General features: G+C 39.9%; 3 protein-coding genes across 7 annotated transcripts; 1 reads left to right on the top strand and 2 right to left on the bottom strand.

The window, feature by feature from the left end:
* Positions 1 to 21,049: 21,049 nt before the first annotated feature.
* tbx20 (T-box transcription factor 20) lies at positions 21,050 to 32,749 on the top strand. Its single transcript, XM_066691025.1, has 8 exons — positions 21,050 to 21,448; positions 22,908 to 23,142; positions 24,547 to 24,711; positions 25,453 to 25,561; positions 27,258 to 27,416; positions 27,696 to 27,772; positions 29,256 to 29,368; positions 29,796 to 32,749. The coding sequence occupies exons 1-8, from the start codon at positions 21,322 to 21,324 to the stop codon at positions 30,134 to 30,136; spliced, it is 1,326 nt and encodes a 441-aa protein (XP_066547122.1). The 5' UTR covers positions 21,050 to 21,321; the 3' UTR covers positions 30,137 to 32,749.
* Positions 32,750 to 39,993: 7,244 nt separating this feature from the next.
* On the bottom strand, positions 39,994 to 48,453 carry herpud2 (HERPUD family member 2). Of its 3 annotated transcripts, none has more exons than XM_066690859.1 (9): positions 48,304 to 48,452; positions 46,866 to 47,294; positions 45,336 to 45,413; positions 44,570 to 44,677; positions 44,129 to 44,289; positions 42,755 to 42,880; positions 42,095 to 42,415; positions 41,676 to 41,781; positions 39,994 to 41,432 (listed from the first exon to the last, which is right to left on the bottom strand). In XM_066690859.1, exons 2-9 carry the CDS (start codon positions 47,010 to 47,012, stop codon positions 41,262 to 41,264), a joined length of 1,218 nt encoding a protein of 405 aa, XP_066546956.1. In that variant the 5' UTR covers positions 47,013 to 47,294; positions 48,304 to 48,452; the 3' UTR covers positions 39,994 to 41,261. The 3 variants fall into 3 exon arrangements, with proteins under 3 accessions (XP_066546956.1, XP_066546957.1, XP_066546958.1); XM_066690860.1 differs by having other exon boundaries at positions 46,866 to 47,076; XM_066690861.1 differs by lacking the exon at positions 46,866 to 47,294 and having other exon boundaries at positions 48,304 to 48,453.
* A 1,191-nt stretch (positions 48,454 to 49,644) lies between these two features.
* On the bottom strand, positions 49,645 to 113,676 carry slc4a7 (solute carrier family 4 member 7). 3 transcript variants are annotated; one of them, XM_066691074.1, is made up of 25 exons: positions 113,514 to 113,676; positions 83,484 to 83,565; positions 77,158 to 77,301; positions 75,478 to 75,616; positions 73,636 to 73,796; positions 73,316 to 73,504; positions 68,574 to 68,692; positions 64,448 to 64,605; positions 63,995 to 64,082; positions 63,452 to 63,598; positions 63,151 to 63,254; positions 61,861 to 62,035; positions 61,242 to 61,375; positions 60,385 to 60,630; positions 59,997 to 60,102; positions 59,265 to 59,426; positions 58,905 to 59,018; positions 58,429 to 58,590; positions 58,044 to 58,295; positions 57,702 to 57,770; positions 57,337 to 57,510; positions 56,964 to 57,095; positions 56,475 to 56,575; positions 54,616 to 54,723; positions 49,645 to 53,507 (listed from the first exon to the last, which is right to left on the bottom strand). In XM_066691074.1, exons 1-25 carry the CDS (start codon positions 113,556 to 113,558, stop codon positions 53,426 to 53,428), a joined length of 3,393 nt encoding a protein of 1,130 aa, XP_066547171.1. In that variant the 5' UTR covers positions 113,559 to 113,676; the 3' UTR covers positions 49,645 to 53,425. The 3 variants fall into 3 exon arrangements, with proteins under 3 accessions (XP_066547171.1, XP_066547172.1, XP_066547173.1); XM_066691075.1 differs by lacking the exon at positions 113,514 to 113,676 and adding an exon at positions 98,385 to 98,643; XM_066691076.1 differs by lacking the exon at positions 113,514 to 113,676 and adding an exon at positions 90,577 to 90,696.
* Positions 113,677 to 119,368: the final 5,692 nt, after the last annotated feature.

Genomic DNA, 119,368 nt, shown 5'->3' with positions numbered 1-119,368 from the left:
AAGTCGTGAAAACACAAAGCCATCCGTTTTCAATAAAGCAATAACTGCAATTCAATAATTGCTTTATACTTTAAATAACTAAGGGCTATCAATCACTCAGGATGAATCATAGTTGTAACAGTTTCAGAGCCCCGAAACAAAACTGTGTAAGGCAACAATGCATGGAAGTCAGACCAATAGACCAAACGAGGCTGTCCTGCTCATTGCTGGTGTAAGATCGTCTTTTACCAGTGTGTTAAAACACACAATGTCATCAGGAAAATGTTTGCATTAACATAAAAGATAAATACAGGACACAAATAAAACTACAGTTTCTGAATGACTGTTTTTGCCAGACCCTTTTAATAGCGGTACCACTTTCATATGGTCTGCACTGCATCTTTTCCACTGTTTTATCCAAAATCAATACTGTGGGTCACATTTCACAATGTCACAGACATGATGTGAAGAATGGATTTTAATCTACCTGCATATTAAATTAACCTTTGATCCCTGAAAAATGCAACTGAAGAGAATTCTGGGATGACAGAAATTTGTCATTCAATCTGATCTACAAGGGATAATCCAGACCTGGGTATTGGTCCAGTTAGTCCCTTAATTCTATATTTAAAACTATAAATGAAATGAGTGAGTAAACTCAGCTGATCTAGAAATCTCTGTACAAGGCATTTGATTTGAGCCATCCTAAATTAAAAAGTACTGTAGTTGGATACAAGGCTACAATATGTGAAGTAGCAGACTTTAATAAGACAACTCAAAGAATTCCTTTATAATTTAGAATAATCTAGACTAGGTTTGGCTAGATACAAGTTGGATGACGTTGCTATCCAAACACATATATATTAGTGGGAGAGATCAAAAGGGGGGGACGTTGCCCTGGTAACAAAAACACCAGAAGGCTGATTTTAAAACCTGCCATGAATGTAAATCACAACTCTGTATAATAACATGAGTTTCTAATAACAAGTAAGCACAACAGCAATAATCATCCTGTATGGGTCAGATATCCCTCAAAGAAAAAAAAAAAATTATATATATATATATATATATATATATATATATATATATATATATATATATATATATATATACACACAATTAGAATACATTTATTATTTAATTAATTCAAACACAAATGGTCTGGTGTTTGCATGGCTAGGTGACATCATAGTGTGAGAATTCTCTCTCGCGGCTTTCGCAGCGTCTCTCGGGACCTCTGGAGCTACAGACGCTTTGTAGGTGATCCCTACCAGTTATCAGGAGCAAAGTTTGTGGCCTCTTCCTGGCTAGCAGTCACTCACAATCAGCCAGAGATAGCGGACCGTAGACTCCAGTTCCCCTGTCTCTCTCTCATCGCTTTCATACTCATCCTGTCTGTCTGCGGTCTGCGGAGGCATGGCTTCCCATTCCAACAACCGCTGGCACAACCCTGACTGTGCAGATCTTTGCCAGGGAAAGTTATTGCTCCATTATCCCATAACATTCAAAACTATTTTCATAGGAGCCTTTTTCAGGAAGTGGAAATGGAGAAGATCAGGAGGCGATTGAAATAAGTGTTAAATTGACCACTGAGCACTGTGAGTACAAAGAGGGAGGAAAAAGGAGAATGTGAAATGATGCTGGATGTCAGTCATTTTATACAACAGCTGCAGAAGACTTCTAATGGACCCGAGTCTCACAGGTTTGTATCTGATTGTATTCTTTCAGCAAACCTATTTGGACACCTGCTTAATGAGAATCCATTTGATTAAACTGATAAATACCCCTACTCCCCTTTAGTGTAATTAAGGCCATCACATTTGATAATGAATTTGTCTTATCACTGCTTGCCTACCAAACACACCCTTCACTTTGTGTGATTCCACAATCTCTTGATGATTCCTGTCTCTGAGAACCTGGTTGAAGGCTTGGCTTGAAGGCCACTGTCTGGGCTGGTTCGCAGGCTGACAGAGTCTTGTGTCTGAAGACCACCCAACACAGACACTGTGAGGGGCTGTCTTGACAGATTTGGTCACCTCATCCTCAGAGTGATCTTGCATACTGTGCTTCAGTACTGTATCCCTCAGTGAAGGCAAATATTCTCCAGATCTTGTTCCTTTTAACACACTGTTGGTCTACATGTTAAGGACTGCAATCATAAACCCACATTTTTTTTGTTGCTTATTCATGTGCAGCTTATTTGCCTTCATAAAAGCTACTGAATACTTCAGCTGGTTATAATAACAGCTTACCTATTCACGCTTGCTAGCCCAACTGTTTTCTTTTTTAAGATTAAAATTAAGGAGCGTGTTTCGTGAATCCTGCCCATGGGGCAGATTTACAAACAATCTGCATCAAAGAGACGGAATAAAGTGCATTCACACAACAATACTTTTATGTTAGAGACCTTTCAGAGTTATATTCATACTTTTGTATATATTAATAGATATTTCACTTTGATGGAACATGCACCACTTTTCAGAACGCATCACCTGGGGTAACAGTGATAAAATCCTCAATTTCCTATTACAGCCCTTGGCGATGTTTAATAGTGCACAGCCAATTCAATTCCTTTGCGCAACAATTGAAATTCTTATTGGAAGCTGTGAAAATTGACATAAGAGCAGCTGTCCTTCATGCAGAGAGGTGAAGTGCGAGACAAAAATCAACGGTGTGCTTGGCAAGTTAATATGTACTACTCGTCAGATATTATCTCTCTAAGACTTTACATCTGCTTCTTCCGCAGTCTCCAAGCAAGAGCAGCTGCAAGGTCTTAAACTCTTTGGCAGAAAGCGATAATTGCTAAAAGGTTACCATCCTATTAAAGCAGCTGGTGCTGAAATCTATCTTGGAATTAAATTCACTCACCAGATACTGTTACTTCTACTTCAGTTTAAAGGGATGAATAAAGTAGGAATTGAGGTTAAAGGGGTTTTACAAAGGTCAATTCAGCAGACCCAAGGACATTATGGACTGCAATAAAAGTGTAACAGTGGAAATCCCAAATTCCATGGGACTTTTTTTTAATAAGCTGTTAAGAATCCTGCCAAGGGATTTGGAAAATAGTGCCATGACTTATATATGAGATATGGGTTCATATCATGTACTTCAATTCATTACACTACCTACCCAACGGAATGCAGTTTCAGAGATTACACTGCCAACCCGAACTATTGAGCTGTCCTGCTCTGTGGAGATATAAGCTAAATGTGCCTGCAGGGACCATATTGTGAGGGGTAGAGTTTGATATAAAAGGATGAGGATGAACCTGTTGAAGATTTATATTGATGGAGCCTTGAAAATACAGTTAGCAGCCTTAAAATTAGAGCTATATTATAACAAATACCTACAATACACTTTTCATAATACCACATTAACAATACAACTACCACAACACATGACAAGGCCTGACAAGATCAACATCTGCAAAGGAGTACGTCAAGGAGACACGATCTCACAGCAACACTTGAAGAAGTGATCGAGACTTTGGACTGGGAAGAAAAAGGAATCAAGATGAACAGAGCTTACTTGAGCAAACTACGTTTTGCCGATGGCATAATTATCACTATCATAATTATCCTGAAGATCTGCAGCCTCAAATTCCAAAACCTCTTGGATGCAATTATGAAAACTGGCCTAGAATGAGAGTAAGACCAAATTCATGTTCAACAGCTTTGGTAAAACTACAAAAAGTGAAATCAAAAGTTACATCTATCTTGGACAACAAATCAATGCAGATTTGCCTGATGAGAAAAGTTTTTGATCAACATATACTACCAGTCTCGGGCTCTAAAACCTGGTCACTAAATGCAGAAACTGGAAATAACACAAAGAAGCATGTAAAGATGTATGCTTGGAATAACAAATAAATCAGAAAACAAACAAATGTCATTGATAGAGTCAAAATATAAAAATGGCAATGGCCAGACGCATTGCAAGAAGAACAGGCCAAATATGGACAAAAAGCTATAGAATGTATCCAAAGAAATTAAAATAAACCATAATAGACCACATACAAATATTAATTAAGAAGCTTTGCTGGCATAACCTGAAAAGGAGATGCTGTAAATTGAAACAAGTGGAAACATCTTGTATTCTCTACCCATCTAAATTCCTTTTTTCTTTTTTTAATCACAACCCCCCCCCCCCCCACCCCAATTGATTCAATACAACACTGTATCTGTCAGCCAAGTCTTGTCACATCTGTAATGGGTCTTCCCCAGAGGCTCCAAAAATAAAGCCACCATTAGCCCTGGTTATTTCCCAGTACTCTTTTGCTTATCCTCAGGCCTGCACCCTGGCTATCTGGAGCGGGTCACAGTGGAAAATGTCCCAGAGCCACTCAGGGTATCTGATAGGCCGGGCTCCTAGAAAGTCTTGGGCGCTGCTTATCACCCCCAGCCTGGCTCCAGGGCCGCCCAGCCCCCCCCTCAGGAGGAAGCCTCTCGTCTCCAGGCCAGGACAGGCCCTCGTCAACAGCTGATAAGCTGTGCCTGTGTGTGAACAGGCTGCCCACTGAGGACTTTGTTTGTGGTCTTCATATTGGTAGCCTTTACAGCATTTCATGTTATGCAGTCTTTTCAGCAATGTAGTGGATGGACTGAACAGTCAAGTGGTTATAGCATCTAATTACAAAAAAAATATTTTCCTATCACTATTAGTAATAGTAGTACATAGTAGTCCCCCAATCTTGTTACCTTGGCAAACACAAAACAAAGTAGAAACTATTACACCAAAATGCTTTTGGGGAAGACTGCAAATGCAAATGCATGTAACAGTGATTGCAAAGCAAATTAGGTTATCAATCCATTTATTGCTTTATCAGCAGATAAATTAAAACTGTGGTGACAATAAGGCAGTAAATTACAACTTCATGGTTACAAAGTTATAAAGTAACTGTTGAGAAGGCCTGCAGTGAAGCCTGTGGGAATTGCAGGCCCTGCAAAACTGATATTGGGTCATTTTCTTTACATTCAATGACTCAGCTAATCTTTAACCCTTTCTGACCAAAATTAATTTCCAATCATGAGAAAAATATTTGAAATCTTTTTTCCTAGTCTTATTGCACATAACATTATTGATTTTAGCCCAAATCTTTTATTGTTTTTTTTGTTGTCCACTTCAATGGACGTTGAGACTAAACTGCAGGAAAATCTGAAAAAAGTCAATATCAGGGATATGTGTGGTTTTGTTATTCATATATTGAAGAATTTTTATGTGGAATATTTACTAACAAGCAGAAACAACTACTAATCTAAGTCCTTCATATGCAATACGAATAAGGCATCATTCAGAACTTGGTGTGTGACAATTTCCTACTGTAATCTGCCTGTCAACATAATGGCCTCTTGATTATGGGATTCGGAGCTGGGAATCTGGTTCAGATCTTATTCCTTTATTAGAGGACAAAGGACAGAATTTCTCTTGCTCATCCCACCCAAACAGACTCATTATCTCATTCCAGTGGTATCTTCTTAAGACAGTAACCGTCTACAAACAGCGTTGCACACACATTGTCAGCACTGCTCATTTGACTGATATCAGCAGTAATGGGAACAAGGGTTGACTTGACCCACAAATCCTTTAACCATTTGGGGGGGGAATTGAACTCATGTCAAATGGTGTATTTAAAGTTGTCAATATTTTTCATGAGGCAGAACTTGCATCATCAACAAAAGCAAGGAAATGGAAGAGGAAAGTAAGAAGAAAGACACTAAAGATGAGGGGTGCTTAATATAATCTAAACAAGCTGTAGTGCATCCTAGAGCAAGGCTTCATCTGGCAGCCCGACATGGCCCACTCAGACAAGTTTGAATTCAACGAGGAGATTAAATAGGTTTGTAAATCTGTCCCTTTTGTCTCCAGGTCCTCGACACAATGGGCTCTCCTGACAGCGCCGGACTGCCCTGGCTGTGGGTGCTCTATAGTGGACTAATCCCTCACTGCAGCACTCACAGATCATTTGTGTAAAGGAGGAGACCTGGGAGTGCTGAGGTGAACAGCCAGGATTACTTTCCAGACAGCAAGGGCCTCCAGACTGACTCCTGCACCTCCAGCCATATTCCCCCGCCCTGGGCTGATCCCCTGTAAGGCAGCAGTTCTGCACTTCAGCAAAACAACAAAAAAGCTTCAACCATAGGAGCTTCTGAAAAACTGCGACTCACCACCAGACAGAAAGGTCAGCCAGCACAGACTACTTTGGTGTGTTGGGAAAAAATAAGATGGTGTTCACAGGGTTTCGAGAACTCTATTCCAAACCTGTTTATACTGGGATAACCAATCAGACATAGTGGGAAATAATCTCAACAGAAACCCAAAATAAAATATATACACACATACATACACACATAAAATCAAACAGGACACACATACAGGACAAAATATGTACCTAAAGCACTCCTTTAGGAGACAGCATCTAGTGCAGTCCGGTGCAACTAACTTTAAGACTAAGTAAGCTCTCAGGTTAGGTTTAATTCAGCTTAATGGAGACGCCTGGTCTCTTCTGATAGGTAGTTTTTTTTTTTTTTCTTTGATGCTTATCTTGACTGTTTTGAAAGTCAGCATTAGCCAGCCAGCCAGCCTGCTGCAGTTCAGCTGCCTGTGCCCCAGTCTGAGTTCTCTATTAGATCTTACGGCTGACTGAATGTTGCCCTTTCACCTTCACTTCCTCACAAGAGCATTGATTTTTAATTGACTTTTTTGTAAATTGTCCCATTACAGCTAATTAGCAATTGTTGTGCTAATGAGAACATAGGGTATTGTTCCCTATTGTACCCCTTGATATGTATATACATGTGTATGTATTTTTCCTCACAGTAATAAACCATGAATCTCATGGATAGTCACTCGATTAACCTGCCATATATCAACATTATTATTATTATTATTATTATTATTATTATTATTATTATTAATAATAATAATAATAATAATAATAATAATAATAATAATAATTTTGATATTTAAAAAGGTCAAAAAGTTAAAATTGTACAAGTGTTTATGACAAGGGATTCATTGATAATTCAGTAACACTAATTAGTATTATGTATTTGTATTTATTTATGTACAGTACATTAGAAGACTGAGAAGAAAATATAGTTCTGGCGATTCCACAGACAAATAATGACAATATACTGCAGAGCAGCTGTGAAAGATGTGAAACAAAAGTGATCTGTCTTCATAGCTTGTGATACCTTTTAAATTCAAAAAGAGCCGTAATGATTGTGTAGTTACAATCTTAAGTATGATGTCATTAAAAATAGCAGGAAACAATGTGATCTGTAACAACACCAAAAATATCTCATAAATCATTGGCCTTATCAAGACAACAGTCTAGTAAGGAACTAAGGAAGGAAATGTGAAACCTAGCATTAAAATACTGCCACATTATTCTGACTGCTGTACATAATACATTGCACATTTTTCTACATAAAATAAAATGTAATGTATTGAGGGTCATGAAATATAAAGACTAAGCTCAAAATACAGTCTCAAAATAAATACACAAATAAATACAATTGATTGGACCACATACACTGTAATCATTCCACATTATTTGATATTGAAGAGTACAAATCAAAAGCTTCCTTACAGAAAAGTATTGCAACGGTGAGGGTCCCAACAGAGACAGGGTGGCTTCCCCTCTGTCACAGCTTAGAGCAAGGCTGGGAAGGGGGGAGAAAAGGAAAATCTCCACTTAGGTATTTAGACCGGTGTTCGTTGGGCTATGTTTTCTTCACGCCTACAATGAAGTGATAATGCACCAAAACTGTTTAACAGTTAAATCACCAGACCGGACCAGACCGTGTGGAATAGACTTGGGATTGCTGACAAGTGCAGCGTTACCTGCCAAATTGCCTAAATAATAAATGAGAGCAGGAGATCTGTGCAGCCCCCCTGTGGCACTGGATGAAAGCTCCTGATGGCTGTCATTATGGTAACTAATTTCACAGAGCTTTTCTGCTCAGCTGGAGGCACGAGGAAGCCCTCTTGTGTTGCTGGCTTGCTTTCCCTCTTTCTAATCAGATTCGCCTTCGTTTTTGCGGCTCAGCTCCCATCAGCCTTAATCTTCCTGAGTGATCGTTCTTTTACACTTCATCAAGGAAATTCGACAAGTGAGACTGCTGAAAATAAGGCCAAGGTTCCCTCCCTCTGCCAGCCCCCCAACCCCGGTCTCACTCTTTACTCAGGCAGGACAGTGCTTCAATTTATCTTCAAAACAGGGCCCACAGAAGTGCGTCTTGCTTTATAAGGTGTCACCGGCCACACTCAGAGTGAAACAAAGCGTCAATGCTGCAGTACTGCTGTCTTACATTAAGCTCTCCACAGGCTACAGGTTCACATAAAGGAAAGTATTCATCACAGCATTATTACATGTTATTACAAGTTATTGTAATAATTACTGCTGTTGTAAGTATTATAATCCTAACCATGATCTTAACTCTCAAATCAATTCCAGTTCAATATTTGTTACTAGTCAAATTATTAGTCTGAAACTATCTTAAAGTAAATGTATCACTATACCTTTATTCCCAACTTAATCTATTTACCAAAACCCATCCTTCACCCTAATCCAAACTTCACCCTAACCCAAGGCCAGTCCTGCTGCTGCATTAAGGCTGAGTTCTGACAAGGTTAGTATACTTGTCATAAATTACTATAATGTTCATGTATGACAGCTGTGAAAAGGCAAAATCTTAGTGTGGAGTAGACCTTGCGTTATATCCCATTTCCTATTTTCAGCTACTTTGTTCAGGGTAAAATGTTTTCTGAAATATTAGGAATCAGGATTTTACACTGGGATGACAATTGATTCATTTCTTCAGCCAATTACATGATGAAGCCTCATTCTGAACTGCAGTACCACACAGAGAGACCCGACACTGAACACCATGACCTTACACCAATAAGATACCTATCCCATCATTCCCATCATTATCCCTAACAAAAAGCAGAACCCCAACCCTGGCCAACAAACAAACTGGAAGTCAGGCCTAATCTGCAACCACTTGTGTCTGAGTTAACCAAGTAGAAATATGACCCTAACCTTAATAGAAACTTCCAATGCTGCCACTGACACTAACCCCGCCTAAACCCAAACCCTAAATATAGTCTACAGTTCAGCTCATTTAATTAAAATATTGCTCAGAAGCAACAGCTGCAATGGTGAGGGATTTCCTAATGTTACCTAAATTCCTGACTGACATTACATGTGTAAGTAAAATAAAAAATGGTCAACAGCAGATCCTGACTCTGCCAACTGTGAAAACACCCCATACAAATTGCTTTCCACCGCAGTGGAAAATCAAAGTTATAATATTCACACATTTAATGCTGCCCCAGCAGAACTAGACTCTTCAAAGATAAACAAACCTAATTCTATTGATTTCTGGAACTTCTCCCACTGCTTAATTGTTGTTTTAGTATTAGTATTAATCCACATTTATTTATCCTTCAGGGGCCTCACCGGTAGTAAATTCTACTAAATCTCGCCACTGAGTGGAATTAATCCCATTGGCTTTAAAGGCACAATGAAACAAAACCATAAATGAGTAATCTAGAGGACAGGATACTGAAATTCAGCTCATCCACTTCCAGCAGGCTGCAGATCGACGGTATCTTCAACTGCATTCGGCGGCCTTTTGTCGACTTCACCAAAGAACAGTGAAAGAAGGAACCCCACTGGAACGTCCTCAAACAAACGTCAAAGGCAAAGATGATCCCGATTAAGACGACAGAGCAAATCTGGCCTAGATCCCACTTGAGCAGGTCTCTTCTCTAATATGCCTTTTACACTTAGGCGCTTCACTTTAAGAAGTTTGGGCTTTGGAGCGTTGTGATGTTATCAATAATTGTGTCAGTTAATACCAGCACTCTTCACAGCTTAAGTGGATGTAATGCTTTTCTCCATAGACACACACAGACACTGCCCTCTGCCAAAAGCTTAAGAAACAATACTCTTTCTTACATAGCTGGTCAAGACACAGTCATTCTGTAATTCTGGGGGGTGGGAGGTAAAGAGATACAACAGGAGCCCGCAATTGGAAGTGGGCTACAACTAAACTGAGCATTAAAAGTGTCATTTTTCTATTATGATGCAAACAAATCTAATCCATTACAATAGGCTGCAGAGTAATATTAGGCCTTCATATTTAAAATTGAATTATCAATTCAGAAGACAATCAGCTTTGGCAACATAGTATAAAATGTATTAATAATACACACTTGAAAATACACAAGTTTAAAAGTAATTTGTTGAAGTGACGGCTTTATAGCACCTTGATGGACAAGAATACTCTCCAGATGAAGTTTTGGTTTTGTTTATTTTAACACCTGTGACTGGTAGAGAGGTAAACATGGTCGAAGCCATCTTGGGAAAAAAAATCCCCAAAACAATTTATATTTACCGATCATGTTGTACTTCAAAACCAATTAAAAAAACTAAAATAAATAAATAAATAAACAAACAGCAGACCTCTAGGGGGTTGAACGAATGAAGGTTCAGGTCAGCAGGACTAATAGAGCTCTTTGCACATAAGACAGTTTGGCCTATACTTGCTAGGCTGCTGTTAGCACCCACACTCCCTGCTCAACACTGCTTCCACACGTCCTTCACTCTCTCCCATCCGAGCGCACAGAGCTGCAGCGACAGCCCTGCACAGCTGCGGCCAGTCGAGTGCAAGTGTGAAAAGCGTAGGATATTGCCTGATGGGGGGTGGGGGGGGCTATTACCACACCAAACTTTTTAACTTCCAACTCTCAAACAGGTTTTAAAATGCATCATCCGAGCAGCATTGTTTGGAAAATTGGACAGCAGAGATTCTTTATTCAGACAAAACATTTTAATACCATTTCTACACAGGTTGTCACAGAGAAGCTCCTGCCCATCCTGCATTCCCAAGTTCTTTAAAAAGGCCAACACTGAACCCTGCTTTCTCTTGAAACCATCCAGCCGCAGTGCCCATCAACAACAATATCATATATCTTCCCCCACTTCCTTATCCGGACACCATGGCTTAACCATGTTGGCGCCGGATGGAGTTTATGTGGACACTGAACAGATGATATTAAAGTCAAAATGTCAAAAATACATTTGGCAGCACTTAATCTTTTAATGGAAGGTTTTGTAAATCTCAAAATGCAAGAGTATGGGCAAATGTATGCGTGTTTGTGCAAATTTGTGTATGCTTGTTTCATTTGGCACAGTTGAGTTGAAAAAGACTTACAGTGAGTAAAACTGGAAAGGCAGATGTGTTCAACAGCTTTTGGTCAATGTTCACTACTTAATTGGAAGGACATTCTACATTTTGCAGAATTTAAAACTATCATATTGGGCATATTACCACCTACTTTGTTGAATTGAGGAGCATCTGAGATTTGAAATAGGGGGGAGGTCACTTGAAAATATGTTTATCAATGGTGAATCCAACAGAGACACAGTAATTTGTTTCAGAGCTCGCTTCTGACACACACTGTGGCTTTTATCACTGCAAAATATGTTAAAACCCGAGACAAAGCTGTGTGATATTGCAAAAAGGATTTGTACACTTGTGGATGTCTTTCCTGCTATCCCGCCATTCCTCCCACGGCAGGTCTCTCACACATGTGTCGAGAGTTGTCTCCTGGGGACTCTGTGCTCGTATCCCTGAATGCTGTTAAACTACATTAATCCACTTTTTAACCACCGAACTCCTCAATAATTCATAAACAGTGTCAAACATTCCCTTTTAAAGATTTACACTTGTTAAACCAAAAGAATGTCCGATATTCATGTAAAGACAGGGCTAAAGGATAGGAAGGATGTTTTGTCCTCTGCTGGAATATTGAGTTACAGTTAAGGCCATGTGTCTGACATTTATTCAACAGAAAATAGGATTATTCATAGCATTACCAACTGTAAAATAAATGTATGCCATGTGAAACAAAATAAGATTTACCCTAGTTAGCCCCCAAATAAAAAATACATACATTATAAAGTATATAAAATGTCTTCACTAACTGAGGTAATTTTAACCATATATTAAATATTTTTCAATATCCCTTGAATTGTTTTACACTGGTTTTTTAATTAAGTATATTTATTGATCACATTTTATGTAGAGGGACTTGATTTATTATTCGGAGAGTGCCTGGTGATCTAATGTATGCTAGCTTATATAATCTATATATTTATTTAATTTAAATCAAACCTGATTTGACTAAATTCAAATTGACTAAAATATGAAGCACAGAACAAATTAACTCACTAAGCACTAGAGAGATCTTTGTGGAGGTTTAAATTTGCAAACCAATCAGTTGTTTAGAGGCAAACACTATGCATTTACATTACAGTATATGTGTGCTGCTGATTGGAAGATGTACTAGTACAATGTATACTTTTATATTATATATATATATATAAAAAGTAACAAAGCCAGCAGTAAGAGGCAAGTCACTGGGTTTGGGAGTCTGGAACAAGCTAGCTAGCCAGAGTGTAGAGGCCAATCAATCCCCAGAGATACTTTAAGAAATGGCTTGCACTTCTCAAATCAATAAGATACTATCAAACAAAATAACAAAACAGATTGAATAATCTCCTCTCATTTGTAACCTGTCATATGTTCTTGATTATATATGCTCTCCTATTCATATCGGAGGTGACTAGTTACTACGTTAGAATATTTAAAGCATATTGACTGCCTCTGACAAGAAGCTACAGGTACTTCAATATTCAAAACGCTTTGTGACTGTCAGTTGTATCGATTAGTAAGCAAGAAAGAACATAGTTTTTGGAATTCAGACAAGACAAAGGACAGAATTATTGACGCCCCACCCAACTTGATTGGAGAACATTTTTGAAAAACTTCTAAACACACATCATTCATAAAATCTTAAATGTACAAATGCAGAACAGCAGCAATCAGTCATTTCTGGCTGACAGAAGGCCCAAATGTAAGTGTTAAATGTGCTGAGCAATATGTAATCCCAAATTCAACTGGAGGCAGTGCTAGTGGCTGGGGCTCTGGACTCCTGAATGGAGAGTTGTGGGTTCAGTCACAGGTGGGGGACACTGCTGTTGTACCCCTGAGCAAGGTACAGTGCCTAGATTGCTCCAGTAAATGCCCAGTTGTATAAATGGGTAAATGTTAAAGTGATATATTGTATGAACTTTATGATGCCCTGGATAAGGGCAATATAATTCCTAGTAAGTGCCACGTTTCAGCGTGGTATACATTTGCATTCTCTTAATTTGTATGCATAGTGTAATTTTACAGAAAATCAACAAGACCCAAAAATTAAGCAAAATAAGTTGTCACAGAAACCCTGTACATTTTGCATACAAGCCTGATTGGACTTCTGTTTTGGCAATTTGCTTATCAATAATACAAAAATAATAAATGGAAACTACTGCTTCTTGTTCTTACACTTGGGTCGTTTCTGTTTCAGTATGGGCTCATCAATTCCATCATTTGTATACTATACAGACTAACACCGAAAACTACTGGCACAATTCTAGCCATTTCTATGCAAATGTAAGTATTCTGTGAACACTAACCATAAAAATAGACCTAACCGAAAACTAAGTAATGTGGTTATTTTATATAAAACAATCAGAAGTGCCTCCACACCCAACAGGAAATCTTGAGAACAGCCAAGCATGCAGTGACATCAGAAATAAGGAATGGCCCACCTGTCCACTTCAGAAACGGGTTAAAAAACACATCCCTGAAACGTGATCTAGAATGAGGCGGCTGCTGTCCTGTTTGTGGTGGTTGTTTACTTTTTATAAGTGTCCAATCAGCATCAATTATTCAGAGCTGGAAACCAACAAGGTCGTTTTTTGGCAGAGACTTTGTCAGTCCACCTCACTTATGATTTTCTTTTTTTTGGTCCTTTTTTTTTTAATGAGCCTGATCTGAGGAAATTGTGACTTTCTTCTTTTCTTATGAATGGCTTGACCTGCTGAATGTTAATACCTCAATCAGTAGAATAAGTGCCTCCCAATCTGTTCACTGTCAGCTCCCATCAACTGCAGGGTCAGAAAAGCTAAAGAGGAACAAGGCTGTGGTACATTTGAACTTAACCTTGCTCTCCTGAGGAAGGACATGGCAATTAGCACAGGGATCAGCATCAAAAAGAACAACTCAGCATGAAGCTCGTCTAATTAGTCATATGAACTGAGGGCTTCCTTCACTGCCTCCTCAACGGCCCATGCTTGTCAACTCTACACTGGCTGCGATGATTCTTGTTGGGTTTGTGATCCTGGGGTAGTGAAGGATATATAAAATCAGTAGTATTATTATAAATAATTATTAATAATATGATTATGCTTATTTTGTTGTTGTTGTGTTCCTGCATTGAACGGGTTAGGTGTCAGAGTGGCTGAAATAAAGTTGGTTGCAAAATGTATGGTGTGTTGTTTTGTTAGTTCATGTTGGTCATCTTTAATAATAAGTTTAAACAAATCATGATTATTTCAGAGATGAATATGTGTTTGCAGGACACATGGTGTGGACTGACAGTGTCCCACCTGATATTCTTCAGTTGCCTTTTATGAGTGATGGGGTTATTACAGATAAGACCTTTGGTTCTCAGTTTGAGTTTTAACTTTTGGTGTTTGAATAATCGTCAATGTTCCTTTTCCACTCTGTAGATCCTATTTACGTTAAATATCAGATCAAAGTATTTACTGGTTAATTATACCTTTGTAATTATACTAGAGTATGTAGGCATGCACTTAAAATTCCTGTGATCTACTAAAGAAAGTATATCTAGCATTTAAGGCTTTATGGGCACTATAAAAAAACAAACATACCCCCAAACACACACACACACACTTTCTTAGTTTGTTTTCATATATAATTTGCAATGTTTCGCTTTCTGGAGATCAGTTTTGAATCATTTTTGAATATGCAAATTCTTCTGTCTCAAGAGGTAAGGCTGAGAGACATCCCTTGCACCCTGGTATGAACAGCAGACAGTGAAACACTGATCCACAACATCAGACAATACAGACAGCTGAAATTAGATATGAAAAACAAATTAGCAAACTGGGACACACACACACACACAGATTTATTTTTAGGAGGATGCAGGTCCAGTTAAATGGTCCATGACCACACTAATTATCATACTTCTCATGGTATGTTTTTGCAAACAGTGTTTGAATTAGAGAAATGTCACTTTAAGGTGAACTATGGAAACAAGGCACATTTAAACTGAAATGTTAAAATGGCAAGAGCATAGCATTTTTATAACTGACATCAACAAATATAAATACAAATAAAATATCAAATAAATAATTATGTTGGTATCACAATGAAAACAAATCTAAAGAATCAAAAATCAAAAGTGAATTTTGTACATAATTTGTACATAAATACATTTTTTTTTGCAGATCCCCTTAATTAAGTACACAAGCAACATTTTAAAGCATTACAAAAGTGCAGTAATATAATGAACACAAAATACATTTTAAAGCATTACATAATTGCCATAGGACAATCTAATAAAAACATTTAATCCTACAGTAAAACTAATACACCAGGTTTGCAAGAACTGTGCCCACCTCACAGACACGACTCATGTCTTAAGCCATCAACTGTAATAAACAAACAAAATCTGCTATTGGAAAAACACTAATATTTCATTGTCAACAGATGTAAATCAGTAGGATATTCTGGTGCCTTTAATGAATGCCCTGTATTTGAATAATGCCGCACCATGATCGGGCACCACAATATAGAGATGCAAAACTGGGAAAAGTGAGAAGGTGGTGGAAGTCCACCCCCCCACCTATATCTTTGATACCTACCAGCTGTCAGACAACAGAGGAATTGGCACGGAGAAGACCTATCGCTGATTAATTGATTATTTCTCCATGTGTGAAGATGAATAATTGATTATTACTTCATGTGTGAAGATGAATAAACTTTCTTTTAGCTTTGGAAGTGAATAACTGTACTTTTACAGATCTCAGTGTCCTGTCACTTGACTTCCTCAACCTTCGGGCACAGTAAATGCATAGTTCTACGCATTCTTTTCCTTGACAATACATATAAATGAAACTCATGAAAATGTACATACACACATTCCTATGAAACACTACCCTTATAATGTAAAGCTTAATAAAGCGCACACTCTCTGCAGTTTGTAATACGTGATTCGTGGAATTAATTACATGCATTACATATCACAGTATTTCCCAAACAGTCTGCTATCACATTGGTGTGCCATGGAATTTGTTAAGCCAAAAAAAAAAAAAAAAAAAAACCCTAGCCAACACCAAAATGGTGTAAGCCCATAAAACTGTACATGGAATTAAGCTAACTGTAACTCTACAATTAACCCTAACTTAACAGAAGCCTAAGCTTAGTGATGACTCCAACCATAACCCTAGCTCAGACCAAATCTTAAAACTAATTTGATATGTCAGCATTGTTGTACTTAACCTATAAATTGCTACAAACTAAATTAACCAATTCATTTTCTATATTTAATCTGTCTACCACTAACAAAATCTACCATTGTCATTTATTGTGCTGTGAGTTTGAAGTTAACCAGGAAAATCTTAATTTATAATGGTGAGTAAGTGTTTGAGAAATTGGAAAACAAACTACACATATTACGTTATATATAATGATGTGCGTGTGTGTCATTCATTTCAATGCAGTTTCACTTTCGGACTCTAGGAAAGTTTAACAAGGAGACCAAAGATTAATTCAAACATGCACAATTAGTTTTTTTCAGTAAGATAGCACACCTCTTCAAATGTCAATGATGCATCTTACATGAATATTCATTATTTTTATATATATATTTAACTGCAATTTATTTTATTTTCAAACAGAGTAGCCTACTTTGAATTGTCAGTCAAGTAAACAGAACATGTCTTGCAATTTTATAACATTTTGTTGTTTAACCAGAAATCCATGTTTATCAACTGAATTAACAACAAGTGCAAATAATTTTGATATTCTTACCTTGTTCATGTTTTCATTTAATTTTGTCAGGCATCCCTAGAAAACCTGCCAGTCCTTTTCTTCTTTCTCACTAGAAACACAAACGTATGCATCTGTCAGAAGAATGCAAGAGTGGACGGTTTCCATTTTCTTGTTTTTGTGAAATAAATTTTAGGCATGTTGGAATAGTAGATCATTTCATCACTTTTGGATGATTGGACAAATATGTTTTGCCTGCTTTACAATGACTACTGCCTAACTTTTAAAACATATGAACGTTGCCTAAGGAAATAAACACCTGAGCCTGTGAGGACATGTAATTTAACGGATTATAAACTAAAGAAAGAGAACGTGTAGAACGTGTATATTATCTGTGTAAGTTTGCATGTGCATATGTGGGGTTTACATGTTTTTATAAGTGTACAGAAATGAGTTCACAGGGTACCTGAAATAAATCCTGTGCTAATGGTGTCAGCCCCTGGGATTGCCTTGGTTGGTCATAATTTGATTATAGTGGAGATCAGGCGAGAGGCACAATACAACAGCCATTTCATTACCCCGGAATTATTCAATTCGATCAGCTGTCATGTTGTTGGCGTTTTTCTTTCTTCTTTGCTTTTATCTCTATTTTTTTCCACTCACTCATTTATAGACGGCCGTATCACATTATAGCTGCTTTCAGTACACAACATTTATTATTTAGAAAATAATTAATCAATCAATTCATTCATATTTTTTAAATACTCACCTAAATATCGACATTATTGGACTATTGCTTTTCTGTTTTGATAAACGAAAAGGAAAATTATATTAAACCAAATATCTAATTTTAAAAATAATGAAAGGTCTACCATTGTTGAAATCGTCTTAAACCCAATGCCATAGGAGGGTTTGTCGCATACCTCAATTCAAAACCAGAGAGCCTACCTTTTGTATTTGGAAGATTTAAAACAAACCTAAAAAATAAAGGAAACCCGATCAAATGGCAAATGTCAGTGTATACAATGCTGGTCTTGACAGAAGCGATAATAATATAAATACATTGCACCCTCGCCGTGGAGAGACCTGATTTAAATCAACAACAACGAAAGTTACATTTTAAAGTAGATCTATTTTTTCCAAATATTTTGTAGATAATGACGCAGTTATTAGTAGTAGTACATTATCAACATCATTAGAATAATAAATTATAACAAAATAAATAATGTCTGCCGACATGTATTCTAAAATATGGACGTTTCACGGGTATACATGTTTACGAAAATGCAGCCAAGGTGGTTAGACAAAGAAATACATTAATCCAACCAAATCGCATTCTCTATTTATTATTATTATTATTATTATTATTATTATTATTATTATTATTATTATTAACAATCATATTTTAGATGTAAACTTCCTATTCAGGCTTTCATATGATGCACCCATTTCTCATTTACATATATGCATATCTTGTAATTAGAATTGGATGCAAGTAAACCCAAACCTCCTTTTGGAGCTAAATGGATTTTATATTTAAAACCGGCTTACAGGGGCACCTGCAGTTTGCCCTAATCTTGTTTTAGAATTTAACACTCCACTCCGCCTACATAAGCAAGCAGGTTTCTATTCATGTATAGCAGAAAGTGAAATGATGTTTCCTATAAATCTACAATATGAGTAAATACTGTTTGTACAAACGAATTAGTATTTCTACTCACACGTACATAACGTATATAAGAACATTTTGACTAAAAAGGTGAAACAACGCACATTACAGTGACCCCCGTGTAGTGATTTATTTTCGGGTCCCCTGTATCTTTAAGAGGCGCCAGGACAGTGGCCCCCAATGTGTGAATAATTTGCAGGCAGGAGTTACACTAAGTGGGGAAGCTTTTAGCACATTATCCGCTGGCAATTGGGAGGTAATCTGATTTGTCCACCCAGGTCCCTTATTATAACTGCGCCATTGGATTTGCATTTCAGAGTCACCTAATGGGTTTAAAATGCTGTAGATCTGTAGCTCTTGTTTATTGAAGCGGCCACCTTTCGGAGGGGGTGACATTGAGAATGGGATGCGATTGTTCATCCACGAAAAACCCAAGTCAGCAATTTTATAAGAGGCATAAGATCTTCTGCAGTAAGTGAAATAGAAAGTGCCCTGTAAAAGATCAGAAATTACATTTTCAACTGCAGGCAAGAAAGGGATGCCAAGAGAGAGGTTTGGTGTATTTTGGAAGTGGTATTCCTGAACGATTTAATAACATTCAGACAATTAAGTAGAATTTGGTATTATTACTAACAATAATAACCAATTTCTTCTGTGTATCAGATAAAGATACTTTTAATTAAATTAACTATGTCACTTGATCTCACTATGGCACATTTTAGTCTATTTTGAATTATCCTACCTATGCATATGTACAATGCGTTATAAATCTTTCAATATGAAGATAGTAAAATGTAAGTTCCAGCAACACAAAAATATCTCAAATACTGTGTCACCAGATGTGGAAAAACTCCCAGGTCTTTTCTGTCGTTTCCTCCGACCTGGTTCACTGGTATCTCACCCAACTTCTCCCCCATTCGGTCAAGTAAGAGTGAGCGCTGTCTGTGGCGCAAAATGGGAGACATGGGACGTCAGAGTCGGGGTCATTTATTACCCAAACAGAAAGGGCCAGCAGAGCCTTGTGAGGATGTCTAGACAGGACTCACTTCCTTATCTGAGCCCGAGAGAGAGAGGAAAAGGGTAAAATACAGATTCTGCTCGAATAAAATAGCCCCCACATTTACAGGAACAATAACACCGCCACCTGCCTGGAAAAATAGTTTCAGCGCCAGTCTTTTCGGTATGATCCTTCCCTCGACTTGGGTCATGAAGATAATTTATAATCAATTGCACCTCTTCACCTGATTATTAACTGTATTCCTTTAATGTCTCCTTTTTCTTATATATATAAACAATGTGGGTGTTACCGTGTAGTATCCCAGGTGCTAATAATTTAAAATGAACGAGAACAAACTTGTTATATAACAAACGAATTAATCTACGAACAAAGTAATATTATATAACAATATTATTTAAAGAAAAATTAAACCACCAAATAATTTAGGTTTTGACAGTTCTAGTATCATGCAGTTTGATTCTTCAAAAGATTACCAATACACTATTTATTGATTTAATATTAATTTGTATTGGCTGCCTAGGTTCGACGTTAGTTTTTGATAAATGTATTGCTGTATTTATTATTAACTACTTTATCCCTTTATATCTGTAAAATAGATGTCTGATATTTCAGCGCTATATCGAGAAACAGTGATGTCTATTTTATTATTGGTTTGAAACGTATAAGCTACTTGTCTTTAAGGCAGATGTTTTTAGCTGTTTTTTTCTAAAGGATTGTGTGGTACCTAAACACCCTGAAAGTGGATCACACAGTACTGGCTCACAAACCCAATTAGTTGTTGATTTTTATCTGCCAATAAATACATACATACATACATACATACATTAAATAATACCAGAAAGGAAATAGAAAAATGTAATCGTGTCATAATTTCGGGTTATTGTTAAAATCGTATAGAAGTGGAAGCTTTAAACATATTCACGGATTATTGAAACACTATGTAGCTATCACCGTTATAGAAGCTAAAGCTACACAACCCCTTAATTTTGCCCTATTTTTCTGTGACTTCTATGCCACAAAAAATATACAAAATGTTTAAGTATAATATGCCTACATGGCAAATATAGATTTATAATTACAATGTTATGAAAAATGCTTTTGTTTTTATTTATATTTTAAAATTATAAAATGTCTAAATTAGTAAACTTGCATTCATTGTGCAGTTATTATTATTAATAATAATAATACAATGACAATGCAGTTGCGCGTATATTATCTTGTGTGACATGAGGTGTCAGATCAGGGTTACACGATCTGAAATTGGGAAGAAAGTCTAACAGGCGGCTCTTTGGTGTGTTGGAGAGGGTAACTGGGAGAAAAGGCTTTCTTTAATGGGCTGGTCTTTACAGCTGTCTGGCTGCTCTCGGTGTGTTGGGTGGTGTAACACAGTGACGTTGAGATGACAGCGCCGATTGGCTGCTGCCGATTGGGAACCTGGAGGGACTCAAATTAATGGGAGTGCAAAGTGTGCGGGCTGTGCAAAGCAAACCTTGCGTTTTAGGGGAAGGATCAGAGACAAGGACACATGCAACTATGCTACTGCAGATTCGGCAACCACACAGCGTGCTGTAAACTTCATTTATAGTTTCATCATTGGCTCAAAGTAGATATATTCCTTTACATCGGTTTTTCCTCCTTGTAAGAAGACGCTGTGCGCGGCTTGGAGAGCGCTTTTACACACACCGCAGATACAGAGGCTTGTATATTTACTCCAGAAGTTGACTTCTCTCCACACCATGGAGTTCACGTCCTCTCCCAAACCGCAGCTGTCCTCCAGGGCCAACGCCTTCTCCATTGCTGCTCTCATGTCCAGTGGCAAAACCAAGGACAGGGAAACTGGAGAAAACACCATCAAACCTCTGGGTATGTACATTTAAACACACCCCGGTGCGATCCGGAATGATCTCGGGCATTCACATTGTATCAAGTAGAAACTGAATGGCAAACTATTTTGTATGTACTGTATATACAGAAGTATATACTGATTAAGTTGTATAAATGTAAATGTTATAACTTTTAATCAGCGAATTAAATTAGTGTATTATCAGTAAATGTATTAATATACGGTTTGGCGAATTTTCTTTTATAGAAAGCAGGTATATTTCATTCAAAATGTCTCATTTAACTCCTTGTCTATTATCCAAATAAAAAGTTTTTAAATACGAATCCGAGTTCTTAAATGCTGCTTTTACATAAAATACAACGGACTAATGATCATTGACATACTAAATACAGCACAGTAAGGCCAACAACCTTACAAGTACAAATTGTTACTTGAAAAAATACATTTTCTGGCAATGCAATTAGGCCTGCATTAAAATCACTTTCATATATATATATATATATATATATATATATATATATATTAGTTCTTAAATAGACTTAGGCCTATACAAAATAAAATATTAAAACTTAATTTTAAGTGGATGTTATTTTAGTTTTCTAAGGATTCTCTATTATAATTGTGTATAATTGTAATATGTAAATGTGCGTGTTTTGGTGTTATAATTGAGTTTGTATTTATGCATTTTATTCCTCGCAGCTCCCTGTAAATATAATAATAAAATAAAATAAAAAATCACAATGCTGCTCTTATGATTTCAGATATAAATGGAGAAAATTATTGTAAAATGTAACCTTAGAGAATTTAAGGCTAAAATTAAATAGGTATGGCTACTATAATAACAGTTCAAGTGAATGAAAAAACGTGTGAGACAACATTAAACACTTTTGGACCTTACTCATCTGCTCCAGGATACAAACAGTTTATACAATGTTTATAAAACGGGTAATCTTCATCGTGTTTTAGATAGCGTTTAATGGGATGTGGTGCCGTTTGGGGAAATATATAATCATTTAGATGTCTTATTAAGTTTCGGTGTAGTTACGTTGTCATGTCAAATAACCATAAATGTATGCCTCAAGCCTAATTTCTGATTCCTCGAAATGGTTTGCTTAACATTTAAACCGCAAAAGGTTATTTAGTTATAGGGGCACTATATTTAATTTAAATTAAATTGAATGTACACAGATAGAGTCAGGGAAATTATACAGGCTTCTGCCTTGCCAGACCAAACAGAATGAGAAATACCTGTTCCTGGAAGAAGTTTGTTTTGCAAATTGTGTTATGCTAGATTAAAAGTTATAGATGAGGCCCCTGCACAAACACAATTAAGCGTTTGTTTTCAGTACTTTAGTTAAAATAATAATGCAAAAAAACTGCAGGAAACTATAGAATAGTCATGTGCAATAACAAGTTGCCTGAGCCACTCATTGTGACAATTTAGATCGGGGTTTTAATACATTGCCTGTCTTTTCCCAGAACAATTCGTGGAGAAGTCGTCCTGCAGCCAGACGCTGGGCGAGCTGTCGAGCCTGGACCCGCACGGAGAACTCAGCGGCAACCCGCCGGCCGGCTGCACAGAGCCGCTCATCCCCACCACCCCGGGGGCGCCCAGCGAGGAGATGGCCAAGGTCTCCTGCAGCCTGGAGACCAAAGAGCTCTGGGACAAATTTCATGAGCTGGGCACCGAGATGATCATCACAAAGTCGGGGAGGTAAGTAGGGGGAAATGGGGGGAAAAGGACAAGTACAATATGCCCTCAAGGACAGGTGTTATGCTTCCATAGTTAATGATTTACAGCATACATTGTATACATAAATTGCAAATAATATTTCTGGTAGCACCGTGGTAATGGTAGAATAATTATGCTTTTGTTTGTATCGCACTATACTGATTGTCCAAAATAGAGGCAAAAAAACCCCAAAGACTCTCTCATAAATGGTGTCTTCACAATTATGACTAGTAGGCCTATTCTCATTTCTATACTTGCGCATTGACCTGACTATGAAGTTGTTGTGACTAAATAAATATATCTCTCACAAATTAAAAAGTAACTAAAACGAACACGATGATGTTCAGACAAGAATAACACCACAAATGTGTTTTATTAAAGTCTGTTGAGAAAATATTTTAGCAAAGCCCGCTTTGTATTTTATGTTCATTTTAACAATTAAATACATGAAAATGCCCCTTCCTAACAAACACCTGGTTTTGTTTCAGGACATTTTTTGAGTGTGATTCTATGAACTTAATTTTCTCTTAAATTACGAGGACAGTGATCAGTATTTTTCCAAACTGCGGACATATGTTCTTATATTCTAACCATTACATCTCTGAAAATAGTAGCATTTTAAAAGGTAAAATTAATAGCATAAATTGTAATGTGAATATATATATTCATTTACACTTATTATTTAAGACCGGTCATAATTTTAGAATTTGTAACGAATATGAATTACAAGTATTTATTGGACGCTCTTATCCTTATAACTAAAGATTGTATATTGTTTAATCTAAGCAATAATACAAATATTTTCATTCAATTTAAGTATATACAAATTAAATATTTTAATAAGTTAAACGAATAGTATGCTCTTGAAATTATCAGACATTTACTGCTTCGTGGACATAATACGTAAAGGTTAAATCTATTACCATTTAAGCTATCTGGATACATGTGTATATGGATTAGCCTGCAAGTTGAATAAAACTTATCATATTGAATAAACACGTTGTAAAAATGCGACATAACATTTAAACTATGAGAATATACATGCATAGAAATATAAACTAATATGGTTATGATGATTACTTATTCAGTTTAGCGTTTGCTTAAAAAATGGTTTGTTAGCTTATATTGTATTGTAGGTTAAAAGTACTAAATGTACAATTAAAACTGTAAACCTGCTGGTTTTAACTGTGGGCACATCATTATATAAATCAACATGCATAATATTCGTTACATATAACCACTATCCTGAATGTAAATACTTGTCTCTATAAACAATCGTTGTTGTGGATCAGATCTCCATTATTATGAGTGCACAGGGCTGTTGCTGGTTGGTGTTGTGTCCCGTTGTGGCCGGCCTCTGATCTCGCCCCTGTGCGCTTTTTGCAGGAGGATGTTCCCCACCATCCGCGTCTCCTTCTCGGGCGCCGACCCGGACGCCAAGTACCTGGTGCTGATGGACATCGTGCCCGTGGACAACAAGCGCTACCGCTACGCCTACCACCGCTCCTCCTGGCTGGTGGCCGGCAAGGCGGACCCTCCGCTGCCTGCACGGTGGGTGGCTGCTCCTCAGCACCACAATCCAACACTATCGGCACTATACAGGCTATATTGCGCACAAATATTTTATGTCAGGCAAAGAAAACGATTTTAAGTAGCCGACTGAAGAGACTGTGCTGTGCTGTTAGGGTCAGTCTTTAGATACCCCCACCCCCCTTTGCTTTATACATTATAAAAGTGCACAAGTCTCCATGTGGAGGGACACGGAAAGGAAGTGGTCCAGGAACTGCACAGAGACGCAAGAAAGGCACTGTGCGTAAAATACAACATTATGAGAACTAAATTCGTAAACGTGCCTTCATTGTGCAGTTATTAATCATAATAATAATAATACAATGACAATGCAGTTGCGCGTATATTATCTTGTGTGACATGGGGTGTCAGATCAGGGTTACACGATCTGAAATTGGGAAGAAGGTCTAACAGGCGGCTCTTTGGTGTGTTGGAGAGGGTAACTGGGAGAAAAGGCTTTCTTTAAAGCATGCGTCCCCCCCACCCCTCCTCTTCCTCAATGCTTTCCACAGTGTTGCACTTTGCTGTCTTTGTAAATACTGGTAGATCACACGGGTTGAGCTCTCTCCTCGATGTTGGTATTGATATTTGATCTGGAAGTGTCTGTGCTGGTTTCCGGCGCATTTAAAGCCCCAGATCGGGGCCTGAGTGAGCGCCGTGACACTGACAGCTGTGTGTTTGTGTTGTATGTTGTGTTGTATGTTTGTATGTTGTATTGTGCAGGCTGTACGTGCACCCGGACTCGCCCTTCACCGGAGAGCAGCTACTGAAGCAAATGGTGTCCTTTGAGAAGGTCAAGCTCACCAACAACGAGCTGGACCAGCACGGCCACGTACGTTATATTCACCTGTTTCTCTCTTCATAATTGCGTTCATTTCTGCAGGTGAAACATCGTTACACAGAATACAAAAGTCGGAGTCTCACAGGCGTACTGACACTGTTTGTATATTGTTCTGCATGGTTATTTTACGTTGCTTAATGCACCACATTTTGTGCAATTCATTTCCCTTAAATCAGTGTGTGCACTGGGCTTTAATCGCAGTGTATCAGTGTGTGTATTAATTATGTCATTTTGTAGCAAACGACGACAGCTTCCTCTCTCAGTGTAGTCTATAGTATTACAACTAACTAACGTGAGTAAGTAACAACGACTTACTAATTATTTATGTGTATAAATAATATTATACACATCGTGATTAAGTTGTAATATGGCCTAAATTGAGACGGGAAGCTGTCGTTTGTTTGTGTAGGAAACTCGGCCTTACCTGATAAAACCCTGGGATTTGTTTTTAAGATGTTCGCGTTTCCCTAAACAATACAATGAATAGCCACATATAGGCCTATATTTTATCTTTATATTTAACTGTGTATATACAGAGGTTGTAATTAAATTCTATGCCAAAGCAAGATCTCCGTCCGCCTTTTTCCGCGCCGATCCTCCTGTGATCTTTGCATCCGGGTCCGAGCCATATCCCGGCCCGCACCTGGTCGGTGTCGCTCATGCATATTCATTAATGTAATTAATTAATGTGCGACTGGGTTCGTTTACTATACTTCTAAAAAACTAAATCATTTTTTTATAAAATAGACTGAACTTTCGCAGTTTGTGTTCTGTCAAATCTTGGCTACACAAAATGTATACACAATGTGAATAAAAATAACAAAAACATAAATGATCATGATAATAATAACTTTATTCTGCCAAGGATATTATGGTCTTTCATTGCCAACTTTGAGAAATAAAACTGGCGCAGTCTCTTGTGTATTATTTTTAATGTCCAGTCAGCCAAGTAATCAAAGTGATAATAATCTGTACAGTCAGTATATTATTAATGTCTGACTGTAGAGCTGCACTCAAATAAGCCATGCAGTTTATAGCCATTCATAAAATAATGTTTTAAGAATTGAAAAATGACACATTTTAAGGCAAAGACTCTGTTAAGGTAAATAAAGTATTATATCTTCCCTCCAAATTACTATTAAAAAAATATATATATATCTTGAATATAAAATGATGCTGATGTTATACTTTAAGCTTTCTGAAGAGCGGTAACTGTTTTAAGAGCATAAAAATGAACAGCTCATGTACATCTTAAATGATAAGACAGTATGATCCTTAAGCTCAGTATATTCAAAGGCGGAAAAAACATTACAATATTCTTTGCACAGGGAGACCATGAATATTATATGAATACAAATTTCCGAGACTTCAACAGCTCACACGTTTTAAAGCTGTTCTGTGAGCCAAATCACTCTTGAGGTTTGTGGTGTGAACCCAGGGTACCAAACCACAGTCAGCCTCATCGCTACCGAGAGCTGCAGGAATAAGGACCATGACGCCTGGTGCACATAAGGGTTGCAGGGAATTACGTTAGAATTAAGGTAAAGGTCTGGCATTTTAACCAAGGTTTGATGGAAAATGAGCATGTTGTATCTACAGTTAGATTTCTGCATCTTGCTGTATGGTCTTTGAGATAATTGCAAGAATACAAATGATTTACTTTTGTATTATCATTATTGTGCTGCAGATCATTTTAAACTCCATGCACAAGTACCAGCCCAGGGTTCACATCATTAAGAAGAAGGATCACACAGCCTCTCTGCTGAACCTGAAGTCCGAGGAGTTTCGCACCTTCATCTTCACCGAGACCGTGTTCACCGCCGTCACAGCATACCAAAACCAGCTGGTGAGTCGAGCCGTCTCTTTCTAATGGTTATTGATGACTCCGGGAGATTCATGAGGCTGGAATTGTTCTTGTTAAGTAACCAAATCATTTTTCTGTTGCTGCAATTGACAGTAACAAAAAAAAAAAAAAAAGCCTGTCACTAAGTGCCAGAAGCTGCAGTGTGTTCCTGGGGTTAAACCAGAGGGCATCTCTATTTTTTCCACTGAATGTTTAGTCTCCATAAGTGTTTGAAAATAACTATAAAGACCTTAATCCTGATGTTTTTGTGTTGCGCCGCAGATAACCAAGCTGAAAATCGACAGCAACCCCTTCGCCAAAGGATTCAGGGACTCCTCCAGGCTGACAGATATCGAGAGGTACTGGGAATTTCATGTTTTCACCCTTTCAGATAAGATAAAACAAATGGGGGATGGAGAGAGAGAGAGAAAGTGAGAGAGGGGTCTGTCGAAGTTGCTCTCATTAGTGCAGGGACTTTGTGGGGTTTGTTTGGAACAGAACTTTGTTGATCATTAGCAGTTCTCTCGACAACTCGGAGAGGCTTCTGTCCAGACAGCTGATTTCAACATCTGTATGGTTTTACACCAAAAGAAAACCAGATCCATACCAAGGCTCCTGACCTTGTTTATAAAGCCTGATACGACTGCGGTGGAGCAGGGTCAACACATGTAACATCTGGTGCAACAACCCAATGAATTTAAATTGTTATGGAAAAAAAGAAATGGATGTTTTAAGCTGCATATGTGGTCCAAAATGTTTCCAATATTGTAAGTAAATTGAAAAGACTTGATTTAATGGCATTTTAAGATTTCAGTAGAAGGATTGTGGGAATCAATGATTAGATCCCCAACTAACCCCTTACCAGCACTGAGATAAATACATAAAACTATCTTTAGGGTTAGGATTTAAATCTGATCAATTGATCTTTAGAGACCCTAAGAAATTGTATTAGTCTGGAGTCAGTTACTGCACTAAAACATGAAGTAATTCAATTGGTTCCAGTAACTGATTGAAAACAGCTCGTATCTGTTGTCCAGAGAGGCTGTTTTTGAACAGATCTGAAATAAAAACACACATATTTATATTACATGCTGACAGAAATTGCACTTTCCTAACCTAATGGAGAAGCTAATATGAATGTATGGCTTTAATAATGTAAAACATTCTTGTCCAGGATTTACAAGTCTGCTGTCTCAAAGACTAATCCAGGGGTAATGCACTCAGAGGACAGAGGCAGACTCTGTGCAGTTTTTGCTGTATACGTGTTTGCTGTATACGAGGGACTGCCTTTCTGCATGTTTTTCATATACTAGGTATACCATCATATATACCACAGAAAGTAAACTAAATTAAAAGAGCAGTAGGCTATGTAATATATTTTCCATTTAAAGGACTGGTATGGTTATTTTTATTTTATTATTTATTTCTTTGCTATCAAACCTATTATCTCATTTACTTATTTTGCAACTGTCCTCAAACAGTCCACAATGAAGTGTTTGGAGATAACTGGAGTTAGTGTATTCACTGTGTGATGTCCATAATACCTCCTTTCAGTAAATATGCAACCACTTCAATATTATTTTGGGGGGGATCAGGAAAACAAAATTGTAGATATTGTTGGGCCGTTGGCAACCAGTCTGCTAATGAGAAATGCAAAGCTGTGTGTCACTGTGCCTGCTGAAAGATGTAGCTTTAGGCTGTCAGGTTGTTAGCATAGGTTTAAGCCCATACGTAAGAGGGGATCAGACAACAAACGGTTTTAAAGTCATACCTTTTGAGTCCCATGCTCCTGTGATTAGTCCGAGGAGATATATTTTGGTTTGGTTTTTATTTCTGCTGTAGGGAAAGTGTTGAGAGTTTGATCCACAAGCACTCCTACGCACGGTCGCCCATCCGGACGTATGCCGGTGAAGAGGATGGCTTGGGAGACGAAGGACACACACCACACAGCAGAGGTATGTACGGACACACCCCTGCAGAGGGCTGGGAGAGGGGCACAGTACACTTGGAGCCCAGAGCTCTGAAATCACCTCTGCAATAGCACAGGGTTATTTGTCTTTACTTTGTTTGCATTTGGCGGTTTAAAAAGGTGAAAGAAAATGCACCTAGTTGCCACAATAGTTAACTAAAGAGAACAAACGGGGAAAAATAATGGAAATATTTTAATAAATGTACCCTAATGTATTTAATGAGGTACTTGTAGAAGAGCATGAATTAGTGTAAAGCCTTGGTTTCAATTAGCGTGGTCTTCAATAAATATAAACTAATTAAACCCATTTTTTAATTAATACAGCTTTTGAAAATCGTGGCACAAATTCCCTAAAAGAAAAGCATCCACGTACAACTGCTCAACTCCCATGGTTCCCTCTTCTTCCCTCACAGGCTCGGCCTTCACTGCCTCGGAGAACCTGTCGTTGAGCTCCTGGGTGACCTCTTCCTCTGGCTTCTCTGGGTTTCAGCACCCCCAGTCCCTGTCGGCCATCGGAGGCAGCACGGCCTCCATCACCAGCCCCCTGCCTCACCCCATCCAGGGCTCCCTGCCCCCCTACAGCCGCCTGGGCATGCCGCTCACCCCCTCCGCCTTGGCCAGCTCCATGCAGGGCAGCGGGCCCACTTTCCCCTCTTTCCACATGCCCCGGTACCACCACTACTTCCAGCAGGGGCCCTACGCCGCCATCCAGGGACTGCGCCACTCCTCCACAGTGATGACGCCCTTCGTATGACTCTTACCCCCAGCATCGGCAGCCCCCTCCCCCCTGCTGTGAATACCACCATCTGAAGACAAACTGGAACTCTGAGAAACTGGGGGAGGGGAATTTACCCACGAAGGAGAAATAAAAAGCTATGAATCGGTATAAACGATTTTAAACTTCATGTTGCCTGCCTCACCCGCCCCCCACCAAAGATTTGACCTGCCTAACCCAGTAGATGGAGACTGAGAAACCCTGCTGTCAACCATCTCTGTGAAACCCACACTGTGACACACCAGGAAAGTCAGGTGATTTGAAACCTGAGGGGGTGAGGAGGACATTAGTGATACTGTGGACTTTTTGTTCTGATGGGACTTGTTTACCATGTGTACATACAAACAAAACTGAGTTCTCCAAGGTGCGTCTCAGCTGCCATGTACTGTCTATACTATTCAGAGACATGAGGACAAGGCAGTCATGAACCCGGATTAACAAGACCTGATTTGAACGCTGTCGTCACACACAATGGATAAAGTGCCACCAGGAGCTACTCCGCTGTCGGGCGCACCTGTCCATTCACGAAGGAATTCCAGCCATTTTCTTTTTCCATGTGAAACGGTGCACCAAAGTCTGTCCCCGAGAGGCTGCAAAAATGGACAATTGATCCGTTCTCATTTTTATTTAAAGTAGGGCATTTGTATAGTAAAAAAAAAAAAAATTATATATACGTAAATGATATTAAAAAAAGCACTATAGAGCACAGATTATCTTAGTGCGGTGTGATAGGAAGCATGCTCAAGTCTGTGTCTAAGGTCTGCTGCAGAAATGTCCCTTCAGTTTTAAAACTTCAACCAGAATACATTTTTATTAATTTAAAACTCCCAAAATAATATGTGTTTGCTTCAATATTTTGTGTCTTCTAGACCACATAAGCTTGTTGTGGTAGTGCCAGTCTTTGGTGCCAGATCCCCATATTCCTTTGACATTCCTTCCTAGGTCTCGTCATGTTCGGGCCGCACTGACAGTTAGCATTTTCCCGGAGCTGACACACACACGCACACCTTACTAAGTTTAGCTGGTGTAAATGTCAGCTCCTCTTCTGGCTACTGTTCCCAGGTGAAACAGCTTCTAGGCTCCAATACTTCTGCTAATCCTCTCGCAGATACGTTTGAACAAGCTTGAAAATTGCCTAAAATATCCATCCTGCCCCGGTGATGAACTTGAGCATGACACAGACATTAAACAGTTCCTTTATTTTTTATTTTTTATAAGAGCTCTTTATTTTCAGGATTCAGTTCAAGGGCATGCTTTAATCACTGAAAACATACTACTAAGGACATATTAAGATGGAACTACTATGATCAATTGTAATCACCCATTATACCCTGAGGTAATGGAGATATATTTATATCTAGTAAATGCATCTTTGAGATCTGATGAGCAAATTATTACTTAAAAAAGTAATGCTTTCCATCATTTAAAGATTAATTAATAGAAACGGGTTAGTCCTGCATTTTCAAGCCAATGGCAGCCATCTTGGTATGTCACAAAGTATCATCTTTGGATAACATAGCTATAGGCGTAGGTTTATGTTGAGAGAACGTTAAATTGTCCCCCCAGTAACGTATGTCTGGCTCCATTGGTGTAGGGGATTCATCCCCCCCCCCCAATTCTGAAATTAAATCTACACCCCTGTACATGGCTATAGGGGGTCCAGGACTCTTACAATCTCTTAGCAGTCAAACCCATCCACAGATATTCATAGATGTAATTCACATTAAAAACCGTGCCAGTGCAGTGATTAATATGGGATCCAAAAAATCTGTTGCACTTAATGTTTTCCTATTATACCAAAGGTTATGTATAATTGTCCTTTGCGAAATACATGGAGTAAAAAACTAAAAAAATCCCAAGAGACGCAATCAATAAAATAAGTAAATGACTGAACTGGCAAGTGGTTTTCAGATCACCCTATTAGAGTTTTTGTTTGTTTGTTTCTTGTATATGCATTGCTCAGATACTTAACTGTGATATGTGAAACAATATAACAGAAGAAAAGACGCAATCTGAAAAGTTCACTTTCAGACGTTGTCAAATACATATTAGTTCTGATGGAACGTGACCACATTACACGCACAAGTACTTCACTCAGTCACACAACTTGTAATAATGTAATGACAGAAAATTGAAAAGTACAGAACGTTTCAACTTCTTTACTGAAAAGCAGAAGCATCAATATGGGGAGGGTAACTGTCCCTAGATATTTTTGGGTCCTTCTGAAGCATAAAGATTAAGATGTTCAAATGTAATCTATTTTTATAAAGGCTGGTGCTTTTAATGTATAGAATATCCATACTTCAGTATACCACAGATGTTCTGCAAATTCCTGTTTCTTGTTCTTTGTTGATAAAGCATTGTGTGAGCACACTTGCTGCATTGAAAATAGATGTACAAAGAGTTTTATGATTTTTTTTTCTGTACTATATATTCCAAATATTGAGCAACCTCTATTAAGATTTTGTTTTTTAAAAGTGCAATATATTTATTTCTGCTCTCAAAATGATAATGCATTGTTATGTAATATTTGAAGCATTAAATATAAATGTTATTTGTAAGGGATAAAAAATATAACACAAGAAAGATAAATGTCTCTGTGTTGTGCTGATTGTGTGTATGTGTGTGTGTGTGTGTGTGGACTGTGTTCATATAATACTCTTGTGGGGAAGTCAAAATTCAAAGATCCAGATTCATACTTAAGTGATTTATTTTAGTGAACACCAATATTTCAATATAATCCAATTCAGTTAAGTTAGTAGATAAGCAACCCTACCCTTAATGAAAGCCTATGTTTAATCCCATCCCATACCAAAATGTAACACTAATTTGATTGCTAAAGTACATCATATATTTAAATTACTATATATATACACTCACCTAAAGGATTATTAGGAACACCATACTAATACTGTGTTTGACCCCCTTTTGCCTTCAGAACTGCCTTAATTCTACGTGGCATTGATTCAACAAGGTGCTGAAAGCATTCTTTAGAAATGTTGGCCCATATTGATAGGATAGCATCTTGCAGTTGATGGAGATTTGTGGGATGCACATCCAGGGCACGAAGCTCCCGTTCCACCACATCCCAAAGATGCTCTATTGGGTTGAGATCTGGTGAATGTGGGGGCCAGTTTAGTACAGTGAACTCATTGTCATGTTCAAGAAACCAATTTGAAATGATTCGACCTTTGTGACATGGTGCATTATCCTGCTGGAAGTAGCCATCAGAGGATGGGTACATGGTGGTCATAAAGGGATGGACATGGTCAGAAACAATGCTCAGGTAGGCAGTGGCATTTAAACGATGCCCAATTGGCACTAAGGGGCCTAAAGTGTGCCAAGAAAACATCCCCCACACAATTACACCACCACCACCAGCCTGCACAGTGGTAACAAGGCATGATGGATCCATGTTCTCATTCTGTTTACGCCAAATTCTGACTCTACCATCTGAATGTCTCAACAGAAATCGAGACTCATCAGACCAGGCAACATTTTTCCAGTCTTCAACCGTCCAATTTTGGTGAGCTTGTGCAAATTGTAGCCTCTTTTTCCTATTTGTAGTGGAGATGGGTGGTACCCGGTGGGGTCTTCTGCTGTTGTAGCCCATCCGCCTCAAGGTTGTACGTGTTGTGGCTTCACAAATGCTTTGCTGCATACCTCGGTTGTAACGAGTGGTTATTTCAGTCAAAGTTGCTCTTCTATCAGCTTGAATCAGTCGGCCCATTCTCCTCTGACCTCTAGCATCAACAAGGCATTTTCGCCCACAGGACTGCCGCATACTGGATGTTTTTTCCTTTTCACACCATTCTTTGTAAACCCTAGAAATGGTTGTGCGTGAAAATCCCAGTAACTGAGCAGATTGTGAAATACTCAGACCGGCCCGTCTGGCACCAACAACCATGCCACGCTCAAAATTGCTTAAATCACCTTTCTTTCCCTTCAGACAATCAGTTTGGAGTTCAGGAGATTGTCTTGACCAGGACCACACCCCTAAATGCATTGAAGCAACTGCCATGTGATTGGTTGGTTAGATAATTGCATTAATGAGAAATTGAACAGGTGTTCCTAATAATCCTTTAGGTGAGTGTATATATATATAACTGTGCAAGTGTGACATGGAAAATGAAAACATGTAGATCCAAGCAAGTGAAAACATCTTGGGGAGGCATTCATGCAGCAGTGGATCAAAATAGACTGGTGATGATATATATAATTGATTTTGGAGATATGGCAAGTAATTATTAAACACCTACATAATCTTTAGCGTCTGTATGTTGGACTGTGAGCTTTGCAGAGTCCAAAGGTGAGACCTTACACCACACACCACTATATTACATCAATAGGTCACCTGCCCCTAATTTGAATGCATCAGTCACATTTTATAATTACAGGTGTGCCACAGAAAAGCGGATGAGAAAAATCATCTGTATGAATAACTAATTCCTACCACAATTAAACAAGGTTATAAGGAGTTTGGCAAGCTGGAGGGGTTGGATTACCACACAAAAGCTTATGTTAAGAAGGTGTGTCTCAGCCTTGAAAAGCTCTGGGAATCGCTTTCTTACTGAACTCACATTTGGGAAAAACACTAATCAGGCCTAGCTTTGCATGATGTCTGTCAAAATCAGGCTTTAAAGCGGTACAGCTATTGCCACCACCTCAACATCTTCAAGGAATATTTGGTCACTTATCTCCCTCTCACATTCCCCAGGTGTGAAATGATTGTTTGTTTGCTTCCCATAGTTGTTTATCTTTTCTATGCCAGTGTTTCTATTAGTGGACATCTGGTACCTTTCACATATTTATTTATGTTACAGTTGAGCACAGGAAAATATTTACATAATTGCATTACACTAACGTTTTCAAAACCGTTTTATTGTCACACTCAAAGCTCACGATGTAATATCTCCCTCAGGTTTGTGGAAATCAGAAGAGCTGTTATCACAGTGCTATAAATAAGCTTCCATATACAAGCAAAAATTATATACAGTAAAACCACGATAAAGAAAAAAATGTTCTGCCGTACAGTAAAGCCAAGATGTCTTTCTAAAGAATATATTAAAAAAATGTTTTAAACATAGGAACAACCCAGTCTGACAAAGATATAAATGGAGGGGGAATCATTATACACTTTATCCCCTGTGCAGTTAAACTGGATACAGAAATGATTTCACAAACAGGGCTCTGATCATATGGAGTGGTAGCAAGTGTGGTAGATAATGCATTCAGAGAGGCTAGTTATTTAATATATATATATAAATCTGAAAATATATTATAGCATAAAGTGACTGTCGTTGAGATGCTGTAGCACTATGATATGCAATTTTAATGTGTCCTGGATCTGCCAATGGATTTGCATTAATCTTGAACTGCCTTCCAAACCCATGCCATTAAACACTGTCCCCCAAGTGTGCAAGCACAAGAGCGATGGCCTGACGATAATGCATTCCAATAGGACTCGAATTAGGTTCTCATTCCTCCTGGGATTTCACCAAATACAATATTTAGTTATCAAAAGTGTATGCATGTCATAAAGTACTCAGAACTCTGTCCTAAGTAAGTGGTTCTCAAACTTTTTTTGAAGACCACCTAAATCTAATCTCATAATACAGACAGTACTATTCAGAGCTGACCGTAAGCCTGTGCTTCCTTTTCCGCATTCAAAAGTGACGGGTGAGTTTTAGAGGAATGATTCTATATTGTATTTCCTGAACTTGACCATAACTCCAGTCATGTTTGAAACTGTATCATTTTCTGAACTTCAGCCCTGACCAATTCATAATTGATACTCAGTCAGAACCTGTAGGGGTCTATATTAAATGAGAAGAAGAGCAACCTGTACTCCAACAGAAGTTTAAATCTACTTCTTACCTTGTCCCAACCAAAATGTAACCCTAGGTTGACCCCTAAACTTTAAACGAATGTAAAATGTAGGTACATTAAACAAAATTACATTTAATGTAACCTCGAGACCAACTACACCAGTGATCCGCAAATCAGAATCTGCAACTTAATTAACATCCTGAAGGATTCACAATAAAATAAATATTTTCTAAAACCAACATTTCTTTAATGTCAGCCACAGCTTTATTTTTTCCAGTTTTCTTCGTTAATAAACAATAATATAGATTTACTGTAAGTGCTTTAATTATACATAGTACTGCTTTACAGAGAAAGCTAATCATGACATCACTGAAAAAGGGTACTCGGATTTAATCGGATAGATTGTAGCAAATATAAACCAACAAACAAACATGTAAATTAATGCTGTCTCTTGCAATTATCATTTGATAAAGAGAGAGCACTTATGTATTAGGATGAGCCCTTATAAAACTGAGCAGGCATCCCAGATAGGCAATTTCTGAAAAGCACTAGTTAATTCACACAGCAGGTTTGAAATACTGGCTGAATTTTAATGTAATTTCTATCCATTTTACATTTTTCTTCAGTTTCTTGAAACGTCAGCTAGAACTCTTGCCTGCAATGTATTGTCAGATGCAATGGTTACTGTATTGGTAAATCAATCCACCAAACTGGGATTTCCTTTCATTCTCTCTTTGTTTCATGGCTGTGTCTTTGCAATTCTAGAGTATTATTTCTGTTCTATTTCTATATTAACTGTCAAGATTAAGACTTCCTGCCTCATTCTTCTTGTTTAATGTATTGATTTGGTAGATATTCACATTCTAAACACAGCTGCAGTTTGGTTGGACTAATCCCATCGAAATGCCTTCTTTTTATGTCAATAAGACTGAATAAACAGGTAATTATAACATTACACCTGGAGAGTGATCCATAAATCCTGTAGTTTAATGGGAACTACAGAATCTTTCTAGGATAAATGCCTGGGAGAGGAAATGTCCTTAAATATCTCATGTAATTAGATAGAAAAACTGGGATTCAAATCGTAACTCTAAAGCAAATCACAATTACCTTTTTCATGTAATAAAGACTTGTATTGTTAGTCATTGGTTCTTTAACATATTTACTGAACCAGATAATTTCCTTGGCCAGTATGCACTTTCTGTTTTATGTTTTTGACCTGACATGATCGCGGATGTCTGAAGGAAGTCTGACAAATTAAGATATTTCATTTCCAGACTCTATCCGCAGAGGATTCTTCAAGAAATCCTTGCATTAGAGAAGGCAAGGCAACTGACGGGAGAAAATGGTCTTCTGAAGTTTATTATGACTCCAAAATCTTGTATAAACTGAAATGTCAATATAAATCTGACTTCTGATAAGGTCCTCCAACCTTGACCACTATTGTAACCTAATTTCCCCAGTTACTTACAGGCCCTTTAACGAAATGAAAACCTAATAATGTTCCTGCCATGAATAATTAATTGTACTTGTACAATGTACTAAACAAAATCTATCTTCATTTGATTAGAGGTTTTCTCGGGACTCTGAAGTGCATTGCGTCTCCTCCATTTCCGACTTCTTCCTTATCTTTTCCTCTGCTGGGGGGGTCTGGGTGGTGGAGAGGGTGGAGGGAGCACTCCTACAGATATTCCTGGAGATATAACCTTCCCGGCAAAACAATAAAGATGGCCGCTGTAGTGACATCTGACATCTTTGTCAGCTGTGACAGGCTGGGGACTTTGAGTGTGATTTCTCAGCACATGAAAGGGCGCAATGCGGTGGAAAGCTCTGGCGACTCGACAAAGCAGCGACCGAAAGGGCCGGCAAAGGACAAGATGACCCTCTGCCACCAGGGACCAGCAGGATGTACTGTTCTGAAGAGGAGAGGGCGTACATTGCCTGAGTCAGCGTGGCATTGAACACACTGAACACCTCCACAGACTGAGCAAGGTCACGCGGCCACGCTCGGTGGGAAGGAAGCAGCAGTGTGTTAATCGCTCGGTTAGGGGAAACAGAAGACACCACATCGCTTTACTTAATAGGTGGCATTCCTGCAAAGCTGAAGTACAACCCGGCCGGGGTTCTGAGAGACTTTAGATTCACCTCCAGTGAGGCCACTCTCTCATCAATACACTAGTGCACTCCCTGGCTCATGTCTTTACGTGAGTAACCCATCTCTCCACCCACCTCTGCACTGTTGTACCTGTGGAAAGACCTGTAAACCTCCAGCCCTCCTGAGATCGTCCAGGCACAATCTTGCAAAGCCAGCATCCCAACACAGAATCCGTTATAACCCTGAAAAGACAATCAAGAAGTGATTCAATGCAATAAACCTTAAAACACATTTGTCTCTGTGTTTCTTTCAATCTCTTTGAATTTCAGATATAACAATAATAAATATTAATGATTACACCCAGGTAACAGAGTAAGTCAAGGAAAAAAGTTTCACCCACCTGGAAAATGTAACACTCCGCTCCCCTTCAGATTCAACACCGATTCAAGAGGTGGTCCTTTAGCTGGCATTCACTTATTCCCCATTCATTCTTTTAGGAAGTTAAGGAAAAATGGAGTGATCAATTCAGACCAACAGAAGAAAACAGCATTGCATCAGTTCTTCCACTCATCCCCCCTCTCCAGACCCTTTGTTCACTTTTGCAGGTTTATAAGGCAAGATCAGATGGAACTTCAGAACATGTTGGATCAAAATCTCTGGATAATTTTTTTTAAAATGTAATTGCAAAATGAACAAATTCAAAGAAACTGATTGAGCTGTATATGTTCTGGGAGAGAATCATACATTTGAGGAAAAATGCTAACAAAAAAAAAAGATCAGATACCTTGCTTTCGTATGATGGCTGCCATGACTTAACAAAATGAGTTCCACCTTAATCCCTCCAGCCCTTAGTGTTCCCACAACTCGAGCCCAAGGTTGCACTGGTGTGCATCTTTCAAGGGATCAGACACTAGATCTCCAGCTATCCTTCTGTAGGGACACACTACACTGCAATGGCAGAATAATATTTAGGAAAGATTATCCTAAAACTGAGAGATAAAATCTAGGCTGTGCTGAGCAGCTTCAACGTTGAAGGGCATCTCATGGAGACCATTTGTGCAGCCACTGGAATTATACTAGCAAATAATTTCAAATATTCATAATTTGAAATAAGAAAATACATGTAAAAGAAAAACAAGTCATACTAGAAGATAATACAGTATATCAGAACAGATACTGATCACCACCGGAACACAGTCTGTCAACCTAAGCCGCTCTTCCACAGCCCGGCCTTGTCTGGGGGCCTGGGAGCCTGCAGCAGCACCTGCTCCGTCCGCTTGCCTTTCATTTTCACGGCCAAGTGTTTTCCTGTGCCAGCTCCAACGGGCAGCACCACACACTCCAGCAGACAAGGCCACGGGCCAAAACACTCTGATAAACAGAAGCACATTGTCACTGCAGGAGCCGCCTGGCCGAGCTGCTAATGTGTGACCATCCTGATCTCGATCAATCGCTCTGTAATTCATCCTCGAGAAAGGGAATTTGCAGGAGACGCACGTGGCGGGCTACAGTCCTGCTACGTTCATCATGGGGTATTTTTCACCGCTCGGCTTGCCTATTAGTGCTGCTGCGGCTTTCCCACACTGAAGCAGCAATCCACTTGAGTCCTCTGTGACGGACGAGGACGATACTGTAGGTGTGCACAGCTCAGAAGGGCTTCTCAGAAAGCTCAGAAGGTGGCAGTAGAAGGCTGTTCTCTCTCATACGGCCGGGATAAACAAACATGTCACATCACATGTAGAATGACAGATGGACACTACAAGTTCTCTAACATTGAACTTGACCTAAAGGAGTTCCCACAGCGGCTTTCTTTTCACAAGACTAAGTTAACCAATTAGACACAAAACAAGAGAAAAGAAACAGCACATCTGGCTTTTAAAAACACCCGCCATTATAAAAAGATCTTAGAAAATTAGGTAATTCCTTTATTTATAATACATTTGTTCAAAAGGTAGTACTTGTTTTGACAGATTACATTTTTACACTGAAACTTGTACGACCGATAATACCTACTTCAGGCATTTTAAACCAGTCTTCCTAGAAATGGCACACACTCTCATACAGCTGCCCGGACATGATATTTAATTGAAGGGTCTAAAAACACATTTTTATTGAGCAGGTCTGTTAGTTCACTGAAAAAATTATGCAGTGTAAGAGCCCATGATAACAGCTCACAGACCTGCCTGAGAGAACGAGCGCTGTGGTGATAAATGGACCTCCGTCGCCCTCTACTGGATACATACAGTTGCAGTTCACTTTAACAAGGAAGAGGTGTTCAAAAATGCATGTTTGACTAGCATATAAAAATGAACAAATAACATGGTGGCTGATCCCTTGAGAGAAAATCTTTTACCAGGAACAAAATCAATGTGTACATATTTTCACTCCTGCGCACCATGCAAACATTAACGAGAAAGCTTGGAGAAATAATTAAAAAAAAAAAAAAAAAACACTTAAAAAGAAACCACTGACTGCCAATAGCTCCAATCAATTCAATTGCACGTATGAAGATTAAAAAAGATAAAGGCTATTTAAATGTGGCTCTGTAGGCATGATCCAGTTTTATATAGGCAATGTTATCTCCCCAGGTGGCATGGAAGTCTGGCGTTGCAACGCTTGCCCAGTACCCGGCAGGACCTGGCTCTCTCTTCATGAACCATGTGTATTTACAAATGTGCTCACTGTAGCTTACAAAACATGTGATCAAGGCCCGCCACAGACATCAACGTCCACTGCAGCACTCGAAGATGATGAACTGAGAAGACTTCTTCATCTCTGTTAATAAACTGCTCACACCTTGTATAAAAAGGGAATCTCAAATTTATTCAAAGTGCTTCTCTCCTCCAAGAGAAAATCTATCAGTATACATATATATTGGAATGGGCAGGGGTTTTATTTTGTTAACCGCACATGATTCCCCGCCACCCCCACCCTCGGCCTTCCCTCTAGAAGAAAAATGGATGACTGCCTTTTTACATTTCCAAATGGAAGACAAGTTACAAGGATTTCTCAGTTGCTGGGACGCCCCCCTCATATTTAAAAAAAAAAAAAAAGTCCTTCACAGATAGGAGTAGCGGCCCTGTTTGTGTTGACAATCCACACGACCACGCCTCAGTTTCATCAGTCTGGGTTTTAATGAAGCGTTATGTACAGTGGCGGAGCGGCGCGGTGGTACGGAGTCTAGTTGGCGGCATGGGGGGGACCCTCGGGGATGAGCGAGGTGAAGAAGGTGGTGATGAAGGACCGGGCGGAGGACAGGAAGCTGGGGTGGGGGGCCGTGCCATGGTCCTCGGGTGCGTCGTCGCCGCTGTCTCCCGCGTCCTCGTCCAGCCCCTCGTCCATGATGCGCTCCTGAGCACCAAAACACACACACAGCACAGAGCACCCGTCAGAACACGTCAGAGAGCCGGCCATCTGGGCCAGAGCTCCACCCAGGAAACCTAGAGCAGACGTACTAAACAGGGTAGCTGGTTGAGCGGAGATTGAGACCCGTCCCAGGATGCCTTTCATGCGTTTTTTCTTTTTCATGCAAGCCTTCAGCAAAGGTCAATAAAGATCGATACTGTACAAAATCAAAAAAGGGGAAAAACGCACCATTTCCTGAATGTCTGGGTTGTGTTCCGCCTCCTGTTCCTGTGGGTTGCCTTCTTCTCCCGGGTTCTGGAGGTCCGCGCGGAAAGGAAACCAGCCAGCTTGATGTCTAGGGGAACCAAACACAGGCAACATGTCAAATCACCACATTAGACAATACAGACAACCCTCACTCTCGGAGTCAAATAATACATTAATGAATTGAGCATTAGTCAGGATCACGTTCTGCACTGTTCTTGAGGACTACATCTATGCAAGGTGTACAAAAACCAACAGATACTGCAAAACGATATAATTATATATTCAGCACTCCAGAACAGTATGACTTTCACACCAAATAAACCCTTAGAAGAAATTAAAGTTACAGGAGCCTTTAAAGCCCCGTGGCCCAGCTCACTGAGGTGCTGCTCTCTGGTACTCACAGGTAGACTAGCAGCATGGCGCCCATGACCATGACGAAGCGGCTGAAGGAGGAGTAGAAGTACACGATGCTGAGCAGGATGGCGGCGCGTGAGAAGGTGTAGATCCAGTCCAGCCAGTCGCGGTTCAGGTCGTCCTCGTTGATGACGGCCCCACCCTGGGCATTCATCTGGATGTTCTGGTTGGCAGGCCGGTCCTCGGGCACAGCGGGGTTGGGAACCACAGGTGGCTCGTTCTGCGGGGGCGCCTCGGCCGACTGGGAGACGCTAGGTACTGCTGGCAGCACGGGACTGGGTCCCTGAGAGGAGGCTGCGGCCGCGCGACTGGAAGAGGGACAGAAACACGGACACACTCCTTAGAAGACAGAAGTTGCTCTGGTCCGAGTTTGGCTGTTTAGACTTAAACACTCTGCACTGTATTTCTAGTCCTATACATCTGCTTGAGTTTCAATAGCTGTGGGATTAATGTTAGAAACGTACACATGAATCAGTGACTTTTGACTTCTATTTTTAGAACGATTTCCACTACAGCTCCGTACATTACAAGCACTTTCACAATGGTTATACGCACCCGTCTGCCCTCATTTAGCCACAGAATCAAAATGCTCCCCACAGACACAACATGCAAGGCTTAATCCTCAATCATTGCTTGAAAGCACTTACTACTGCATGTAGTAATGCCGGGCATACATCTGCTGCCACCACAGGACCTGCACGGGGTTGTACATGGGATACATGGGGAAACCTGCAGGTAGGCCGTGCTGAACAGGGAGCTGGTTTCCCAGGGGTCTGAAAACAGAACAAAAGCACATCAGGACTCGGACGATCACCTTCTCACTGGAGCCATGTGCTCTCATGCTCAGCCTGACCTTGCTTTTCAAATACACAGAGCAGCAGAAATACCACAAGATATTCTATTCTGGCGATTTGTATTTTGCAGAGTAAACAATGTACAACATAAGTCCGGATAGACGGCCTCGAATTTAATACAACCTTCTTTAACAATGAAGAGAATTTAAAAACAATTACTAAAATGTACCCTATCATACCAAACAGATAAGACGACTTCAGCAATTACTGGGGAGAAATTTAAGTTTCCTTACTGTCCATTAGGGGGTGTCAGTGATACTGTTTTTTAACCCAGTTAAGCTCTGATAGTTCTTTTCAATCCAAAAATTCCAATATGGCAAGATCACCAGAAATTACCACTGTTAGGTCCATGAAAAGATTTTCTCCCCAATGCTGCTTTTGGTGACACCAACATTTTTAGCAGCACAATAATTTGGTGCTTCAGGTTCTCTGATAACCATGATCTAAAGATTGGCATCATAACTTTGTCTTAATCCCTTAGATATATGACCCTCTTTTGATATACTCTTTTCCACATAATCACTGCAGATGGGCTGATCAACTTTTAGCCACTGAAAACTCAATTTTGTCATTTAGCAACAGGCTTACTAGAGAATAGTGTGTAAAGAAAAAAACTAAATGTTATTTTCTAAAAAAAAACTAATATATATAGACATGCATACATACACACACAATATCAGGGCCGATACACTACAAGCCTTTTAACTGGACTATGCATTTTAAAAACTGTATGGTGATAATTTTAATATTAAGCTTTAAACTAACAATTGCAAATTATGTGTATTTTTCAGATCTCTTTCCATCACCTTTTTATATGATTTTAGAAAAATAACCATATATAAGTTTTTCTGAAATCATACTCATGCTAAATATGGAGCACACTCAGACAGTACTCAGAGGGCTGTACACCTCAACTTGCAAAGCCTCGGGTGATGTTTACAAAGCAAATGCTCCTGTACGGGAGCTTCTCATAATGCTGAACTCTAATGGGACAGGAAACTCATGATAACCGGCACAGTGTTGACTGAACACGGAACTACAGACAGAAAACAGACAAGGGTCTGAGCTTGTGGTTTCCTGCCAGATCTGAACCCCTAAACCATCTTCAAAAACAAAACAAACAACCTTGGCATGTGCAATACATGGTACCCAAAACACAGGACCCACCCTTGCATAAAATTGGGAGCTGCATGGCTTTGGTCGGGGCTGGGGGGCTGCAGGGCACTGCCACGATGCCGCAGCCCCTCAGAGCTCGCACTTGTGGAGGCTGCCAGGGACTCTGGGCTGGGGGCGGTAGCTGGGGAAGAGGCTCCTGAGCTGGCTGAACGCTGGATGAAGAAAACAATTTCAAATATAGACGTTTGTTTCCAACTGGGATCCCTAAAAGGTAGTAATTCACAAGGGCACCTCGTGCAAGGCGTTATCAGCTCAGATTTATTAAAAAAAAGTGACAAAAGCAGGGTCTTTATAAAATTTTACTGTTAAAAGAAGAAAGGCTTTATATATTACCTACATTTGCATTTCATGTTAATGTGAATTTAGCAGACTCAAAGGTGCTGCTACGCATTTTGTGTGAAGATGGTGGTCAGTGACGTGGTGATCACTTACTGAAGAGTTGGGAGAGGCTGGCGTGTCTAGGCTGCTGTTACTGGGTTGTGGAGATCCAGGGGGGCTCCGGGAGGCACACACCAAGTGAACCATGTGATACTCGTCTTGCTACATTCATAGAAAAAAATGAAAATGCATCGATAGCTTTAGCATCATTATTCCAATGCACCATCAATCCACCTCTGGATAAAGGCCCCCTATCACGGTGTCCAAGAGTGAATAGGAGTTGAAGCCTGGACTCTGCTGTTACTCGGACTATGATCTGCCACCCATCAGGGAAATGCATATTTTGGCGATAATATATCATAAAAATATGCATTGAAAAGTTGTGGGCACATTAATAATGATTTTAATAGCAAAAATATCCACAGAGGATCTGAGATTCCCCTGGTAATAACGACCTAGAAATGGCCATGTTACAGATATGACCTCAGCATGACGAGAAGTGCTTTGTAATTCAAAAGAGGCCACTGCATTCCTGCAACAATGCACACTGCTTTAATGCTTACTCCACTAGAAGACCTATTGTGCTGGCATTGTGTCAAAGCCTGTGTCAAAAAACAAAACCAACATTCACAGCATGGAAATGCACCCATCTACCTTTTCAGGGCATTCATAATAATTTTAATATATCATGTTGTATTCTGAGATGACCAATCATGACCCAGGATCACATAAACAACTTGATAAAGAAGGCTGCATTCCTATATCATTAAGATTAGAGACCAGCCTCTATTAATTGCAATTAAACAATAAAGGAGCATACCTTTCTGAGGACATCCCTCAACTGCAGGTGGTCTGGCAGCAGCCTTCCAGAATACACTAGCCTTTGATCCTTTGAAGACTAAAATTAAAACATAAAGCAAGTCTATAACAGGAGTTTCCACAAATGCTGTACAATTGTAAGTGGTTGAAAAAGTTTCACTATTTCGTTTCCTGTGAGGGTTACAGAAGGATACTTACTGAGTTATCTCACACTTTAAATGGAAAATGTGCTGCAAAAGTTTGTATTGATTACTCAAGCAATGTGGGAATAAAATTGAAAAAAGGGATTCGCTTGGCCTCACGCTCTCTCTCCCGAAGTACATTACTCTTTTGGTTAGATTGCAAAGAAACTTTGAAAAATTAACAATGTACAGACAAGAAATTTGATTTAAGAACTCCCATAAAACAACAATAACGGCAACAAAAAGCTTTGGTTTCAGCATAGGCCTGAGGGACAAAATAAGTGGTGTTCAGTGTAAGATGCTGCCAGATTTTGTTTAAACATAAATGGTGTTGTAAAGTATTAAGAGGATTAAAATAGAACCAAATTATAACTCACATGATGACAGCTTAATTGTTCAAACTAACTCTGCAGACAGAAAATGTGAATTGTGTAATTGGGATGTTTTTTTTTTTTTTTTTTTTTTTAAAACAATTCTTGTAAGCAAAAAGTTACAAGCATTTTGCTTTTCTACTGAAAGTTCCTCATTAATACTTTGTAAAAACTTAGACAAATGCAAGTTTCATGTGGGGACACCATGCATAATATCTTATTTATATTTCAATTAGTCCTACGTGATTACAAGCTTAATAAATGTCACAAATTAACAAGCAGATCAGATACAAGTAAACTTTTTTTTTTTTTCCATACAGTGGTTCCTGCTCAGAACAGTCTGCCAAGTCATGCAGTTATATAAAATACAAGGAGAAGCTTCACCAATCAGAATCACTCACATTAAAAAGACTAAAGCATGCTCAGTTTGACCAGAGGGCCTGAATTCTCCTGTTAATGAGAAGTGGAAGATTGGAATGAATGCTATAAATATGAGTATGTCACTTCAAGTAATTTCCCCTCACTTTATAGGCTAATTGTTGTTATAGATATTAATATAGTCTATATTCCTATGTCTAATGCGTTTGGGCAAACTAGATTCATTACTGAAAGATCAGTTCTAATCAATTACATGGCTATGTGCAGTCATTACACTATCCAATTATTCTGCTTTTTGTAGACCTGTAATGAACAGTTTGGAGACATATGATGAGGTGCAAGTGGACTCTGCTTCTAAGCAGGTGCAGGTGAAATGATATGGTGCCCTTTCTCTAGCACACAAGCACTTCCTGCATTCATTAATGACTCAAGAGAGACTTTGTACAAGTTGAAAAGAGGGGCCATTTGTATAGACTCTTAGTGCAAGACAGTTGAGACAGAGCTGCAGACAAGGCTTTTGCATGTAAAGGACAGTTATGCTGTTCCTTAAAAAAAAAAAACACTGCATATCACCAGCGTATAAGTACAGTGCCAACTTACCGGTTTGCTTGGATACACGTTTGAAAGGTGAGATTTGAGTTTTTCCACAGTCCAGTTCAAAAAACAGTTTATAGTCTGGTCATCGTATTTTTGGTTAGGGGCCTTGATGACTAAGGTCACTGGACTGTCAACTGCACCACGGTCCATGTTTCATAATAATGACACCGATCTTCTCGAGAGGAGGAACACGGTCTCCTGTGCGACCGGGTGGCTGGAGATGTCCAAGTGTCGTGCAAAAAACGAAAAAGACAAAGGCGATTCAGCAACACAGACGTGGAGAGACAGTCCTGTCCTGACGAGGACCCTAACATGCAACACAACAGCCTCCTTTCAGAGACTCTTTGCTGGTGAAATCTGGACAGTTTGCTGAATGCCTTCACGCTTTCTGTAGGCAATGGGTGTGTGAATAAGGTACAGCAGTTAACAAGCCTAAAGCAGGGAGAAAGAGATAACATCAGGCCTTCACTTCCATTGCACCTGCCATACAGTCATCATGTGTTTACATGTTTATAGCCATGAGAGACATCACCCTGTTCCAAGATCCACAAACACAATCTGATCCCTTAGCTCCATTGCTCAGATAGTTTACTTAACCTGGCCTTGGAGTGAATACAGATCCATATTCAAACAAAGGCAAATGAGGGGACGGCTACACTGAAGATGTACTTACTGTATATATGCCTACATACAACCCCTTCAAAAAACAGGGCAAACATTCAAATGTCATTTTAGGGTTATGCAATTCACCACTGCAGTTGCCATTGAGGGGTCCGTCTGTAGTGACTCAAAGTTCAAGGCTGGCCAACTACCACACTAATACTCCAATGCCTCCAAGTCATTTTCAGCCAAGGCTAACTGGTTTTATTCTTAACCATGACACACACACAAAGAAACCATGAACATTTCTGATACACAAAAGACATTAGAATAATCCATTCAAAATCAGAATATGCTGTTCCTCCCACTATTGCATGGACATGGAGCAATTTGATTTACTAGAGCAACGAAACAGTGGCAGCAGCAGCACCCGAGAATGGTTTCAATCTGCTCATGCAACGACACAAAACCAAACCAAAACACACACAAGTCAGAAACGTGCACGCATACAATCGACATTTCTATTAAAAATGCACATGACAGACAAAGAAACTTCATGACAGGTGACTGGGTCATTACACTAGCACACTGGCTGATACAATGTATATCTATATAAAAGCACAGGCTTCCTTCGTTGCATATATAACATGTCGTACGGGGGTAAAAGTCTCCTCCAGGCGGATGTTTTGCTCCTCTGCTCGGTGTCTGTACTGGACTGTAAAGTGTGCTGCCCCCCGGCCGCCTGCACTGTCCGTCTCTGCCATGGCGGAAGACAAACCCGGCCCCATGTCACACCCGCGCTCGGAGTCCCTGAGAGTTATCATGGCTGCTGTGCGCTTACCGTTCACATGACACGCCCGGGTTCACTATAGCGGGGTTATGTCCATGTTATGTCCGCTGAATTGCAGTGAAAGCCAGCTCTCCCTCACTCTTGTTGTCGTCTAAGATGGAGTCGGGTGTCACAGCGGAAATAGGGTTGGGGTGACGTCACGGGCATCGGCGCAACAGCTGATCGAATACGTGAGCTTCCCTTCCTGCTCTTCTGCCTACGTAATACCCCAGGCAGCAGCCAATAGCATTACAGCTTCAGACCAGCGCAGCAATGTGTCACTTTCCCCTTTTTTAGGTCAGGAGGACACTAAATGAACAATATGATTTTAATTTAAAGTCCATTTGTGTGGACTGCCCTTTGTCATCTGTTGATATGAAAGGAAAGGTGCACATGCTTTGGAGTGTTTTATGATTTGCTGGAATAGAATGCCTATGCAAAATTCAGCTACACTATGTTCTCTTCCCAATAATGATTCAGGTGCATTGCTTTTGTATACATTTTGTTTTGTTATATAAATCAATACATTATTATAGAAGATAAGTATTGAGAAAGGCATCTGTAAAGCTGTGAATTAAGATCAGCAATCAGTGTTTTCGAAAAGTGTTTCTTGTTACAGGTTGCACCTGCTACTAAATTAATGATTGGTCCATCACAAATCCAATTAGGCAATTATCGACCTGAAGAACTTAAATTATGCAGCTTACTTAATACTACTACTGGGTGGCTGGTAAACCTTTACATAACGGATACAGCGGATAGGTCAGTAGGCCACACACATGCTTGAGCACGGATTAAAATACCTTAGCATTAGTCAATACTTCCATGGCTAACATCACACAATTTGCTTAAAATATTGGGTTTACTGCTTTAGAAAATATGTATTTTTCCAATTATTATACCACAACATTCATCATTATACTAAGCAGCTTGTCTATTTTCTGCAGTGCGGAGAAAAGTCTTCCCCTGCAGTAATGGATTACAGCAAATATTTTTGTGCAGTACAGGACGTTTTTTTAGGATGACGGTTTTCGACAATAATTGACAGTACATTTTGGCTCCAAGATCACATAACCCAACATTTCAAATCGCACTAAAAAACATATTAATAGCAGTAATTAGAACTAAGGGTGGGAGTTCACACTGTTAAAAGTAAATTATGTACTGCTTTTCGATTCAACTGGTCTGTATGGTGTTTTTTTTTTTTTTTTAATCAAGTGCATGGATCTGCTTGGCTATTGTAAGTGCAAATTGTATTGCATTTTATATGTTTTTAATGACACAAGCATATCATCCTATTTTCTTCTGTAATGTAGTTGCAGTGCGGTGTTATCATGCAAAGAACAACAGTCATCATATAATAACCTTTATTGCTTTCATTTAACAATTTCATTTACATTACAAAAAATAGTTTTTTTCCTTACATTTATTGAACAAATAACAGGCAAAATTTGATGTTATTTTCACATTCATCAGAGCTTGACTAACAAAGAGACTGGGCAGCTGTGAACTGCTTCTAAGACAAGTTTCTAAGGAACATTACCTCGCTTCAAATGATTACCCATATTAATACCCACTACGCTAACAAAATCAGCTACTAAATGAAAAGTCATAATACTATTTTGTTCTGCAATGTGCTATTCTATGTGCAGGAAGACACCATGTACAATGCACAAAAGATTGTACAACAGACCACAAGCCATTTTTTTTACCTACCAATCACACAACTAATTTAAGCAGTTTGGATTACACCAATGAATTCATAAAAAAGCTAATTTAAGCTTTGAAATCATCATTTTACACCTAGTTATTTTGGGGATAATGATTATAACATTAAATGAAACAAAAAACATACCGAGTCACAAAAAGGTATTTTTTTCTTTTACTTTCAAAAAAAGTAGACTGCAACATTTGTCAATTGAACCTGACAAAATAAATCTATATATTTCACTATAAAGTTCAAATATTTGACAGACAGCCAACTAAGTGAAGTCAGTCTTACTTCATAAGAAATTAATCTTATAATACCATGGTCTGGAAAAAGCAAGTAATTTTGAAAATTGTTAAGTAGCTTGAAAGAGTGATAAATAGATTGTGTAGAATGTGTGGGTTTTCCAGCACATTTAGTCTATGCACAGATATTAGCAGTTATATAGATACAGACACCCCCCATCCCATACGTAAAACAATATCTATAAAATGCAGAAAACTATTGCTAATGTGATCAATAACCACCATCCACTGTTGCCATGTTTTGCTTGAGTTTGTGTACCTACATAAAATACTATATTTCAAGTATTTTGATAGACCTCAACAAATAATTAAAATCTCACATCTGAATATATAACTGTCAATGTATGGACAGTCAGGTATAAAGGAACCAATTGATTAAATTCAATTTGTGGTATTCTGTGGTATCCACTCATATTGTGTGTGTCTGTGTTTTTATGTAAGGGTGTGCGAGATAATACAGACAAAAAAATATACAGTACTTAAGTGACTGGGATTGTATTATTCTACAGTATGCAAATGTGTAATTGCTCAGTAGGCCTTTGCTCCAAGGCCTATTTTTATTTCAGAAACTGCTAGGTATTCAGAGAATTCAAAATATGTAATCATGAAAAAAAACAACTCCCCACATCCTATTACACAAACTTCCTATAGAACAAGAACAGAACAGAGAGATTTCACATCGATCTGTGCTCGACTTTTACAAAGAAGCCAGTCTTTCACTCTTGAATCTCGAGTAATACCTCTCACAGTCCCACACCCTCCTTGCATCATCAGCGTTTCCTGTACACGTCTGTCAGCGATGTGTCCAGTAAACCAATTTCCAAAGTAAATAGAGAACAGAAGCATACACAAGGCATTGGATATTTACAAGTTTATTCTGCCGCAAATAAAGAATAAATGAAGGGCAATATTCCTGGTATAAGAGTCTTTTGGATTCAGCCTTTTGTTAAATACAAAACTAAATGAATGGTCATCCCAGGTGAAGAGAGAGTCACTCTCTGGTGGTTAGTGTTGGCGAATGCTACCGTTCAGGGACACACACTGTCTCAAAGCTTCATATCTTTTCCGTTCCCAAACCACATTTTAATACCATACTCCTTTCTTCACATAGAGAGACGCACTCGCTGTCCATCTCCCGTCTTTAGCAACACCACACAGCATTTCGCTTTTCTGTTACCAGAAGGCATTATTGCTCACGTGAGGAACTGGGTTGGTAATCACATACAACAAATAAATACATTTTACAAGACCGTCTCGTTTTATAAAACCAGATATATATTATATTAATTTCTCTGGCTTATTAAAAAAATATTACATCCTTCTATCTAGCATCCATCCTATAAACAAGACGGAAAAACGAGAGAAAAAAACATTAAGTAAAAAAAGGGGGGGAACAGTTTTTTACCAAGTTTTATAAATAGAAATTGGAAACCATATTCTTTGTAATTGACCATTATTTTTTAACCAAAAAATTTAATTTCAGATTACGCGATATCTCCAGTGTCAACAAGGGATTGAGTAAATTCACCACTTTAAATTTAAATAAAAAGGTATGTTTGGAAATAATCAAATAATAGAGGCCTATAATAACTGCAAAAAGGCTATTGTACAGCATGTCAGTTCCTGAGATGATTCTAAAGATACATAAAACAGGTTATATACTGTCTCTCATTGAAGTGATGGTAAACATACCTAAAGTGCACAGATACAAAGTACAATAAATGTGTTAAAATTAACAATTAGACAATGCCATTTTCTTATTATTTTTCTCCTCCTTGTCTTTTTCTTATGCCCTCAAAATATTCACTATTTAAAATAAATAAAATGCTCAACATAATAAAAAAAAATCAATACAAACCATCTAGAATATATGTATATATATCCCATTACAGTGAATATTAAATTAAATGTAAACTGTTCAAATGTAAAAGATTTTCTCTCTATGCCATCAAATATAACACTGCTCTGCTCCATTCCTGATGTAAAACAATTACAGGATATAAAGTATGGCTGCTCTTACCTAGAAAAAGTATTAGAGAAAAGTATGTCAAAGGCATTTTAGCATTGTTTGATGAACTCGTTATGTCGGACACATTGAACAGCCATGCAAAATAAAAACTTTACATAAAAGTGCTCTCATCAAAATGTTTTGATGTGAATTAACATCAATAATTATTATTATTATTCTGCTAAAAATCAAGCAGGAAAAGGAAAATAAAAAGGACTCCTTGCACATTTTTGACATTTTTAGATTCACATTATCACTGTGAATGTTGAATATTCATGGTTAATATGCACTATATCTTGTGACAAGAATGGCAGGTATAATTTTTGCAGACCTCTCCATTATAACAAAGACATTTTACATGAAGCAAGACAAGATTGTGAATATTAACAAACAACATACAAAAAACAAACAGGTTGTGATCTGCCAAACTCACGTCTCTAACAGATCAGTTTTCTCAGGACAAACAAAATGTAGCTGAACATATTTTTGGACCTTTACTTCAGCATTTACTGCTTTATTAAATGGAAAAATAAAATAAAGCAAAGATAGGAGCTCCAATAATTCTGTGGTGTGCATTTAGCACTTCCGAATGACCAGAAATTAGATTGTAGCATTTCCTTCAAAAAATAATTTCCAGCTGAGGGCCACCATTTTTGTTTCTAAAAATGAGAAATCACCGACAACATTTTATAGTACGTCCTTCCCAGCAAGACTGAAATATTGAGATTGATATTCACAGTGCTAACCAGAAACCGATTTTAAAAAACAAAAAAATTCACATCATGAGCAGCTGAAAAGAAGGGTAAGATGTATTTATCTTAAAATAGATTTTTAAAATCTGCTTTAAATTAATTTAAATTTAATTTAAATTTGAGCATTTCAGAAACTTGTCTTTAACTGTAACAATTGTACAGATTCACCTTGCATTGTTGAATTAGCTAGTTTGTTAGCTAAATGACTATATGATTCCATGTTAGAAGGAGGGTTTAACATTAGCTAATGGCTTAAGTCTTTCTGGACGCTCAAATTCAGGCCCAGCGCTTCTAACTGAATGGAGACGTAGCGTGGTCTCCTACGCAGCGGATTTCCAAAGATGGCATTTTGGTTTGACTTTTACAAGGATGTTTCTGCGTCCAGATATTTTCCTTCCTGATCATCTTCAATGTTGATTTTAATACAAGCCATCTTTTCAGTGCTGGAAGTAAAAATAAAAGTAAAAAGGTTATTACCAGTTATTTGCAGGTGTATTAACCCTGCAGCCAAACAAACATTAAAATGTCAACTAAAAACTTAAAAAGTGGATTTGAGGGAAATTTTGAATTTACGTTAATCATATTTCATAAATTGATACATCTGGGCCAAACTGTTCTTGCATGACAATCTCATAACATCAGAATATGTCCTCAAAATTTTATTTAAAAACATTTCCCTGAACCATAGTTTTTCCCCCCTCTCTCTCCTTCCACTTTCTAGTAAAGAATTAGAGAAAAGTAAATAATCCTATTAAAAATTATAAAAAACAAAAGCTATAACCCATTCAGTTTCAAAATACACCTTTTTAAATAAAGAAATACAATAGCTTTTGTTGCATTATCCCACTACAGTATGCCTTGTCATGCACATACACACTTCCACAACCAGAGCCAGTTAATGAGATTTCTTGCAGGTTTCATTGGGTCAACAGGGATGTTGACTTGCACAGCTTTACTAGTCACATGTGCAATACTGCATTGCAGCTACGGTATATCTGGACAGGTTTTCAGTATTAGATGGCTACATGGGTAGATAAGATAAAATAAAAATAAAAACAAAAACAAGTCCAGGCACTAAGGGCTTGATTTGAAAGGCAAACCACAAGCTTCAAATCAAAAGAAAGTGAATGATTGTGCACTTTTTAAAAATCAAGCCCCAAGTACAAAACACATTTATTTATATTTTATTTTGTTATGGAGGACCAGAGGAAACACCCACTTGGTAATTGTATTAAAATGACAGATCTAAACCGTTGAATTTTTTTAAACCGCTTAAAAAAAGAGAAACATTCAACATCTGAATATTTTTTAAGGAAACCAAATTCTTTTGAGTTTCTAATTTTGCTCATGAAATAAATTACACGGGTAGAGAATCTGGCAAAAATCTTGTGAAGTGGCTCTGTAGTGCTTGTTAAAGGTTACTCTGGATATAAAATCAGTTCTTCTTATGTTAAAAGAACCCACAGCGAGCAACGGGACTCGAAAAGTCCTTCACAACCTGCATGGAGAGAACCACGGTGTTAGGAAAGGGTGAGTAAATTTTATATCTACCTTGCACTAGGTTTCAATACTTTGGCATTGTCAGCACTCATGGCAACAGACTTCCACATAGCAGTTTTGTCCATTTCATCAGATATGTTTACAACTGAAGGGTCCGAACTAAAGGGCAAACAGACATGGTCAGCTCAGAGGGGAAGCACATCACATTATTCCCAAAATGGCATTCAACCTGGAGAAAACTAGGCACTTTAGGACTACCAATTGAATTGCAGGGTATCTTACTAGAACAAATTGTTCACATGCATATCTCTGTGGCTTGTCTGGTATTCTCTCTGCCCCGATCCGCACGCGCTACTCCACTGCTCTGCTCCCTCCACTGGCTCCCAATACCGGCACGCATTCAGTTCAATACACTGACCCTCACCTACTGCTGTCTCGACCACACTGCACCAAGCTACATTCAGACCCTCGTCTCCCCATACAACCCCTCCAGACCGCTGCAGTCTTCCGGTGCCAGAAGACTAACTCTGCCTCCCCTCCATTCTCCTTCCTCCAGAGCCGCTCCTTCTCATCCCTGGCCCCTAAATGGTGGAACGATCTTCCCACTGAAGTCAAAACAGCAGAGTCCTTGACCTTCTTCCGGTGCTTACTCAAAACGCACCTTTTCAGACAGTACTTGTAATTTAGTAATTTACTCTCCTGTAAGATATCACTTATACAATGTTTTATCATACTACTTGCCTTGCATTACTAGTACTCGTATTGTTTATTTTGATTTCCCCTATGCTCCCTTTCACTTTGCCCTCGACTGTGACCTAACATCTTGTCAGCACTCAGCTTTTACAGTCCTGGATATAAGATCCCATATATTTTATACACTTGTGTAAATTGGAATTTGTAAAATGTATTATGCTTTGAATTGCACTGTATTTTTGCACTTTGTATTGCACTTATATTTTGTAAGTCGCCCTGGATAAGGGCATCTGCTAAGAAATAAATAATAATAATAATATGCAATATTATCTACCACCTTCCTTTACATACTGCAATACTCTGGCATGTGAACAATAACAGAACTATAATTGCACTTTAGTTTGGGCACAGTTAATGAAACAAAAACAGTGTTTGCATTCCTAGCCATGGATTCAGAGTGTCAGCTCTATTTGTAAATCTGCAGTTCAGAATCAATCACATTTCACTGAGGGAGGCTGGCCACATCGTCGCTTCACTCTCTGAGCATAATGTTGCATCACCAGTGGGGCTTTAATGTGAACAATAAATGTTCCCTTGATTCATTTCTTGGGGAAACTTTTGTAAACATGACACTCGCCTGAAAACACATCAAGTGTCTGTATCTGCAATGAAATGTAAAGCTGCAGACTCGTTTACCTGACGTACACAGGAAATTAAGAGCCGAGGTGCTACAAAAAGGGAATCTTGGGTTCTCTCTTTTCCTTACCCACACAAAAAGCAGCACAAGGTTTTAATGGCAGCTTGTTATTAGATTTTAATAGCCATGCACTGTTATATAACAAACTTTAATAATTAAATCAATAAATATGAATAAAGTCAGGCCACATATAGAAAAAAAAACCAACCACTTTAGCCTCCTCATCCTGGGAACAGGTGTCTGAAGCTATGCTGTCAGATCTGTTCAAGATAAATACATCAAAGTACTGTCATGGTGCGCATTTCATCAGTCATGCCTCATGTGAAATGAGTAGAATACCCAGAAGACACTGGAAGGCACAGAAAATGTAGTAAAAATGTACTATTTGCAATACAAAAGTTTCTTCGTATTGCAAAAGTGGACAATGAGAAACTGTAACCCTATTCGTTGTCTGGTCCACTCAGGTATATTCCAGGCTTTGAAAGACTTGGCCAACATACATGACGTAAAGACGAATTACCTGAGTTTACACGCCTTCACAGGAATTTTTAACAGATTTCCTGCTTCAATGGGCAACGGCATCAACTCCCCCTCGTCTACGTCAAGCATTCGCTCTGCTTCCTGTCAATGGAGAAGTGCTCGGAATTACAAAAGGAGGCAAGCGGACAACATCACGAACACTTCAAGCACGATATTGCTGCGCTGGGTGCCTGCCTCTTCAATACGAGTTTGAAATTGATAGTAATCAGGATAATAAATCCCAGGTTTTGTCATGAACAATTGCACACCTGTTGCAAGTAACTTTCTAAATTAAATTTACTTGAGGCCGAGTGTTCAAACGGTAGGTCCCATCTTCCACAACAGACAATAGCCAGAGCCAGAAAAGAAAATGTCTGGACGCCTGTAATCATCCCAGTTCTCCTGCCCCTTTCTGATCTAGTCTGTCATTTGAAAGTATCCGAGGCTGGCTCTCCATAACATCTCAATTAGGTTTTGAAAGCTACTCCACCTCCTTCTCCTTCTTTTTCTTGTCATCCTCATTCTTTTTCTTGCTCTCTGGCATTAGGTCGTCCAGATAGCTCAGTTCCCTCTTCGTGAAACCGAAGTCCAGGAGCTTCCGGATGAACACCAGGGCCAGCACCTGAGACACAGGGGGAGAGTTTAATGACACTAATACTCATGGAGAAGGGTATTATAGTTGTAATGAAAGGTATACACACCCTTCATCTGAAACCGTGTTATTTGCAGATTCATTTACTCCTTCATTAACCTATAATTTTTTTTTTTTTTCCAGTGTTCGATGAAACTAATCCAGTCTAGAGAAAATGGCACCGACACCACTGTGATGGGAATCAAGTTAAGACAAGGCGTGTAAACATTACCATCATGGGGAAAACTACGGCAGCGGACGAGGCCTTGATGACCCACAGCAGCACCAGGCAGGTGAGCTGGACGATGGTGAACACGTGCACCTTCCAGAGCGGCACGTAGCGCAGGTAGATGAGGTCGGGCTGGTGCTTCGCCGGCATGCCAAACAGCTTTATACGGTCGAAGAACTGCCAGCACAAGCAAGAAAGAACCAAGACCATCAATAAACACACTGTAAAGATCAGCGTCATTCCTTCACCCCACTCCTGGACCCGCCAGCACTGGGTGCAGGCAGCTCTAGGCCTCTTAATCCGCAAAAAGGATTATATTTCTCCCTTTCTGCCACCTTTATCCTAGGAAAGAATGTACGCCTCCTTACCTGAATGCCTTTCAGAGAAGAGACGCCCATGTAGAGAAAGACACCATATAATACTGGCATTGGAATAAACTGTAAACAAGCAGACAAAACACAAAGCTTAGTGTTAATCCATTTGCAATGAAATCGTTGAATATTGCCTTGATACGAGCAATTTACACTAAACTCAAATGCAATATATGACAATTATTTCATAAGGTATGGGAAGCTTTATTCTGCACCTGGATACATCATCCTCCCACTACCCTCATCTCTAACTAAATCCCTCATATCCCCATTGCTTTGTGCATTCAAAAACAAAAATCAAGACCAGTAGTATGGCCCTGCTCTACGATGGGGACTCGCCTTCAGCACGGACGTCATGAACACAGACATGCCCATCAGGAGGAATATCATGAGCCCCGTGACCCTCTGCTCCCGGATGCCCAGAAACTTGGGCTGCTCCCCCGGAGCCGAGCACTCTGACTCCACCTTCAGACTGTTGACGTGACTGATGGAGAGGACGGTGGCGGCCACAAACCAGGGCAGCCCCATGATGGAGCAGATTCCTAGCATCACCGACACTACCAGCAGGTCCAGGTGGTAGCCACAGCCTTTCTGTGGAGCACAAACAGGGCCGAGACTCGTGTAAACCAGACAGCACCAGCCAAGGAGAAAGGAAACCGACTCATTTTTCATTTTAAGAGCTTCAGACAAGTTCTGGTAGTGGTGTAGGTGGTCTCCCCCTCACCTTCAGCTTGTGCTCCTTCCTGTTGATGATGACGGCTGTGATCTGCTGGTCCATGAAGATGAGGATGGTGCAGAGCAGCGCGGGGATGGCAGCGGCCAACAGGGTCCACCAAGGGTTGTCTCCCAGGGGGTCAATCAGCCACCCACGGTGCTTGGAAGTGGGCTGAAATCCAACAGAAGAAAACCTCATAATGCAGAACGTTTAGATATGTGGTTCCAATTGATACATTACTGATGAAATAACCGTAAGCACATGCTCAGTTGTGATCAGACCCTGGCACAGAACTCTGGGCAAAGAGTGAGAATTATTACTTTTCAAACGATTTGATAAGGATGTGCAAATGGTGCTCAAAGGCTGCACTAGGGGAACCACAAAACAAAAATAAAACATGGGCTACAAATCTGAGTTGAACTGCCACGGCCTGGAATCGTGCGAGTTAAAAACACTTCAAAATGGAAGAATCTACTCAAACCCACCTCAAACCGATCTGGAACTTGTAGCTTTGGAGAGGGGATTCCCACCAGGTAATCAACCACTACCATAATCAATATGGTAAGAAACACAGCAAAGTCACTGATGGTTGAACGAACCTACAAGACAAACCACATAAATCATGCTAGTCATTAACATACCTTGACCAAAGCACAATCACAATGTTTATGAATAAACTACAGGTTTTACATCAGGTTTGGGATGAATATCAGGACTGGCAACATCGATTACTCAGTTTTACTTTTTCCACTTCAGATATTACCATCAAATCGTGAGTGCCAGAATTTCTTCACAGGAATTTGGTATGGCACTCACATCGAGCCAGAGAATGGGTAAGGTTTTACCTTGGTTGGGAAATAGCGTTTCGTCTTGAACTGCTTAAGGAAGGCCGAGAGGAAGAAAGTGGTGAAGAAGAGGATGACCGACCAGAAGAGGACGTCTGGGATGTAGGGACCATGGTGGCCACATGCAGGACCAACAAACTCCCCGTGCAACTTCTTGCACATCTGTAATAATCGAGAACCCCGTTAGATCGGATTAATCCGGGCCTAGTAAACCATGTATTTTGCCACAGCTGAAACAGACAAGCCTGAACAAACTTACACAAACATTAAGCATTAATTATTCAGGTGTGCATAAAATCCTACTACAGCATTATATTTACTTACCCTCACCGTAGCCAATTTCAAAATGTAACCCTAATTACATTTAACTCTTTAAATAAATTTTAGAGCACAATTTAGCTACGTTACATAATACTGTAAAACTCTTTTGTCTGTATTTAGAATTGACACATTTTCTAAGCTTCACGTTTATCATAGTTTTGTGGTCGTCCCCCTTAATAGTCCCAAACTTCAAATTAATACAGGGATAACAATTAATTAGCCTAACACCTACACAGTGTTCAGATTCTGTATTATGAACTGTGATACTTCCCATCAAAAAGCACAACCCACAAAAAGTACAGATTAAAAAACAATTGCTAACTGAGCTCCTCGTCTCATAAAAGCAAGTTTTTCATACACCAAAATCATAGAAATACCACATAAAAATCAGAAGAACCACCAAATACTAACCGTTAAATTTAAATCACTCCACGATATGGAGTTGGGTGAAAATCCAGTCTGGTTCCATTCCTGCTGAGTCAGAACACTTGAATTTGCTGGCTCAGAACACTGACATCTATATGAAGATGGAAAAACAAGCACATTTTAACTCAAGCGGTTCACAATTTGATATTATCCTTAAAAAGGTCAAACTATTTTAGTTGTTTTACCTAAACTTGACTTCATCTATTGTAAAAAATAAATATACACACATCTGATTTGAACTAAACATGCCCACGGTATTTCCATTAAGATTCTAGCTGGCTTTCACAGAGTTGTAACAGCCAGGAAACTGCCCCTTTTTATCTTAGGACTGCTATTTTGTGCCCCCACCCCAGAGCAGTGGAGAGCTGCTCACGTGTAGAAGGTGAGGTTATCCAGGTCATTGTTCATGTTGATTGGATACATTTCTCCCAGGTCCACAAGCTTCTCCAGGGCTTCATAGATGAATATAATGCAGATGAGAGCAGCAAAGGCCTCTTCGGTGAAGCGGGTTATGTAGCACACGAGGCTGCTGGCGTCAGTGGCAACCAGGAGCAGACACAGGAAGGCCGTCCACAGGCCAATGCTGGTGCGCAGGGAGAGGTAGGACAGCCCGTAGTCTCTGAGGGGAAACCAGAGACCCACACAGCACTCAGTCCTGCTTCATCTTGAACAGCTTAGTTTTTTATAATCAGAAAGTTTAATGCGAGATCAGGGCAATTGAGAAGGGGGACAATGCCATGCAGTCCCCAATCGATTGAAATTATTAAAAAAAAAAATATATATATATACGTGTACACACACTTCAGATTAATATATGCTGTTTAAAGTAGGCCTTAGAAATAAGGTGTATAAAACGGCATATGCCATTATCAACAGTCCTTTGCATCTTTATTCAGACGCCACTAGAGGGCGTGGTAACAAAAGGGAACAACTGATCTGTGTTCGACTGGTGAGAAATCAGAGTTTATTATAATAATAATAATGATGGCATTAATGCTTGCAAATAATACCCTGTACCTAGTTCACAAAACAGCCATTGTTTCTTTGTGTCCTGTAGCTGTGCCATTATCTTGATTAGAAAATGGACAAGTAAACATTTTCCATACGAGAGTTCTTGACATAATAGACAACAAAGTAAACGCACAATTGAAATCTTTCTGAATGGTTTTGCCCTGTTAGAGAAGGTGACTCATGGAAAGATCGTCTGGCTTCGCACCGAAACAAACTCACTTGCAAAACTTGTATAAAATCTTTTCAAAAACGAGAACCGGTCCCGTGCTCCCCAGTATCGTCAGCGGCTGACCCGCAAACACAGAGAACGCAATCCCCGTCAGGGAGGCTCCGAACAGGGACTCGATTGCACTCTGTCATCAGGGGAGGAAAGGAGACAGAAATTCCAATAAAGCCACAGACACAAGACGCACAAAGGAGACAACGGCAACTTTCCAACTATGTTACTTGGGGTCAGTATGCCCAGAAATGCTCTTGAAATTAGATCACTTAAAGGCTAGCAGGCTTAAGCTATGGACTGGCGGTCTATCTAAAGCAGCTGTCCAAATGTATATATGTTATTGACAAAGCGTGGACATTTGTCTGATTATCATTAGGATCCACTGCATACAATACAGCGCTGTCGCAATATTTCACCTTTTTTGTGCCCCTCACATGTCAAAATGCAAAACCAGATCCTGTGACTTTGAAATCTGGCATTTGGGCTGCTGGGTTAAACATATATTCTGGGCAAACTGTTCCTGTGGTGATGCACAATAAAGTGAGGAAAGGTGAGGAAAATAAACACAGGTACACACTAGTGATGCCTGATCTTGGTTATAGAAGTATCGAGACTCACTATGCTGCCTTCTGTAGCTTCTCCAAGAAGGCCCCCAAATGTGATCACAGGGGACATACAGGCACAGTACAGGAAGAGGACGGAGGCCAGACACTGGAGGCTAATGGCGTCCCGGATGTCGCTCCAGTAAAAGGGGGCTTTGCGTTTTATATCCAGGATCAGACCTCCACAGAACCTGCACAATCACAGACAAGACAAGATGCACATTTCGGTTTCAGTGCAGGATAGCAGTTGCTCTCCGCCTCCTCACTGTTGCTTACGGTTCTTCTATTGACCTCAGCACAGAGACAGGTCATCACAAAGTAAACAGTGTAATTGCTGGGCCTCGACAAACAATGCACGCAACACTCTGAACATCTGCAATCACATGTCGCTGTATGGCTCCAGGCCAGACTGGTTATTAGAGTAATAGCTACTATGGTGTGGGTGTAGGTGCAACTGCAGTCATAAACAACGCCACCACTACCCCTAAGCTACCTGGTCTGTGGCTAACAGAGTCTGAAAGAGCAGGGAAATAAGTAAAGACAGGATCCTTTAAAGATCCAATTATAAGACTTTCTACTGCCAGTGAAAACCTTCCCTATCTACTCACACCAGTCTTGTGCTCAGCTATTCCTCCGAGAGCTCAGTTTGGGGAATGTTTACAGTGACACCCAGCCATTAGCCAGTCCTGGGGCTGTGCAGATCAAACTTCAGAGGACTTTAAAGCTATTGCTGCAATTATTATTGGCTTGATGTCATCTGAGTAACTTTTTTTAACTCTTTTTTTTCCACCACCCCCCACCCTGCTCTCCGAGTGGTTTCTTTCATCTATTTAATGCCTCTTTAATAGGGTAAAATTGTTCACTACAATGAAAGCTTGCTACTTTGGTCTTTTGTTTCTTCGCACTCATCAAAAAAGACTTAATAAAGAAAATCCCATCTTAACCCCCACGTCAGGTATTTGTCACGAGAGCCGTCCTGTAGCTCGGCCTCAACATGATGTAGCATGTCAAAAATTGCAGGAGGTGGTTTTTATTTTATTTTATATAAACCCTGTTTCGAATCAAATTTGACATTTGGAAGTCAAAAGGCATTCATAAACTCTACAGAGGTCAATTTAATGAGGGTTTAACTGATCTAAGCCTCCCTAACAGAACCCCTACTGATAGTCCCAGGTGGGCTGGCCAGAGATTCATTAGGAGACCCTCTTAGAAGTCACACAGGGACAGTGAGAGGCCAGGTCCCAGACTAAAGGGGGAAGGCTGTACACAGGGCTGGGGGGGGGGGGACAAACACTGCGAGACCCACCGTCCAGTCCTCTGCAGCTCCGGCCCCACGTGGTGATCATCTTCCTTGATGCTCTCTGCTGTCGGAGCGGAGCCGTTTGGGAGAGCCGGTATCTTCCGCTTTTCCTGAAATTACATCAGACTATCGAGGTCAGAAAGCCGCTCCATCCCTCACACTTGCACTTACTTACGTTTGACTTACAAAGCACCGTATTCACTCTTTCCTAAACCGGTATAGTATTTCCACCAAAACGCTACCAGTATTTGATCATATAACATGAGGTCACTGCCCTCGAATATTCCTGGCTCTTGTGAATCCTTACCTGGGAGGGGACACTCTTTGGGGGCTCAATTCGTATCGTAGGATCCCACTCTCCAGGAGGCAGAACTGTTACCTGGTCCAGAAACTCATCTATTCCAGACAGAATATCAATCCTGTCCTTTGCTTTATATGCAACATCGTGGAAAATCTGGAGGTAAAACAAAAAAAACACAAACAAAACCAATGGCTTCAGCGGCTGCATTTATTTAGTTGCAATTTGATGATGTGCTTCAATGTCATCTTTTGTTTCCTCAGATACAGTTTGTAATGCAGATCTTCAAAGTTGCATACTGCATACATGGTACTCATTTTGACATGTAACGCTATACTATAAATGTAAAACATCTTTTCATACAGACAACACATTCCTATATTTTGTATGTCTCAAGATGCACGCTTTATTTCCAAATCTATTTTGAATTGAGTTACAATGTAGACTTCTGATATTTTCTAACAAAAAGTATAACATATGCCGATATAAGACATGACTAGGAGGCCAAGAAGTCTAAGAATATCTTCCTTTCACTCTCTGAATAGGACTCACCTCATCAGTCATGAGAGTAGCAATGGATCTGCCAATTTCATGGTACTGTGGCCCCTTGCCAAATGGACCCAGTAAAAGAAATAAAAACCTGGCAACAAAAGAAAAGTGAGACAAACAAAATAAATAATTGTATTACGGGATCTAGTTTGCTGCAATGCATTTTCATGGCTGCACGTATGCAAGTCATGTGTTTACATTTGTACTAAACAACCTAACATGAATAAAGGTTGCTCCCACACTCATAAATGCAAGCAGTCTGCACAAATGTACACGGTTCAGATGATTAGCATAGTGCACACAAGGTGCACTGAGAAGGCAAGCTCACTACATCAATTCTTCAGTTTCTACCACATCCTCTCTGACTTCTAGACATGAAGGGAAAATAAAGCTGTTAAACGACCACTAGATGGTGTAAATACAATCGTGGCTGTAGCAGAATCCCAGTTGAGGTACCTAGTGGGGACGGGCACCTCCGTGAGGCCTGTGAGGAGCACTGCAGGGGCCAGCCTAATGAAGGCGATGATGGGCCGCTCCAGGAAGTCCACTTCCCCAATCAGTACATTGGAGGCCTCGGCGCCTGGAGGGATCTTCTTCATGAAGTTCATGTCGACCTGAGGATGGGAGAGGGCGCCGTTTATGACCAGACGGTAGCAGCAGTAGCAGCTCAACATTTCCGACACCTGGTGACATTCTCTGGCTGTGGTTTCTGCTCTGGAAGGCAGCAGGGCACTATATAATATATATATATATATATATATATATACACACACACTCACCTAAAGGATTATTAGGAACACCATACTAATACTGTGTTTGACCCCCTTTCGCCTTCAGAACTGCCTTAATTCTACGTGGCATTGATTCAACAAGGTGCTGAAAGCATTCTTTAGAAATGTTGGCCCATTGATAGGATAGCATCTTGCAGTTGATGGAGATTTGTGGGATGCACATCCAGGGCACGAAGCTCCCGTTCCACCACATCCCAAAGATGCTCTATTGGGTTGAGATCTGGTGACTGTGGGGGCCAGTTTAGTACAGTGAACTCATTGTCATGTTCAAGAAACCAATTTGAAATGATTCAACCTTTGTGACATGGTGCATTATCCTGCTGGAAGTAGCCATCAGAGGATGGGTACATGGTGGTCATAAAGGGATGGACATGGTCAGAAACAATGCTCAGGTAGGCCGTGGCATTTAAACGATGTCCAATTGGCACTAAGGTGCCTAAAGTGTGCCAAGAAAACATCCCCCACACCATTACACCACCACCACCAGCCTGCACAGTGGTAACAAGGCATGATGGATCCATGTTCTCATTCTGTTTACGCCAAATTCTGACTCTACCATCTGAATGTCTCAACAGAAATCGAGACTCATCAGACCAGGCAACATTTTTCCAGTCTTCAACTGTCCAATTTTGGTGAGCTTGTGCAAATTGTAGCCTCTTTTTCCTATTTGTAGTGGAGATGAGTGGTACCCGGTGGGGTCTTCTGCTGTTGTAGCCCATCCGCCTCAAGGTTGTACGTGTTGTGGCTTCACAAATGCTTTGCTGCATACCTCGGTTGTAACGAGTGGTTATTTCAGTCAAAGTTGCTCTTCTATCAGCTTGAATCAGTCGGCCCATTCTCCTCTGACCTCTAGCATCAACAAGGCATTTTCGCCCACAGGACTGCCGCATACTGGATGTTTTTCCCTTTTCACACCATTCTTTGTAAACCCTAGAAATGGTTGTGCGTGAAAATCCCAGTAACTGAGCAGATTGTGAAATACTCAGACCGGCCCGTCTGGCACCAACAACCATGCCACGCTCAAAATTGCTTAAATCACCTTTCTTTCCCATTCAGACATTCAGTTTGGAGTTCAGGAGATTGTCTTGACCAGGACCACACCCCTAAATGCATTGAAGCAACTGCCATGTGATTGGTTGGTTAGATAATTGCATTAATGAGAAATTGAACAGGTGTTCCTAATAATCCTTTAGGTGAGTGTGATATATATATATATATATATATATATATATAATAATAATGTTAAGAGATTCCCAATACATTTTATAATTCTCAAATTGGCAGGTGTCATCTACCCAGAGCTCCTGTGCTCTCCGTGTGTATGTATGCATGTGTACGTGTATATTATATATATATATATATATATATATATATATATATATATATATATATATATATATATATAAAATTTAACTTAAGAACATCCGTGCACTACAGCGTCTTCACTTCTATGAGGTTCTGGCCCAAATAAGCCAAAAATATATAAAGAAAATTAAACTTTGTAGCCGTACTCTCACTTATTAGTTATTTAGAACAGACTTTTATATTATTACAATTTCATTTTATTGAATAACTCACACTCACAACGCGTTTCGACACTGCTGTCTTCATCAGGTAGCCTAATAAGTGAGAGTGTGGCTACAAAGTTTAATTTTCTTTATATATTTTTGCCTTATTTGGGCCAGAACCTCATAGAAGTGAAGATGCTGTAGTGCATGGATGTTCTTAAGTTACACACACGGAGAGCACAGGAGCTCTGGGCAGATGGCACCTGCCAATTTGAGAATTATAAAATGTATTAGGAATCTCTTAACATTATTATTACATCTAGTAATGTGTAATCCAATTGTGTGACAACAGGAGGGAATATAATACAGTTTAAGCAAGGCAGCATAGTGCTATAAATTTAGGCTGGAGCTTTTTTTTTGGGGGGGGGGGCTCCCAGAATAGCAGAACTACACAGCAGGCTTTGGAAAGAGGAAGGCTGGTAGCTGCCAAGTGCTGGATCAAGGAGGTCTGAATCTCGGGCAGAGTGCATATTAAAATAATAAGGTTAATAATAAAAAAAAATATGAAACAAACAACCAGGAATTAAGGAACAGGTTTCATTAAAGAGTACAACCACAGAATTACATTACAGAACACAGAGTTATCACACCAGGATCAACAGGCACGGACATCACAGCTTTCCCCCCAGTTGGGGACAGAGTTCAACTAGAAATCTAACACTACAAACAAGTGTGATCGGAACCTGAAAACCAAAGTGGCAGAAAGGTTACACAATCCACCACACTGAACACCATACAGCACAAGAGATATGGAATAAAACGCAAATCGGTGGTAAATGAAGCCATACAGCTTAAGAAAAGGCAACTCCAGTTTGTGAATTATTCCATTCAAAAACAACCAATAAACACAAGGGATTTTTGACTTGGGGAGGCACGGAACAAACAGAGATGATTGGCACCAGTCAGGGACACCACGGACACGTTAGCATAGATGAAAACTTACTCCAAGCTTCTTGGGTCCCACACCAAGAGAACCACAACTACAGTGGAAGGAGTCGGACTCCTGTCCAGGTCGCGGAGTTACCCCCCGAGATGCCAAGCAAAACAAAGAGAGTAGGACACGGGCAAGCCTGTCAATCTGGCAGGTTATAAATAAATCTGTTGTTTTATCCTAGCATAAATACCATGACCTCCCCCTGCCCCCATTTCAGGTCCACAAACCCCCATTGCTTCTTTGCGATTATTCAATTACGTACATGACTTAAGAAAATCTCATGGCTCAAAGCTGTCCACAATAACTGGTATAAATTATACATTGGTTTCCTGGAGCTGCTATGTGCAGACGCTGGCATATTTGAAAGGAGACAGTCTTTTGAGGAACAGAGCAGTGTAGCCGTAGGGAGCAGCTCAGTTAAAACTGAAGCAGATGGGAGCATCGGATGGGGGAGGGCTTGGCAGTAACACCTTGTTCACCGTCTACATAAGGGGCAGAGCTCTATTTGGGATGGAGCAAGAGTAACAGGAGACCGCAAGAACCCTCCCCTCCCACTCCTGCTCCTTCTGTGGGGAAAGACTTTGATCAGGGCTACTGAAGGACGTTAAGGCAAGCTACTGACACCTGGGAGATGCCAGCTTGACATCTCTGCAGGCAGCTGCTGACCTTAAATGAAGTCTTAGGACCCAAAGAAGGTAACTTCTGCAAAGGGAAACTCCCCCTTTACATGCCACTGTTGTGTTAACACTCCCTCGCTACACAAAAATACATATGTTGGCCTGGAGTAAACCTATACATGACATGCTTTGCAACAATATGCATAGATTAGAGTACAAGAAAACACGTTAGCTCAAATTGGTGACTCATAACAGTATATTTTAGGAGTCAAAGCCGATTAATCATCTTTCAAGCCTCTGCAATGTTTTTTGACTCCCATTAACCATTAAATAAATAATGTAGGTGGATTCGGTTTACTTTTCTTCCTGTATCTTGTCCTCAGCAGAGAGCTGTTATGTGGAACATGAAGAGATCTAGAGTCAATGAGAGCTGAGGGACAAGTGATATTTGCCCTTGGCTGTAAGCTGCTGCTAGTGGGAGCGTCACAAGTACTCCACTTCATACGAGGACAAAGTCAGATCAGAGGGACACATAATGTGGTGCACAGTACACAGCTCCAGACAGCCTGCCAGATACCCATACTGCGGTAAGTCCCAGGGGCAGCCAAATGCTGCCAGGGGCCTTGCAGTGCCACAAAGCTGGAGCCAGTGGCAGGGAAGAGTATGCCGTACCTTGCTGAAGTCCACAGTGCTGTTCTCTCGGCTGCTGCCACCCCCGCCGTTGGCCTTGTGCTCGGGGCCTTTGGTGTGCTCCAGGTTTCCCGGGGCCGACTGTGGAGATGCCAGCATGCCTGTGAGGGGAAAGGACAGGGCAGAGGGTTGAGAAGATAAGAAGGGCTGCTATGATCGCACGCTCTGCTTTCAAGGATCTGAACAGACATGGACGGAAAAGCTGCCAGGGTTTCCGTCCTCTGGAAGAGCCGTGACTCCACATGCATCGGTGATATGCTGTAAGGACATGAGCATGGCATGCTGGAATATTATAATGGTAATACTATTATTAGATTATCATTAATACTACTGGAATTATAAATAATTTCATCTTAAAAAATGTAAATCAGTAGGTCCCACTTTTGCTCATTTAATTATACTTCCTAAAGTACAACAGTTCAAATTCATTGAGAGGCCAATGTATACAAATTGGTGCATTGCAAATCATGACTACATTAACATGTGACAGATGAGCCTAGAGTGTTCAGCCTGAACTGCAAGTGCATTGCCAAAGGACCCGAGTGCTGCTGAAGTCTTCCAGTAAACATGTAAACCAAATCAATGAGTTCACAGATAGAACCTGGAAAAAGAAAAAGGGTGAGAATTTCAAGGATGCATAAAGAGAAGATAAGAAATAAAAAAATCAATGCAAATTGTGACTGGTTTAACATGCAACTCAATGCTCCAGCTCGTGTGTGATGGAGCCTGACTAAAAATAAAATCGCAAAGGTAAGTTATTCCATAATTTGAGTGGCACTGAAATAGCTTCCACTACAGAGGTCCAGAAGATGATGTCATCACAACAGTGGCATCGCAGACATTCCAACTCATGCCATTCGGTGCTCTATGCTTAAGAGAAGACTGCAAACTTTGAACTAGGTTTTGTGAAGGCTAGCAAGGAATATACTTGAATTCAAGCTTTTCCAAAATTCAGTTAAGACTCCTTGACAAACAGAAACGCATGTTAAACACTCCAGCTGTAACCTAAAGAGTAGACGGGTCAAACACAATTGAAGCACACATGCAGAGGAGCAAACATTTTAAAGCCACAAAATCAAACTAATTTGGGCTCAGGTCGTGGTGTGTAACGCACTTAAACTGTACAGAAGCAGTCATTCATTTCTTCTCTGCAATCCTGTTAAAGAAGATCCTTAAGGAAACATTTCCTCTAAGTTTTAAAAGAAGAGTGTAACATGTACATGCATTGTATAATGAAGGTAATCTCAATTTGTATGTGAACAGCTTCCCTTTTACATAACTTCACACTTTAATTACTTTAGAAATGCATTGAAGAAAACAACAAAGCATAAGTAAAACTCTTTGGTGGAACTGGAGAGGAGCTTTTTTGGTTTTTGTCCCTCCTCCCACCCCCCCAGACTAATGTAAGGTTAGCAGACAGCTGAGTGTAACTTGTCTAGGCTTGAAAGGTTCACTACAGGCTGATCAGCTTAGTGAAAAATAGCACTCTGTGTAGTGCCAGCTTTTTAGACAGGAACCTGCCCTATCACGTACTCAAAGCCCTCTCTAGGAAAGGCACAAAGAGCAAACTGAGCAATCAGATGCTACCACTGACCCATCACAATAAAAGTGCATATGCTCTTCAATTGCAGATTGCATCAGAGCTGTCTCGGATCTTCTGACAGAATCAGAACTCCACACTGAGAGTTCCATCATTGGGTTGCTAAGCAGCCAAAGGTATCGCATGAACAACAGCATTCTTGGAGGGATGCGGAGTAGAGCAGAGGCACTGAAACCAGACCAGGAGAAACGGGACCTTTCCGTTGGCCTTCAAGCTGTTGCGACAACAAGCGCTTGGACTGTATCCCACGAGATGTTCTTTCACAGAAAATCGGTCTGCTTGCAATGCATGCTTTCAAGCACCTAATCGGTCCTTTACATTGGTGAAAAAATGCCCAAGATATTAGTTTCTTCACTACTTTATATTTAAAGAAAACGTGACCAAGAACAAAGGCTTCGTATTTCACAGAAGAAGGAAATAATGTTAGATTTGCACCCATTCAATTGTTAAAATGCTGAATTGCTCACAAAGACCTGTTTACCAAACACTGATTCAGGGAAATATCACACAGAATAGCACTTTGTTTGTCTTTAGTTAAACCATCATATGAAATTCCCATGACCTCAGTTTCAATTGATAGCAAACGCGATACTTGCCAAAAAGAGCAAAGTCATTTGGCTTGAACAGGTGAAGTGAGGCAAAGTAAAGCAGTACAGATCTGTACAAAATCCTACTGCATGTCTAATCTGTTTATTTAGCAAAACAATATTATATTATAATGCAAGTAATAATGCTGTATACCAAAAGGCATTGATGCATCTAATTTTGCAGTTGTGGTTTTGTGGGGTTACTAAAACAGGCAATACCTTAATTAGTACAGAATGCATGTTACTGGAAATTGGCCCCATCTAAAATCAATGTATTTTACAATGGACAAGGCTAGGGGGACATACGCCATATTGGATCAGGTCTATTGCAGAGTTAGTGCAGTAATCTCATCTAACAAGTTCATGACTTCCAATGTTTACAGGTCATCTTAAGCGGAACATGGATTGAAAGCCCTCCAAGACACCCTTCTTGAGAAACACTGTAGCACCAAATCAATGTCAAGTTAATACGGGACTGTGCTAGAGAATGGATTATAAAAGTATGTAAACTAGTTAAAACCAATCACCTAGTCCAGACAGATGAGGAGGGGTTCTAAGCCAGTTAAGAATACCTTATTCTAGCCTGCAGTTGGTTAAAGATTTCAAATGTACATATTGAATTTTCATCAAGAGAAGTAGAAACAAATGAAGCAATAATACGTCATAATGAGAACTGCAAGCTCGTCCTTAAACTCAAACACTGCGATACATACTGGAGGGTCCTGGTAGTCAAATCTAATGCACACAGGGCAGACGCCCAGGGCAGAGTGACGATCTGGCAGGTGGGTGTCTGGTGGAGGCATGCACAGAGCCCCTGAGGAACTCAAACTCACTGGAGGAAAAAGTCACACACAGGTGCAACTGGCCACATGCTGACGTGCTAGTGTCCCTATCAAGCCATGACTCACACTGGCAGGCTACAGAGCAAGGCCCTGGGGCCCAGATATTTGCCTTCGTGTGGCGGCGCTGGGCGATCTGCCTCCTCCTCCAGGTGCTCCGGGCGCGGGGGCTCGTCGTCATCTGGGGGGTGCACCACGACCTCGGGAATGTCTTCGCCGGCAGGGCCCGTGACCAGCAGCTCTGGGACCTGGAGCTGGGGGGGGCAGCTCGTGGACCTCAAGGTCAGGGGGGGCGAGCGCTCGGGCCCTGGGGTGGAGGGCGGCGTGTTTTGAGGGGAGGGCTGAGGGGTGGTGGCACGGGAGGCGAAAGGGCTGGCGCCGGGCAGGAGGTAATTTAACAGGATGGACACGCGCGAGTCTCGCCTCAGAGACTGGCTGGAGGCGGAGATGCCCAATCGGAGGAGGGAAAGGTGGGAAGCAGATAGGCCCTCCCCTGCCAGAGGGAATAGGAAAGACAAAGAAGGGGATAGAGAGAGAAGGGAGGAGGTAGGAAGAGAAGGGGGAGGGAGAAAGGAGGAGACAGATAATGGGGATAAAATATAAACAAAATAACAATGTTTTTGGGACATTTCTGAGCATGCGGGAGTCAGTGAAGTAAAGAGAAGCGCAGGCAGTGGGACAGGGCTGGGAGGTATGGCATGTGGCACAAGACTGAACACCACACGAGACAAACAGGTGAAAAGAAGAGGTGGTTGGGGTGGGGGTGGTCAGTGTTTGGGGAGGTGTCCACACAGGCCAATCCGCTTGTCCACAAACAATAAACAACCAACCACACACCATGAACCACAGCACAAGTTGTTCCTTTTGAGTGATAAGCAGTGACAGCATCAACCAATGGCGCCAGAACAGAAGCTCACGTCTGTACAGAAGGGTTAGTGAATACAGTGTCAGTACTACAGAAACCTGTAACCGTCTTGTTCTGCACTCCTGAGGTGCCGAGCAACACGGTCTACTTAAGAGTGACGTTTACTTCCGGTGACGAGTCTGGTTGTGCGCGTTGCTTGCAGCAATTTAAAAAGCCACTAACTTTGCTTCGACACTATTTCCAGGGTTTAAAAAACAAACAAAAAAAAATCAACAAACTGAAAAAACGGATGAGAAATACTACATAGCTGGATAATATAAACCTGTGAAAGGATCATATCGATTTAATTCAGATCAGAAAATGTACCTAGGTTTAGTTGACAAAACAAATTTTAATAATTCAAATTCATGTTTCGTATACAGGAATTTCTTCCTATATATGGCCAGACAGGCTTAAACTTTAACCACAGTATGATCGTCTCTTTGAAACAATGTGACCTGGAAAATAAACTGCAATAAAGTGTATCTGCCCTACAAACCTTTGTGTTGCACTTAAAAGGATGGTCATTTATTCATGCATCAAACACAGCACTCATGCATCACGTACAGATATAAAAATCAGCCCACTGGTCCAGCGCTGCAATAAACAACTGCAAGGTGTTAAAACCACTGAACAGCGACACTGGATGCCAAAACACAATACAAATACCTCGACTATTTTGTTTGGCTTTACCCTTGCACATGTCTGCGTTGGTTTCGAGGAGACCGCTTTGTTACAGTTAGGAGTGAGGAGGGTGGGCAACATACAAATTCAACCACAGCAAAAGAGCTCACCGTTTTTCTCAAGCAAGTGAGGGTCAGAATGTTTCTTGCCTATGTCTGCAAAGGAGCGCACCAGCGGGATGCGGTTACTGAGCTTCTTCTCGTTCTGGTGGTGGTGTCTCTTTAGCACTGCCTCGCGCACCTTCTCCCTCAAAGACTCATCCAGCTGGCCCGACGCGATCATGTTGTCTATGATCATGTCTGTGGGCATGAAGGCACAGAATAAGAAAAAATATTAATGAGCATTTCAGAAAGATGAATTCTGATCATGTAAAATAAATACAAGAGACTTCTAAAGATGGCTCCCGGACCCCTGTTGCGGACGTGCTCACCTGCGATTTCCTCAATCGTGTTGGCTCGCATGTCCAGCATGACCGTGCCGTTGAGTATGCAGCTCCTCAGCTCAAACAGGCTGTGCAGAGAGAGCGTCGCCACGTACGGCTTGCTCCACCGCTCGCCTCCGTCTTCCACGTCCTCCTCGAATTTCAGCCACCTACACATGGCACAGAGGGGTGGAGACGCTGCTTATATTGCTTAACAAGGTGCGATTCTCAGCTTTCAAACGTCTTTACTTATTAAAAGTACAAATGGACGTCCTCTCGATTTTAAATGCTGGATCCTCAGAGCAGTGGGGGGTGCTCTGCTTCCTGAATGGAATCACAAGTTATTTTATTTATATTTTAATAACTCCAAGAGGTGTTACTCAGGGGTAGAGCAGCACCTGTTACAACCACAAAGACAGTTTTTCACACTCGATTACAGACTGAAGATATTTGGATTGTGAATGCAAGGTAATACAGTGAGGGAAAAAAGTAGTTGATCCCCTGCTGATTTTGTACGTTTGCCCACTGACAAAGAAATGATCAGTCTATAGTTTTAATGGTAGGTGTATTTTAACAGTGAGAGACAGAATAACAACAAAACAATCCAGAAAAACGCATTTCAAAAAAGTTATACATTGATTTGCATGTTAATGAGGGAAATAAGTATTTGACCCCTTCGACTTAGTACTTGGTGGCAAAACCCTAGTTGGCAATCACAGAGGTCAGACGTTTCTTGTAGTTGGCCACCAGGTTTGCACACATCTCAGGAGGGATTTTGTCCCACTCCTCTTTGCAGATCCTCTCCAAGTCATTAAGGTTTCGAGGCTGACGTTTGGCAACTCGAACCTTCAGTTCCCTCCACAGATTTTCTGTGGGATTAAGGTCTGGAGACTGGCTAGGCCACTCCAGCACCTTAATGTGCTTCTTCTTGAGCCACTCCTTTGTTGCCTTGGCTGCGTGTTTTGGGTCATTGTCATGCTGGAATACCCACCCACGACCCATTTTCAATGCCCTGGCTGAGGGAAGGAGGTTCTCACCCAAGATTTGACGGTACATGGCCCCGTCCATCGTCCCCTTAGCAGAAAAACACCCCCAAAGCATAATGTTTCCACCTCCATGTTTGACGGTGGGGATGGTGTTCTTGGGGTCATTCCTCCTCCTCCAAACACGGCGAGTTGAGTTGATGCCAAAGAGCTCGATTTTGGTCTCATCTGACCACAACACTTTCACCCAGTTCTCCTCTGAATCATTCAGATGTTCACTGGCAAACTTCAGATGGGCCTGTACATGTGCTTTCTTGAGCAGGGGGACCTTGCGAGTGCTGCAGGATTTCAGTCCTTCATGGCGTAGTGTGTTACCAATTGTTTTCTTGGCGACTATGGTCCCAGCTGCCTTGAGATCATTAACAAGATCCTCCCGTGTAGTCCTGGGCTGATTCCTCACTGTTCTCATGATCATTGAAACTCCACGAGGTGAGATCTTGCATGGAGCCCCAGACCGAGGGAGACTGACAGTTATTTTGTATTTCTTCCATTTGCGAATAATCGCACCAACTGATGTCACCTTCTCACCAAGCTGCTTGGCGGTGGTCTTGTAGCCCATTACAGCCTTGTGTAGGTCTACAATCTTGTCCCTGACATCCTTGGACAGCTCTTTGGTCTTGGCCATGGTGGAGAGTTTGGAATCTGATTGATTGATTGCTTCTGTGGACAGGTGTCTTTTATACACGTAACGAGCTGAGATTAGGAGCACTCCAGGATTAGGAGCATTTCAATGTCAGCATTGACATTGGTGGGGAACAAAAATAAAATCAAAAAAACAATAAATAAGCAAAACACAGCACTGACTGACCTGGCCGTCTCCTTCCACTCGTAGGCATGGCCGTCTCGGAAGGACAGCTCATCCATCTCGGTGAAGAGGTCATGGGGAATGTGTTCTTCGTCATCATCCTCTGTTCCCAGGATGAACTGCACACGTTGGGATGGGGTGTCTGGGGGAGGTTTCAGGTGTTTATTAGAGACGTACATTTTTTTTTTTTTTTAAGAACACCCTCACAAGGGGAAAAATACAAATGAAGCAAAATCAAACAAGTTAAAATTTTATTTAATCATAATAAAAACTATATTTTTGATTATGCTTTCTAAACAAAACATTACAGTTCGTGGGAACAAGCTGAAGAGACGCAGGCATTTTGCACATTTAGAAGTAGCCGAGTTGCCTTAGCCTGCAGTCTGTAATCTTATAACTAAAACTACTACCAAGGAGGCTTCGCCAAAAGCAGAGGAATGTGTAACCAGATCGCTATAAACACAGAAGCCCTATACAGCCAAGAGGAGGGTATGAGCAGGTCCAGTGTGGACAGAAAGGAATCCAGAAGACGGGGACGAAAAGGATGTCGGCAGTTTAAGTTTCCAAGATCCTTTCTTCTGAGAAAACCAGAATAAAATCAAACCCTCATATAGTTTGAACTTTTCCGAATGGAAGAGCTTTCTATTTGAAGGAGTCACGTATTACCATGAAAGTGTTGCACTGATTTACATCCCTCAATTATTGCAAAAGAACAGGGCCTATCACCAGGGCAACCACATAATTTTACTAGAATTCAATGGAAACCACTTTATGCTTTAAGTTATTTTTAAACTACACTAGCAACAGTTTAGTTTTCGATAACCAAAAAAAAGGGTTTCACTCACACTTTGGATTTGAACAAACATTATGAAATCATGCCTTAACTGATTACAGTAACAAAAAGTATGGAACAACTACATGCCACAGCGAGACAGTGGAGCAGAAAGACTGTATCATTACATGACTGGCTACCCAGTGATGTAACAATGTCACAATGAGGCTGCGGAACAAAAATAAGTAGTTATCCATTTAGATTTGAGCTTCTGTGGTACAATACAAGCACTTAACATTGACAAACACTGGTTAAATCAAATTAAACGTATCCAATGTTTAAAATGCTATTTTTTATGTAATATGCAAAATGAACAGCCAAGGACAGAATAAAAATGAAGAAATGTCTGCACAACCAGACTCTCAAAGGCAGCCAGATGACCCCATCTAAATGCACATAGTTTTAAGCAAGCATTGTCTTCCCATCATGTATTCAAATTGAACAGTTTCTAACCATACGGTGGTGCCAAAGATTGCTTAAACAAATGCAAAATCAACGCCATTACATATCAGGCAGATTAAGGTGGGATCGATATGGTACAGACTGTCATATGAGTGTCAATCAAACCAGGCTGAAAGTATTCCCAGTCAGACCATCTTAAAAATAAAGAAAGAACAAAAAACATCTTCATTATATCTGGATTTGAAGCCAATTTCGGCAGCATTGGGACATGGAATTTTATGTAATCCTCTCAATAGTTTTAAAAGATTACCACTCCTGATAAAGCGATTTTCCCCTTTAACTCCAGCCTTCAACTCTACATTCAGACATAACAATAGATGTGAGTGAAATGAAACAATCGCAATTAAAGGCCTAGAACGGGAGTGTAAGGAGTTGGCTTAAGGTCGTACCGTATGTAGGGGACTCCCGGCCATCCTCACGGTCAGAGCCACGGTCTTTCCTCCTGCGGTGGTGCCGGTGCCCGCGGTGTCGGTGTCTGCGCCGACTCTGCCGGCCCAGGGGAACGTGGACTCCGATGTACACCGCCCTGTGGCCTGCGGAGAGGGGAGAGAGGAGAGTCAGAGGGTGGGTAAAATCTTGAACTGTCCTTGGCGAGAACAATCTGTGGTCGTTTCCCAAACTTGGTCAATTTAACGCATCATTCTTTGGCCACTGCAGTCAGAAACATTAAAAAGTTAGTTTAGGTCCATGTAAAAAAAAAAAAAAAAAATTTACACACACTCAATGTGGACTTTGCTTTTCACTGGGATTTGATGCCATCATTAAATTAAATTAATGTATTAGACTTGGACTGGAAGCAGTGAAGGGTTAAAAAGGTTTTTGCTAGAAGTACAACTGATTGTGGAACTGAAAACATAAACCCACGTCTCAGTATGGTGATGGAGGAACTGGAGAAGATTGCACAACACCTGAATCTACCTGAATAACTCATGTTAAATTGGTTATTGGAGTGGGATCCTTATTTTTTGTTTATGTAATTAATTAATTTTAAGTAAGTTGCTGTTGCTGAAAAAAGCACTGTGGGGAAAAGAAAATCTGCTTCTGTAATTTCATCATTGGTTTGAAGTTGCAAAACCATGACATCTAAACCACTTCTTGTATTTGAAATTACAGAGACACAGAGGTTCAGCCGAGGTCGTGGTTCCAATTCATGGCACAGTGAGATGTTTACACTCTGTCCAAGCTTGAACAATCCCAGGAACACAGCATTACAGCCCAAACAAAGGGTGTATACCAGCGGCTCAAGACCTCTTTGGGTTGCTGGATGACAGCAGCCTCAGAGGGCATGGGAAATGGGCGGGGGCTGCCAATCAGACACCCACATCCACACCGATTACACAATCCCACAACCGCAGTGTGCTGCCAACTGCTCGTCATCTTCACTGCACGGACAGCTGACACTTCTAATCTCCAACAACCCCTCTGACAAACACCAGCCTCCACATCCTTCGAGATTCCCTCCAAATAGTTCTTCCAACTGCATGCATGACATCAGCTGTGACTGAATAGGAAAAACACGGCCAGGCTAGAATTACTTTATACTCTCACCACCAGGTTCAGGAACATTGCTACTCCACAAAAACACACTCTTTTGAGAAGGTTTTGGTGGCTTAAGTACTTAGACAGGAACGCATCCAAACCGCGAATATACTGCAGTTAAAAGGGAGCGATGCTCTAGTAAACCTAAAAAAAATGAACGCTGTGCGATAAGAAAATAAATGTTCAAAACTTCTTGTTACGTCTGTTTTTGACTATTGAAGAGGTGCACAGAAAAATTTAAAAGAATTAGGCCCAAGACAAGAGGGTAGACCATTGTGAATCAAGAACGTAAACCAGGGACAACATACAGCCCAGTTCAATGTGGCTTTCTAAGCAGTCCGGTCAAGAATAACTGCAGCAGGTCCAATAAAGCAGATGGCCTGCTCCGCTTTGATCTCGATAAGCCTCCTTTACATTAGTTTATCTACAGGCCCTTCAGACAGAGGCTGGCGCGAGCATGTGACTCACAGCTCCCAAGCGACTCGGTTCTGAATAATTCACGCTGTCTGTACCCACCTCTGCTTTAACAGCCATCCCTACAACCTATAAATAGGATGTTCAGTGGTTTGTTAGGAATTTGGTAAAGAACCACTATTCCGCTCTTGCTAATTGGTCAAGTATAAAACACCACAAAAATAAAATCAATAAAGAGCTGACAAATCTTAACAGCCAATAGGAGTACCATAAAAGTAATTTACTGGTTACATTGCACATAACCTATCCAGAGTATGTAAGGTTAAAAAAATATATATTAAGGAGCTTGCAAATGATTCAGTAAGTACTGTAATAGTATACTGATCCATACTGTAACAGCTTATAAAAGGGCTTATGGTGAAAATATTACACAAGATTACTCAAAACTCTGAGGCACATTAAAACAGGCAGGAATTCTTGTAAGAAGGTTATATGATTTCATATTGCTACCAGAACCCCACATAAGCTCTTTAAATCTGATTGGTACTGATGCAATATTCAAGAGGCTTTGCTGTACGTTATGAACTCAGATTCCTTCCCCATAGAGCCTAGAGTGGATGGTGGGCATGGAACAGTCAAGTCATCACCCAGCTGGACAATTCTTCAGCAATACAATTCAACAGTCCCTGGGGGGAGCATAAGCGACTACATGAGTGCACTGGTTCAGACAAACTAGTTTATATTTTCAGAAGATAATGCTGCTCCCTTCTTTTTTAGGACATGACCAGAGAAGGAGAACAGCTCCTCACAAGGCACTGTTGAGGCAGGTGTTGGCATGTATTTTTGTGCAAGATTTAGACACCGTACACCACCTTGACAATCTCTTTGAACATTAGCATGTTTGGCTTTTAGGCATTAACTCAAACTTGATGAGCTTTATAGCTTACTGAAAATCACCTTCACATATCTTTGTTGTTGTCCGTTGAACCATGCGAAAAGGTTTTAAAATGGAAAAAGACGTTAATTAAATCCACCTTTCTTCTCCATCTTGCTTGTATCTGTTGTTCAGCTACGGGTGCACAGAACGCTCAAAACAGAGAAATGCGATTAATTGTTTAAAAAAAATATTAACGCGTTACTAGTTTTAAATGAATAACATGCGTTAACACCAACAGCCATAGTTTAAATAAATACATATACAGTGGGGGATGTCTGCACTTTAGAGGGTTTGTTGCATTATATATTATGGGATTTATTAATAATAAAATGTCCAACGGGAAGATGACTGTAATTGTTAAGTTTTCCACACATTACGATTTATCACTTGAATGGAAGTTTATAACCATTTATCAGTGGAAAACAATGAGTGTATACTTCTCTTTCAAGACTTGATTTGAAAGGGTTGTGATTATGGCTATGGTCTATGTAAAGGTGTAGAAATTTTCGTTAAGGTTTGATGATTAATATATATTTTCCACCCAGCTGACAAGTATAATACTATTTTTTTATAGAACCTGTATTTTAATGGATGGTTTAGCTGGGGAATCTTATGGAGACAAGGCTATGGAAGACCTCAGTTTGAGAAATCTGGTGGTGGCACAAGCTAGACCTTCATCCAGACATACTGTAGATGTTACAAAATTGTAGGACAATTTCGTGGAGGGCCATAAACCTTGAATTCCCTTTGGAACAACAATGACAATAAAGGAAAAACGGCTCAGTTTTGACACTGGGCCAGATAATTTCAATGGGTGTGGGGGGGAATGAACTCAGCATCTTGCTAGGGAGCGCTAAATTGACTATTATGAAGTCCTGATTTACAGATAACAATGAAAACAGCCATAAGCAATTTAGAAACTCTGTACTGTATTGTTCAAGAGAAGTACGCCTTTCCTGCCTCAGTTAAAGTTTTACTGCCAGAACTGCAGAGAGAAATACATTAAAAAAAAAAACATGCATGGTATTTGTCAGACTGCCGAAAGGATAATTACAGGTCATTTAATTCTCATGAAAGCACCAGAGTGCCAAGAATGAGGTGCAAAGAGCTGTACACTGCTGGCCACAAGCACGCTTTCGATGAATTACAGGAGACTGTAAGATTTCAGTAAAAGCATGCAATTGTAACTTTTGCTTGAAATGCATTGAACGCTTATAACTCCTGTATTGAACTGTTTGTCCTCTCTTGCCAATACCTTTAAATTATTCTACTAATCCTTCATACTGCCATCCTTACCCTTTGACTACACTGGCGTCCAGACGGTTTTGATTATCCAGCTCTGTCAATTTCACTGAACGGGAGCATGGCAATCCTGCTAGGCTGAAGTAATTAAGACGTACATTACCAGAGCAGCTGACCCAGTTTAGACGCCTGCTTTCCAAGCGAGTGTGTGTGACTTGCCATTACTGCTTAGCTGAGCAGACAGCTCGGCAGGTAGCGCCCACTTGTAACAAGATTAGCACCCTGACTGGGAAATCTTTAAAGCCATCATCTGTACCCTGGTAGCAGCATGCAGACAGGCTCTCCAGAAGGCCAGAGCTGAAGTAAAGACATCTTAAATATTATGAAATTTGTGCCTGCCACAGTTTGCTTGAATAGATAAACCCCTTGCCTTCCAAACAGGTTCAGTACTTTACTACTCCACTCTGAGATTACACAAACACGTATTCTTAGACTCAATGGCACATTACACTGTAAGGGTTAGCATCACTGGAGAGACGTGTGCTGGTTAGCAGAGATTGTAGCTGAGTTGATGCTGGAAAAATCAGGATTGCACATAGCTGCAGGGACTTAATGAATCATGAATCTATAATGAATCACTGGCAGTTCAGTGAATTCAATTGCAGAGTAGGGCAGCAGGAGCCCCCTTGGTTTACAAATGTGTCAAACCTAGAACTTTCTTCTCTGGTGTTTATTTACATGAAGAATCCCTGGTCTACCTAATCACCCACAATGCCCTGCAACAAAGCCTGGGACTTTCTCCTGAAACAAGTATACAAAGGTTGTTTAACTGCGGAATCTTACTCTTCCGAAAGATTAATTGTACTATAAATGAGTTGAGGCTGCCCACATGGAAGGGGCTGTTGTATAATGCAGTAAATGCAAATAAAATGGAGAGCACTATGTTAAAGGATTGTTAGAGGCCAAGTCACAAGGGGGAGTTAGCATACAGGGAGGCAGTGTTACTGTCCAGATCAGCCTTACATCCAGGCATACACGTCACCACGTTACAGCGTTCAAATAGCCTCCTATCTGTTCACATCTCTTTGCTGGGTGGGTTTTAATCACAAAAGGAACAATATGTCACAGTACTCAAAGACCAAAGAATTAACTACAGCCAGAACTTCAGCATCTTTCAGCAATGACTTCTTCACCACTGAAAGCATTAGTGCCTCTCGGATTTGGCATCAAAGTCATCGCGTTTTAAGAAAGCTTTTGGTCAGACATTGAAACCCTGAGCTATAAAACAGCGTACTGCAGGACTACAAACTGGTTTGCTGTAAATGGTTGGCCAGCAACAGCCATCGGTTGAGGTGGACTACATGATTAATAGTCATTTTAATGAGATGGGGGGCATTCATTTGTCAAATTAATTAGTTAATTACAAAAGGGAAAGCTGTAACTATGTAGGGATAGTCAGCGACTAATCCGCGGTAATACTATTACAGATGGGAGGGTTGATCCTGACATAAAAGCGCTCGATTATTTGGCTATATTTCAAGTAAAGTGAGCTCTGTGTGGTGTCTTGACACTCGCTCCGTAAGGTTGCACGGGCCTCTGCCAGCGAAGATTAGTTCAGCTGAAGCAACCTCCAACAATACGCCATGTGTCCTGCACCACTATCATCCATTCCAAGGGCTTTGTCTTCTTACAGTACTTTAACTCTTGTTGTCTGGACAAAAAAAAGCAAGTAGCAATAAAAACTCAATGACAGGAAGTGTTACTCCACTTCTCTGTGACAATACAGGACAGGGTAGGGTACCAAAGTTCGCTCAAAACTCTATTAGAAATTCGCTTTGTACCCGAAGAGGTTTGTTATTTCAGGATTACTTAGTTTTTTCTCCCCATTTGTGAAGGGTCAAATTTAAAGTAAACAAAACAACCACCATGGATTGTTTCCATATTAGGTCTCAACTGTAATTTTACTCCTCCAATAAATACATATTTACTGTTGAGGGAGGTTTGGGTAGGGCTTTCTACTTAAAAACAATGAGGTGATAAAGTGGTTATTAAGAGACAGGCAGTGCATAGAGTATCAAGTATTCATACATCTGTTTTTTTTTGTATTGTACCAAGATACCAGAAGGCCCAGGAATTCCTAGGTGGTGAAGCATAGAAAAGCAAAAACACACAACACAAGAATAAACCCATTAGCACAGAGTGGATTCTGCACAATTCATCCAGCAATGTAAAACAGACAAGAAAATGGTAATTGTCACTTTGCAAAATTCCTTTAAACTTCCAGGTTTCACCAAACTGAAGAATCATCTGAAGAACCAAACTATTTTTCCTGAAGGAAGTGAGCGAGTTATTTATTGAAGTTGTTTTTGTGCAACAGTATATGGCTTCCAGATTTGGTGGTGCATGTTGTTTGTTCTCATTGGCCGATGTCCCAAAAGACCATCATTCACAGCACTTTCCCAGACTGGAGTGGTTCATTTTACTCTGAAGTCAGTTTAAGTTTCCCCTTGTCAAACCCTTCCTTCACCTGGGGAAGCTTTGTCCTTCAGTTTTGTCCAATAAAAAATTAAAAGTTAGACTTACTTTCTAATTCTTCTTTCTCAAAGTTCGTGTGGATTGTGGAGCTGGTTTTGCCAAGATCCACAACAGCCTCTTCGTCATTACCCTACAAAAAGACAAACAGAATAATATTTTTAAAAAGCATAAAGCTAGAGACGGTATGCGCATAGAACAAAACACCATAAACTGTACAGTAAATATAAAGCATTGGCCAGAAAAAAATGTGAATAGATGGTCTCAATTTTAACACCAGTAAACATATGAGAGTGTATGCACTGGCATAAATGGAATTAAACTGATCAGACTAAGACAAACAAACAAATACATAAATAATAAAAACTGTCTGGAGATACAAGCCAAGAATCCAAGTCATCGTGCACTTAACTTCCCCTGACCTACATACACTGGAGGAATAAAGTACCTCCAAATCCCCCCTAAGACATGGAAAGTGACAATAGTCTGTCTCACTGGCATGGTGACATTTTTCTCAGAGAAGATAAATGCCATTCCTCTCACATTCTTGGAGCAGCAAAAGCCTCACATGCAGCTAAACGTACAGAGCCAGCGATTGATTTGTGGCCCTGGGGAAGTTTAAGACCTAGAGCTTAAATTGAGAATATCTTGCAACAGATAATAGGAATAAATGCATTCTAAAGATTCATATTCACCCCCTCACACACACATTTTCGATCGGTTGCTAAAGCCTTTTCCCAATTTCTTCCAAATGGAAATGGAGTGGAGAGGACTGGTCCCTGCGTGTGAAATGCAACGAGGGAATAATCTGCTCTGTCCTGACGCATACCAGACTCTCTCTCGACTCATTCTCACGGTCTATTAAATCATTCTCAAGTACTGCTCTGTAGCCGTTTACTTCAGTAAATGCCCGTATTTTCTTCCACAAAGCACTTGTTTGCCCCAGCAATCCTGTATTAGGGATTAATGGCTGAATGGAGAATTGTACATTTTTTATTGTAAGCGGGTTTATTTTTCTTCTTAAAGGGATTATCAATTTCTCATTACAGGTATAAAATACAGCTTACAAACGCCAGCATGAACTCAGAGCATGCTCAAAAGGTTCAACTTTAATTTCAGGGAAAAATTATGAAAAAAAAAACTAAGCAAAATAAACTATACCACCTACACATCAGTTTAGGTAACATTTTTAAGTTCAATTGAATGTTGATTTCCTGTAAAAGAAAAGCAACGTCCAAGCTTTGCGTTTATTTTTCTCAAGGACGCCAGCTGGAGGCTCGTACAGTACTACACAACCTAATTGGACTGCTGGAGAAAAGTACTTCCTACTGCTCCTTTCTAAAAACCTCTGTCTTTCCACATCCATCATGAATGCATCTGGCTCTCAGTTTTGTGAACTAAATCAAAGTGCGTAACTTTGGGAAACTTGGAATTTTAACACACTAAACCCTGCAGTTAATCCCTCCCACATGTTTGCAGCCCGTTTCCAATAATATGAAACAACTATTGTGAAACAGGCCTAAAATCGAACACCTCCTGTGGTCAAGTGGTATGGTTTCAATAGGATATCCCAGTTATACTCGTATATTGTCTAAATACAACCAAAAGTATAACGGATAACTTGACAAACAGTTTCAAAAACAAGTCTTTGTGTTATGTTATGATGGAGTAATGATGATGATGTAATAGAGCACCAGTCAGGAGACTACTGACCAGATCATAAATCAGTGGAAATGGCAAGTACCACTACCTTTTAATGCATCAAATTCTTTGTATTTCTTTAAAAGAAACAAAAAGTGAGTTTCCAAACAACGCAATTGCACAAAGTGCCTGCTTTATCTCCTACAAAACGACACCCTTTTCCAAGAAACTTAAAAATATACTGTAGCTGATGCGGTTTGAGCGTCATGTCAGGCCAGCGGATTTACCCTGGAATGCAGAAAATGGAGTCTTGCCTTCCTTTGTGTGACAATGATGCACACGAGGGGAAATGCATTCCATGGAACAAGTTCAAGAAAGGATTATTCGAAACCACACCATTAAGCATGAATCAGAGGACCATTCTGTTCTGGGCAACTCTGCTGGCCTCTATAGTAAAGTGTGTATACATGTTGAACATACTGTTGCCACAATGCATTTACAGACAAGATTAATAACTTGAACTTTCCCTGTTTGGTTAACCTAGTGATTCAGCGGATCAAAAAGTCTATAATCTAATGCAACCCTAAAAGCATGTTTTCACACAGGTGTAGACAAACAGATTACATGTAGTATACACAGTGCAATAAACTAATGTTATAGGGAGCCTGGACTGTCGATTTTATAAACTACACAGTTCTCTCTCTGGCCTGTTTCAATGATTTGCCACAATGCATTTCTCACTAGCTTTTCAACACACTGTATTTAACACATCACAGATGCACAGAACATTCAGTCCTTGTTGGGTCAAAGCCAGTTACACTCTGTATGCTTTGCTTTCTTCATAGCTGCCAGGGCACCAAAATATAAGGAAAACAACTGCCAACGCAAAATGCAAGCTGGTGAGAAAATAAAATCAAGTCTGTGGTAAACTCGTACTTACTATACAAGTGAAAATGATTTGTCATTGAGAGAGTGGCTTCCCTGCCTGCAAGTAAATAACCTGACAAAACACCAGGTTTCAGAAACAAGCATCACATTTAATGCCAGCAGTAGAACTCAAATCCATTTTCTTTTTGTCAACCCTGAGGTACTAAATTAAAGTATGTCAGATGGAAAAAAATATAATTTAGAAATATGGAAACTTCCGGATGTAAAAGGAGTTCCAAAAACTGGAGTGGAAGGGGTGATCATCCATTGTGTCTGTATATGTGCATGCACAGATCAAGAAGGTAGACTTTTTAATATAAACCCCCTGGAGAGAAATCTATAATTAGAGTAATAACTGCTTTAGCACCTCCATCAAGGGGTCACGTACTGGTTGAAAAACAGGGCTGCATACAAGATGAGAAGAATTTGTTCTAACAAATGCATGAAAGGGCCTAGTTAAAAGGAGAGTTAAAGAGCCTTAATGTCTAGGAACACCTTGCTTTCAACTGAACAATGATCAAGATCTGTATTGTAATTCCAGATCACTGTGTGGGTTTATTTACAGAATGGACTATGTCTGAGAATCTTAATTTCATATATAATAATTTAACAAAGCGATATTCTTTCACTTTAATGTATAGCACGTCGAAGGCACCCTCAGCTCAATAAAGTTTGTTAGAGGACACAGAGAGGAAAATCGGTGAAGTAAACAATTGAACTATATATTTCTTCCAAAACTAAATCTACACAGCTATGAGTATCATTACTCCACCCTCTCCGCAAACCCACACCCCTGACAGACATTCATCCTCTTTGACAAATGGACTGCACCTCCACTAACCCTAATTTAGGTGGCCTTGAGGATTAGTGCCCACGAAAAAAGAAGACGAAACCGTTTCCATTGCATAAATACAGAAGTGGGTGCTGCCGTGCCAGCGAGGTTAAAGGCAGCTCCCTGTTGCTACAGTAATTAAAGCAAACACTTCAATCCTGCAGTCATGGCTGCTGGAAAGATCTGCTGCAGCCTGGCATACAGTAGGTGGTTCATTTGACAGCTTTTCTATAATCCCTGGGAGGAATACATGTACTCTAGCTGTGATCCTCCAAGGTCACAATGCCTTTTACTGGTTCAATTCATACGGTGTTCGGCTGTAAATATATAGAGTGTGTCTGTGAGAGATGAGTTGCTGTAAAATCCAATTTTATATTCACAGATTAAATCACCCTTTTTTTTTTTGCAGTGAAGTTAAAAAGGGAGAAAGTGCACATTATTTGTGCTGACAAACATCAATTCAGTCTGAATACGGAATATTAATCATTGCTTCCAACTAATTAGTCTGTCCCAATAATTTGGAATTAACAAGCATAACAAGATTGATTATCAGTTCTGAGTGACTCTCTGCTTTGTTTCCTTCTTGGACATTTTATTCCCCAATGGCACTACAGTACAATTAGAAATGCTCAGACATTATTCTTCATCTTTACCTGGGTTGCGTTCAAAAGCAGCAGCTAACGGTTGAACAATTTCTTGTTGAAATCAGCACCTATTAACCAAAACCTCCTTGCTATCTGCATTGAACATGGCAACGATGTAATGGCAACTTGAATAAATATGCAAATCAATTAAAAATGAAATCAGAAATGTACTATTAAGATAAAATTAGTTAAGAGAACTTCAAATGGCGTGAGCTCAGTACATTCCAAAGGTCTGTGAACCTCTGATAATTTCTTATCCAATTTGCTGTTTCAATAAGATCCCATGATGATAGTTAATTTTCCCACAGTAACATATAGCATTGTGTTAGCTGACCTCCGACTCAACTGCAGAACGTTGCTCTGGAAACACATGATGGGGAGCAAGCACGTAGAAGCCAGCCTTGTGCCCAGATCCACACAGCCTCTCTCTCATTAACACAACACAGACACCAGAGACGTGCTCAGGGCCTCTCAGACTCCCGAGGAGCGGAGTTTGGCTACGCTGCACTGTAATTAAAGACGAGCAGAGCTCAAAGTAGAGGGTTTCAACAGTTTCAACAGTTCTAACTGACACAAGTTTGTGGGGTGGTGGCAAGAGGCAAAAAATAAATCTGGGTTTTATTCTTTCATAATTTATCTGAAATATATAAATAAACAGCCCCTTATGTGTTATAAACCTGCTAATACCTAGCTTTAAATTGGTCTAAACTTATCTGCTCTGCTTCACATAATAATAATACCTACAATGATGATAATCCAATAAGGATAAAATAAAAATAAATGGTTCCCACAACCAGAGCATATGGGAACACACTCACTCCCACCCATTTTAAAAGGTTATTTTAACTGCTGGTGATGTAATGTAACAGAGAAGGGGACCCTATTTTGGGTGCTTCCTTCGCTCTTCCTCAACTAGGATCACATCCCACTGCGGATTTAAAAATACTTCAGTGAGCTAGTCCTGGCTGGCTTTGTTGTATTGCAGTCCTCCGACGGGATTGGCAGAGACCCACTCACCACCACTGTGTCCAGACAGGGACAGACAACAGCCACTCATGAGCCAGAGGTCGGGTTACAGAGCAAGCTCCCCAGGCCGGAGATCGCCAGGAGGTAAGATATGCCATTAAAGTGCTCTCTTCCCTTGTTCGCAGCAATAACAGACACTAGGAATCTTGCCAAGCATCAGAGAAGTGACCTTACACCAAGAACAGACCACAACACTGCATTCTTATTGTCATTCGCATCCAATGAAGTCCGAATTGTAGAATCTCATCTGCAGTTTCTCAGAGAGAGGGATATTTTAAAAATAAACAAACAAATCAATCACCACGTCGCATAAACTCCAGCGATCTGATAGCAGTGGAATGAAGGCAGGCATGCATGAGATAAAGGGAAAGCTGTTAAAGGCCGCAAATTTATATATTTTTTTATTTCTCCAAGGGAACAAGAATGAGAGTCGTACGAGAGCAAGACAGATTGCCTGGCACACATACAGCTCCTCATGGGCAGTGCGCTTGAATGAGTGAAAGCCACGATGCCTGCCAACAGAGACACTACTGTACGCAGGGCTAGGATTCTCCATGTGGTCATGTGGATGCTGCATGTCACTGGATAGGATTACAAGCTGCAATGCCCTTGCAACCCACCTTGCCACTGTCACATTAATCTGAGGCAGATGCAGGCCATTCTCCAAGAAACTTTCCCAGAATAAACACCGAAAGCCAGCAAGCACTCGCTCTCCATGTAGGGCCCGTTTTGGGGAGAGGTTATTCCCCTTTCACAATGGAGGGGTGGTTGTGAAACATGTTGCACGGTCAGCTGTATAAACAAAAACATGGTGACATCTGAGAACTCCTGGACAACACCACAAACTTATCAAGGGTGCTGAAATTAGGCCAACAAAAACCTTGCCATTTTTACACATGGGTGCTGTAGAGGAGACTTGATTGTGCTAAAGATGTTGGCTGAAAAAAAAAACTACAGTCAATTTCTAGAGGTAGTATCTACTTTACAGCATACAATATGGTTTTCTGCAACTCCTGGATCTTGGATAATCGGTGCATTGGCCTAGAGGGACTATGCCGGGACAGACTATACCAAGACACCTTGAGCACAAAGGACAGCCAGGTGCCAGGAATGGGATTATCCTACTAAATCGGGTGGTGAAAGCTTTGTATTAAAGGAAGACACAAAATGACGGCAAGCTGCAACAAAGCATTGGTAATTTCATTGTAAGCAGTAAGTCGAAGTACAGCTTGGAGCTAATTTGGCAAATAGAAACCCCCCTGCCTCCACAAGGCACAGTAAATATTTTGAAATTGAGAAATATTAATGCAAATGTACTGAATAATCCAGCAAATTACAAATATATTACAAAACACTAGCTTTAGAATAGATGAATAAGGAGACCGCATAGAGCAGTCACTGGTCCAGAGGCACTATTTAAAGTCAACGTTAATAATACTTTGTGGACCTGGATTTTTTTCCAAATCAAACAAATTTACTGAAGCTTCTTAGAGTCAAATATTAGCTTAAAATGAATTATGGCAACACAAGACGTCAGAGATTCACAAGTCACGATAAAAGCAGAAGGTCAATATATAGTTAACTCAAAGCATTTAAAAACATTGAGGAACAAATAAAATGCAGGTGTACATTCAGTATTTTTCTACATACAATCCATTTTGAAGACATTTTTGTTTTTGTCATCACCACTTAAAATAGCATAGCCTAATTGTAATAGTTCTCTCTCTCTACAACACTGTACTCACAACAAGCCCTGACAAAGTATTCTAGAGCAGAACGGTTTTATCGTAAAAACTATTTTTTTTTTCTTGATTGGAATAGATTCCCCCAATAAAGCCTAAGAACAAAGCCTCTACTTTTTACACTGCCATAGTATTCACGACCATCATAAAAAAGTTCTGACATTGTATACCAACTTCAAAGAACATCCCAGCCAGTTCAGTGCACAATTTGCATTTGAGAAATGATTAGAGTCCAACCGTTTCAGCTGTGGCATGTGTACGCATGAAAAAGTAAACAGCACCACCAATGCAAACAGTCAAACACAGTAATACACAGTAACTCAAATCCATACTGAGAACCGTCGCCTGACTGCCGCAGAGAACTTCCTCCTCGAGTCCATTATCTCAGCAGAGTTCCTGCGTCGAATGAAACCTGCCAGAAACTTCAGTGCACTTGGTGTGCCAGCCTGACAAGCCTCACATGCAATAGCACCAACACTATTTGTTTTTGTTTTATTACAATTTAAAAAAAGCTCAAGGTCAGGCTATATCAGGAGCTCAAAAAGCAGCAGGCAGCTGTGGATAATTACAAGTCTGCTACTGGTGATTAGAAAATCCTGTTCTAATGTTCCCTGGCACAAGTTTCACACCGTGGTCCCAGTAGAGTGGGCAGAAGGGGAATGAAGTAAAAATTCCAACTGGGCAACTGTTGCCACCTGGGCAACACCTGGGCTAGTACAGGTAGAGACCTGGGGGGCTCTAGTGTAATCATCATGTTAACGCCTACTTAATTGCTGACAAAAACAAGCAACCTGGTGAAAAATATGAACCATACGGATAGTAGCATCAGTTCCAGAATTCAAAGTGACACAGGATGGTTACTCAGCGAGAGATCAACAGGCAGAGCTGGGCTGTCACCGTCAGGTTGTATAAATTTAAGACATAGTTTTTAAAGCATCACTGTCAACTGCTTTCTTCTACTGCTGTTAAAAAGGCACTAGAACAGCCCGCAAAGCTGAAGAAAAGTAGCAATGGCCCAATGGCAATGCAGTGCTACAGCAAACGGGGAAACCGAACAGCTCACTGAAATTATTCATGTTTGAATAATTCCACCCCACCTTTTACAAAAACAGACAGCCGGATCCAGAAAGGGTGTATTTTGGGTCAGAGAAAGTTTACATCAGAACTCATAGAATCACATGGTATCCGATCTTTATACATTTCCAGTAAGACTATATTGTTTTCTCTGCCAGACTTCTGGAAACTTGATTCTGTCCTTAAGAGCTTTTGGAAATTAAATTCCTGAAGTTATTCCTTATTTAGATTAATGTGAAGTAGAGAGAAATCTTCTCTTTCAATGTGCCAAGGAAATATTTAACCTCCAAGAAAAGGAACCTGACATTAAATTCCAGCGCAGAGATTCAAGGGTTCATGCTTGAGATAAACTTCCTTTTCCTGGGTTATAAACATGCATTGGGATACAATGTCTTTTAAATGTTAGGTAACATATCTTGCATATTAAATGTCATCTTTAAAACACGTCTCATTACTAAAGTCAGGTTTGTTACTGTGAAATTATTATGGAATATTGCCAGGAAAGAACCCAATATAGCTTTAAAAACCAGCCTTAACCAAGCCCATTGTTATTGTATGCAAATCCTGCTATGACTTTAGTTTTGGTTTCACCCCTGGTCTCGGATAACTGGTCTGAAACGGTTTTAGAATTTCTAAATATTTCCCCATAACAGATGTTTGCTCATACTTATCAACAAAAGCACCATTTCCTCTTTACATCAACAACTGTATCACAATGCTGGAGCATTAAAGAGCTTTAAAAACATGTAGCCTATATTTTGCTTTGATACAATTTATTCAGCTCAACAGTACTTGTTCACGTACTACCAAGTACAGATATTGCAGATATTTGAGCATATATTTTAAAAGGAGCATGTAGGCCTCATGTTTTATTCTTCTAAATATTTATTTTCTCCCCATGTGAGGACAAGAAAAATAAAACCAGGATTATTATTAACTAAAAAGGATATGCAATCTTTTCCAGTTACATTAGTCTTTTGGGAAGATAACGGCCCAATGTCACATTAGTCATGTGGGGGGGGGGGAACAAGTTAAATCTGCTGCCAGACTTCTGCACTGATATTTAGTATCGAGTGAGTCATACAGTGCTGCTTATGTCTTTGTAGCTCTTATGAAGAGAGTACCTGCCCAGTTTCAGTGATGCTGCTTCAATTAAACCACTAGTGTTCTTCATTTGTTGGCATCTGGCACAGAGAAATACTTTAATATGCAGAGATCAGGTTTAACATCTGATTAGTAGGAGTTCTGTAATAGGATCTCAACATCTATTTATTTTATTTATACCCAACCAGAACGTTTTTGGAGATCGTGAATTGTGGCTCTGGTTCAACTTGAACCTATACGCCAGGAGAGGGATATTGAAAATGGTGTGGCTGGATGGATGGATGGATGGATAGATGGATGGATGGATGGAATCAGCAGCATTACATATAATCAAACTGAAAGACCTAGCAACACTAGTCAACCCCAGACTAAGGGGTTATTCTGAGGAAATAAGCACAAACCCTAAACCTAGGCCTAATGACAAACCTAAAGTTAATTATAATATGCAAAATATGGCTCAAGTACGCACAAACAGTATTCTGAAAACAACCTTAAAACCACTCATACATTTCCCAGTGTCTGTATCTCAAACTGATCACGTTTTTCATTTTTTTTTTAAATTGTATGTATTGCTTTTGTTAAAACTGTGCTGAACTACACAATATATCAATCATTAAACAATTACTTTCATCCCTTATAATCTGTCCTTTAAATCTGGTCCAAACCAGAGGAGTTTTAAACAGAATTCAACTGTGCACTCGCATTAAAGATTATGGTCAACCCACTGCTAGTGTTCATGTCAGCACAGATGTGCATGTTCTTTGGAGAAGCCCTTACACAATGCCCCCATGTAACTATGCCTGCATGTATCTGTGATCCTTGAAGCGGCCCTTATTTAGAAACTTGCTACCAGGAAGGATTCACTAAACTATTCTAACACAAATTATTTGATACGCATACGGTCTGTCGATCAATTTAAAATATACCAGAGGTGTTTAGTGCCATGTGCTCTGGAGTGCGAGTGCTACAAATCTGTATTTAAACTGCTGCAGAAGTAGGAACTGTGGCCATGTCTTGACCACAAAAGCATCAGCTCATTGCACCCTGTTGACCAGAGCACATAGGCACTGACAACAGTGGCATGAAATAGCGAAGCTCGCGGGCAATGGTGAACGTGTCCACTTTTCTTGGCACGGACTTTAAAGCAATAAAAGCCTGACGAGAACAATGACCACAGAGGCACAGTGATTAGCAGTCTTATGCGGTCATCACCCACCATCATTTATAGATGTTATACTTCACTGTCAGTCTTATAAACATATACAAAATACAGTAACTTCAATATCACGTTGCGTTTTAACAGTCTTCGGTCAAAAATTATTGAATTGGATTCATGTTGACCTAACTTAAATTGTACAGGTTACACATTCTCTCCAAAATGGCATCTTCTCCTTACAAAGACGGCTTTTTCAATTACCAAATGTTGGACATAGTGGAGACCGGATCCAAGATTGCTGCCGGGAAGAAAACGGAGCACGTTTTTAGACGAAAAAGCCATCTTTGTAAGGAACAGACATTTTTTTGAAGATTGTGTAACCTATAAAATTAAATTCGGTAAACATCTTTACAATAACTCAAAAGGTTTATTTTTTTGTTTTTCAATGGGTTTCTTCATGAGCATTTATTAGTGCTGAGATACTTGTCATTTAGTGGACTATTTAATTAAAACATTTTGCATCATTGGGCATTGGACAAGCCACTGTCATATCATAGTAAACCTGCATGTTGTCCTTGTCCTACAAGCAAATTTCCATGTAAAGGACCGCTTTCCCAAATTGCCAGAGGGATTAAAAATCAGACAGGGCCAGCCTCCTTCTCAGTCTACCCTTGATCCCTCACAACAATCCTGCTCTACCTTCTGGGCTTTACACAAGTAGCATTTCAAAAGAAAGGGAGGGATGTTCATACCAGACAGGTTATTAATGGATAATTCTCCAGAAGGGGGGCATTTCCTGGTAGTCAGTGCTTGGAAATCACACACATGCTACTCTGCTTCTATGCCTACTTACCATTTTAACCTTTGAAACGGCACCCACCTGGATAACTGACGCCACAGTAGTTTACATTGACCACAATCACAACGTCCACAAACTTCCCACAAAACCAAGGCAAGCTGGTCAAGAAAGGTCTGGAGAAACTCACTCTCAGCTCCCTCTAGTCAAGTGTGATCTCCAAAGGATCAAGCGGACTTTCACACAGCATTCAGGATTGTACCATATTACAATACAAAAATAGAGCTCATTGGTTTTCCTTTGGAAGGAGAAATTAATCCAATGTGATTATACATACATTAAAATCGAGTTGTCAGTATCTGTTCAGCCAGAATCTGATGGAAAGCTCCTCAGGCAATATTCATTTGGCACTCCCACAAATAAAACTGGTCTCATTACCATTCGTTGTTGACATGCGACTGGCGGTGCATGCGGTTATTTATGTGCAAGGTTAGTCTTTTTACAAGACTTTAATTCTAAAAGCACTAAATGGAGGAAAAACACAACAAAACAGGTGTCAAATATATTATGTATGACTGGAACATTTTCACGTGCACATTGACAATCTATTTGGAAGTACAGTACTCCAAAAAGTGAAGACCACGTTTGTTAAGCAGCTTTTCAAATTTGTCCTTAAACATACATTTCAGAGAGACTTATTCCGACTGCTACACAGCCATCAGTTTCAGTGGTGTAACTATAGACTAGGCACCGCGTTTGCCATTATAACCTGAGTGTTACATATTCAGCAGCTTTATCCTAACTGAATTCCTTTTTATATACAAAAGGAGTTTTCTAGCAAGTAGTCATTTGTCTTCATGAAGTCCTGCCAAATCTCCCCCCCAAAAAAAAAGTAAACCATAATTTAAAAAGCACACAGTGGAAAGGACCCAAGACTACTTAATTTGGTATTGCAGACTGAACTTCCAAAACAGGACACAAATCAGATGCATTCAGTCCCTGCTCTAAAAACAGTCTAGGGTAGGAGATTGTTAATGCTTACACTTTAGGATAAAGTTAAATTACACGAACAGACCAATAGAAAGTAGAGCAAGTAACAGTAGTGGGACACCCACAGCCCAAAACACAATACAGACTAAGGTTTTATCACTGTAATGTTTGAACGCTGAATAGTTGGAAATATTTACTTGGCAACCGACTTCAGAAAGCAGACCTGAATGGTTTTGCAAGAGCCATGATGAAGAGGGATTAGGATTCCATGTTCCTCATGAAAACCACTGATGGGCACATTTCAGCACTGCATCATGATTAAACCACAGGCACGCTCATTTCCTCCAAAACAGACAAATACATCTGTCTATCTGTAAACAGGAAAGGTAGCTCGATTGTTTGGGTTTTGCTCTTCTGCAAAGCAAATCGTCCATATTAATAGCATGGTAATCTCTTCCAAAAATACATTAGTGTCCTCTATAAATAAACCTATAGATAAAACATCCCTGGAGATCAATATTAAAAAAAGAAGGATGTATCATATATCAGGTTTATAAGACAAAAAAATCAGTTGATTACTCATTTCCTACTAAAACATGGTTGTCTGCAGTAGGAAAGTATTTGCGGGAACTTAAGGCGTGTGCTCTCTCTTACAGCCAAGGCTAATATTTGTGGTAACTGGACTTTGTGGCATGAGTGTGAAATTAAAGGCGACTCGCTAATAGCACATTTCCCCACCAGAAACAGGAGTCCACGCTTCCCCCTCAATCCACACTCCTCTCCCCCGCACGTTCTCGTCGGGAGCTCGGCCGGAGAACATCCCTTTGCTTGCCGTGTGTGTCACCAGTATCGATTACCTGGTTCTCGCTTCTCCTTCCATAGAAAGCACCAAGTGATGCCATCAACCGCTCATGCACAATATCAGACAAAATCAATGGCCAGAGAAGCTAAGCCTTCAGATAAACACCACGATCGGACTTCAGCAACAGCAATTATGACCATCTTGAGCAAGGAGAGCTCTCTGGAGGTTAATGCATCTCTTAGGGACAGATTGTGTATAAAAAACATCAGCTTGATGACTGAAACCAACCACACCAGGTTACCTTTAAGTTTAAACGGGTCATTTTAAGATCCCTCAAACCAAATCGCAGCCAGTATAGCCAGCAGCAGTGTTGATCTTAGCAATTGGCTTAGGCAGACGCAGATCATATGTTTTGAGGGAAAGCAACATCCACAATAGTCCACAAAAATTTGAAATATCGATTGGGTATCACCTGGAGTAAAATGTAATATTTTACCAACAACCAGCTGTAGTCACAGAGATATTATGTTGTGTGCATTCCATTAAGAAGGTGCTCTCCATTGATGTCATCCTGAAACAGAAGTAATTCAGTTGAGCTGGCACTGTGCCGTGAATCAGTGCCATCTGAGCAGGTGACGTTACCTGGTGTTCTTCACACTTACACAAGCATGGCACTTAAAAACTCCTGGCATGGTGTGCTGGGCAGGTGCGATAGTGGGGTATCATGTGTCACCCAGGAGTGAACTCACGAAATCACCCTTTTAGGTTTTTCACTGAAATTTCAACTGTATGGAAGGGGGGGGGGAACCTTTTCTTCTTTGCCCCTTTCCCTTTCCAGATGTCCTCATTAATACCATGCGATACAAAAAACAGGATAAAAGGCTTCCTTTTCGTTAAATTCAAATTATTTACAAAAATAAATAATTTATTTTAAACTCTGATTAAAAGACAGACTTAAAAGACAACGACATCAATAGGGATTCATTAACCTCCTCATCTTCTGAGCTAGAGATTTTTCCACCACCTGTGTGGAAGCGAGTTTTGAAAAGCTCCACGTCGCCCATTGGTCATTTCCCTGGTCCCACTTTCATCAATATAACAAAAAAGGCAAAACAATGTATACACTAGTCTTCCAGGATGTTTCCCTTGGACATTTGACAGCTGAAAAAAATGGATCAAACTCAAATTTGTATTACAAGACAGAATTACAATGCAGGAAAAACATCAGCATGTTCTATAACTAAACCATATAGGCCCATAAGTCATGAGAGGAGAATTATTTAGAATCAAGATGTTGTTATGTTGCAGAGTTCTTTTTTAATATTGAAGAAAAACAGTATTTTCTCAGGAGGAAAAATGGAAGATCCATTTTAATCATGAAGTCCGTTACTCCAATGGGATACTGTGGAGAAGCAGGCACCCATTTTCTAAGCAGTAGTAAATTGCCAAAGCACCTTTCCCAAAAAAAAAAAAAAAGACCTTTACAGCTAAAAAGTCAACCTTATGGTTAAAAAAAGAATATTAAAATGAATTCAATAATTCGTGCATGCATTCACAGCACACCTGCTTTGTTTTTAAAGAGCCTCCACTGCATTTATTGCAGATTAGATCCATTTCCCCAGAAATGTAAAATTGTCAAAAGCAAAGGACATGTGCTGCATTATCAATCATAAACATCCCCCCCCGCCCACCCACATCCACACACACACACACACACACACACACCGACGGACGATTTAAACAAAGTAAACCCAGAGCTTCATTTTCACCTCCATTTAACTGCCAGCTCGGTACAGCAGGTCACACAGACCCGGGGAAGAAAGACGCCGTTTTTACTGCCCTGAAACAACACAAACACTGTCCCATTTTCCCAACCCCCTCCCATCCCCATGGTACTCGCTTTTCACCCAAAGCCTCAGCCCACTGTCCATTAAGCACGCTGTCTGTTGTACTCCTGTTCCCAGGGGTGAACCGAGAGGTGCAGTCTGCTTCTTTTCAAGAGGCAGCATTGATAAGAGCACCTCAGATAGGAGGTCTAACACCCCCAGCCCCCTCCTGTGCTCCACGCTACAAAGCAACGCACTGGTACACAACGGGAGGACAGGCAGCCGTGCGTTTAACTCAAGCATCTCCTTATCAATGAAGAAAAGCAGAACAATGAGCGAATGAAAGGACAAAGAAAAACAAATGAATAATACAATAGCAGGCATTTCCCTACCGATAGCACATGTTCTCCCTCACAGCTCCCCTCCATAACAGCGCACAGTCCTCAGCAGCCAGGTTGGCACTCTTGTCCTTGTGTGTGTGTGAGCAAGTCTTCGGTTTCCACAGCACGTTATTCTACCTCCTGGACGTCTCTGGCACACAGTTGGTCTGTGTCTATCTGTTAATAATGCCGTCAGAGAGAGTGCTGCCTTGATCAGATGTACTCCAGTAACCTGCTCCTCTCACAGCAGCCAATCATGGGCCCCTATGAATATTTAATCTTCTGAGCCCTCAACTCACACACACAGACATACTCTCCCTCACTCGTCCTCCTCTGTGATTGGGAGCCTCTGTCTGCATGTGTGTGTGTGTCTGTGTGCATCTGTGTGTGGAGAGAAACACTATTCCCAAAAGAAAAGGAAATGCATTCAGAAAGAGAAATGTAAACAATTCTTCTGGGACCACTCTTTCCTTTTATTTATTTTTAAACTTCCACAATGGTGATTTGAGGATTAACATTCATTATTAATAGGTTTAATTCCCCAAGAGACGTAGGTTTCCTTCCAAAAGAAAGCAAAAAGGCAATTTAAGATCATTTCAAGAAAACATTTGGGAGCATGCAAAGAGATGCCAAGCCTCTGGCCAAAAGAAAGGCAATTCTTCCCGAATTCCATCTCATTCTTAAAAGCAGAACCAACACCGCCAATAAACTTACAATTTAAATGACAGAATATCTCCGATAAATCTGCAATTCATGTTTTGTAAAACCTGTAGCCGATCTACGAACAAATCAATGCCCACACACATTAGTAAACTACTCTCACACTGTCAAGACTAGATAACCTGACAAGAAAACCTGCCACCAATCTTTGTACACACAAGAGTCTGCTCTGTGCTACAGAGAGGCAGCCATTTGGAGTCGGCACTGTCACACTGGGTGCACTCAGTAGATGTCAGTGAAAGCCCTGTTTTGAGAAGCACAATTCCTCAGCACAACACTCTTTACATCAGGATGCCGTTTTTCAATTTTTTGTTGGCTTGTTTTTAATCATCTAGATATCAGGAGCCCCAAGGGTCTGTTTTGGTGGTCCAGGGAGCTAGTCATGCATCCTATTCTCTTTTCCTTTCTCTGGAAAAGAGTTAAGAGTGACACCTAATGGTAGGACAAGAATCACACCCACCGGGCCCTTTCCCTATCCAAGAGATCCGTTGTCCCAGTCTTCACTACAGGAGTTTTTGTTTTAGATCTCGCACGGTCAGGCTCAGCTGACTCACATCGCTTTCCAAAATTAAAGTAGTAATCTGGTGTGAGACTGATCCAGAACTCCTTGTGTTGCCATTACTGTAGCTGTGTAAATATGGCTGTTTTATTACCATCAACAAGAGGTGAGAAGAGAAAAAAAAAAAAAAAAACTACTACTGCTGCTTCTGAAGATGACTGAAGCCTCTCATTTATATAATAAAATGAGTATCTAAGGCTCAATAAGACAAAAGTACTGGGTGGTGGTAGTCTTCAGAAATCAGGCAGTACAGTCACAGCCACATGCCGCAAGTGATTAAATGTCACTATGGACTGGCATATATGGCTCCTCAGATGAAGGATAGACCATCAGCCTCTGTGATGGGGTACCTGGGTATTTTCACGCCACTGCTGAAGGACTACAATTGCTCTCATTTCTCAGCGTCATTCATCAGTTTGCCACTTGAATCACTGTTACATCACGGTTAAAAGTGAAGCGAATGCTAGAACTTCCTGTTGCAAATGCTTTCTCTTAATGCAAGACTTGTGACTGCTGTTGCAGTAATGCTGGGGTGGAACTGCGCCGTGGAACCCATTTCTGACACACCTCCTTCATTAACTGAAACTGGCATAAGTGGGACTCGACGGACAAAACAAAATCACCTACAAACAGTTTACAAGTTGCATGAGCTACAACCTTTGCCGCCAGCCAAATCTTCTGAATAATAATTTCTCTAGTCTGACTGCAAAACAAGAGCTACCTCTCTCGCTCACGCCTTCCAAAAGCGACAGTCAATCTTACAAAGCACATTTCACAGAAACAGGAAAATCAGAGTCCAAAATTTCAAACCACAGCCGAGGCATCGAACAGAACTGAAGTTCATTCACCTTCCCCAGAGAGGGAAACAAATATCTAGTCTATACCGGTACACGCCACCCTGCCGTGAGAATACAGCAGAATAAGGAACAAATGACAGGAAAAGGCTAAACTGTCAGCTGTAGCAGGGTGTGTTTGATGATTGAAAACTGACTTTTTATGCAGCAAGATGACCAGAACAGAGATGGACTAAAAGGTATGGAGTGGAATGGATCCCTGGCAGAAAAAAAAAAGGAAAAGTTAAAGTTATGGGGAGTCTCGACACAGGCCGATGATGTCAATGAAGCAGAACCGAAATCGCTTTCAGTTCTCTGCAAGGGTAAATGCAAGATCAGTCAGAGAGCCCATCGGTTCTTGATCCACTCACACAGTACAGTTCACACAAGCCCAACAGTGCTCCGGAAAGTTGATTTAGACTCAAACAGTCTGGTTTCTTCTGCATTGTACAAAATGCACCCTCAAGGGAGAAAAATGTCCAACTACAATGCAACTCTGAAAACGGGCAGCTGTGTTCTGTTAGGGAGACGATCTATGTCATCCATTAGCCATTAGATTGTGAATGAAAGGGAACTGACTTGTTGCCAGGATTTCACAACCGGCTTCTACAACACTTTACAGACTTTCACGAGCCTCAATATAAATTTCAATACAGCATAATCTCATCAACGGATTCAATACCGAAGAGATCAGGCATAAAAACAGCATTGATTCAATCACAGCTGTCATAAAGGAGCCCGTTTTACAGCTGTGTGCCCGAGATGATGGGGGGGTTTTAAGAGCGAGCATTACAGAGATGATTTGGGATTCTGTTTGGTAACAATTCATTACAACTCAGTCCTATACAGAAATCCACAGATCACACCGATCTCATCAAAGTAACACAGCCGATTAAAATGGTTTGAGAGGAACACAAAATGAACTGTTTTTACTATTGCAACTTTTAAAGGTCACTACAAAAAGGTGTTCACTTTCACTGGGAGAGAGACCTCACTGAAAATCCTTAAACAAATTCATGACACTGCTATTGTACCCTTCAGCAAGGTAATCTACCTAGATTGCTCCAGTACAAACTGTATAAATAGTTAATTGCATGTCAAATTATTGTGATAGATTGTAACAATTGTAAGAAGCCCTGGATAATAATAATCTATAAATATAACCTCCTCTTACCTTCATTATACTGGCAACTATTTTACATATTGGCCTCCACTTACAAAACTTAACAGGAAGCACCCAAATCTACTGCTTCTAAAACAGACATTGCCCATCATATTTAATCAACTGCGTAATAGCTCCTACAAAAATGACGCCATGCTAAATCGAGACACTTTAATTCACTGTAACCATGTTTACAAAGAGGCATTTCATTTAAACTGTAAGCCCTGACTCCATTAACACAAAGAATACATAAAGAACCACACACTTAAAACTTAAAAGTGTGTAATTATCAATTAAATAGGAGTTCATGTAACTAACAGCAATTAATACAAATTGATGCCTATGTATTGCCTTGTTTTCAAAGTGTGAACAAGCCTTAGAAAAGTACTGGTGTCTCCATTAGGATGAAAAAATATTAATAGTTTACTACTATATTATTAAGATGGCAGGCATGGTTATAAAAACAAAAATACAGAGCAGCACAGTGATCAAATGGTTTCCAATTTTTTGCATGTACACACAGCCTATTAAAATTTGCAAGTAAATGATCTAAGTTTAAGATTCCCTCCCCCACCTCATAAATATCCCGGCTGTTTTAATGTCTAGTGTACTTAGTACTTACCAGACTTTACTTTGGGAACCCTGGCAAGGAGGCAAATATGACTAATGCTTTAATTAATTAAAGTATATCGCATTCCTGACCGCCATTGGGCAATTTGGAGCATATTGAATTGCATCGAATCTGAATGGCATACAGCAAAACTGTGTACAGCAAAACTGAGTCATGCAATACAAGTTCATGGGGATATAAATAAAAGACTGGCCCTAAGCACAATAAGGATGTCTTTGAAACAAAAACATATATATAATAAAAACAATTGGGTTCTGCACCTGACATGCACTGTACCTCATCTTGTCAATTACCCCAGCAAGAGTACAGCAGAGTAATATAGCAAACCTGCCGAGTTAATTGCTGAATTGACAGAGATCGCCGTGCGGGCTTACTTTGCCATTGTCTGAAGAGACTGTTGATTTGCTGACAGCCACGCTGCAGACAATGATACATTTCCTGCTTCCTAATCTTCCCCTCATGTATGCCAATGGGGGCAGTCTGACACACCATGGAGAAAAAAAAAAACTATAAAACAAAAAGCATAGTTTAAATTAATCATATTAGCATTACAGAATTTATTACACATGGACTGTAAAAGAAAAAACTACCAGCTGACCACAAGGGCATTGTTAGCACCATTTACAAGCACCATCACACAGTATTCCTACCGCCCCCCCCCGCCCCAATACAAATTTACTACACTAATTGAAATAAAAAATGGTTCGAGTCTATATAGAGCTTCAACATTCTCTCCCTTCTCATTCTTCAAACCAGATCAAACTGTTCTGCGATTATAGCAAGTCATTATTACCGATGACCATTCTATCAAACAAAGTGATAAAACATTATATTACATTACATATACCTATTATCTTCTTGGAATATTCATTAAGAAATAAAAATAACCGATAAAACAATAACTGAACGAAAAGGAAAAAAAAAAAAAACAGGACAGTCAGGTAATGCAAGATAAATGATGTTTCTAGTGAGCTATACTAAAAAGCTAGAAGCTAGGACGGGATGTGGAATACTTTGTGGAAGACATTTCTACATTCCTTTTGTCCAGTGGTGCACGAAATCATAGTAGAAAGTTCTACCAGCTTGTGCGCTCAGATCCCGACACGTGTCCACTCAGCCCAGCCATTATACCGAGCGCTGCAGTAAATCAAGTACATGGTACACAGGCACCGGGGCATTTGTACAGCTGTAATGTCCGTGTGGTGCCCCGCAGCAGCGTCAAAAGGATGGCGAGGACGGACTTTTCAGTGTGATTTCATTAGAAGATGTGGAAGGGGGGGTGGGGAAATCTTTCCCTTAGGTCAGTGAGGCAACAAAAAGGGGGCATTCACAAAGCCAGCATTAATTGCACTGCTTTTACACAATGTAATAAGAATACAGGAGTCAAATTAGTTTTCCATAGAGCACATTAAAGTCACATTATCGTCCAAGGTTTCCCCAGAGCTCGATCAGCTACAGTATAGTACAGTATTTCCTTGAAGCACGATCCGTTCCACAGAACGAAGAACAATGAGATAAACGTTACTGGTGTTTATTCGTTTCCTCGGTTACAACAAAGCTCGACTGCTTTGTACAGTACTCTGTAGCCTGAAATGTACCTCTGACGCCAGCTGACAGGAGATTATATCAGCTCTGCCTTGTTTATTAGTTCCTGCTAAAATGTTATTATTGACATTCATTAGGGTACCGAGATGCAGAACTCAAATGTCAAGAAATGAAAAAACAAAAACCATATAGCAATACAAGGAACATTGTAGTAAACTGACTTGAACCGGTTAAGGGTAAAGACACGAAAACTGTCCTGCTTAGCACGAGGGGGGTGGGGGGGTGGGATGTGCAAGAGATGGGAAAGGAGGCCGCAGGGCAGGAGACGCACCGCATGCTCCCCCTTTATCCCTTCTGGAGCTTTCTGTGCTTATCCAATTCCGGCTGTGTGCCTACATCAAAACTAATGTGGGCCTATCAGTTTAGACCGCTTAATATAAACCTATAATTAAACAGTGTTGGTGTGAAGACATGTCAAGGCTTAGATGCGCATTAAGACAGATTTTTCCTCTCATTTCCATGTGCAAGAGGACAGACATCAGCTGTCTGTCACTAGCTCCAGTCTCTTTCACTGTTGACATCCATTTTGTTATTTAAAAGACAGCAGGACAGTTTTCCAAAACACACAAAAACAACCATCACCTGTGTGAATTAAAGGATTTTTTGATGTTGTTGTTCACCAGAAAGATGCACTAATAGGTCTAATACAGTGTTGGGTAGCAGGGGATAGATTAGGGACACAGAAAAAGAACCCCACATAAACAACCAAGTGACCACTTATGACAACATGGACTTATTACAGTCATGTAAAAATATATATATATTATTATTATTATTATTATTAATTATAATACAAAAAGCAACAATCACCCAGGCAAGATATGTATTCTAATAGGTGGTCGGAATAGCTCAGGAGACAGACGATCAGATAATGGCTGATGAAAAGGGAGCATGAAATACCGCTCAGTGTAACATCAAATAAAAACAGCCTACTGCTTTAACAGCCTGTTCCTCATTTCCCCAATCTTGTCCGAGCTACGATACTGATATGGGAATAAAAGTGCTACTTCACTTAGGGGAAAAAAAAAAAAAAAGAAAGCAAATTACTGACCTGCTGCCATGGCTTGGAGCCAAACAAACGAGTGCCAGGGTCAGTAATGCGTCTAGGAAAGCAGAATCAACTAGTTGTAGGCCAGACAAATTAAACACTTAATCACGGTGCTGGTAGCACTTGTCCATTGTTGGGGGGGAACAAAAACACACAAACGATGATTACACTAATCAGATTCTCATTAGGACCCTGGGAGATTAATTGCCAAGTTCAGCCAGAACACACAGACACACACTTCATAGAGAAGTACAGAGTAGAAATACCAGCAAGACGGTTCTGCTTTGAGAAGGCTGCCCCCGAATCAAACACAAACCAAACATATGTAATTTTTCAAGTTTTTCAAGTGGAGGTATGGTAGTCAACTCAAAAGATGTTCTTTGAGGTATTTTGTTTGTCACAGAAATGTCAGATAAGAACTTCAGCTCTCTAATGGTCATGATAGGCAAACTATGGAAGCGTACAAAGAAATTGAATTTTTCAGCTCTGCTCACACTCCCAAATGACAATTAGCCATTAAAGCCATACTCCAATGGAGTTTTTTTAGGGACAGTAATTGACTGGGAAACAGCAGACTACAAATAGCAGTCCTAAGCCGACCTCGAGAATGACAGCTTCTAGGATTCAACAAAGAGCTATTCTTTAGGCGATAAGTCAATTTATTTTAGTATGGTTTGTAAAAGGAGGGACCATCAAAAAAAAAAGTAAAAAGTACCCATTATGTTTTATTTGGGTTTTTCAATATGGAACAAAGGCAGCATTTGAGCACAGAAAAGTATAATTTCAAGACATTTACTTCTCATGGAAAACTAGTAAGGCTGTAGTCTAGCGAATGTCCAGCAAATCCTAATTATATGGATCAAAACATTATTACATTGAAAGGAAAAGAAAAAGGTTAAAGGTTTTCCGTATGGCTTTGTGGAGGAAAACATTACATTATTAGGACACTACAAAATAACCAGCACAATGAAAGAAAAAGATGAACAAAATGCATTTTCTGGCAACATGAAAAAAAAAAAAATAACCCAGAGGAATCTCTCCAGTACAAACAAAGGAACTTAAAAATCAACCTTATATAGACAGTGAACCAAGCAGATAATACCAAGCAAAATGGTTTTGATGGCACCTTGAAATAATAACAGTAAATTGTTTGTAGTGCTTACAGTATAAAGACTTTTTCCACCTGCAGAATAAATATTTAGATGGCCACCAAGCTCCTCTGTTCCACAACAGTCATTACACATCAATTTAATTGCTAATTTAGCTACCAATACGGTTGACAATTACAAAAAGAATTGTGCAAACTAACTCTCTAGACTTCATCTTTATAGCCAGTGGTATTTGACTGCTCAGTGAGGGATGATCAAATATGTACTTTTAATCTGCACACAGATCATACTTGTATCCTGTAACAAAATCCAACAAAATTAATGTGTTAACAGTACCACCTAGGATGAGACATCAGTTTTGTTCTTGGGTTCCCTGCACAATTAAAAAGGATACATTCTTGCAGTACATGCTCCCTAAATTACAATTACAAAAATTAATATCAGATAACATATTCAAATAAGAGGGATTCTTCACTTAAGCAGCATAAGTAAATGTTTAACCAAGACTTGCCATTGAAATTATCTTGGGTACACTACTTCAAATCTTGTTCAATTTGAACTCCCACCTGTGAACCTCACACCATTTGTATTATGCACCTGAAAGATTGACAATAACACTTTCCTCACACATCTTAAGCCATCTATAAGTGACAGACTGGTAACAAAACATTAATAGTTTACTACCATCTATTTATTTATTTATTTATTTTTAAGGGATAAACAGCTGTGGAAGGATTATAAAGTGTGGCACAGGCTAAATAAACACCCAACAGGGAGTATAAGGAGTCCTGGCTGTAAAACTGTAAATAGCCAACTCACTCAAATTACTTTTAGCATTTGCTATTGAGCCTGTGCACTACTGTCCCATCACCTTTATAGAGAGGTGTCTGTCCTGTCACTGAAGGCTTTCCGTTGATCGAACCAGGTATTATCTAGTGTAGGATTGCAAAACACAGGCCTAGTGTAAAGCACAGAAGAGGATATATTTGTACTTTATTTGAAATCTTCCGTTCAGTTCACACAAGAAAGTAAGGACTTCCTTCATCCCAGGCTAGATTGTGTTTAACTAATTATACCCCATAAACGTGGCGTCTTGCGTTTTGTATGTTCTTGCTCAAACTGTACTATGTTTTATGAGATGTGTATATTTCTGGAGTTACAACTGTAACTCACCCTTGGCTTCTGCCGAGAAATAAACAAACATAATAACCATCATAATAAGTAATTTGCGTAGAGAAGAAAGACAGGAGACTGTCAGGAGAATTCCTGATCCGAAACCTAGTCTGCAACCCTAACCCTGACCCAATCTTATTATACAGGTTATCAGCAGCAGAACTCTAATTCACTCCATAACGTATTAATGTTATTCATGCATCAATTCATTAAGAATTGGTGCCCATTACTGTAACGTGTGACCTTTAAAACATACAGCTAAAGCCCCTGAAGTTTCCATAACATTGTGTTAACCAATGTTATATCTAATCACCAATGTTGTCTTAACGTTAGGGGCCACAAACCACATACAGAATGTTTTCTGAAATGCTGTGTACAGTACTTAAATAAAGATCACTTTGAAAAAAAAAATCAACCACTTAATGGCTTTTGTTAATTTCGTAAATATCTACACTTCCCTGAACAGTTTGATTTGTAAAACAAGATGACTGTCTCAAAAAAGAAATGCCATATTTTGTCAGTATAAAGCCAGCTCAGTTTTAACCTTATTTAACATAGCAACATGAAAATAAAGCAGAAAACAGAATTATAAAAGGGACTGCGCTTTGTGTTCCACTTATACGTTTCAGATTTTATTTTTTGATGCCGTATGACATGAAACATGAGCTACTGAAATTTGGAAGTTGGTTTCAGCAAAAACCCTTTGTTAAAATGTAATTTTAACACGTATATCCAGTTTTGGGAAAGACCTGACATCAGCAGGAAAAGAAACCCCCCGATATCATCTATGTTATTCATGAGCAAGGAGAAAAACCGATTTAAACAGTTTTGCCCAAGTGACAATAAATCAGTCATGTCAAGTGACTGGAGATTAGCGCTTTACAGAGCCAATCAAAGCGACATAACTGAAACCAGCGGGTTTTCAGAAGTGCTGCAGATATAGAAATCCTTCCAACAGAAATAGACGCTGTCTAGAATTACAGAGTAGCTCATCTGTCAAGGCAAGTCACTCTTACTACAGGAGTTTAATACGTCATTCGCAGGAGTTCAGGGTCACTCACTTTGGCATTAGCTGCCATTAAGAGAATTTAAATGCTTGAACATGATTATTTTTATTATAAGAAAGATCAGGTGAGACAGCTTTATTTGAAAATAAAGCACCGTCAGTGTGTTGAGACTGAGCCATGGACACAGTGTTCAGAACACAGCCTTGCTCCTCAAAGACATTTTAATGTTTACAAAGCTGGGTAAGCCATTGCAAGGTCATTGTTAAACTATTGTATTTTATAATACATTCCCTCATGCTGGGAAACAGAAAACTAACACAGGGAAAAACACAGGATTTGAAGTGGAACTATAATACATTTGATGCATGGTAGAATAAGACAATGATGAATATAGCTCTGCGTCACTGAGTTTTGCAATACCTGAATGAACAGCTGAAGTGAAACTGCTTCTGTATCAACAGAGCAGCAACAACAACAAAAAACACCAATTGATTTTTATCCCCCTTTTTGTCAATCAACCCTAGTTTTATGGCTTTGTTCACCAGGGTGTCGAACAGCATAGGCAGAACACCACTGAAGTACTGGTTATGAGAACAATGATGTAAAACACTGTGTTATTTGGACTGGAATACCAAACGTACTGGTTGACCACTGCACCCCCCCATAAATCAAGTTTAAGGAGTAGGCTCCTAGTTAACAAACAAAAACAAAAACAGTTGCCCATTTCCATGTAAGTTAGGACTAGATATTCAGGTTGTGTCATAGTGCGTTGTCTTACACAACAATGGGAGATTGGCAAGGTAAAGCCCAGCAGAAAACAGGAAACGGGCCGTGTCAGATTCTGATTTGCCTAGGTCATCATAAGAGCTTTTGAATTTTGAAATAAGAGTTATCATTGTCATGAAATCATCAGGTGTCATACACAACAGATGACTTATCTCATTGCATAAATAAGAAGTCACCACTCTTTTTTTCCATCCCTTTTCTTTCCATTAGCTACTTCCCTACCAAACTGGCCATGCTATTTATATTAGAAGCCTGTCACAAGCCTTCTGTGTCTCCAGCTGGCCTGCGTTAAGAGTGTTATAGCAAGTAAAGGTTAGGAAGCAGACTGATGTAAACAAGAGTGCAACTGGCAGAGTGCTGCAATGAATAATGTAGTCATAGATACAAAGATCTAGGAGTCTTGCAAAACAATTATTTTGGCTTTACTGGGTGCAGCATGTCGATTGAAATGCATAACTTTTAATTCCACCAAAGAAAAGATTCCTTAACTTACACTACTGTTGAGTGGAACCACTTTCTTTAACTCAATAACTTAAGCCATGCGATTTTCACAACAAAATCAGACCAGGTATCCCCAGCTTGATGGCCTTCTGGGCAAGAGTTCAGATAGTTAATAGGTCTGCTCAAAACCCAAAAACAGTTAGATTTGTATTGTTGGTCCAATGATGATACAATGCCAAATCTGGACTTTGTATCCAGAGCATTCTAAAGGGAAACAGTTAAAAAGTACTTCATATTATGTACTCTGAGCACATTAATCCTGTCATTCAATTGTAGTGCTCACAGCTATTAGTAACAGCTCAAATTATATATAAAATGAGAGTTTGAATGATGCAGTGGAAAAGGGAGGTGTTAAATGTGCAAACAATCACACAAAAGTGAAATAATTATTATAAGCTGTTTCTAGAAGTTTACTTTTAATTGGAAATGAAAAAGAACCTTAGGATCAAGGCTTTTCCTTTTGTTTGCAGTACGATTGGTTCACGTTCATTTGCCCTGCACTCCAACAGCCCTGTCACAAAACTACTAGCCTCGGGCGGGCTGAGACTTTAGTACCTGCAGCAGCAAGAGAAACTGCTGTATACACCAAAACATTACTGTTTCAGCTCAGTCCTGTGGGAGGACAACATGCACTAGGAAATTGTTCTGTGATGGGAAATCGACTCAAGGACAACAAACATCAAGAAGTTAAATGAATGAATGAATAAATTAATGAATTAAAAAGATGGGGTTACAACAACACATGGTCGTGGAATAGTCCCAGCATGGCCAAGGCTTTTCAAGAACAAGGCTGGATGCATAGTTAACCATAAAACTGCCAGTCACATTTGTGTACACAGAACAAGTGGGCAGATGCAGGAAGAGGGTTAAATGATGAATGATCAAGGAATGAAACTGAACCTGCACTGTAAAGCCTGACTACTGCGTACTGTTCACACTTCCTTCAACACCCCCTCGCTTCCTGTTCAACTGCTTCCTCGTTGGTGACTGGGCTATTTATTTTTCAGTTCAGTAGGTGTATGGATAAATTACAACACACAGTGTAAATGGGTAAACTGCTCTCAGCTAACAGTACCACCTCGTTATCCTACTCATCATCTCGCTAAATTACATGATAATTCCTCCCACTTGGCTACAGTACTAAACTAATTTCATGTCGTTAAACTTATTATTCAGATCTGAAAATGGTATCATTTAAAGTGACAGTCCACATGAATATAAGAAGATTAGCTTCATAAATCAATTGGATCTATACTTTTAATAAATATAACCTCACACCTAATTTAAAATGAATTTGAATCCTTTGCATTTAACTATTTTTTTATTGATCCTTGGGTCACCTTGGAAAACAGTCTGTTAATAATAGTAATATAAAATCATAATATTACATTGTTTTCTGGTGCTACAAAGAGCTACTCCTTTCACAGGTATCCTGAGATTACAGGTCTGTTCCATGTTTCTCCCACACATTTTTCTGTCAGCAGCTAATGCACTTCCCACAATTTACTGCCGTGCTCCACGGTTACCACAATCCTCAACACAATATTCTGAAAGGGAGGCAAAAACAAAAAAGAAAAACTAGACTGTTATTGTTAGGAGTTTCCGATTCAAAAAAAGAAAAGAAAACCAGGAACCAAACACAGAATTCCAGTTCGTCACGTACTTCAACATTACTTTTTGTTGTCCTGTCCAGCTATTATAGTCTAAATAAAAGGAAATATGATGCTACAATTATGCCTGTTCGGATTCCCAAATGAAAAGTTACAGGTAATGCTAGGCATTTGATCCCCCAAAAGAGGAAGGAGAAGAAAAATGGCTGGATTCGTATTCCTTCAGCAACCTACACTCAACCCTACAGAGCGTCACTTCCGCTAAACCCAGTTCTAGGAGCATCCAATGTTAGTCTTCTTGTGGTCAAACCCCAAAACTTACACAAGTGTTTCTTGCAAAACACTTTGGGCCATTATTTATAAAGTCTCAGCACTTTCAGTTATGTGACAATTCCATAGGCTTACAAGTCAGATTTCAACTCACCAGTTCCAGAATGGTGCATGCAAACTCCAGTTACTTTCTGTACCCAGTTTAGAGTCTTTACGAGGGCTCTGGTTTGACTGAAGGCTTTTTTGGGCAATGTAAAAGCAACAAGCTGACCCTAAGCCATTCTAAGGTCAGCCACATTCAAAAGTGAGGCCAGTGTGACATCAGACACTGCATGGTCTTTAGATGTGCATCTGCTCTTTAAAATGAATACCTATGCCATCATACCAGCTTTGGGACCCTCAGTGTAAATGTGACATGGCAGGGATCTTTGCTGTCAATCAGATCTAGGCCACGGTGGCAGTTTAAACAGGGTAGCAGTTGCAAACCGAAATTGAAAACTTTGTATGCAGTTGCAATGCAAATAGAGAGGCGAGAAAAAGAGATGAAGGCCTTTCCGGGTGCTAATCAGTTTAACCCTATTATACAGTGCATCTACCTACCTCTACTGTGATTGAACTCCTATTATAAATGAATGTCTCATTCACAAAACACAAAAGCTAATTTCCCTCAAAACAACAAAATATAGATGTTCACACAGTACAGGAAATGGTTTGTATCCTGTTTTTAAAACGTGTTATTCAGTCTTACATTGTAAAGCACAAAATAAGAAGAAAAAAAAAAAAGTCGCTTGAGCAATGGCTGAACCACAAATGTTTAGGATTTCGCAAATGTAGGATAGATTATTAAAATAAAATAAAAATTACTTTCCATAATTCTGGCTATTCCTTAAATTGAACCCATCATTAGGCTACATAAAAACCCCATAAATGACAAACCCAATCTGGGTGGCAGTGAGTGGTTGCTGTTTTAAGGACACCTACTGTTTGGAGGATATGATCAGTATAATACAGTATATTGAATCTAATGAAAAACAAACACAGGAAACTGCTCAAGCATCTGGGTCATGTCAGGTCGGAAGGGGCTGACAGTGTAGTGTATTTCACAGCTGATCACAGGAACCCTGTGGAGACCGAATCATGCATGCACAAGCTTTAGCACAAGTGGCACAAATAATAGTAATACATACTCATTTCAAGACCATACATCCAACTGGATCTGACACCTACACGCTTTACTGTTCATAGTTAATCATATAACAGTACAGGGTAGGTGTAAAGTTAATAGTTTATACTGTATTTCAATGCCATTTCATAAGATGCACAAGTGTTTGGGGGGGGTGCGTGCGTTTCTTTCCTCAACTGCATGGACACACACCCACAAACACACTGCGAGGTTGAGTGAAAGCATCGCCTGCGTGCTACCTCGGCCAGAGATGTTGTTCCCTTTAACACATCGCAGATGCGGAGGACAAGCAAAACGAGAAACGCGGAAGACGCAGTGTAAAGTGCATGTACGAAACAAATACACCGCTCTCTCTCCCTTCCCTTTGTGTAGTGACCAGATCAAAAGCATCGACGAGGACCACAGGAGCGCAGGGCGTGTGGGCGAAGCGACACTGATGCGACAAAGGCAACTTTCTTGAACAATAACGTCGGGCTGCAGGACAGACACACGAGGTTTGCTGCGCCGCGTCTCAGGGGCTCCGGCCAGGTCCTCTGCTTCACCCCCCCCCCCACCACCACCATCATCATCATCCCCCCAAACTGGTCTAAAACATCCCCCAAATCACCCCCCCAACCCCCAACCCGAGTTTCAGGTGGGGATCTCCCAATCTGGCAACTGGTCCGGATCCCCAGAGAGAGACACGTGATATCGCACATGAGCACATGGTCCTCCAAGAAGCATCCAGTTCAACAACAAAACATCACCAGGCACCGTTCCCATGCTGGACCGAGGCGAAAGCACGGCGACATTGATTTTCAGGACGGACGCGGAGCTCAATCCACCCCCACCAGCTTCCCTCCCTCCCTCCCTCCTTTCTCGGAAACGGGCACTGCAACTTCACACTCACAAGTGCGTCCCAGCGCCTCTCCGTAACACAGTTCACGACAAGACGGGTGGGTTACCGTGGTCAGGAGAGGTCTCATCTGCTCACTTCTGTCCTCCTCCATTTCTGTGCCGGTAGAGCTCTCTCTCTCTCTCTCTCCCCCCGAGAGAATTTCAATATGAAATTACGAATTGCCCCTTTTACGTGTCACTGACACAACCGCCTCGCTTTTCACAGACACTAACACAAAGGAACCGCCCGCCTCCTCTTGAGCGACCCTCATCTCCACCAATGAACGGACGGAGGTGCCGGCGTCACGGCCAATCGGATGCGGGGAAGGGGCGGCGTGGGCGTGGCTTGTGACAAAGACATTGTGCCTCAAGAAAGGAAAAATAGTTTCATTCAGTCAATGTTGCTCGGTATCAGTAAGTTAACGTGGCGAGATCTAAAGTCACTTCTATGAGTATAAGTTAGTTTTCACTTGCATTTGACTGGTTAGTGACTTCCACAAACGACTTCCACCAAGACCTGTAGCTCCAAGGCATTGTTCCAAAATCAAATAAAAAAGAGTGCTCATTATTGAATTCAGACATTTGCACATACATTACAGTTGCTTCTGTACAATTACTCCTGCATATTCAGATCGATCATGTAATTAATTATTTCAACATTACAGATGATTTAGTAATCACCCCCCCCCCCCCAAAAAAAAAAAAAAAACATATCTAAATACTAAACAACTGGAATACTTCTAAAAGCCACATACGCCACTTTCATTGGGTGCATTTTGCTGATCAGGCTGTACTCATTGTATAATACTGAAAATATTGACTTGCTAGCATTTTAAAACGCATGTGAATCTAGCATGCATGTAAGAAGTTATGTGAAACAGGAGATGGCTTGAAAACGTATGCATCATCTCTTTGTAAAATAGTCTGGAGCCTTGTGTCTTTCAGTATAAATCATCATTCATATCTTAGGTTATTTGTGTCCAATAAGTATGTCAGTTTGTGAGATAAGCAGAAAGGTGCAGAAAACAGTGTGCTAGCTAAACATAAAGTAGTCCAGAATATTTACAAAGTGCTATATTTCATTTTTAATACTCAGAAAGAAATGCAGTTTAAAGTTAAAAAGTACACATACTAACATACATGTAAAAACATTTTTTTTCAAGTATTAAATATGTATTATGGTGCTGTATCAGATCTGAATATGACAATGAAACCACAAACAATACCTCCATGGAGGCATGGCCCTTTCTATTCAATGTCTTGTTCAAGGTCTTTAAACCTACAGTAAATGTACTATTGTGTACTATAACACCCAGAAGCCTAATTGTGTCTCAGTTTTAATGCATGGTATACATTATTTCAAGTCCACATTTAACATGCAGAAGACAACTTAAATTTAACCTAAATTTGTTAGCAAGTCAAACCTTGGCAAGAGAAATACCTGAAGCTATAATATTATTGTTGTTGTTGTTTTTACCGCCAAAGTCCTTGGGCTTTTCACATATTGTTTCATTTTGTTAGGCGTACACTTTAATGTTTGAATTAGCTATGCCAGCACTATAAACGATCTGGGTAATAATGTTAACTTGTTATTTCTGAAACTATTTATTCCTTCAAAGGAGCTTATCGAGATTAACTGATTAATTTTCATTTAAAAATTCAGCCCTGGCATATACTACTGTGAGGTAATCCTGAAGATTAGCTCATTATTTCACATGCCTTTTGTTTTATGATGGAGAGTTTGAATCCCCTTCAAATCCAAACAGGATTTTACTAGAGGAAATAATCCCTGAAAGGTATTTCATTTTATTTTTCTGCTGTGCACATCTTGGTTATGAAATATTTTTACATAGCAACAAGTAATAAAACCTTCAAACGCAGCCTCTGTATCTAACAACACTGATGTCCTTAATGTAAAAGCTCAAAAAAAGATTTAATGTTTCCTTGAAAATAGGACATTTATTGGAAGTCAGATTGGACTCCCTGAGGAGATTTCCGTATGTCACAACTGGTATAACCAAATCACAGAGAACAAATGGGCTCCTAGAGAATTCACTAAAGAAAAAAAAAGCTCCAATGTACCCTGTAGAGATTTTCATTCGTTTCTCATTCCTCCGAGGTTGTAAAACTGAAGAGCTCCAGGGTAATCGGGACAAGTCTGAATTTTCTATTCCAAACTCAATGCAGTCAGATTTGAAATATACTTGACAATACAGTCAACTTCCTTCCTTTTACCATATGATTCTGGCTCAATTTAGAATACATAATGCTAGAAACGGATGAAGTCTTGCATCACTGGACATTGCTTTACATACATATTTGCAATGTGAAAAATGAATCTGTTCAAACACAATAGGCACTGCGGGCCTCCTGGTCATTAGGACTTGTTTATTTTTAATGTTAAGAGTTAGAAATCTTTTTGCCTCTATTTTCATCAATAACAGACATTGATTTTTTTTAAATGCCTTGTCTTTATTGTGATCTGTAAGCTACTGTTTGGCTCACACTGGGCTGATAAGTCTTTTATATATCAAGTCTACCAGCCAGAAATCACCAATAAGATTTTTAACTGTTAATATTTCTTTATTTGAAATTAGGTCCTATTTTAGAGTGCCACAGAACTCTGACCAATCCCCCATTTAAAATGCACGCTGTTTATATATTTAGTGGCTGTGAGTGATTGTATAGTATTAGAATGGCCTACCCAACCTGCACACACCTGTATTCTTGGGCAGGTGCAGTAATTAGTGTGTTTATCTGTGTTTACCATCCGGCTCCACCTTTCCCTCATGCCCTATATAGCTACAGATAAGCCAGTGGTAATTATTCAGTACTAATATAGAGAATTAACCTATCATTATGCTTAAAAAAAATTGAAGTTGATTCTTAGCACTACTTATTGTTACTACTTATTTCAGAGGCTTTTGAACACTCCATTGAAAACATTAACAGTCTGTACATTCAATATATCCATGAAGTACTCAGGTTAATATGAATTAATAATGGACACAGGATTACATTCCATTATGGTTCATGCTAATGTATTTCCATTGGTTTTGTAGTTAGACAAAAAGATACACGAACGTCAAGAGTTAATACAGTACAAATATATCAGATGAATAGATGGTCACACTTTACAATAATGGGCACCAATTCTTAATAAAATGAGATATGTATAACACATGAAAGCCTTTATCTGAGTTCTGCTAATCACATGTATTACAAGGCTAGGGACAGGGTTACAGACTAGGTTTGGGTTTATGTCTTGTACATATGCTCAACAACCACACTCAGCAGACATACATGACTCATTCGCATGTTATTCCCGTGGGATTCAAACATTCATTCATCAAGAATTGGTTCCCATCATTGTAGAGCGTCAACAACAACCACAAAGGTGGAATGAAGCACTTTATTTTTTATTGAATGCACACCTGGTTTGTAGATGACTAAGTCTGCATTTGATTGACGTGATCTGGGAGTCTCCCAAAGTTGGCCTCTCTATGATATCATCGTTTGTAACACACACTACTCACTTCCAAGTGGGACGGCCCTTTTGAATCATTCTTGCCCAGGGCTGTTTCAGAGTGAGACGGGACGGCTTACTTGAACACATGTAGGGGCCAGGGTTTCACGGGAGATATTCGGTGATTTGGGGATATAGGTGGCCCTGACTGTTTTGTCTGCTTCCGAGGACAATGTGTGAATGAAGCCAGTGACAAATTCAACAGGTGGCATCAATTTTCCAGGCAAGAAATATGAAAATGAGCCCACATGCCGTACTGTACAGGTGCTGAGCTGCAGTGCCAGCGAGCAAAGAGAAAGAAATATGTTTTCACCTGGTGTCAACACCATTCAGCACAGAAGCATCTGCTCTCATTGATATTATGCTATGGATACAGAAATCTCTAGATAAATTGCCAATGCTTTGAAGGAACATAAATGCAGCACATGAATCATCCCTATAAGGAAAGCTCCCTTGGAGTTCAGACTGAATGACACTTGGAGACCACGTCGTATGTCACATGAACATGATTTGTCCTTTCTGAGCAAGATTCTAAAAAGATTAGTCTTGTTATTATAGTTTGGTGGCACTACAAACATATTAGTGCCAAAAGACAAGCACTTTTCATTATGTTTGTAATGCTAACAAAGCTATCAGTGGGAAGCAGCATGTTGCTAATGTAAATGCTATTGTTATACGGTCTATGAGAATATTAGGGTAATTCACTCCAATAATGTGGTAATAATAGCAAACAAGCTTTCAGGGAACATCTGAGTTATTCAAGCAGCTTATCTCATAGATAATACTGACTCCAGACTTTCTCCAGCTCGGAGGGCTTCCTCACGACAAAAATAGTCTTCATAATCACATCAAGGTAGTTTGAAAATGAGAGTGTTGTTCCTTATTGTGATTTTGAGTGACTGGAGTAGTTGGCCACATCTTTAGAAATTGTGATTGAGCCCTACTCAAGAATAAGTAATGTGTTTGAAGAACGACGTGTTTCTCAAAATGTGTTTTTATTTTTTAACAGTGAATAAAGTGAGCAAAGAAACATACACAAGTGTCTGAATAAATCTGGAATGAATTATGACTTATGCCATCCAATCGGTGTGATATCAGTCTGCTCTGGCTCCTATCTTGCCACCCGGGGTGGGACCAGCTTCCAGTAATGTAATTTTCTGTGTCTCATGCACTCATAATTGACCAGTCTTTACAGCTGGAGATCCTATCATTTGGAAATCTGTTGATATCTTCATTTCAATTGAACATTTTTACCATTTCACCTTTTCTTAGAACGCTGCTGCCCTCTAGTGGTATAAGGCAAGAGACATACTAAAATATTACGATTTCTTATTTCTCATGCTCTTTGCCTCATGGTGTTAATTTCTCTTGAGCCATACATATTGGAGCAGAATCCTGACGGAAATATCACAACAACTGTGATATGTGTGTGCTATATACAGTTTGGTCCATAAATATTTGGACAGTGACACAATTGTCATCATTTTGGTTCTGTACGCCACCACAATGGATTTGAAAGGACACAATATGTGCTTTAAGTGTAGACTCTCATCTTTAATTTGAGGGTAGTTGCATCCAAATTGGGTGAACGGTGTACGAATTACACAAAATTTGTTTAGGTGGTCCCCCCAATTTTAGGGGCTTAAAAGTATTTGGACAAACTAACATTATCATTAATTAAATTGTGAGTTTCAATACTTGGTTACAAATCCTTTGCAGTCAATGACTGCCTGAAGTCTGGAACCCATAGCCATCACCAGATGTTGGGTTTCTTCTTTCTTTTGCCTTAGAAATCAAAACAAAACAATCAGAGAGAGAGCAAAAACATTAGGTGTGGCCAAATCAACTATTTGGTACATTCTTAAAAAGAAAGAACGCACTGGTGAGCTCAGGAACACCAAAAGGCCCGGAAGACGACAGAAGACTTCTTTCCCTGGTGAAGAAAAACCCCTTCACAACAGTTGGCCAGATGAAGAACACCCTCCAGGAGGTAGACATATCTGTGTCAAAGTCAACAATCAAGAGAAAACTTCACCAGAGTAAATACAGAGGGTTTACCACAAGATGTAAACAGGAAACAGGAAGACCAGATTAGAGTTTGCCAAAAAACATCTAAAGAACAGTTCTGGAACAACATCCTATGGACAGATGAGACAAAGATCAACTTGTACCAGAATGATGGGAATAGGAGAGCATGGAGAAGGGAAGGAGCTGCTCATGATCCAAAGCATACCACCTCATCTGTGAAGCATGTTATGGCATGGGCATGTATGTCTGCCAAGGGAACTGGTTCCCTTGTATTTATTGATGATGTGACTGCTGACAAAAGCAGCAGGATGAATTCTGAAGTGTTTCGGGCTATATTATCTGCTCAGATTCAGCCAAATGCTTCAAAAC

This window comes from Amia ocellicauda, chromosome 18 (assembly GCF_036373705.1).
Source record: "Amia ocellicauda isolate fAmiCal2 chromosome 18, fAmiCal2.hap1, whole genome shotgun sequence".
NCBI lineage: Eukaryota > Metazoa > Chordata > Actinopteri > Amiiformes > Amiidae > Amia > Amia ocellicauda.
The sequence above is the reverse complement of the archived record's forward strand: the minus strand, read 5'-3'. Positions and strand labels throughout refer to the sequence as shown.

Bases quoted from the DNA above. Each gene is read 5' to 3' on its own strand.
- herpud2 (XM_066690859.1), bottom strand. From the start codon at position 47,012: ATGGACCGTGGTGCAGTTGACAGTCCAGTGACCTTAGTCATCAAGGCC. The intron at 45,414-46,865 runs GTAAGTTGGCAC...TTTTAATTTTAG, and splicing joins ACGTGTATCCAAGCAAACCG to TCTTCAAAGGATCAAAGGCT. The intron at 42,416-42,754 runs GTAAGTGCTTTC...TCCCTCTTCCAG, and splicing joins CGGCATTACTACATGCAGTA to TCGCGCGGCCGCAGCCTCCT.
- tbx20 (XM_066691025.1), top strand. From the start codon at position 21,322: ATGGAGTTCACGTCCTCTCCCAAACCGCAGCTGTCCTCCAGGGCCAAC. The intron at 21,449-22,907 runs GTATGTACATTT...GTCTTTTCCCAG, and splicing joins AAACACCATCAAACCTCTGG to AACAATTCGTGGAGAAGTCG. The intron at 25,562-27,257 runs GTACGTTATATT...ATTGTGCTGCAG, and splicing joins AGCTGGACCAGCACGGCCAC to ATCATTTTAAACTCCATGCA.
- slc4a7 (XM_066691076.1), bottom strand. From the start codon at position 90,624: ATGGACTCGAGGAGGAAGTTCTCTGCGGCAGTCAGGCGACGGTTCTCA. The intron at 83,566-90,576 runs GTATGGATTTGA...GTCTTTTTGTAG, and splicing joins CAGTCAGGCGACGGTTCTCA to GGTAATGACGAAGAGGCTGT. The intron at 75,617-77,157 runs GTACGACCTTAA...AACCTCCCCCAG, and splicing joins CCGGGAGTCCCCTACATACG to ACACCCCATCCCAACGTGTG.